Genomic DNA, 136,599 nt, shown 5'->3' on the forward strand with positions numbered 1-136,599 from the left:
AAAAACAAAAGGGGATGTTTTATTTTTTAATTTTTTAAAATGGCTGAATGAGACTTTTTTAAAAAAAATATTGGTTTAAATAGATCTCCAAAACGACGTCGTTTTGGGGAGGCCTCTCAGGCACCAAAACGACGTCGTTTTGCACTTGGTTCGACCCGATCCGACCCGGCCGCCTTAGGATCTGTGTGTTTTTTAACGGAATTCACTTTTAGCCCTTCCGCTTTTTCATTACTTTGCAATTAAGTTTTTTTTTATTTTTAATTGTTACCCCATGATTTATTTTAATTTTTAATTTGGTTCCTCTTGGTGCTGTTCGTTTTGGGATGGTGGGATATTTCCCATTTTGCTCCTCCCTTGTTATTCGCGCATCCAAATTGGTCCTTTCCTTTTTATTTTTATTTCGAATTCACTCCGAACTTCTATTTTAAGTTCAATTTAGTCCTTTTTAGTTATTTTTGTTGCTTTATCATTATTTATTATTATTTATTATTATTATCTATTATCAATATTATTATTACTATTATTTTTTTACTATTATTATTTCACATACTATTATTTTTTTTGTTATTATTATTATTACTATTGTATTATTACTGTTATTATATTCTCATCTGTGTTTATTTTTTATTTATCTAATTTTTATTTATCTATTTATATTTCTGTTATTATTATATTTTGTATATTTTGTCTCTATTTATATTTATGTCTTAATATCATTATTTCACTATATATTATTATTATTAGCATTATATTTTTTTACTATTGTTTACTATCTTTATTAACATTATTACTATCATTCTTTTTCTAGTATTATTATTATTACTTCTTATTTTGTTTCATTCAATATTTTTTTCTTTATTGTTTTTGCCTATTTCATTTCGTATTTTTTATTTTATTTTATTTCATTTTATTATTTTTTATTTATTTAAACTTTTTAATAGTTTTTATTTATTTATTTACTTATTTTTTATTCTTGCCCATATTACTGTTATTTGTACTATTGCATCTGTTATTATGTTATTACATGTATTAGCACCATAATTTTTTTTTATATTTCACTATAAATCACGTCATATTTTTACTCGATGCATTAAAACGTTGTTTTAAATAAGCATTATTTCGTATTTTGAGATTCGAAAAGTCATTCCCTAATTTACTGGGTTTCGATCTTTCTCATTTAACCAAAATGACGGAATATTCTTTTAAAATCGCAATACGAGTTTTGAATAAAATGCTTACTCTCTGAGATTCGAGGTGTTGTGCCCTAACTTACCGGATATGACATCTTGTTACCTTGAGATAAGATTTTTTTTTGTAAATAAAGGAAATATTCGGTATTTAGAAGTTCGAGAGATCGTGCCCTAACTCACTGGGTTTTGATCTTCCTCGTTTACCCTAAATGATCGAATATCTTTTTAAAAAAAGGTTAAAATACACGAATTTTAAATAAAAGGCAAACTCATTCTCAAAAGTTCGATATGTCGTGTCCTAACTTACTGGATATGATATTTTATTACTTCGAGACGAGAAGGTCTTTAACGTTCGAGTGTTTTTACAAAAAGAGGGATCGTATTTTAAAGTCTTTCAAGTTTTCAATTTTCGACACTAAGACTTCTAATTAATCAACTAGGTACCAATTTTTGGGAGTTACAAGGGTACTAATCCTTCCTCGTGCGTAACCGACTCCCGAATCCGTTTTTCTGAATTTTGCGGACCAAATTCGTTGTTTAAATAAATCAAATCATTTATTAAAAACAACCACTTTTACGAGGTGACCCGATCACACCTCATCAAAAAGAATTGGTGGCGACTCTCGTTTTTTCGTTTTCGTTTCCAAAATCAAGTCGACCTCGTTTTTCAAAAAAATGGTTTTGACAGAACCATTAACGATGATTAACTCTACATGTCAACATCATATTTACATTTTTATTTTGATCACCCAACTTTTAAATCGCTTTGGTCACTGAAAAAATTCTCTTTTTTTGAGTATTTGTCTGGATAGAAAATTAATAAATAAACTGAAAAAAGCATTAGAAACTAACATAATGCATTAAAAATTTGTCAGTGTTTATCTCATTTTTGAAAATTCTTATTGAATTTTTTTAAAACATCAAATTCAAATAAAAATTTTGTTAAAATAAATTTATTCATTGATAATGTCAACCTATTTATTACTATAATATTAAAATTAATTAATTTAATCTCCTCCTAAATTTTAAATTTTCATTTTATGTTTTTAAATTATCCTTTATTAAATGAACTCAAATAACTTATATTAATAATTTTTATGAAACTTAAATTTCCTGTGATTATATAATTTTGAATCTTCCGAGATAAATTAAACGCAAAAAGAATCCTTAACTCATATTTAATAATTTAATTAATTGTAATGATTTTTCATTGCTTTTAGCTTAATACGAGAGATTCAAAATCATATAATTAAAAGAAATTAAAGTTTCATAAACAATTATTAAAAATAAATTATCTGATTAGATATTAGTTTGGAAACATAAAATAAAATTCTAAATTTTAGAAGGTTTTCATTAATATAACTGTTGCGCGGAAGCGTGTGAAAGAGTAAAATTATTGTACTGAAAAATCACACCAAGTTCAATTCCCAGGAAAGAGAGGTGGATCACGAGGATCGCTTACATACCAGATCTTTCCTAGCCAGAATATCCCTCTATCGTAATTTAATAGCACAATAAATCACTACAATGACACTTGCAAAATATGCAGAACAAAAATAAAGAACACTAGAATTTTAACGAGGTTCAGCAAATTTTGCCTACGTCCTCGGGCACTACCAAATATATTTCACTCCAAAAATACAAGTGAAAGTTTACAAATAGGGAGAGAGAACAATTGCCTTAAGTAGAGAATGGCAAGTGTGGGATGAAGAAAGTAAGAAATGGTTAGGCCTATTTATAGTTGAGGTTTAAGGATCAACTTGCAATGTCCCTATACAATTAGGGACCAAAATTGCAATTATCCCATGCCAACTAATCTTACTTTCTACTTTCGGTGCCTTTCAGTGCCAACTTTCTGCCACTATTCATCTTTGAAAAGTCAAAGATTGTAGGTATCCAATAATCTCCACCTTGAAGATTTGATTAGGATAATCTTATCTTCACACAATTCTTTCTACCTTTGACAACAATACTTGATAGTGCCTTCTTCAACTGTTAAACTTGCAGGATATTGATCAAGTTCAAACAATGTTCGAACTTGGTTGTTGTTACCACCTTGGTCATCATATCTGCGGGATTATCTGCAGTCTTGATCTTCTGAAGACAAATTTTCCCCTCTTCAATAATTTCCCGCACAAAATGGAATCGTACGTCGATATGTTTTGTACGTGCATGATAGACTTGATTCTTTGCTAAATGAATAGCACTTTGACTATCACAATACACGTTAATATGCTCCTGAACCAACCCCAAGGTTTTAGCCATACCTTGTAACCAAATAGCCTCCTTTACAGCCTCTGTTATAGCCATGTATTCGGCTTTTGTGGTTGACAATGCAACTGTAGACTGTAGTGTAGACTTCCAACTTATTGGTCCTCCAGCAAGTGTAAACACATAACCGGTGGTTGATCTTCGCTTGTCCAAATCACCGGCATAGTCAGAATCAACGTACCCAATAACACCTTTACCAAGTGTATTATCCTGCTTGAACAGTAATCCAACATCCACGGTCTTCTGAATATACCGTAGAATCCATTTCACAGCTTGCCAATGTCCTTTTCCAGGATTATGCATATACCTGCTCACTATACTAACTGCCTGTGAAATGTCGGGTCTTGTACACACCATTGCATACATCAAGCTACCCACTGCATTAGAATACGGAACTTGCAACATGTATTCTCGTTCCGTATTTGTCGAAGGAGATAGTTGTGCAGAAAGCTTGAAATGAGAAGCCAACGGGGTACTTACAGGTTTGGTCTGCTCGTTCATGCCAAACTACTGTAGTACTTTCTTCAAATACTACTTCTGAGACAAGCTAACTCTGCCATGAGCTCTATCTCTACATATTTCCATGCCAAGAATCTTCTTAGCTTCACCTAGATCTTTCATCTCAAACTCGAGATTGAGTTGAGTCTTCAATCTCTCAATCTCAACTTTGCTCTTAGATGCTATCAGCATATCATCAACATATAAGAGCAAGTATATGAAAGTTCCTTCTTGTAGCTTCTGAAAATATACGCAATGATCAAATTTACTTCTTGTGTACCTTTGCCCTTTCATGAACTGATCAAATCGCTTGTACCACTGCCTCAGAGATTGTTTCAATCCATAAAGCGACTTTGTCAGTTTGCAAACCCAATTTTCTTTATCAGCAACATTGAATCCATCAGGCTGAGTCATATAGATTTCCTCTTCCAAATCACCGTGTAAAAATGTTGTCTTCACATCAAGCTGAACTAGTTCAAGATCGTATTGTGTAACCAAGGCTAGCAAAATTCGAATAGACGAATGCTTCACAACTGGAGAAAACACTTCATTGTAGTCTATTCCTTCTTTCTGAGCGTAACCCTTTGCTACCAATCTAGCCTTGTATCGAATTTCATTTTTACTAGGAAATCCTTCCTTCTTTGCATATACCCATTTGCATCCAATTGCCTTCTTTCCCTTGGGTAGTCTCACCAACTCCCAAGTCCTATTTTTATGAAGAGACTGCATTTCTTCATTCATAGCTTGCTTCCACTTTACACCATCAGAGTTACTTATTGCTTCTGTGTAAGTGGAAGAAACATCATCATCTACAATTGGAAGTGCATAGGCCACCATATCATCAAAGCGAGCAGGCTTACGAATCTCTCTTCTTGGCCTCCTATATGCAACTGAATCTTGTTGCTGTAGAAGTTCTTGGGTCGAAACTTCTTCATCATTTGTTCTTTCAATATTAGCTGGATCATCATTAACCTTTTCAAACTCCACCTGCTGCAAAGTACTACTGGTTTTGTCATCCTTTTGTGAATCCTCGTTCTTCATCATGGTTGATTCATCAAAAGTTACATCTCTACTGAAAACAATCTTCCTTGTATCAGGACACCAGAGACGGTATCCTTTTACACCACCAGTTATACCCATGAATAATGCTTTCTTTGCTCTTGGGTCTAACTTAGATTCTTTTACATGATAATATGCAGTGGAACCAAAAACATGTAAAGAATCATAATCAGTAGCAGGTTTACCAGTCCACATCTTCATAGGAGTTTTTCCATTTATTGCAGCTGATGGCAATCGGTTAATTAGATGGCACGCATATGTAACTGCCTCAGCCCAAAATTCCTTGCCCAATCCAGCATTGGACAACATACATCGAACTTTCTCCAGTATAGTCCGATTCATGCGTTCTGCCACCCCATTCTGCTGTGGTGTATCTCGAACAGTGAAGTGTCGCACAATGCCCTCATCTTGACATACTTGTAGAAATGGATCATTTTTGTACTCAGTACCATTATCTGATCGAAGTCGTTTGACCTTTCGACCTGTCTGAGTCTCCACCATCTTCTTCCACTTCAGAAATGCATCCAAAACTTCATTTTTTCTTTTCATTAGATACACCCATACTTTTCTTGAATAATCATCAAGAAAAGTGACAAAATAGTGCATACCTCCCAAAGAAGCCACTTTGGTAGGTCCCCACACATCACTGTGAACATAGTCCAGAATTCCTTTCGTATTGTGAATTGCTGAACCAAATTTTACCCTCGTCTGCTTGCCCAGAACACAATGTTCACAGAATTCCAATTTGCAAGAATTTGCACCTTTCAACAAGCCTTGCTTCGCCAAAGTCTGCAAAGCTTTTTCACCAGCATGTCCCAATCGCCTATGCCATAACCTGGTAGCCTCTGAATCTGCATCTTTCGCAGAAGCTGTTGATGTTGATCCAATAACTGTACTTCCATTTAAATAGTACAAGTTATTTCTTCTAGTGCCTTTCATCACTGTCAATACCCCAGCTACTACCTTTAGTAATCCATCTCTCAAAGTGATTGTGAGCCCTTTAGATTCTAGGGCCCCTAATGAGATGAGATTTTTCTTCAAGCTGGGTACATAGCGAACATCTGTCAGAACTTGGATTGAGCCGTCATGGTTCTTCAATTTGATTGTACCTACACCCATTGTCTTACAGGCACTATCATTGCCCATAAAAACAACTCCACATTCTAGTTCTTCAAGACTAGAAAACCAGTCCTTATTAGGACACATATGGTAAGTACATCCCGAATCCAATATCCACTCATCCGTTTGACATGCCATTGCCATGCCAACCAAGCTAAAGTCTGACTCCTCATCATGCTCCGCTACACATGCATTAGAAATAGACTTGCCCTTTTGTAACTTAGGACAATTCTTTTTCTAATGCCCTTTCTCACGACAAAAGGCACATTCATCTTTGGCGGGTCTCCCTTTGGACTTACCCCTTCTACCAGGTTTGCTGCTGTGTGAACGACCTCTTACTGTTAAGACTTCTGCAGTTGTATCTCTGTGATCTCTTTTATCTTTCTTTCGAGTCTCAGATCTATACAACGCACTACAGACTGCATTAAATGTGATTGAATCTTTCCCATGAAACAATGTGGTGGTAAGATGATCATATTCATCAGGAAGGGAATTCAACAACAATAATGCCTTGTCTTCATCTTCAAATTTCTCATCCAAATTTAGCAAGTCTGCTAAAATTTTATTGAATGAGTTCACATGGTCATTCATCGACATACCGGGTGCATACGTGAACCGAAAAAGTTTCTTTTTCATATAAAGCCTATTTTCAAGACTTTTCGTTAGAAACTTTTCTTCCAATGTATCCCACAGCTTCTTCGCTGATGTCTCCCTCATGACGGAGTACTTCTGCTCTTTGGCCAAACATAGGCGGATTGTACCACACGCCTGTCTATTGATCTTGGCCCACTCCTTGTCATCCATCTTGTCAGGTTTTTCTTCAAGGGCTATATCCAGCTCTTGCTGACATAAGACATCCAGGATCTCACACTGCCACATACCAAAATTATTGGTACCGTCAAATTTCTCTACTTCAAATTTTGCATTTGTCACAGTAGTCCTTGCTGATGACGATGCTGCTGCCATTTTTCTCCTCAATCCCAACTACTGTATACGTGAACAGTACCGTATACGTGAATAGTGCCGTATTCATGAATAGTACCATATACGTGAATAGTACCGTATACGTGAATAGTACCGTAAACGGTCGTATTCCCCAAGTACGAACCTGGCTCTGGTACCAATTGTTGCGCGGAAGCGTGTGAAAGAGTAAAATTATTGTACTGAAAAATCACACTAAGTTCAATTCCCAGGAAAGAGAGGTGGATCACGAGGACCGCTTACATACCAGATCTTTCCTAGCCAGAATATCCCTCTATCGTAATTTAATAGCACAATAAATCACTACAATGACACTTGCAAAATATGCAGAACAAAAATAAAGAACACTAGAATTTTAACGAGGTTCAGCAAATTTTGCCTACGTCCTCGGGCACTACCAAATATATTTCACTCCAAAAATACAAGTGAAAGTTTACAAATAGGGAGAGAGAACAATTGCCTTAAGTAGAGAATGGCAAGTGTGGGATGAAGAAAGTAAGAAATGGTTAGGCCTATTTATAGTTGAGGTTTAAGGATCAACTTGCAATGTCCCTATACAATTAGGGACCAAAATTGCAATTATCCCATGCCAACTAATCTTACTTTCTACTTTCGGTGCCTTTCAGTGCCAACTTTCTGCCACTATTCATCTTTGAAAAGTCAAAGATTGTAGGTATCCAATAATAACTAATTTCATATTATAGTAACAATTAACAAATTGACTAACACTATCAAAGGATAAGAATTTTCAACAAATTGATTTCGTAGTACAATTGTCATTAAACCATTATTGTGGAACACGTGGGGTGGATGTTTTCGTTGGGACGAGAATATTGTGATGAGACAGATCCTATCATTTATTCTAACTTGATAATATAGAGAAATTGAACCCCCGTGGTATTTGATAACCAACAATATCACATTCCCAATAAAAGCTTGGGGCCTAGATGATGGATGACTCATATTTGTCTGGATGGTCATTCCAAAATGGAGGGCGTTGTTGATGACTTCACGATTTACTAGTAGCTTATTGTTTAGGTTTTTTTTCCCTTTTTACTTTACCACATGTCATAACTCGGACAAAATATGACACACTTAATCAAACTTAATTATTAAAATAAATAATTTAAACTTTAAAATATATAAATCAAATCTAATTCTAACTCAAAACCATTTAAACCCAAATTCATTCCAACAACTAACTTAAAATTATTTAATTTGAATCTATAATTACTTGTCTAGCAAAATCTAAATGATTTTAATATTGAATCAAACAGATGATATTCAAATTTATCTAACCAGATTAGATTTCATGTAGTCTTTATATACATGTCATGTTCGAAAATCAAAGTCAAAATGCAAAATGCAAAATGCAAAATGCAGTGCTTTCACCATCCCGGACGCAGCCATGTAGCCAACTGTCACATTGTATCACTCACTTTCCATCCCATTCATTCATTGTGTACCAACTCTTCTTTCTTGTAGACTAATATAAAAGAAATATTAAATTTACTATGAGTCCCTTTGCTTTGCAAAAAATTTGGATTTAGTCCCTATAATTTGATCATTTTAATATTTATACTTTTCAAATTGGTAAATTTTAGTCCTTTTACTTTTAGAATTTTGAAATTTTATTCCTAACCCTAAACAATTCTTCTCTTATGATATTTCTAGGGGAAGATGAAGAATGATGCTATAGCCTCTCACTTTTCCGCTATCCGCCTTCTTGTGATAGGGAGATGAGGGATGCAGACATTGATTACATACTAGTTTTTCTGACCTTCTGCTGAAAGCCTTCAAAATCCTCTTCTAGTCGCTTACCTACCTCGAGGAGTGACTCTTTTTCTTGTGTTTAGTTAAATTCAACTATTAATTTTGAACTGTTCATATTCTCCAATTGGACCATTCTAAGTCTTATATTTTTTGAATTTTCAAAGTTCAATCTTGACAAAAGTAATAGTCGTTAATATATGATAAATGAACTTTTAGTGAGTAATATGTGGAAATAATAAGCTGACGTAACATTATAATATTATAATATATTTAACGTATCAAATTTTGAAAATAGCATATAACTTAATTAATTTAATGGCTATCATTTGATGAGGATTGAAATTTTAAATTTTAAAAAGTTCAAAGACTAAAAATCACTAAATTAAAGTATAAGTATTACTCCACAACTTTCATAAAATACAAGGAATAATATAGAGCTGAATTTAACCAAAAAAATTCAATAGGCTTGAGTCAATTTTTTCTTAGCAAGGATCAAAGAAGCTTCTGCAATTGCAAAAATCAACCATATCATAATTTCATAACAAGAACGCAGATTTATATGTCTGATCTATCTTTGTCTTATGATCCAAGATAAAGAAAGGAGATTACTTTAATTAAAACAAAAATTATGCATCTCTCCACGGTTTCCATTAACCTGCTGCTGTTAGTAATAGTACTTTCCGTGCTTAGCTCTACCAGCGAATCTCAGCAGCCTACTTATCTCTATCACGACTGTCCTAACACCACCACTTTCTCCATAAACAGCACTTACCAAGCCAATCGAGGTACCGTCTTATCTTCTCTGTCGTCTAATAGCACCCGTGGAGATGGTTTCTACAACACAACCGCAGGCAGCATCCCTGACACGGTTTACAGCCTTTTCCTATGCCGCGGGGATCTTTGTCAAGCGTGTGTTACCTTTGCCACCACCGATATCTCCCAACGTTGTCCCAACCAAACAAGGGCGGTGGTTTGGTTCGACGAGTGTCTCCTACGATACTCGGATTAATGCGATACTCGGATCAATACATCTTTTCCGTTGTGAATGAAGAACCTTCAGTTCTGTTGGCTAACAGTCAGAGCATCACTGACCAAAACCGTTTCGACCAACAAGTACAAGTGTTAATGAATGATACAGCAACCCAGGCCGCAAACGCAGCAACTGGCTCATCGAGCATTCATTTTTGACCAACTCTTTTAAGTTTTTAGCCTCCAATTTGATTGAGATTTCTAATCTCCCTTGTAGACTAATACAATCCAATAATTTGACTCAGAATTTTTTTAGTCAAGTATCAATGAATTTTCTGCAATGGAGACAAGTATTGTCCTTTATACAACAACCCACATATTATAACTTGAAAAGCTGGTATCTCTTGTCCTATAACCCAAGCTAAAGCAAGGAGATAACCTGGTGCTGTTAGTAATGATCCTTTCCTTGCTTTGCCCTGCAACTGAAGCTCAGGTTCCACGGCCTAGTTATCGGTACCATGTTTATCCAAACACCACCACTCTCACAGTTTTTAAATTGGATTTTTTCAACAGTTCTAATTATACTAGTTTATCAAAAGTTTACTTTTAATTTTTTATGATGTGACATTATTATGTATAAAATTATAATGCATTAAATACAAATCCAAATAAAAAGAATTAATATTTAGTTTTAATTTTTTTTATGATATATCATGATCTGCATAGAATTGTACATCCTCAAAAACCAAGATTTATACCTTAAAATAAAAAATCAGGACTTATAAAATCGTCTTTGTTATTACATGTATAGAGAAAAACAACAGTGTTCACTTGTTACAATTCAATCACTATATATATTTTATTATTCCCCTTCTTGTTGAGCTTCAAGTTAGATCTCGTTCATTCTTAGTTGAATTTGAAAACTCAAACGGATTAATTTCGAATCTAATTTAACCAAATCTAATTTTATTATTAGAAAATAACAATTTGAATTTATTTATTTTAAACTGAAATTGACACAAATTAAATTACTTCGAACTAAAAATAATTTGAACTAAAAAAACTCCTAAATAAGTAATTTACAATTACTAGAATCTAAAGGTAGCAAAACTCAAAATGACTCAACTTGAAAAATCAGAAAGTCAAATTCATATAACTCAAAACATAAAGTTACCTAAATTAAAGTATAAGAATTAAATTCATAATTTTTGGACTAATAGCAGAATTTACCCAAAAAAATCAATGGACTTGACTAAAATTTTTCATAGCAAAGATCAAAGAAGCTTCTGCAATGGAAGAAAAATCACCCATATATATCATAATTTCAAGACAAGAACCCAGATTTATATGATTGATCTCTCTTGACTTATGATCCAAGATAAAGAAAGGAGATTACTTTAATTAGAACAAAAATTATGCAAATCTCCACAGTTTCCATAAACCTGTTGTTGTTAGTAATAGTACTTTCCTTGCTTGGCCCTGCAATTGAAGCTCAGCAGCCTACTTATCTGTACCACTCTTGTCCAAACACCACCACTTTCGCCGTAAACAGCACTTACCAAGCCAACCGCAATACCGTCTTAACATCGCTGTCGTCTAACAGCACCCGTGGTGATGGTTTCTACAACACAACCGCAGGCAGGAGCCCTGACATGGTATACGGTCTTTTCCTTTGCCGTGGGGATCTTTCTACCAGCGTCTGCCAAGCGTGTGTCACCTTTGCCACCACCGATATTTCCCAACTTTGTCCCAACCAAACAACGGCGGTAGTTTGGTACGACCAGTGCCTCCTACGGTACTCGAATCGAAATATCTTTTCCGTTGTGGCAGAAGAACCTGCAGTTAGATTGCGTAACACTCAGAATGCAAATGGGACAGTGTTGCGGAAAGGATCGATTCGTGAACTCCGATATGACTACAAGTAAATTGACCGGAACGAAAAATAAAGTGAACACAAGGATTTACGTGGTTCGGCTTTAATGCCTACGTCCACGGGCAGAGGCGAAAAGAAATTTCACTATAACAAGATGAAGATTACAAGTGTTTTACACTCAAGACACAACCCGAGAACCTCACAACTCTCAACCCCTATAGAAAACCCGAAAGCTAAAATCCTAGCTTTCAAAGAACAAGCTTTGCTCTCTCTTGGTTTGGGATGATGAATATGGCTAATGAACCTCTCTATTTATAAGAGAGTTCAAGGACATAATTGTCCAAAACTTTGGCAAAGATTTGTGGTTGAAAATGGACACCAACAACCATCCACTAATCCACTACCACCAACAACCCACTACCAACAACAACAATCCACTACCAATTTTAAGCCATTTCTTAACAAATCTCCACCTTGGCTTGAAATTTACCAAGCTGAACATCATAGTGAATTCCTCGAACTGGATCACCTCTTCCAAACGCCTCTCTGGCGCTAATCAATCCCGAATACCTATCAAGTCCAAGCAATGCTTGAACTTATATGCAGGGATCACCTTAGTTAACATATCTGCAGGATTCTTCTCGGTAGCAACCTTGCTGATAACAATGTCACCTTGCGTAACATGTTCCCGAACAAAATGATATCTGACATCAATGTGTTTGGTCCGTTCATGAAACATCTGATTTTTAGTCAGATGTATGGCACTCTGGCTATCGCAAAATACAACAGTGAAATCCTGTTGTAAACCCAAACTGCTTACTAGACCTTTCATCCACAATGCTTCTTTCACTGCTTCTGCTAACGCCATATATTCCGCCTCAGTCGTAGATAAGGCTACGGTAGACTGTAACACAGCTTTCCAACTAATGGCTCCTCCAGAATAAGTGAAAACATAACCCGTCAGAGATCTTCTTTTGTCCAGATCTCCAGCATAATCAGAGTCCACATAGCCCGTGACACTGCTAGTGCAGTCACTCTGATCATATACCAAGCATAAATCTGCAGAACCTCTCAAGTACCTGAGAATCCATTTCACGGCCTGCCAGTGTTCCTTGCCAGGACAACTCATGTATCTGCTGACCACACTAACTGCATGTGAAATGTCTGGACGAGTGCAAACCATTGCATACATCACGCTTCCAACTGCACTCGAGTATGGAATGTGAGACATTTGCTGCTTTTCTTCATCAGATTGTGGTGACAACTCTGCAGAGAGTTTGAAATGTGGTGCCAACGGAGTACTCACAGTTTTCGCTTTATCCATGCCGAAGCGTTGAAGAACCTTTTCAATGTAGTTCTTCTGCGACACACGAAGCTTGCCCGCCTTGCGATCTCTGTGAATATCCATGCCCAAAATTTTCTTGGCAGCACCCAGATCCTTCATCTCGAACTCACCACTCAACTGCGACTTTAACTTGTTGATTTCCGACATGTTTTTGGAAGCAATTAACATGTCATCAACATACAGCAACAAATAAATGTGCGAACCATCTGAGAGCTTCCGATGATAGACACAAGCATCATAGTCACATCTTGTGTAACCATGCTGAATCATGAAGCTATCAAACCGCTTGTACCACTGCCTTGGGGATTGTTTCAATCCATATAAAGACTTCTTTAATAGACAGACATGGTCTTCTTTACCAGGAACTGTAAAACCCTCTGGTTGACGCATGTAGATTGTTTCCTCGAGCTCACCATGCAAGAACGCCGTTTTTACGTCAAGCTGCTCAAGTTCTAGATCAGACTTGGCCACCATGGCAAGTAATACACGAATGGAAGAATGCTTTACGACTGGGGAGAAAACTTCATTGTAGTCAATCCCCTCTTTCTGAGTGAAGCCTTTAGCAACCAATCGTGCCTTGAATCTAGTTGCTTCAACCCCTAGGATGCCTTCCTTTTTCTTGAAGACCCATTTGCAACCAACTATCTTCTGGTTACTTGGCGGCTTAACCAACTCCCAAGTATGGTTCTTGTGAAGAGATTCTATCTCCTCACTCATAGCAATTGCCCACTGTGCCGACTCATCACACGTGACAGCCTCATTATAACTGGAAGGTTCTATACCAATGGACTCCGCCACACTGAGCGCGAAAGACACCAGATTAGCGTAACGCGGATTTGGTTTGATTTGTCTCTTCGTTCTTCCAGTGGCAATGCTATATGGTTTTTCTTGAGGTGACTCATCTTCATCGGAATCTTGCACCTCAACTTGATCATCCTGGACTGAAGTACCTTCCGTAGGAATTGGAGCGTCCACCTGACACTCCACCTGCTTCTCAACACCGTGATCTCCCATTCTATCTGACTCCTCCTTTTCCCGGGAATTTGTGGTGGATCGAAGCATGGATGACTCATCAAAAGTCACATCTCTGCTGATGATGAACTTGGACGAAACCGGATCAGGACACCACAACCTGTATCCTTTCACCCCTTGGCCGTATCCAAGAAATATGCATTTCTTCGCCCTCGGTTTGAGTTTTCCCTCATTTACATGAGCATACGCAGGGCAGCCAAACACTCTTAAACCAGAGTAATCAGCAGGAGAACCAGACCATACTTCCTCAGGAGTCTTCAGCTCAATAGCTGTTGACGGAGATCTGTTAACCAAATAACAAGCAGTATTAACAGCTTCAGCCCAAAATTCTTCACCGAGCCCAGCATTTGATCGCATGCAACGAGCTCGCTCCAAGAGAGTTCTATTCATGCGTTCTGCAACTCCATTTTGTTGTGGTGTTCGACGAACAGTGCGGTGTCTCACTATTCCTTCATTTTTGCAGAACTCATTGAATTCACCTGAGCAAAACTCCAAGCCATTATCCGTCCGGAATCGCTTGATCTTCTTTCCTGTTTGATTTTCGATCAAAGCTTTAAATTGCTTGAAGTTGATGAGAACCTCATACTTGCTCTTCAGAAAATACACCCAAACCTTTCTCGAGTAATCATCGATAAAGGTAAGCAGATATCTGTAACCACCTTTAGAAATTGTCGGAGAAGGCCCCCAAAGGTCAGAATGGAAGTAATCCACTGTGCCTTTTGTCTTGTGAATCCCAGTGCTGAACTTTACCCGAGTCTGCTTACCGAAGACGCAGTGCTCACAGAAATTCAACTTTCCTGTACACTGCCCAGACAATAATCCTCGTTTGCTTAGCACCGATAAGCCTCTCTCGCTCATATGCCCGAGCCGCATATGCCATAACTTCGTGGTGTCAGAATCTAGATCATCTGATGATGACACTCCCGCAACACCTGTAACCGAGGAACCATCGAGGAAGTAAAGGCCCCGCTCCAAATTACCACGTATCACAGTCAAAGCACCCGAGAATACCTTGAGAACTCCACCTTCAGCAGAGTACCGAAAGCCTTTCTTGTCCAACGTACTCAAAGAGATCAAATTTTTCTTCATTTCTGGAATGTGCCGAACATCAGTTAGAGTTCTAACAATACCGTCAAACATCTTTATACGAACTGTGCCAATCCCCATGACTTGACATGCGTGGTCATTTCCCATTAGTACTGAACCAGAATGCTTCTCGTATGTTGAGAATGCATCTTTCGAAGTACTTATATGAAATGTAGCTCCCGTATCAAGAATCCATCTCCCACCAGCGTAAGAGTCGGATACTGCAAGAACGATCTCGGCATCACTTGAAGAATCTGCATCAGCTACATTCGCACGATCATTTTGTTGCTCCTGTGATTCTGATTTCTCCTTCCTTTTCGGACAATCTACCTTCATGTGCCCGTACTTCTTACAGTAGTAGCACTGTATTCTCTTCTTGGACTGCGATCTAGGATGGCTTTTACTTGAACTTCCACCCTTTGCCTTGGATCTTCCTCGAGCAACCAAGCCTTCGCCTTCATTGTTTTCGACCACCTTACCAGTGATTTTCTTCCTCAACTCACTGGAACTTAAGGCATTTTTCACCTCCTCTAGAGTCAGGTCATCACGACCGTACATCATTGTATCAACAAAATTCTCATACGAGGGAGGCAAAGAACACAAAACAATTATTGCTTGGTCCTCATCATCGATTTTGTTATCGATATTATTCAAATCCATGATAATGGAATTGAATTTATCCAGGTGCTGGGAAACAGGTGTACCTTCCTCCATCTTCAGGGCATAGAGTCTTTGCTTGAGGTAGAGCCGGTTCGTCAATGACTTCGTCATGTACTTGCTCTCTAACCGGAGCCACAAACCGGACGCGGTTTTCTCATCCGCTACTTCTCGTAGCACTTCATCTCCTAGACATAGCAGAATAGCACTATGTGCTCTTTCTAGCATGTCATCCTTTTGCTCTTCCGAAAGCGTGCTTGGTAATTTATCTTTACCAGACAATGCTTTTAGCAATCCTTGTTGAACCAGCACTGCCCGCATCTTGATGCGCCATAAACTGAAACTATTTTTCCCGGTAAATTTCTCGACATCATACTTAGTCGATGAAACACTTGTAGCCATAATTTGGAACCTTTGAATGAATGATAATATTTTCTTCCTGATGTGAAAGATCAGACAAAGCTGCAGTCACAGGGCAATTCAGAAAATATTATCACTCCTTCAACTACGCTCTGATACCAATTTGTTGCGTAAAGGATCGATTCGAGAACTCCGATATGACTACAAGTAAATTGACCGGAACGAAAAATAAAGTGAACACAAGGATTTACGTGGTTCGGCTTTAATGCCTACGTCCACGGGCAGAGGCGAAAAGAAATTTCACTATAACAAGATGAAGATTACAAGTGTTTTACACTCAAGACACAACCCGAGAACCTCACAACTCTCAACCCCTATAGAAAACCCGAAAGCTAAAATCCTAGCTTTCAAAGAACAAGCTTTGCTCTCTCTTGGTTTGGGATGATGAATATGGCTAATGAACCTCTCTATTTATAAGAGAGTTCAAGGACATAATTGTCCCAAACTTTGGCAAAGATTTGTGGTTGAAAATGGACACCAACAACCATCCACTAATCCACTACCACCAACAACCCACTACCAACAACAACAATCCACTACCAATTTTAAGCCATTTCTTAACAGACAGAAATCCCTTTCGACCAGCTAGTGGCTGCCACAGTTGTAATGAACATGAACGATATAACAACCCAAACGGAAAATAAACCCGCAGGTTCTAAAAAATTTGCGACAAGAGAGACCAAACTTTCAAGTTTTCAAACACTGTACACGCTCGCCCAGTGTACACCGGACTTATCAGGCAGTGCTTGTAGTAGATGTCTGCAAGGAGCACTAGAAAGTCTTCCAACTGGATGGCAAGGCGGAAGAGTGTTGAGTCCTAGCTGCAACGTCAGATATGAAATTTACCCCTTCTATAATCTAACGGCAGTTTCACCTCAACCTCCTCCAGCCCCAGGTTTATCCTTACTGTTAATTGATAAATTTGATTCTTTCCTTTTTCCTTTTTTATAGTTCACGAAAAAAAGAAAACAAGATTCACTACATTCTCTTTTCTTTTTTTCTTTTTGGTCAGTAATTTGTAAATTAATATATAGGTAAAGAACAAGCCCATGTTTTCATGAGGATTATAATGAACTGAATTGAGAATATCTAATTCTGCTCTTATTTAATCAGAGGAAGAGAAACAAAACAAATCAAACCGGATTCCAGTACTTGTTGCAAGTTTATCAGCAATTTTTGGGCTGGCTGTGGTTTTTATCTCTGGTTTCTTCATCTGGAGGAGGAGAAACCGTCGAGGTACACATCGGAGTGATCTTTCTGGCAAATATTATAGCTTCTTTTTATATTCTTATGCTGATCATATTATGATTTTATTACAGACAAAGAAAACAGCCAAGAAGTTCTATTACTTGACTTGGTAAATGAGCACTCAAGGGAAACTTTTAACGGAGAAAGTGGGGAGAGATCTCGGGAGTTTCCTTCTATACAGTTGGATATTTTACTTGCAGCGACAAATCACTTTTCTGATGAAAATAAGCTGGGACAGGGTGGATTTGGTCCTGTATACAAAGTAATTATATAACTTGAAACTTTTATCTGAGTTGGCTTTAGAACTGATCTATGCGAATTAAGTATGTGAATATTCCTTGCATTTGAACTTTGATATGTTATGTAAATGACTGAATTCTTCCAGGGAACATTAGCAGATGGTAAAGAAATTGCAGTTAAAAGGCTGTCAGAAACTTCCAGTCAAGGTCTTGTTGAATTCAAGAATGAAATCATGTTAATTGCTAAACTACAACATAGAAATCTTGTGAGGCTCTTAGGATGTTGCTTAGAGAAAAATGAGAAGTTGCTTGTATATGAATTCATGCCCAACAAAAGCCTGGACGTTTTCCTATTCGGTTTGATTCTTGAACCTTTAACTAATAAGAAAAAAAAACATGACATAATTAATGAAAATGTACTCATTTGTTTTTTTTTCTTTTTTTCCACATTTATATCAGATTCGAAATTAGCTGCTCAACTGGATTGGCAGAAACGATTCAACATTATTAAAGGAATTGCTCGAGGTATTTTATATCTACATGAAGATTCTCGTCTAAAAATTATACACAGGGACCTTAAAGCAAGTAATGTTCTACTCGATTATGAGATGAATCCGAAAATTTCTGATTTTGGTATGGCAAGAATTTTTGAAGATAAAAATGAAGCAAATACCAATAGACTCGTTGGAACATAGTAAGTATGCATATTTTCATAACACATTCCTTTACAGTGAGAGGCTTGTGGGAATATTGTTATTTAATTATTTTCTTTGTTTATAAAATTTTCTATGATATCATCTAATTTTATTTTAATAAATTGTCTCTTTATTTCTTATGAATTAAAATAGTGGATATATGGCACCAGAATATGCTATGGAAGGACTCTTTTCTATCAAATCTGATGTTTTCAGTTTTGGTGTCCTTTTGTTGGAGATTATTAGTGGAAAAAAAGAACAATGGTTTTCATCATTTAGAGCATGGTGAAAGCTTGTTGACTTTTGTATGTTCTTTGTCCTCCCTTTTGTCCTCAAACTATAGATTAAATGTTTTAACTATTCTACTACTAATTTTAAGCTACAATTGTAGGCATGGAAATTATGGTCCAAGGGCGAAGGAATGGAGCTAATAGATCAGGTCCTTGTTCCTTCTTGTGTGGCTTCTGAGGTGCTTAAATGCATTCATATTGGGCTATTATGTGTACACGAAGACCCGGCAGACAGACCAACCATGTCATCTGTGATTTTCATGTTGGCAAGTGATAGTACCATAACACTTCTTTGTCCATCTGAACCAGCATTTTCCGTTGGGCGTGCAATTGCAAAGCCAACTGAACCTATTTCAGATGATCGAGTCTTTTCGGTTAATGAGGTCACAATTTCAAATTTCTCACCTCGCTAATTTGATTGTTGTACGAACAATACTAGTTTATCAAAAAACTTTCATTTTTATTTCCCAGTTTGAATTAACAACTATGAATACTAAAGCCATGATTTTTAAGAACTTGAACTTGAACATGAAACTATATATACATATATTTGAATTTTAAATTGAGTATGAAGTTGGTGATAAATCAATTTAAGAATATTAATTTTTTACTTAATTGTTTTTAATGTATCGAAGCACCTAAGAAAGTTGAAAATTATATGGATTTATACTTTCTAAAGTATATATAATTTAGCTATTCTTTGCGATTTGCATAAGGAAACAAACATATAGCAGGGAAGAGTGTGATTTTTATACTCTTGTAATGATAAAGGAGTTGCAATAATTTATTTCATTAGTTCACACTTAATCTGGAATTCAATTCCAATAAAAGAATCCAATTAACTTCCAAAGAATAGTCTTACATCTAGAAATTAAGAGTTTGGATACGTGTTACCTTGTGCAAAGTGTCGCTACTTTGTGCAAGTTTCTCATATGCTCTTAGATTAATTCAAATTATATGGAAAATTATAACTGTGTTTGACAAAATTATAAAATTGTATGATGTATGTTGCCCCGACAATGAATATGACATTTTATTATTCAAACCCGACGATTGAATCAGGAAATAGACTGTTTCATTTAGTAATACCAGTAACCATGTCGATGGAGCCTTCACTGTCCCAGACATGGTCATGTAGCCAACTGCCACATTGAATATTATTTTTGGTTCACTTCCTCCCCATCCATTGATTGGGAAGCCCTAAACAAAATACAGCAAGAATAGTTCAACATGAGTAAATTAATGTTTTTAGTCATATTGACAAAGTAATGACTGACTTGTGTAGCTTCCTTGAACAGAAGCTGCTTTATCATCTTCAATTTGTGAGAACCGGTCAACAAAATACAGCCACCTTCGACAATTGAACTTTTAATTTGTAAGTGAGTTCCTTAAAGAAACTGGCAACGGAAATTTCAAGAACAACATTGTTTCTCTTCTTGTTTTCAGATTTAACATTTACATACCTCATTATTCTCACCATTTCCTTCGACCCTTACATCCAGCGTTATTGGGCGAACATCATCGGTGCTAAACTTTCAACAACTTAATGAAATCATTCTTCATTCATTTTTCATAATGCTGATTACAAGGGGTATTTAATGCATGCAGTACATGCAACCTCACCAGTAACTACTAACCGAAAACTTAACAACTTACTAACTAATAACAGAAACTGTTACTCCTAACATGCCCCTTACTTATCAATTCTTCTTCTCATCAAAAACTTCTTGACTTGTATCAGTAACACAAAGTAGATCTCGAAACTTAGTGAAAATTCCCACTGGCAAAGGTTTTGTCAAAACATCAGCAATTTGGTCTGATCCTGAAACATGGCCAACTTGAAGTACACCATCTGCAACTTTTTCTCTAACGAAAAACAAATCCATCTCTACGTGCTTGAATTTTGAATGTAAAACCGGGTTTCCTGCTATTGCAACAGCAGCTGAACTATCACACCATATCAATGCTTTCCTTGGAACTGGAACATGTCAGTAATGACCGAATCCAAACCAATTCTGCAGCGAGATGAGCAACACTTCTATATTCTGCCTCTGCTGTTGACCTAGAGATCACTTGTTGCTTCCTTGAGCTCCAGGAGATCGGGTTCCCTCCAAGAAACACACAGAATCCTGAAGTGGACCGTCGATCATCTACATCCGAACCCCAACTAGCATCCGAGTATCCTTCAAGTAAAAACTTCGACAAACGAACAAACTTCAACCCATAATTCAGTGTGCCTTGTAGATATCTTAAGATTCTTTTCACAGCTTTGAAATGCAAATCCGAAGGTTTATGCATAAATTGACAAACTTTGTTAACAGCATACGCTATGTCGGGTCTAGTAATTACCACATATTGCAAAGCACCAACGATACTTCGATAATGACTTTCATCTTCAACAGGACTCCCAGTATTAGCAGAAAGATGACCGGTGGTGACCATTGGTGTAGGTAAACTATTTGACTTCTCCATAGATGCACGTTGAAGAAGATCCAGAATGTATTTTCTTTGTGTGAGAAACAACCCTTGTGTAGTGTACTTGACTTCAACTCCAAGAAAGTAACTTAGCTTCCCCAGATCTTTTAACGAAAACCTGGCATTTAATTGAGTAACAAAATCACCTATGAACACAGTATCATTCCCAGTAATGATAATGTCATCGACATATATCAACACATAAATCAACTGGGACTTGGTTTGAAAAATGAACAGAGAATTATTGGCTTTGGAAACTTCAAACTTCATGGACACCAGGAATTCACGCAACTTATTGAACCACGCCCGTGGTGCTTGTTTGAGACCGTACAAGGCTTTCTAAAGCTTGCAAACTAGCTGCTCACCATTTGCCCCTCGCTTTTCGAACCCCGGGGGCTGCACCATGTAGATATCTTCACTCAACTCGCCATTCAAAAAGGCATTATTTATGTCTACCTGTCGAAGTGGCCAGTTAGACGACATAGCTAAGGCAATTACAACCCGAATTGTAGTTGGTTTAACAACCGGGCTGAATGTTTCTTGAAAGTCGATACCAGCTTCCTGCAAGTAGCCCTTAACCACAAGCTTACCCTTATATCGAGCAATAGACCCGTCTGCATGTTTCTTCAGTTTAAAAATCCATTTACAACCAACGGCTCGTCGTCCTTTAGGTAGTGGCACGAGATCCCAGGTTTGGTTAGCTAGCAAAGCATCATATTCCGCTTTAGCAGCGTCTGTCCATGCCGGGCTTTGAAACGCCTCACTTATTGTCAAAGGCTCCTTTTCAGCCAATACCGAAGCTAAAACTTTCGGTTTAAAAATTCCATTCTTTGAACGGGTCTGCATGGGGTGCATATTAACATTCAAAGGAGCTTCAACTTGACATTCACTCTGTCCATGTGTCAACGAAATTTCTGACCGACACTCATTTGGACCACATAATGGAGAAACCTCTGTTGGAAGAGAGATACCACCTAACGAGCTGGAACAAGGAGGAGTATGATGTGATGGAACTGAAGAACATGCCATTGGAGATGTCCTAACCAATCGTGTGACTGCTTGTGTTAAACCTGTTTCAGGAAAATTATGACGCATAATAATAGGGAGCATGGTCTGCTGTTTACAAGAGTCCTTCATAACATTGTTGTGGAACTTTGAACAAAAACCACCATGGAACGGAAATCTTTCCTCATCAAACCGAACGTGCCGAGAAAGATACACACTACCATCATCAACAAGATACCGAAACCCTTTTATATTCGGGGTACTCCCAAGAAAAACACAAACTTTTGACCTGTACTGTAGCTTGTATTGCTGAAAAGGTCTCAAATCAGGATAGCAAGCACAGCCAAACACCCGAAGAGTAGTATAGTCAAGTTTGTTACTATGAAGTTTCTCATACGGACTCATTTGATGTAAAAGTAAGGTAGGCAGTCTATTTACTAAATAAGCAGTATGTGCAAAAGCATAATACCAGAACTTCAATGGTACACCAGATTGAGCTAGAAGAGATAATCCCATATCAACAATTTGTCTATGCTTCCTTTCAGCCACTCCGTTCTGCTCGGAGGTGTATGGACAAGTAACCCTATGTTGAATACCCAGTCGAGAAAACTCTTTTGTCAAAACACGATATTCTCCCCCACCATCTGTTTGGAACATCTTGATAGAACAACCAAATTGAGTTTTTACCATCTGATGAAAATTAGCAAAACAAGAAGCAACCTCAGATTTATTTTTAAGAAAGTAGATCCAAGTATATCTACTGTACATGTCAACAAAGGACACGTAATAGCAAAACCCATTGGAAGGCACATGAGCTGGCCCCCATACATCAGAAACTACAAGCTCAAAAGGAATCTTGTACACTGTTGTGGAAGCAGGAAAAGGAAGCTTTTGAGCCTTGCCCATTTGGCAGGCCGTACATATAGTAGGTAAACTATTTTGTACAAACGAGATTTTACAAGATTTTAACACTTGAGACAAGACATTAGAGCACGGATGTCCAAGTCTATTGTGCCATAAAACTGCAGAGGAAAGTTAGGTACTGTTTATTGAGCACGAACTAAGCTTCGAAAGAAAACTTGTACTATCGAGAGTAGACTTGGACAGCTGAAAACGGTAGAGACCTTCATGCATGTGGCCCTCGAGAAGGATCTCCCCTGTCTGAATGTCCTTCACAAAACAGAGAAAAGGATGAAACTCAAAAAAGACACCGTTATCTTTTGCAAACTGTCTCACAGATAACAAATTTTTGCACACTGTAGGAACATGTAACACACGCTGAAGATGAAGAAGCCTAGAGCTAGCCAGAATATTAGAAGATCCTATATTAGCGATAGGTGCTGACTTACCATTGCCCATAACAACCTGACCTGCACCTGTATAAGGAGTCACTGACATAAGAGCGGATCTGTCAGGTGTAACATGATTTGTTGCACCAGAATCTGGATACCAGGTTTGATCAGCTGATGATGACGATGAAGTTGACAGTCGAGAGCACGAACCAGAACAATTAAGTACAGAAGAGCAAGCCGTGGAGGAAGGAGCAAACTCGTGCACTTGATGAAAATTGACTGAAGGGTTTTGTCCAAAATAATTCTCATCAAATCGATGATAACAATTTTGTACAATATGACCAACCTTACCACAAAGTTGACACTGTGGTCTAGAACGAGACCATCCTCGACCAGTGCCTCTAGTTCTGCCACGCGACCAACTGCGAGTCGAACCACGAAAACTTTGTTTTGAGTCCTGAGCATAAGAAGGTTTCGAACTATCTGCATTATCTTGATATTTAGTTAAGTTTGCCTGCAAAGGAGTTTCTGACAAAACAGCCAACTGTCTAGCCTCAAAATCAAGAAGCATATCAGTCAGCAAGTCCAACGAAACTGAAGCCGCAGACGCAAAAACACGAATAGACTCATATTCAATGGGAAGCCCAGACAGAATAACACTAACTTGCTCTTTTTCCGTAGCATCACTGCCAACAGCTGTTAAGCTATCAGTAAGAGTCTTGACCTTATGCAAATATTCTTTAACATTTAAACTACCTTTCTTGATCGAGTATAATGCATGACGCATACTCGAGATCTTAATATTCGACGTAGCGCCAAACCTTCTTTCAATGGTGTTTCAAATATCAAGACTCGTTTTAGCTGCAGTTAGATGAACCAAAACCTCGTTCGTGACAGTCGAAACAAGCCAAGCAGCAAGAAACTTATCCTGTTTCTTATGAACAAGAAAACGAGGATTATCAACAACACGACCATCAGCCTCTACAAGAACAGTAGGAGGAACAAAAACCGTGCCTAAAATAAAGCCTTCAAGCCCATATCCTTCAAGAATCAGCAACAACTGATGTTTCCACAGCAAGAAATTATGGTCTGCAAGTTTGACCGTGTCATGCTTGGTAAAATATTGAACGGTTGAAGATCCACCAACGCCAAGATCCTGCGACTGAGTTGCTCCACCAATATTTGAAGAATTATGCGGAGTATCTGCACTTGGCTCCATGAGAAAACAAAAAAACAACAAAACTATTTAATGAGAAAAAAAAATTTGGCTCTTGATACCATGCTAAACTTTCAACAACTTAATGAAATCATTCTTCATTCATTTTTCATAATGCTGATTACAAGGGGTATTTAATGCATGCAGTACATGCAACCTCACCAGTAACTACTAACCGAAAACTTAACAACTTACTAACTAATAACAGAAACTGTTACTCCTAACAATCGGTAACTACACCGCCAATAGTGCCTACGAGTGTGACCTGAATAGAATCTTCAAGGAGATCACCTCTATAACAAAATCCAATTATGGGTTTTACAGCAACAAGGTCGGCGAAGTCAACGCCATGGCACTTTGCAGAGCAGATGTTAAGCTAGATGTTTGCTCTAGTTGTTTAAACGAAACTATATCAAGGGTCAAGCTGGATTGTCCTAGCAACAAAGAAGCCATCGGATGGTCTGCGGATTGCACGTTACGGTACTCGAACACAAACCTCTCTGAGATTGGAAATTGATCCTCAAACATGTCTATATAATACAGGCTCTACAGCTGATGAGTACTTTCAGCTCAGACTCGGAGAGTTGTTGAGTGACCTGCATAGTAAAGCAGCAGCAGGGGGTGCTCTGCTTAAGTACGCGGCAGGTAACTCGTCGCTGAGTGCTTTGGAAAGGTTACACACTCTAGTGCAGTGCACTCCTGATTTGTCTGAAATGTTAATGTGAAATCATGTTAACGTGAAGGATGAAAACGAGTGAAGATAGAAAATTTGTTAATTTATAATTTTTTTCTTACTTGGTAGCTTAAGCAATAGATTGAAAAAAAATTCATCTTCACTCTTTTCAATCCTTAGTACTAAATAAAGCTTAAATTACATGGAAATCTAGTAAGACTTGTAGGATGTTATTCAGGGGAAAATGGAAAGTTACTTGTATATGAATTGATGCCTAACAGAAGCCTGGACGTCATTTTGTTCGGCTTGATCCTACATCTATATCTGATTTGAAATTGGACTAGATTGAAAGAAAGTATCTAATATTATTAAAGGAATTGTCCGAGGTTTTTTTATGTTAGAATTATAACTAAAATATCTTTAAATTATATAATTTATTTATTTTAAATAAAAAATATCATTTATATAATTTTCTAATCGAGTTGGTGTGCAATTTACTCACCAACTTAATCCAAAAATTTATTAATAGAATTGATGCAATAACTTCAAATTTAAGTTACAATTTTTGGTATAGAAACTATGGTCTAAGGGTGAAGGAATGGAGCTAATAGAAAAGCTTTCTATCTCGTCTAATGTGGCTTATGTGCCTAAATGCATTCAAATTTATTTATGGTGTGTGCAAGAAGACCCATTGTGATTGTCATGTTGGCAAGTGATACTATAAAGTTTCCTGGTTCAGTTGAACAAGCATTTTCTGTTGTACATATCATTGCAAAACCAATTGAGCACATTTCAAATGATGAAGTTTTTTTTATTAACGAAGTCACAACTTCAAAATTTTCAATTGGCTGATTTCATCACTATTCTAATTTTAACAATATATATTTGAATGTAAAAATTAGTATAAAGTTGATAATGAATCAATTTATGATTATTATTTTTAGTTTATGGAAAGCACTTGAATTAGTAAAGGTCAAACTCGCATTAATTTATACTCTCATTTCAATTAGTTTTGTATTTTTTTTTAACAATCTCATTATAAATTATAATTATATCTATTTTTTTACACAATACTTAAAATTATTTATAGTCCGTCCCCAACCTACAAATAGAAGGATAATGCGTTTCAACGCACTCAAACCAACAACCTTCTGCATTATTAACAATGCCCATACCAATCAAGTTAAGATTCAATCGGCAATCAACTCTGCAAATTATATCGCAATTAGCAAACATATCATACTGAAGAAGCAAACTACATGATTATTAAACATGAGTTATTTGATTTTATTTTAATTTGAAAATATAAAATAAAATTTTAAATTTTGTAAACAATAATTTATTTAATTGATTTTGATGTTTTGAAATTTAAATTTTCAATATTTTAGGGTAAACAAGTAGAATATGAAAAAGAAATTATATATTATTTTAATTTATACCTTTTTTTCACTTTAATCTTTATTTTTTTTACTCCGATCAAATACTTTAAAAAAATTATTCTTTTGTGTAACCAAAATAAAAGCTGTTTAAAAGTTGAGTGGCTAAAATGAAAATATAAATATGATGTGACGCACTTAAATGACCAAAATGAAAATACAGTAAAAATTGAATGACAAAACTCGACAATTTACCTAAAATCGTCTCTATTCTAACACACGTTTATATCTTGTTGGTGTTTTACTCAAATTCAAAATTCTATGTAACTTTTTTCAAAATATAAATATCGCATTTGATCATTAAAATGAATAATTTAAATTTAAATCAACACGAATCAAATTAATTTCAATTCAAAATAACTCAAACTAAAACTACTCTCGAAATCTAACTTAACATTATTTAATCTGAAGCCAAGGGCGAAGTCAGAATAATTTTTTAGGGGGAGTTGGATGAAATTTTAATTTTTTATAGTCTATTTTATAACTTTATTAAATTAAATTTTTATAATTTTAAGAGTTCAAAGTATAATTTTACTTTTATTAATTTAAAATTTTAAAAGTTAAATAATAATTTTACATTTTAAATGTCTGAACCTATAATTATTAAAAATTTAAATGATTTAAATATTAAACCACTCAAATCCAATCCAAATATTAAAATTCAAACAGATGGTATTCAAATTTATCTAACCAGATTAGATTACATGTGTATACTACACAGTCTTGTTTACATGTCATGATGTTCAAAAATCAAAGTCAAAATGCAGAGTGCAGTGCTTTCACCATCCCGGACTAACTGCCACATCGTATATTATTTTATCTTTCACTTTCATCCCATCCATTCATTGCGTACCCAACTCTTCTTCCTTGTAGACTAATATAAATAAAATTGTAAAAATTATTGTAGACTAAATTCATAATTTTTACAATTTTATTTCATAGTAGTTAAAAATGTTTTTGTTAAATTCAATTATTAATCTTGTATTATATGTAGAGTTGTAGATTTGATCCATATTCTTCAATTGAATTATTCTAAATTTTTTTAAAATTTTGAAATTTCAATCTTCACCCAATTATAATCCGATATTTTAGTGAGTAATATATAGAAATAATAAAATTTTATGGTATTACATTATGACAATATGTTTGACTCAAATTTTAGAAATAGTTAACAATTAAATTTGAAAAGTTCGAAGATTAAAAATGATTAAATTAAAGTATAGAAATTAAATTCATAATTTTCACAAAATACAAGGACTAATAGCAGAATTTACCAAAAAATTAATGAACTTGACTCAAAATTTTTGTAGCAAGGATCAAAGAAGCTTCCGCAATGGAAGAAAAATCACCCATATCATAATTTCAAGACAAGAACCCAGATTTATATGGTTGATCTCTCTTGTCTTATGATCCAAGATATAGAAAGGAGATTACTTTAATTAGAACAAAAATTATGCAAATCTCCACAGTTTCCATAAACCTGTTGTTGTTAGTAATAGTACTTTCCTTGCTTGGCCCTGCAATTGAAGCTCAGCAGCCTACTTATCTGTACCACTCTTGTCCAAACACCACCACTTTCGCCGTAAACAGCACTTACCAAGCCAACCGCAATACCGTCTTAACATGGCTGTCGTCTAACAGCACCCGTGGTGATGGTTTCTACAACACAACCGCAGGCAGGAGCCCTGACATGGTATACGGTCTTTTCCTTTGCCGTGGGGATCTTTCTACCAGCGTCTGCCAAGCGTGTGTCACCTTTGCCACCACCGATATTTCCCAACGTTGTCCCAACCAAACAACGGCCGTGGTTTGGTACGACGAGTGCCTCTTACGGTACTCAAATCGAAATATCTTTTCCGTTGTGGCAGAAGAACCTGAAATTAGATTGCGTAACACTCAGAATGTGACCGATAACCAAGACCTTTTCAACCAGCAAGTCTTAGCTATGATGAACGATACAACAAACCAAGCAGCAAACACACCAGAAGGTGCCAAAAAATTTGCGACTAGAGAGGAAGATGCTAATTTTTCATCAACTTTTGAAGCACTGTATACCCTTGGTCAGTGTACACCGGACTTGATAAGCATGGATTGCAATAGATGTCTGCGAATGGTAATATCAAGACTTCCAACTGGATGGCAAGGCGCAAGAGTGTTGAATCCTAGCTGTAACGTTAGATATGAAATTTACCCGTTCTATAATCAAACAGGCGTTGCATCTCCACCTTCTCCAGCACCACCTCCTCCAGCTCCAGGAGGGAATGGCCGAAGATCATGGCCAATAATTGTTGCCATTGTTGTTCCAATTGCTGCTTCCATTTTGCTTTTATTACTGATGTGTTGGCTGTTAAAGAGAAGAGCAAAGAAGAAGTACGACACTAATGGTAACGGGCATGGTTAAATTTTTGTTCCTTTTGAGCCATACCAAATTTATTTCCTAGTCTTTCACTAAAAGAAATTGACAGTCTTTGCTATTTGGTTGGGCTGTGCAGTAGGGTATGACATAACCACCATAGACTCCTTGCAGCATGATTATGCCACAATTGAAGCTGCAACAGACAAGTTTTCAGATGCTAACAAGCTAGGTGAAGGCGGTTTTGGTGAGGTTTATAAGGTATTGTTACTTCCTCTTTATTCTGACCCGAACCAGAAAACTCGATTTCATAAACCAGATTACCCAACACAATTTGATCATAAAAAGTAAACGGAAGGATGCAAATCCATAGTAACCTGACCCGAAAAACCAAGTAATTAATCTAAATATGCATTTAATGATTGGTTATTAATTTGTATATGCTCAGGGTATCCTTTCTAACCAACAAGAAATAGCTGTTAAGAAATTATCAAGAGGTTCAGGACAAGGTGATGAGGAATTTAAAAACGAGGTCGTATTGGTAGCCAAGCTTCAACACAGAAATCTAGTCAGACTATTGGGCTTTTGCTTGGAAAGAGAAGAAAAGATACTAGTTTATGAATATGCTCCCAACAAGAGCCTTGACTATTTTGTTTTTGGTATTTTTCTCATACTTTGCAATGACCCTCTTGAGAATTTGAATTGATTTGTTAACACAATTGCTTGTTTTGTTTAGACCCTGCAAAACAAGGACAGTTGGATTGGTTGAGACGATACAAGATAATTGAAGGGATTGCACGTGGACTTCTTTATCTGCACGAGGATTCCCGGCTTAGAATCATCCACCGTGATCTCAAGGCCAGCAATATATTATTAGATGGAGACATGAACCCTAAGATTTCGGATTTCGGCATAGCAAGGATTTTCGGGGTTGATCAAACTCAAGGAACAACAAGAAGAGTTGTTGGCACCTAGTAAGTTTTATCTTTGTTCATAAGCAATGGCCTAACACCTCCATTACACTGACATTGTTACCGGTTCAACAGTGGCTATATGTCTCCGGAATATGCAATGCAGGGGCAATTTTCGGTTAAATCAGATGCATACAGTTTCGGGGTTTTAGTTCTAGAAATCGTAAGTGGCCAAAGGAACAGTGATTTCTACGAAACAGAAGGCGCTCAGGACCTCATTAGCTATGTGAGTAAAATTCTTTTGGCCTAGTTTATTCAAATATCCTTTATTAAGAACTTATAGAACCTTTGATGAACCAAGGCATGGAAGCTATGGAAGGATGGGAGATCTCTGGAATTGATGGACCCTGTTCTAAGAGATAATTACTCGAGAAATGAAGTCATTAGATGCATCCAGCTCGGGTTATTATGCGTTCAAGAAGATCCAGCTGACCGACCAACAATGGCCACCGTTGTTCTCTTGCTCAACAGTTACTCTGCCACACTACAAGTGCCTAAACAACCAGCATTTGTGCTTCAGAGTAGAACAGATGGAAGGATGCCAGACAAGGGTCTTGAATCTGATCAATCTACTAGTCAATCAATGCCATGGTCTAACAATGAGGTATCTATCACGGAATTATACCCTCGGTAATGTGAGTTATTAGATGCATCATCATCTTCAACCTCAAGGTAGATAGCTATCTGCCAATGTTGATTAAGCTTTTGTTCCGCCTGTTTATGAATTATTGTTGTAGTTATTTACTTCCAAAAACCTTGATATTCCGTCTTATTCTGGTGTTTTGGATTAATCCATAATAGGTGCTAAACTATTACTCGGATTTTAAATTGTTACCCTCATCTGATCTTTCTTTACAAACCCGTTACTGGGGCTGATCTATCATACTTCATTTATCGAGTAGTTGGCTCAACAAAGACAGGACTGGAATCATTTATTTAATCTAATCATTAACTTGAATATTAAATATCACTTCAGATATAATATAAAATATATTAAAAATAAATTCATCAAATTTTAACATTGATTAAAATGGGGTTAGACACTTCTATTGGATTCTATGATCATAGCAGCCCGTCTAAAGAGGTGCTCAATTTACTCCAGTGGATGATGGGTCTATAATTAAACACTTTATTCCTTCATATATAAAAAATTACACACATGGTACTCTACGAGACAAATCTAAAATAGCATTTAAGCTCAATTTTATGATTAATTTTGACTAGAAAATCCAACTCATATACTACTAATGTTTTAAAATTGGAAGGCAGTTAAAATCTAAACTATAAAATTAACTTTACTTTTTTTCTTTTTCTTGTTATACATATCTAAATCTTGTCAAGCTTTCACCAATAAAGATATTCCGTCAACCTTCACACTTTACTTAGAATTAAATCTACACTAAGCTCAACCACTCTAATATGACAATTGTCGCTCACTATTAACATGCCTTACAATCCCATCAAGTCAAGTCACATAACTAATTTAACAAGACACTCACTTTGAATGATAAATCCACCAATTAAAGGAGGACATGTGGCATATAAATGTTCCCCTTCACACTCCTCAGGGTGAGGGATTCTTTCTTTTATCTCTCTTTTTTAGCCAAGTTTCATTAAAGTTTCTCACAATCTTTTCTCTCTTAACTCAATTACTTAATACTCTTTTGATCACCTTATCACATTTTTTATCAACAACTATCAAGTTAACTTTACTTTTTAAATCATGAATTTCCAAGGTTTATTAGTAAAATAAAGTTTACTTATGAAAGCTAGTGAAAAAAGCTACATGAATCAATTCATCATGAACCTGAAATGATAACTACGAATTTTATTCCTAGGACATGTTTTATGTCAAAGGTACTAATAATATTATTGTTGATTATCTTAGCAGGCCTTATGGATAGAGGTAAAAAACCTCTAGAATAAGTCGGGGAATGGACTACTGTCCATAAAAAACCCAACAAAGGAAAGCAGATAAATCCTAATCAAGGATTTACTCTCAATCAGGGATTTACTCCTATATTAACAGGATTCTATCCTAATCAAGGATATTATGTTCCTTATCCAATGGTAAGACAACCAACTGGATCTCCTTCATCATATACATCAAGAATGGTAAACGAATACCCTTCAAAAAGAATAATTCAATCTCCTTAGTCTCAAGATCCGAATTCAGCATATCAAGCCAGTTATTCTGAAGTTATAAAAGGAGCAGAAAATTTGTTGAAACAACAACAAATTTCAGAAATAAAAGATTTTTATAATCCAGGATTACCAAATGAAATTTATAAATATATTAATGAAATATGGAAAACCCATATTTTAGAACAAACAACAAACTTTAGACGAACCCTTACAAAGTTTTCACAATTTCTAGTTGAAAAAACAACTAAAGAAAATGAAGCACATGAATTATTATTAAAAGCTGTTTTATACAGAGATCGGCAAGAACTCGAAATAGAGTATACAAATATCAATGAGATAAATAATCTTATTGATATATTTCAATACTTTATTCATAAAAGAACAAATAGTCCCATTATGAATAAAATGTTTAGAATATGTTTATATAATAAAGCTAGGAAAATACTACCAGCAGAAATTTTTGAAAAAATCAATAAAATTATCTGCAACCAGCAGACTCAATATAAAAAAGTCTTTTCTGAATACTTTTTACAATCATATGTTTGTCTAAATGATATAGGGGAAGAAATTCCTACTATAAAATTCAGATTAGATCATGAACCATTTGATATAAACAGTATTGAATGGGGTTTCGTTAAGGAAATTGTAGTACAAAACTTTTCTTTTCACTTATTAAAAGATTTTCCTGCTATTATAAAAGCTATATTATCACTTTTAGTATATCAATATGATTTTTATTACTATTTTTATATCCAAATAAGTAGTCTTATTGGAATTGCTGAAAAAGAGCGATTCTATCAACCATATCAAATATGGATTATTCAACGAATGTTTGATAGTCCTTATTTATCAGCAGCCAAAGAAGATAAAAAAACACTTGACCAAAACCATTGACAAGTGTTACAATAATCCAAAATATTTTCAAATCCAAGCCGGAATTGATTTAATGTCAACAGCACGACATGTACTTCAAGATCAAACGTACAAACTATCTACCGATGGAAAAAGAATAGTAGCTGATAAAAATAGCATAATTCAAAAATCAAGAGATGAAGAATCCATACAACTGCTAAAGAAAATAGCAGATATGGAAATAGACGATTTCCCTTCAGAAATAATTGAAGAAATCAAGAACACGTGGGAGACTTGGAATTCACCAAGACTATCACCAGAATCTTTACACCTGGATGAAATAGAAACATGGAACCTGGACAACATCCAAGAAGGATAAAGACAAAGACCACGTGGAAAGTTAAGAAGACTTTCAAGCTGATTTTCAAGATTGGCGGTAAACAAAAATTCAAGGCATCCATGTACAAACAAGATATGAAAAAGACAACTGACAACATACGTGGAGGCAACAATAAATTCATCCTTATCAGAAACACTGTGCGGGATTGAAGAAAAATTAAATAGAGTTTAGAAATTTTACTATAAATAGCAATGTAAAGAGCCTAAACGAGGCATCGAACAATAGTTTAGAAATCTTTCTTTTTACTTTAAGTATCCTCTCTGTAAACAACCTTTCCTTGTAAAAAAAATATTTCCTTTACTTTTAATAAAATATCGATCTTCCGCAAGTAAATAGACTTTTGGGGTATAATTTATTTCTGATTTTATATTTTTAATAATTTCTGAGTCTTCTTTAGACCAGCTAAAAGTTTTATCCTTTTTTTAATTTTTCATATAAGTCTCCTATTTTTTTAGATAAGTTAGGAAAGAAGTTTCTTCCATAATTAATTATACCTAAAAATTGTTGAAGTTGTTTTTGGTTTTTAATTTCTTCTGGAAATTCTTTTATTTTTACTATAATATGATCTTGTAGTTTAAGACCATCAGTCGATAAATTTAAACCTAAAAATTCTATTTCTGTTTTTTCTAATTCTATTTTCTTAGGGCTCAAAATAATTCCATGTTTTATGAATTCTTAGGAGATGATATTTAAATGTTTTCTATGTTTTTCCAGTGTTTCTGAAAATATTAATATATCGTCTATATAAACTACACAAAATTTTTTATATTTATTAAATATAGAATCCATCCATCTTTGGAAGATTTGAGGTGCATTACATAATCCAAATGGCATTACTCTCCATTGATAATGACCATTAGGTGCACTAAAGGCTGTTAATGGTTTAGATTCATCAGTTAGCATTATTTGCCAAAATCCTGATTTACAATCAAATTTACTGAAATATTTTGCTTGTTTAGCTTGATTTATTAAAACATCTTTCCCTGGAATAAAGTATCCATCAAAAATAGTATTTTGGTTTAGTCTTTTATAATTAATTACCATTCTAGCTTTTCCTCATTTTATTTCAGCATGGTTTCTTACCATAAAAGCTGGACTTGAGTGTGGATTATTAGTTTTTTCTATTAATCCTTTTTCCAATAATTCTTTGATTTGTATATCAAATTCATCTATATCTTATTTAGTATAGATCATAGGTTTGATTCTAATTATTTTATTAGGATTCTTTAATTTTATTTCACAATATCTTGGACTATTTTCCCATAATTTTAATGGTTCTTCACTAAAATTATTTTCTAGAATTTTAAACAACCAATGATTTGTTTCTAGTTGTTTAATTTGTTCTTTTCTTATTGGTCTAAATCCTTTATCACATACAAATTTATGGTTTTCTATTAAAGGTATTTCTACAGAAGTTTTTTCTGTTGATAATATTACTAAATTTCTATCTATAGAAAACGGTAGATGATGATATATAAAATTATTTCCTAATAATATGTCTCCATGCATTTCAGGAAAACACAATATTTTAGGAATTACAAATCTTACATTATTTATGTAAATTGGTATATTTCTAGCCTTAAATTGAATTATGGTTTCTTTACCATCAATTCCTATAGCTCTAATTGGATTTTTCATTAATTCCCATTTTTCTACAGGAATGGCATTTTCTCTACAACTACTTGTGGTAGCTCCAGTATCTAATAAAGCATGCAAAGAATATGTTTTATAGTCTCTAAATTGAAGTTTATTAGGATTTATCTGCTTTCCTTTGTTGGGTTTTTTATGGACAGTAGTCCATTCCCCGACTTGTTCTAGAGGTTTTTTACCTCTATCCATAAGGCCTGCTAAGATAATCAGCAATAATATTATTAGCACCTTTCACATATAAAACTTCAAAATTGAAACTACATAAATCATTATACCATCTAATTCTTCTTAGTACACTTTCTAGACTATTATTAGTCAGAAATTGTTTGACTGCCTGGTTGTCAGTTTTTATAATAAAATTTTCAGATGCTAAATATATGAGAAAGGTTTTTATTGCTTTTTTAATAGCTAATAATTCTTTTTCATATATAGCATAATTAACTTCATTTGATTTAAATTTTCCAGAACTATATCCACATATTAGTTCTTCGTTTTTTGCTGTTTTAGCTTTTAAAATACATCCCCAATATTTTTCTGATGCATCGGTTTCTAAAATTAATCTATCACCTTGTTTTGGTAAATAGACTTTTGGGGTATAATTTATTTCTGATTTTATATTTTTAATAATTTCTGAGTCTTCTTTAGACCAGCTAAAAGTTTTATCCTTTTTTTAATTTTTCATATAAGTCTCCTATTTTTTTAGATAAGTTAGGAAAGAAGTTTCTTCCATAATTAATTATACCTAAAAATTGTTGAAGTTGTTTTTGGTTTTTAATTTCTTCTGGAAATTCTTTTATTTTTACTATAATATGATCTTGTAGTTTAAGACCATCAGTCGATAAATTTAAACCTAAAAATTCTATTTCTGTTTTTTCTAATTCTATTTTCTTAGGGCTCAAAATAATTACATGTTTTATGAATTCTTGGGAGATGATATTTAAATGTTTTCTATGTTTTTCCAGTGTTTCTGAAAATATTAATATATCGTCTATATAAACTACACAAAATTTTTTATATTTATTAAATATAGAATCCATCCATCTTTGGAAGATTTGAGGTGCATTACATAATCCAAATGGCATTACTCTCCATTGATAATGACCATTAGGTGCACTAAAGGCTGTTAATGGTTTAGATTCATCAGTTAGCATTATTTGCCAAAATCCTGATTTACAATCAAATTTACTGAAATATTTTGCTTGTTTAGCTTGATTTATTAAAACATCTTTCCCTGGAATAAAGTATCCATCAAAAATAGTATTTTGGTTTAGTCTTTTATAATTAATTACCATTCTAGCTTTTCCTCATTTTATTTCAGCATGGTTTCTTACCATAAAAGCTGGACTTGAGTGTGGACTATTAGTTTTTTCTATTAATCCTTTTTCCAATAATTCTTTGATTTGTATATCAAATTCATATATATCTTGTTTAGTATAGATCATAGGTTTGATTCTAATTATTTTATTAGGATTCTTTAATTTTATTTCACAATATCTTGGACTATTTTCCCATAATTTTAATGGTTCTTCACTAAAATTATTTTCTAGAATTTTAAACAACCAATGATTTGTTTCTAGTTGTTTAATTTGTTCTTTTCTTATTGGTCTAAATCCTTTATCACATACAAATTTATGGTTTTCTATTAAAGGTATTTCTACAGAAGTTTTTTCTGTTGATAATATTACTAAATTTCTATCTATAGAAAACGGTAGATGATATATAAAATTATTTCCTAATAATATGCCTCCATGCATTTCAGGAAAACACAATATTTTAGGAATTACAAATCTTACATTATTTATGTAAATTGGTATATTTCTAGCCTTAAATTGAATTATGGTTTCTTTACCATCAATTCCTATAGCTCTAATTGGATTTTTCATTAATTCCCATTTTTCTACAGGAATGGCATTTTCTCTACAACTACTTGTGGTAGCTCCAGTATCTAATAAAGCATGCAAAGAATATGTTTTATAGTCTCTAAATTGAAGTGTAATTTCTATATATGTATAATATTTCCTAGGTTGGAAATTTGAAAATGTAATAATATCATTTTTTCCTATTTTCATTTGTTGAATAATAGTAGTAGATTGTATTTCTTCCATTCTAGTATTTCTAGAATTTCTGCTAGGTTCAGTAGGGAAAATAGGTATTTGAACTGTTTTCATACCTATCGGTGTTGTTGAATTTGTACTAATATTATCTTCTTCTTCTTCTATTTGAGAATTAGAAGGTAAAGTTAAATTATCATTTGTATTTGTTATAGCATTATTTTTAAAATATAGTTTATCTCCTGATGACATATATTCTATAGTACTTACGGGTTTTGAAGTACTAGCACCACTTATTCTATCAATCATCCAATCTTTTGGAATTGACAGATCTTTTAAATGTAATAATTTTGGTTGTCTTTCTGTAGTAAATTTATTGGGCTCAAATAACTCAATTATTTTATTATTGATTTCTTTAATTTCTACTTCTGCCGTGTTGGTATATTCATTAATAGAAGTCCAACTTATTGCTAAATCTTCTGCTAAATCGCTAATTTCAGAATTTTTTGTCTGAATTCTTAAACATAAGCATTCTTCTATTAGGGGATCTGTAATAGATATAAAATAGTTTGGTTTAACTTTAAATCCTATTACTCCAGTGTGTAAATTAGACTGAATACCACCAATAAGTGCTTTTATCGGGTTTTCAAATCTTTTATCTAATAAAACCGCTATTATGGGTATATCAAGTCCTTTTCTAAATAAAGCTCTAATTGTTATCATAATTATACCTAAATGTATATATCTAACTTGAGGGTATTTCTTTTTAATCCTCTTAATTTTTTCTTTAGTAAATAATGGAATTTCTGTTAATCCTCCTCTAGTATCCTTAGCAACTGTGTTGCCACTAATTTTTTGTATATGTCTTTGACTCCTTATTTTAAACTTATATATTTTATATATTTCTTCTTTAGAAATGTGATTTTTATTTATTTTTTCTATCATTTCATCAGAAAAGTCTTTTTCTTCTCCAATCAAATTTCCTAATTTTATGTCTTGTTGTTCAGACTTAGGAATTTCTTCTAATTGATTTTTAGAACTACTTCCTACATTAAACATAAATATATATTCTTCTTCATCTAAATCAGAATCTGTTTCTGATATTAACTCATATAATATTTCTTCAGGATTTATTTCCTCTTCATAACAAATTTCTAAATCTTGTTCTTCAAGACTTTTAATCATCTTTTTAGCACTTCTTCCTTTATTAGGACAGTTTGGTGCTATATGGCCTTCTTCATCACAAATAAAACATTTACATATCTGTTTTTTAGATTTTTTAGAAGTTTTTCTTCTAACAAATTTTTTCTTTTTCTTATTATTACCAGTATATTTTTTATTTCCTGGTTTCCATCTAATAAATTTATATTTTCTATTTTTCTTTCTATGTTTTTTATATGTATTAGGACGTGTTGTTTTACATCCAAATTCCCATTCATTTTCTAGAATTTTTGTACAATGACTATAAGTTAATTTATTTTTTACTTGTTTAGCCGCTTTAGTTTGTAGACAATGTAGGGTTATTCTTTCTCTTGCAAAATTAATTCTATTTCCTATAGAATCTATATTTTCTTTTGCTATCCCTGATTCTTTAATATATTTATCTAAATAAGACACATATTTTTTATACATATAGAAAACATATTATTTTGTACATATTATTATGATATGAATTCCTCCAAGAACCGTAACTCATATATAGAAATTACACTTCAATTTAGAGACTGCAAAACATATTCTTTGCATGCTTTATTAGATACTGGAGCTACCACAAGTAGTTGTAGAGAAAATGCCATTCCTGTAGAAAAATGGGAATTAATGAAAAATCCAATTAGAGCTATAGGAATTGATGGTAAAGAAACCATCCATTTGATATAAACAGTATTGAATGGGGTTTCGTTAAGGAAATTGGAGTACAAAACTTTTCTTTTCACTTATTAAAATATTTTCCTGCTATTATAAAAGCTATATTATCACTTTTAGTATATCAAGATGATTTTTATTACTATTTTTATATCCAAATAAGTAGTCTTATTGGAATTGCTGAAAAAGAGCGATTCTATCAACCATATCAAATATGGATTATTCAACACACAAAGGCCTATTGTCTCTCACCTAGACTGAAAAAGGCAAAAGTTAGACAAAATAACAGATATATGGGTTTCAAGATAAACAACCACGAAATTAATTGGATTGTAAATTAAAGATAAGAACTTACAAATGAGTATTATGATATGAATTCCTCCAAGAACCGTAACTCGTGGGGCCTCTGATACCAATTACTTGCGGGGATGAGATATGTATAAAAAAATATGTGTCTTATTTAGATAAACATAGTAAAGAATCAGGGATAGCAAAAGAAAATATAGATTCTAACAAATATTTTAGAAGTTTAATAGATTCTATAGGAAATAGAATTAATTTTGCAAGAGAAAGAATAACTCTACATTGTCTACAAACTAAAGCGGCTAAACAAGTAAAAAATAAATTAACTTATAGTCATTGTACAAAAATTGAAGTCTTTATAGCATCTAAAAATTTTATTATAAAAACTGACAACCAGGCAGTCAAACAATTTCTGACTAATAATAGTCTAGAAAGTGTACCAAGAAGAATTAGATGGTATAATGATTTATGTAGTTTCAATTTTGAAGTTTTATATGTCAAAGGTACTAATAATATTATTGCTGATTATCTTAGCAGACATTATGGATAGAGGTAAAAAACCTCTAGGACAAGTCGGGAAATGGACTACTGTCCATAAAAAACCCAACAAAGGAAAGCAGATAAATCCTAATCAAGGATTTACTCCCAATCAGGGATTTACTCCTATATTAACAGGATTCTATCCTAATCAAGGATATTATGTTCTTTATCTAATGGTAAGACAACCAACTGGATCTCCTTCATCATATACATCAAGAATGGTAAACGAATACCCTTCAAAAAGAATAATTCAATCTCCTTGGTCTCAAGATCAAAATTCAGCATATCAAGCCAGTTATTCTGAAGTTATAAAAGGAGCAAAAATTTTGTTGAAACAACAACAAATTCCAGAAATAAAAGATTTTTATAATCCAGGAAAGTCAAATTTACTAAAAGTACTGATAAAAATGAAAGAATAGAATACTTAAAATTAATAGAAGAACTTTATGAAAAACATAAAAATCTATTTACTCAGTTTAATTAACACTATATGTTAAATTATGATACTACAGAAAGTAGTAGTTCTAGTAATTCTGATAATCAAGAAGATTTAAATGTAACTAGTTATAAATCTGATGAAGAAAACTCTTCAACAGATGAGGATGAAAATATAGAAGTCCCCGAACCTATGGATACTGATCAAACAGATCCTTATGGTAAAAGAAAATTAGAATCAGATATTCAAAAAGATGATTATCTGAGAGCTTTAAATAAAGACTTTGAAACAGTTGAAAATACAACAAGAATTTTTGGTAATCAAACTGAAAATATAGCTACTAATGAAGTTAAAACTGAATATACAAGCAAATCTTCTAATCAACAACCAAGTCAAACTATACCTATACCACATAGGATAGATGATTTAAATAAAAGAAATGTGGCTCAAGGTGGAATATATTTAGATTTGACTAATATTTCAATATCAGACTATGAAAAAACCATTGATGATTGGGCACAGTCAATGACAATAGTTGTAAACAACAACGGTTCTTGGTCAAAAGAAAATTTTTTAAATTATTTTGTAGGAACTTTTCAAGGAGACGTTTTACAATTTTTAAGACGTTGGGAAGAATCAGAAGTAGGAAAAGTCTAAAAAGGACAACTAATTAATCAAATAGGTACTCCTAAAGATCTTTTAAAAGGATTAACAAATATTCTAAAAACAGAATTTTGCGGTTATTTTGATAAAAAAGATCAAGATAGTATAGCTAGTTATACCTTATCAAAAATTAAATTATGTGATATTAGATATCTAGAAGAATTTTCTAAAAAATTTCTTCATGAATATCAAAAATTAAAAAATGAAAACATAGAATTTTGGAAAAACTAATATTTTCATAAACTACCCCCACCATGGGATGAGATATGTATAAAAATATGTGTCTTATTTAGATAAACATAGTAAAGAATCAGGGATAGCAAAAGAAAATATAGATTCTATAGGAAATAGAATTAATTTTGCAAGAGAAAGAATAACCCTACATTGTCTACAAACTAAAGCGGCTAAACAAGTAAAAAATAAATTAACTTATAGTCATTGTACAAAAATTCTAGAAAATGAATGGGAATTTGGATGTAAAACAACACGTCCTAATACTTATAAAAAACATAGAAAGAAAAATAGAAAATATAAATTTATTAGATGGAAACCATGAAATAAAAAATATACTGGTAATAATAAGAAAAAGAAAAAATTTGTTAGAAGAAAAACTTCTAAAAAATCTAAAAAACAGATATGTAAATGTTTTATTTGTGATGAAGAAGGCCATATAGCACCAAACTGTCTTAATAAAGGAAGAAGTGCTAAAAAGATGATTAAAAGTCTTGAAGAACAAGATTTAGAAATTTGTTATGAAGAGGAAATAAATCCTGAAGAAATATTATATGAGTTAATATCAGAAACAGATTCTGATTTAGATGAAGAAGAATATATATTTATGTTTAATGTAGGAAGTAGTTCTAAAAATCAATTAGAAGAAATTCCTAAGTCTGAACAACAAGACATAAAATTAGGAAATTTGATTGGAGAAGAAAAAGACTTTTCTGATGAAATGATAGAAAAAATAAATAAAAATCACATTTCTAAAGAAGAAATATATAAAATATCTAAGTTTAAAATATGGAGTCAAAGACATATACAAAAAATTAGTGGCAACACAGTTGCTAAGGATACTAGAGGAGGATTAACAGAAATTCCATTATTTACTAAAGAAAAAATTAAGAGGATTAAAAAGAAATACCCTCAAGTTAGATATATACATTTAGGTATAATTATGATAACAATTAGAGCTTTATTTAGAAAAGGACATGATATACCCATAATAGTGGTTTTATTAGATAAAAGATTTGAAAACCCGATAAAAGCACTTATTGGTGGTATTCAGTCTAATTTACACACTGGAGTAATAGGATTTAAAGTTAAACCAAACTATTTTATATCTATTACAGATCCCCTAATAGAAGAATGCTTATGTTTAAGAATTCAGACAAAAAATTCTGAAATTAGCGATTTAGCAAAAGATTTAGCAATAAGTTGGACTTCTATTAATGAATATACCAACACGGCAGAAGTAGAAATTAAAGAAATCAATAATAAAATAATTGAGTTATTTGAACCCAATAAATTTACTACAGAAAGACAACCAAAATTATTACATTTAAAAGATCTGTCAATTCCAAAAGATTGGATGATTGATAGAATAAGTGGTGCTAGTACTTCAAAACCCGCAAGTACTATAGAATATATGTCATCAGGAGATAGACTATATTTTAAAAATAATGCTATAACAAATACAAATGATAATTTAACTTTACCTTCTAATTCTCAAATAGAAGAAGAAGAAGATAATATTAGTACAAATTCAACAACATCGATAGGTATGAAAACAGTTCAAATACCTATTTTCCCTACTGAACCTAGCAGAAATTCTAGAAATACTAGAATGGAAGAAATACAATCTACTACTATTATTCAACAAATGAAAATAGGAAAAAATGATATTATTACATTTTCAAATTTCCAACCTAGGAAATATTATACATATATAGAAATTACACTTCAATTTAGAGACTATAAAACATATTCTTTGCATGCTTTATTAGATACTGGAGCTACCACAAGTAGTTGTAGAGAAAATGCCATTCCTGTAGAAAAATGGGAATTAATGAAAAATCCTATTTAGAGCTATAGGAATTGATGGTAAAGAAACCATAATTCAATTTAAGGCTAGAAATATACCAATTTACATAAATAATGTAAGATTTGTAATTCCTAAAATATTGTGTTTTCCTGAAATGCATGGAGACATATTATTAGGAAATAATTTTATATATCATCTACCGTTTTCTATAGATAGAAATTTAGTAATATTATCAACAGAAAAAACTTCTGTAGAAATACCTTTAATAGAAAACCATAAATTTGTATGTGATAAAGGATTTAGACCAATAAGAAAAGAACAAATTAAACAACTAGAAACAAATCATTGGTTGTTTAAAATTCTAGAAAATAATTTTAGTGAAGAACCATTAAAATTATGGGAAAATAGTCCAAGATATTGTGAAATAAAATTAAAGAATCCTAATAAAATAATTAGAATCAAACCTATGATCTATACTAAACAAGATATATATGAATTTGATATACAAATCAAAGAATTATTGGAAAAAGGATTAATAGAAAAAACTAATAGTCCACACTCAAGTCCAGCTTTTATGGTAAGAAACCATGCTGAAATAAAATGAGGAAAAGCTAGAATGGTAATTAATTATAAAAGACTAAACCAAAATACTATTTTTGATGGATACTTTATTCCAGGGAAAGATGTTTTAATAAATCAAGCTAAACAAGCAAAATATTTCAGTAAATTTGATTGTAAATCAGGATTTTGGCAAATAATGCTAACTGATGAATCTAAACCATTAACAGCCTTTAGTGCACCTAATGGTCATTATCAATGGAGAGTAATGCCATTTGGATTATGTAATGCACCTCAAATCTTCCAAAGATGGATGGATTCTATATTTAATAAATATAAAAAATTTTGTGTAGTTTATATAGACGATATATTAATATTTTCAGAAACACTGGAAAAACTAGAAAACATTTAAATATCATCTCCCAAGAATTCATAAAACATGGAATTATTTTGAGCCCTAAGAAAATAGAATTAGAAAAAACAGAAATAGAATTTTTAGGTTTAAATTTATCGGCTGATGGTCTTAAACTACAAGATCATATTATAGTAAAAATAAAAGAATTTCCAGAAGAAATTAAAAACCAAAAACAACTTCAACAATTTTTAGGTATAATTAATTATGGAAGAAACTTCTTTCCTAACTTATCTAAAAAAATAGGAGACTTATATGAAAAATTAAAAAAAGGATAAAACTTTTAGCTGGTCTAAAGAAGACTCAGAAATTATTAAAAATATAAAATCAGAAATAAATTATACCCCAAAAGTCTATTTACCAAAACAAGGTGATAGATTAATTTTAGAAACCGATGCATCAGAAAAATATTTGGGATGTATTTTAAAAGCTAAAACAGCAAAAAACGAAGAACTAATATGTGGATATAGTTCTGGAAAATTTAAATCAAATGAAGTTAATTATGCTATATATGAAAAAGAATTATTAGCTATTAAAAAAGCAATAAAAACCTTTCTCATATATTTAGCATCTGAAAATTTTATTATAAAAACTGACAACCAGGCAGTCAAACAATTTCTGACTAATAATAGTCTAGAAAGTGTACTAAGAAGAATTAGATGGTATAATGATTTATGTAGTTTCAATTTTGAAGTTTTATATGTGAAAGGTGCTAATAATATTATTGCTGATTATCTTAGCAGGCCTTATGGATAGAGGTAAAAAACCTCTAGAACAAGTCGGGGAATGGACTACTGTCCATAAAAAACCCAACAAAGGAAAGCAGATAAATCCTAATAAACTTCAATTTAGAGACTATAAAACATATTCTTTGCATGCTTTATTAGATACTGGAGCTACCACAAGTAGTTGTAGAGAAAATGCCATTCCTGTAGAAAAATGGAATTAATGAAAAATCCAATTAGAGCTATAGGAATTGATGGTAAAGAAACCATAATTCAATTTAAGGCTAGAAATATACCAATTTACATAAATAATGTAAGATTTGTAATTCCTAAAATATTGTGTTTTCCTGAAATGCATGGAGACATATTATTAGGAAATAATTTTATATATCATCATCTACCGTTTTCTATAGATAGAAATTTAGTAATATTATCAACAGAAAAAACTTCTGTAGAAATACCTTTAATAGAAAACCATAAATTTGTATGTGATAAAGGATTTAGACCAATAAGAAAAGAACAAATTAAACAACTAGAAACAAATCATTGGTTGTTTAAAATTCTAGAAAATAATTTTAGTGAAGAACCATTAAAATTATGGGAAAATAGTCCAAGATATTGTGAAATAAAATTAAAGAATCCTAATAAAATAATTAGAATCAAACCTATGATCTATACTAAATAAGATATAGATGAATTTGATATACAAATCAAAGAATTATTGGAAAAAGGATTAATAGAAAAAACTAATAGTCCACACTCAAGTCCAGCTTTTATGGTAAGAAACCATGCTGAAATAAAATGAGGAAAAGCTAGAATGGTAATTAATTATAAAAGACTAAACCAAAATACTATTTTTGATGGATACTTTATTCCAGGGAAAGATGTTTTAATAAATCAAGCTAAACAAGCAAAATATTTCAGTAAATTTGATTGTAAATCAGGATTTTGGCAAATAATGCTAACTGATGAATCTAAACCATTAACAGCCTTTAGTGCACCTAATGGTCATTATCAATGGAGAGTAATGCCATTTGGATTATGTAATGCACCTCAAATCTTCCAAAGATGGATGGATTCTATATTTAATAAATATAAAAAATTTTGTGTAGTTTATATAGACGATATATTAATATTTTCAGAAACACTGGAAAAACATAGAAAACATTTAAATATCATCTCCTAAGAATTCATAAAACATGGAATTATTTTGAGCCCTAAGAAAATAGAATTAGAAAAAACAGAAATAGAATTTTTAGGTTTAAATTTATCGACTGATGGTCTTAAACTACAAGATCATATTATAGTAAAAATAAAAGAATTTCCAGAAGAAATTAAAAACCAAAAACAACTTCAACAATTTTTAGGTATAATTAATTATGGAAGAAACTTCTTTCCTAACTTATCTAAAAAAATAGGAGACTTATATGAAAAATTAAAAAAAGGATAAAACTTTTAGCTGGTCTAAAGAAGACTCAGAAATTATTAAAAATATAAAATCAGAAATAAATTATACCCCAAAAGTCTATTTACTTGCGGAAGATCGATATTTTATTAAAAGTAAAGGAAATATTTTTTTTACAAGGAAAGGTTGTTTACAGAGAGGATACTTAAAGTAAAAAGAAAGATTTCTAAACTATTGTTCGATGCCTCGTTTAGGCTCTTTACATTGCTATTTATAGTAAAATTTCTAAACTCTATTTAATTTTTCTTCAATCCCGCACAGTGTTTCTGATAAGGATGAATTTATTGTTGCCTCCACGTATGTTGTCAGTTGTCTTTTTCATATCTTGTTTGTACATGGATGCCTTGAATTTTTGTTTACCGCCAATCTTGAAAATCAGCTTGAAAGTCTTCTTAACTTTCCACGTGGTCTTTGTCTTTATCCTTCTTGGATGTTGTCCAGGTTCCATGTTTCTATTTCATCCAGGTGTAAAGATTCTGGTGATAGTCTTGGTGAATTCCAAGTCTCCCACGTGTTCTTGATTTCTTCAATTATTTCTGAAGGGAAATCGTCTATTTCCATATCTGCTATTTTCTTTAGCAGTTGTATGGATTCTTCATCTCTTGATTTTTGAATTATGCTATTTTTATCAGCTACTATTCTTTTTCCATCGGTAGATAGTTTGTACGTTTGATCTTGAAGTACATGTCGTGCTGTTGACATTAAATCAATTCCGGCTTGGATTTGAAAATATTTTGGATTATTGTAACACTTGTCAATGGTTTTGGTCAAGTGTTTTTTTATCTTCTTTGGCTGCTGATAAATAAGGACTATCAAACATTCGTTGAATAATCCATATTTGATATGGTTGATAGAATCGCTCTTTTTCAGCAATTCCAATAAGACTACTTATTTGGATATAAAAATAGTAATAAAAATCATATTGATATACTAAAAGTGATAATATAGCTTTTATAATAGCAGGAAAATCTTTTAATAAGTGAAAAGAAAAGTTTTGTACTACAATTTCCTTAACGAAACCCCATTCAATACTGTTTATATCAAATGGTTCATGATCTAATCTGAATTTTATAGTAGGAATTTCTTCCCCTATATCATTTAGACAAACATATGATTGTAAAAAGTATTCAGAAAAGACTTTTTTATATTGAGTCTGCTGGTTGCAGATAATTTTATTGATTTTTTCAAAAATTTCTGCTGGTAGTATTTTCCTAGCTTTATTATATAAACATATTCTAAACATTTTATTTATAATGGGACTATTTGTTCCTTTATGAATAAAGTATTGAAATATATCAATAAGATTATTTATCTCATTGATATTTGTATACTCTATTTCGAGTTCTTGCCGATCTCTGTATAAAACAGCTTTTAATAATAATTCATGTGCTTCATTTTCTTTAGTTGTTTTTTCAACTAGAAATTGTGAAAACTTTGTAAGGGTTCGTCTAAAGTTTGTTGTTTGTTCTAAAATATGGGTTTTCCATATTTCATTAATATATTTATAAATTTCATTTGGTAATCCTGGATTATAAAAATCTTTTATTTCTGGAATTTGTTGTTGTTTCAACAAATTTTCTGCTCCTTTTATAACTTCAGAATAACTGGCTTGATATGCTGAATTCGGATCTTGAGACTAAGGAGATTGAATTATTCTTTTTGAAGGGTATTCGTTTACCATTCTTGATGTATATGATGAAGGAGATCCAGTTGGTTGTCTTACCATTAGATAAGGAACATAATATCCTTGATTAGGATAGAATCCTGTTAATATAGGAGTAAATTCCTGATTGGGAGTAAATCCTTGATTAGGATTTATCTGCTTTCCTTTGTTGGGTTTTTTATGGACAGTAGTCCATTCCCCGACTTGTTCTAGAGGTTTTTTACCTCTATCCATAAGGCCTGTTAAGATAATCAGCAATAATATTATTAGTATCTTTGACATATAAAACTTCAAAATTGAAACTACATAAATCATTATACCATCTAATTCTTCTTGGTACACTTTCTAGACTATTATTAGTCAGAAATTGTTTGACTGCCTGGTTGTCAGTTTTTATAATAAAATTTTCAGATGCTAAATATATGAGAAAGGTTTTTATTGCTTTTTTAATAGCTAATAATTCTTTTTCATATATAGCATAATTAACTTCATTTTATTTAAATTTTCCAAAACTATATCCACATATTAGTTCTTCGTTTTTTGCTGTTTTAGCTTTTAAAATACATCCCCAATATTTTTCTGATGCATCGGTTTCTAAAATTAATCTATCACCTTGTTTTGGTAAATAAACTTTTGGGGTATAATTTATTTCTGATTTTATATTTTTAATAATTTCTGAGTCTTCTTTAGACCAGCTAAAAGTTTTATCCTTTTTTAATTTTTCATATAAGTCTCCTATTTATTTAGATAAGTTAGGAAAGAAGTTTCTTCCATAATTAATTATACCTAAAAATTGTTGAAGTTGTTTTTGGTTTTAATTTCTTCTGGAAATTCTTTTATTTTTACTATAATATGATCTTGTAGTTTAAGACCATCAGCCGATAAATTTAAACCTAAAAATTCTATTTGTGTTTTTTCTAATTCTATTTTCTTAGGGCTCAAAATAATTCCATGTTTTATGAATTCTTGGGAGATGATATTTAAATGTTTTCTATGTTTTTCCAGTGTTTCTGAAAATATTAATATATCGTCTATATAAACTACACAAAATTTTTTATATTTATTAAATATAGAATCCATCCATATTTGGAAGATTTGAGGTGCATTACATAATCCAAATGGCATTACTCTCCATTGATAATGACCATTAGGTGCACTAAAGGCTGTTAATGGTTTAGATTCATCAGTTAGCATTATTTGCCAAAATCCTGATTTACAATCAAATTTATTGAAATATTTTGCTTGTTTAGCTTGATTTATTAAAACATCTTTCCGTGGAATAAAGTATCCATTAAAAATAGTATTTTGGTTTAGTATTTTATAATTAATTACCATTCTAGCTTTTCCTCTTTTTATTTCAGCATGGTTTCTTACCATAAAAGCTGGACTTGAGTGTGGACTATTAATTTTTTTATTATTTTCTTGGTTTTTAGATTTTTTATTTCTATTAATAGTAGAAGTCAGTGATTCTATTCTATAAACTATGAACAAAAACAACGGTCCGCCCACCTTTTTGGAAAAAGCTTATAAATATCTGAATTTCAAATGTAGGGAAAATGCTACCCAATAATGGCTACTATTTAAAAGGCAGCCCATAGAAGTGAGATAAAAATGATTCTATGTTTCCCAACCACTAGAGAATTATCAAGCAGGTGGAGTCGAGTCGTATTTGTATTCTTTTTGTATAATCTTATTTGTTTTTGGTGTTTGAGAATAATTTTGTTTGAATTGGCATTCAGATAAATATTTTTCAGTAATTTTAAGATTTAAACTCAATCTAAATATCTAAAAAATATATCCATTGTCATTTTTTTATCACCTAAATACATAATTATTGTTGAAATTCAGTTTAATCTAAAATATGGACTTTAATTTCTATTCAAATCTATTCATATTTGTATTTAAATAAGTTTATTTTTTTAATTTTTGATAAAAAATGTTTTCTTTGCGTTTAATGTTACTAATTTTAGATAATTTTTTCTTTTATTAGTAAAATGTTAAAAATAAATTTATCTTTTTAATATTTATGAATATTAATTTTTTGGTTTAATATAATATTTAGTACTTAAATTTGACATGTTGTCCTAATTTGGTATATAAACTTTTTTGACCCAATTTGGTACCTAAGTTTTTTTAGGTCTAATTTGATACTCGAACTTGACATTTTTTTCTTATATGGTACCTAAATTTTTTTAGATTCAATTTAGTACCTAAATTTATAATTTTATATACAACCATACAAGTTGCCCCGAAAAACTAACTGTGTTAAAAAACTCATGTTATGCTTCAAAAATATCATCATTAGAAGAAATTCGTGTTAACAAATTATGCATTGAGCTATACTTAACAACTTAATATTTAATAAGAAAACAAGAGTTCTAAAAACCCAAAATAAAATAAATTCATTATTTTAAATTAATAAAATGAAATAAATAAATTGAACTAAAAAGTAATTGAACGTTTAAAATGCAAAAAAGATATACTAAGTCATTTGCCACATATCAATTGTACATTGATTATTTTTGGTACCTCATAAAAAATTAACATTGTTAGTATATTGGAGTAATTTTATAACATTTAACAAGTTCAGGTACTAAATTGGACAAAAAAATTAAGTACCAATTTAAGAACAAGTGTCAAGTTCAAGCACCAAATTGAACAAAAAAATCTAAATACCAAATTGAATAGAAAATAAACATGTTAAATTAACAAATTTTAACGCAAACTACTAAAGACAATAATGAATGAACTAAGATTTTTAAATTAAAAAAATAAGAGGATTGAATTTTTAACTTTTAAAATATAATGATTAAATCTCAAATTTTATCAAAATACTAGACTAACAACACATTTTAACCTATATATATATGTGCGTGTAAAACATGTCCATCCCCCATAAGCTTTTTCGTCAAATTTCGTGCGTTGATTTCTTTTCAAGCCCCAGTTTCAGACATAGATATCATATCATTAAGAGTTTCTGTTTTTTTTTTTTTATTGTCTTTTCATAAGAAAAAATCATGTGATGGTTTGATATTGTTATACCTTCAAACTTAGTATTCTCTTTTTTCTATTAAATCATTTCATGTTTAGTCATTATTTCAACTTTGTGTGAACCTAAGTGGCAACAATGAGATATATATCCTTTACTAATTGAAACAACAACAGACCAAAAGCCTGTCTGGTTGTCACTGCAACTGGTTTCTTTCTTTGTTTTTTTTCTTTTAGTTTTCATTTTAAAGTATGTTGAAGTTTTCTGCCATTACAGTGAATTAGACATGCGAACACACTTGTAATTTGTAAGGGAAGCTTCCTGTGGTTTTCCCTTCTTCACAGTGTAACCTGCGTCGAAGTTACCTTTTCAGGACACAGTACGATAATGTATACAAAATCAGATTAATCAACCACCCCATTTTTGTTTCACTCAAATACATTGTTTTTGAAATAAAGCAATATTTTATTCTTAATATGTTTCTAATTCTGTTCAATTCATATTAGTTTTAAAATTTGGATAACTTTTTTAAATTCAGTTCTTAAACTTGAATTTTATTAAGATATAATGACATGATATTTTGATATTATGCGATTTATCACCTAAAATTTTTAAAAGATATTTTATAATTTTTAATATTTGTTATATGTTTAGATTTTATTAATATTTTAATTTTTCAAGAGATGAAGTGACACGACATCACACCTTAACAAAATTCAAATTCAAGAAAAAAAAATATAAAAAAAGCCCTACCAAATTTTAGGATTAATGTGGATAAAAAAATTTCAAGGACTAAGTTAGAAAAAATTGTTAATTTTAGGGATTAACTGTTGTCTTATACATTGTTTCTTAAAAAGTTTACAAATAATACATATCTAAAAAGCTATAATTAAAAATTGAAAATTAAAATATATCCATCACAATAAACATGGATACAACTTACATATTATAAATTTTAAATTCAAAATAAATTTGAGATATTAAAGTTTCGGAATCTCACATTTTCAGTTGTTACATATTCAAATCAAATGCAATTTTTTTAATAATAATTGTATTAAATAATTATATATATTATTTTTCAAGGTATCTATCGTAACAAACTCAATAATTAATCTTCCACATTCTGTAAGTCTATTAAGGGGTAGATATTAGCTACAAGTTTTAAAGTTGATCTATTCACATGACGAGGATTAAGCCCTCAATAACTGTGTTTAAGGTAGGAGATAATTAAATATAATTTTAATATTATTTAATATGTAAAGTGGTTTACTGTTTATTTATTAACAATGAGTGTTTATGAAAATGAAGGAAAACATGGGATTGAGCTAATCCAAAAAGCTATAATCTACTGTATATTATATGTTATTATTTAACTCAAAACACTTTTTTAACATAATTTTTGTCTTTTTATTCCTTTTCCCGACAATTGCCACGCAATTTTATAAAAAATATAATAATTTTAATAGACATAATTTTTTTTTCTCATTACTGCCTTTACAACTTGTAAAAGCAAATATGGATAACACAAACAAGATCAACGAATGGCTATTTTACTAAATTAACCTAAAATATATTGATATTTATAAAAATAACTCAGTTTTAAAAATAATCACAAAAATAACCTGAAATGAACAGTAAAATTAAGTTTTGGCCTGTTAATAGCTGGTACTAACTCGTATTTTGCACTCATGATTATCAAATGATTGTGTCAGGCTTTAAAAAATTAATTTTTTTAGTTTTAGCCTGTCAATAGCTGGCACCACGGTATTTTTTTTAAATCGTATCATATTTGTATACAAAATACAAGTTTAAAAAAAAAATTGGGTGCTGACCTGTCAATGGCCGGCACCAAGTACAAAAAAAAATTCAAATTTTTTTAAAACTCGTATTTTCGGAGAGTAAAAAAATTTTTTCAAAAAAAATTTTGAATTTTTTTTGTACTGGGTGCCAGCCATTGACAGACCAGCACCCAAATTTTTTTTTTTAAAAAAACTCGTATTTTCGAATAGCAAAAATTTTTAAAAAAAAATCGAATTTTTTTTGTACTGGATGCTGGCCTGTCAGGCCAGCATCCAAAAATTTTTTTTAAAAAAAACTCGTATTTTCGGATAGCAAAATTTTTTAAAAAAATTTTGAATTTTTTTTATTGGGTGCCGGCCATTGACAGGCCAGCACTCAAAAATTTTTTTTAAAAAAACTCGTATTTTTTGATAATAAAAAAAATTTGAAAAAAATTTTGATTTTTTTTTTGTACTGGGTGCCAGCCATTGACAGGCCAGCACCCAAATTTTTTTTTTAAAACTCGTACTTTCGGAGAGTAAAAAAAAATTTTGAAAAAAATTTTGAATTTTTTTTGTACTTGGTGCCGGCCATTGATAGGGCAGCACCAAAATTTTTTTTTTAAACTCGTATTTTCAGTGAGCAAAAAATTTTTTTTAAAAAAACTTGAATTTTTTTGTACTGGGTGCCGGCCATTAACAGGCAGCACTCAAAATTTTTTTTTAAACTCGTATTTTCGAAGAGAAAAATTTTTTTAAAAAAATTTGAATTTTTTTTTTATACTTGGTGCCAACAATTGATAGGCCAGCACCAAAAAAAATTTTTAAACTCGTATTTTGTATACGAATATGATACGATTTAAAAAAAATACCCTGGTGCCGGCCATTGACAGGCCAAAACTAAAAAAATTAATTTTTTAAAGCCTGACACAATCATTTGGCAATCATGGGTGTAAAATACGAGTTGGTACCGGCCATTGACAGGCCAAAACCCAATTTTACTGTTCATTTCAGGTTATTTTTATGATTGTTTTTAAACTTGGATCATTTTTATAAATATCAAAATTTTTTAAGTTAATTTAGTAAAACAGCCTCAACGAATCCTACTTAATGGACATAAAATAAAATAATAAATAAGGTTAATATATTATTTCGCATATATTCAATTTGTATTTAAGTTTTTGTCTCAATTTAATATTCGTGTTTGGTTTCGATATTTACTTTGATACTTAAATTCTTTCAATTTAATATTTGAGTTTTTTTTTTTATTTCGCCTAAGTGTCTAAATTTGACTTTGATGTTCAATTTAATATCTAAGTTTTTTATCCCTATTAAATGCCTACCTTTTTATTAGAATATATGTGGCAAATGTTTATATGTCGTTTGCTTTAAATACCAAATTGAATATTAAAATTAAACTCAATTATCAAAGTAAAAATTAATTTATTTTTTATATAAAATAAAAAATAAAAACTAATGATGAGTGGCACAAATTATTTATAACTTTTAAGATTTTTCCTAAATTTATATGATCTTTTTTATTTTTTATATTTATAAATGTGTTTTTGAATTTTTTTATATTTTTGAAAAAAATTATAATTTCTTTTAATTTTTAAATTTTTAAAATTCAAAAGTTGAAGTTTTACAAGCAATTTAAATTGATGGGTTACATGTAACTATCTTTTTCATTTTTTTGTGAAGAGGATAACATATCTTTGAACTCTAGATTGGAGCAACTTTCCTTTATATTAACTTGGTAAAAATATTATAGAGGTCTTTATACTAAAAATTAACTTATATTTTATTTTTTTATTTTAAAAAAATAACTAAATTAATTCTTATATATTAGATAAAAATAAATTAATTCTTTATATTAAAAATTTTATCGTAAAAATTATTGATACTAATGAATAACTTAACAGTTACCACTAATAGCTCATATTAAAATATAAAAATTAATTTTTAACTATAAATTTTTTAATAAAATAACTAATTTATTTTTTAATTTAATAAACATATACTAATTTATTAAAATTTTTTACACCTGTATCCCCATTGAATGTGGCTATCATTGCCCTAAACCAACCCCAGAACCTTTTTTGTTTAAATTTCGTGCGTTCATTTCTTTTCAACACCCAATTTCAAATATTTAATAATGAATTAACACCACATAGATGAGAGTTAAATCATTTTATGATTTTATGATTTTTTTTTCATGAGATAAAATCCATATAATCTTAGTCCAGTAGAACGAATTAATTTATTTTTGTATTATTAAAAAATAAATTCAATTAAATTGGAATAAATTTAATATTTATGATTTAAAAATATAATTTATTGTTTAATAGAGTTTAATATTTGTAAAATTTTTATGATTTTATAAATGAAGTCTTTTATTTAGAATTGAACTACAATTGAAATAATAATTTTCAAGATATTTTCTATATAATAAATGTTAACTCTATTATAACTGAAATTTATTTTATTTTTTAATAGTATAAAGATTAAGTTAATCTATTTATTAATAGACGGACTAATTTGATTTAATCCCTATAATACATGAACCTCCCAAATACTTTACCCTTGAGAATATACCTTCAAGTTTTAGTACAAGGGACCTTTATGGTTCTTTTATCGTTTAGATTTTAAACATTCAATAAGTCACTTTTAATCACTTGTGTTTAGGAACGGAGCTAGGGGGTTGGGAGGGCACCAGCCCTAAAATAGAAAATTTTTCATTTAAGTCCGTTTATAATTTATAAAATGTTAAATTAGTAATGGTAAAATTACATTTTAAATTTCTAAAAATGATAAAAATTTAATTTAATCCTTTAAAAATTTTAAAAAAATATATAAGCCATTAAAATAGTAAAATTATACTTTTATTATTAAAAATATATAATTCAATTCCGATTTCTAAAAAAAAATTCTAACTTCCCTCTTCTTATATTTAATTTTATTTGCACCATTAACTCAAAAAAGGATTAAGAAATATCACATAATACACATTAAGATGAAAGATCTAATCTTCAATAATAGTTGAAATGATTATAATTATAATTATTTTAATCACCCATATGTTTAATCATATTCAATAAATTTTTTATGTATTATTAACAATAATTCTTTTAATATTTACTTGTACAATGGGTGCACCATTTTTAGACACAATCTCCTTGATCCAAAGTGGGGTTTTGTTTTTTAACATTGTTAATTTTTGGATTAAAATATATGGATAGTTAGATGTATTAAAATGGTTCATCTTAATGGTAAAGTTTTTATTTTAATTTCTCTCATTTAATTTTTATATAATTTAACCATTTATTTTTATAATCGTGTTAGTTAATTTAAATAGTTAACATTTTTAACTATTTAATTGAAATTATTAAGAGCGTCAACTATTTGGACTAATAAATGATATTATAAAAGTAAATATTAAATTATGTCAAAGTAATTAAATTATATTTAGATACTAAATCCTAAATTTAAACATAGTGGATAAACTATATCTATAATCTCACTTAATAATCTATATGTAACACATTCATTTGTTATTTAATAAAAAAAACTTTAAAATATGTTGTAAGCTATTGTACTCTTCACATATTTGAAATTTAGTTATTGTACATTTATTTTTAAGAATTTAGTCCCTCTACTTTTAAGATTTTAAATTCAAGTCTAGTTGTTAATATTGTTATATTTGTTGGTGTGTAATTTTGAAATAAAATAAATACTCACTACGTCACAATATAACTAAAAAAATGATGTTATACGAACCTAAATTTAACAAAATAATTTTAACAGTATTAACAGTTGGACTTAAATTTTGAATACGAAAAGTAGAGAAACTAAATTCTTATATATAGACTAAATTCCAAATTAATGAAGAGTACAAGGAACTATGCCATATTTTAACCTAAAAACTAATTTTTTTTAAAAAATTATTAAATTTTTTATTTGTAAAAAATATTTCAATCATTATAATTTTTTAGATAAACTATACCATTAGTCACTAAATTATTGATAAGTTTTTGTTTTGGTTATTTAATTAAAAAAAAGTTACAATTTGATCACTAAACTATTCGAAAATTATCATTTAAGTCATTGAGTTATTAAAAACTTAAAAGCAAGTTATATGGTTTTTTTGTTCATAATGTCTGCACCAATCAAAAGCTCTTTTTTCTCTTTTCTTCTATAACTCAATTATTTTTTATGAAACAACTTTGAACGTCGCAAATTTGCGAACCGAAATTCAATCAATTTTTTCCTCTAATCTCCTACATTGACTGTTAGACCAACTTGGATCTAAGGTATGCTTTTCTACTTGTCGATTGGTACTAATCCACAGTACTAATCATCGATTGTCATTTGAAACTCGCTGGTAGAACTTTAAAAAAAATATTAACAGCCAACAACTTAAATAAAAACTTTTAAATAACTTAAATAAAAACTTTCAAATAATTTAATAACTAAATTATAACTTTTTTTAATTAAATAACCAAAATAAAAATTTATCAGTAATTTAACTACTAATAGTGTAGTTTTTTTTTTTTTTGGTTGGAATGCATAATAAAGGAAAAATATACTAATGTCGGATGGTGACACTAAAACCTGCAACGTGGTATATAATAACAATTTCGTAAGGGTCTTTTTTTCAGGACAAATTTCTCTTCACGAGACCCCCAAAATGAATATTCAGAATCTGCTTAGATATGTTTCTCTTGCCCTTCCCATTTTTATCTTCTTCTTCATCACCCCCACCACCCAATACCACGCCCACCACCACCACCAACAACCCATTTTCAATGATCACACAATCCACACCTTCATCAACAAAACTCTCCAATGGAAAACTCGCCTTGTCAAATTCCAAGGCCACCAACTGAAACTATCAACCCCTACAATACTAGCAGCAATATGCTGTTTCATAGCTTCCTCTATATCAAGTGCCGGTGGTATTGGCGGTGGAGGTTTGTTTATTCCCATTCTCACAATCGTTGCTGGTTTAGACCTTAAAATTGCTTCATCTTTCTCAGCTTTTATGGTCACCGGTGGGTCAATTGCAAATGTTATGTACAATTTGCGTACCAAAACCGACAAATCAGGACGTATGAAAAAGGGTTTGGTTGATTACGACATAGCACTTTTGTCAGAGCCTTGCATGTTATTAGGTGTAAGTGTTGGGGTTGTTTGTAACCATGTCTTCCCTGAATGGTTAATCACTATCTTGTTTGCTGTTTTCCTTGTTTGGTCTACCTTTAAGACTTGTGGTAATGGTGTTGGGTATTGGAAAACAGAAACAGCTAAACATACTGAAAGTAGAAATGGGTGTGAAAAAGTGGGAAATGAGGTGACTAAAAATGGAGAGATTGAGAACTTAAGAGAACCATTGATGGGTGTAGAAGGGAAAGAAAATTCAGGGTTTCCATGGAAGAAACTTATGGTGTTAGTTATGGTCTGGTTTTCCTTCTTTATCATATATCTCATTCGTGGCAATAGCTATGGGCAGGTACCCCTTGTCTTCATTTTCATCTTTCTTTTCAACTTTTTGCATGCTTTACTTGTTTCATTTTTCATTATTACAATTGTTTGTCGTGATAAATGTTGTCAAATGTGTTCTATCTACTTAATTTCGAGTTGTAATATTGTATTTTTTAAGGGAAGGGTTCGAATTTAAACCCGAAAGGATTTTCGGATTATACTATAAAATGAATATAGAGGATACTATTTTAAACAAGTTGAAAGCAATGAAAATGGATAATAGACAAGGTTTAACAACCGGTAATGTCTCTTTCTTTTCACCAAACCCACAATTGAAGAAAATGGAGAGTGAAGTGAAAGCTACCTTACTGTGGACTTTACTCAAAGCCAGTGAAAATGAGGATCTATGATAAATGGTCCAACTCTTAGATTGTGACAGACACTAGCTATGAGATTGTGTTAATATTAATGTCAAATATTGCACCAAAGACAAGTTTGTTTTTAATAGGGTTTAGGTTTTATATTAGAAATTTATTGATTATGTTATATCAAAGAATAAATTAGCCTTTTTAAAATTTTTATCTATTTTTATTCTTAAAAATTAGTCCATATACGTTAGCATGAAATACACGTTGCACACCACGTGTAATTGTCTGATTATTTTGTTTAGTCTTTGATTTAATGTACAGAAATTAATTTATTATTTTTTAAATAAAAGAGGCAAAATAAAATTTTACTCTAATACATGACTTTCATGATACTTTTACAGATGATGATCTTGAATCCATGTGTCATTCCATGGCATGTTTCAATTATTTTATGACCATTTTGAGAAACATGATGCAGGGTATTATACCAATGAAGCCATGTGGAGTAGGGTATTGGACTCTCTCATTGTTTCAAGTTCCACTTGCCATATGTTTTACTTCTTGGATCCTTTTTAGCAAACAGCCCATTGCATGCCTTGGTCCAAATAAACAGGTGCTTTTCCAAATTATTTGTACAAAAATACCATATAAATAGAGGAAAAATTATTGAAAGCCTTTTTTTTCTCTTTTACTTGTGAAGGGGGTTAGCAAGCTTATTTTCCCATTAATGGCTTTAATGGCTGGAGCTTTGGGTGGCGTTTTTGGAATTGGTGGTGGTATGCTTATAAGCCCACTTCTTCTTCAAGTTGGGGTAACCCCTGAGGTAAAAATACATTCACTTCCTCCTTATTGAACGATTTACGTACATACATATGTATGTATGACTTTTGTCATTTGATGCAGGTAACAGCAGCTACTTGTTCCCTCATGGTTTTCTTTTCATCCACAATGTCTGCATTCCAATACTTATTATTGGGCATGGAGCAAACCGGTGCTGCCCTTGTATTCTCGTTCATTTGTTTCGTAGCATCGGTTCTTGGATTAGTGGTGGTGCAGAAAGCCATAAAAGAGTTCGGGAGAGCATCGCTGATCGTGTTCTCAATCGGTATAGTGATGGCCTTGAGTGCTGTATTGATGACTAGCTTCGGAGTTCTCGATGTTTGGCAAGATTATATGTCGGGGAGTTATATGGGATTCAAAATGCCTTGTTGAATTCAAATATATGAGCTTGTATATTTATATTTACGCTTTGAAATGAAAGAGTCCAATTCCTTGTATGTAAAGAAACTGCATTGTCCCACTTAAATATAAGTTATTTTGAACTTCATTTCCCATTTACATGAAATTTCAATAATCCTTTGTTTCTGTATTCATCAAATATGAATTTTTTTTTATCATACAATAATGACAAGCCAATAAAATCGGAGTTTTGTTCCGGTCCATGAAATCGACCAATCAGAAACACATTTGAAATCTAGGAATACAGATTAGCAGTAGGGAGGTTAAAGCAGAACCTCTAGAAATGATGATACAAACCAAAGGCATATCATTACAAATCATGATAGTTACTTAATGTTATAAAAGAATCTGATAAATCATTAACTTCCGCCACAGCTCAATCGAGAATCAGTGGGCCGCAAGGTCATTTGACGACGGGGAACTCCAATTTCACAGGCATTCACTCTAGCAGCAAAGCGGAGGGAGCAAAGTGATTCTCCCACGGATGAAGGATCAGGTGACACGTTTACAAACATAAGAGTTTTCGAGTCTCCACCAAGACAAGGCTGTAATTTCAAAGGAAATCCGGTGATTCAACGAAAACGATATCATTCTACTACATGAAACAGCTCCGCAAGAGCACATTACCTGGAGAAGATATGTCAACTTGGAATTCCTAAACGGCACATGATCCTCCTTCTTCGCCAAGGCGAAAATGACATCACTCAAACACGACAAGCTTTTGTTAATTGCCTGATTTCATGGAACGAGGTTAACATAATGCACTTGAAAGAACAATTTTTGGAACAGACAAATCCTGAGGTATGTTACACACCTGAGTCTCCTTCAACCTATCTCCAGTAGCACCACTTCTTGACAGTCGCTCACTTCCAGCAAGATCAATAAGGTTCAAGACTCCCTGTACTTGTTGCTCAGTGCTCTAAAAGAACAAAGAAAAGAAATGTCAGTATCACAGAGAAAGGACGGCTGCTTACCAGCATACTCAAAGAAAGGATATTTACCTCATTTATTCCCGATATTCTTAATGTGAAGACCATGTGACTTCTTGATGATTGCTCATTCATTTGAGTCCTTCCCACAGACCTGCAAAGCAGAAAAGTGTGATCCCCTTAAACATAAAAACTGTTCTATTGCATGGTCATTGAGACCAAAACTAATGAGGAATTGCATAATATCAGAGACAACTTTTTGTTCTTGCTTTTAGTTTTTTTATATTGGCACCCACACTAGAGAACTATATCATTCATAAACATTTGATAGTTAATAAGGTTAAATCATTTGTATGAATTGTTGAAACAATTTCTGGCACAATTTAACTCTAATATAACATTGTTGAAACATTTTCAAAGGTATGTTTAATGCAAAACTCTAAGCGATTTTACCTGCTTTGAGCAGCCTGCCGTAAAAGTGAGGAAATCTCTGATATGCTGCTAACATCAACAATGGTCAAGTCACTGACATATGTATTACCGTTTGCATCATGTTTAATTGTGTATTGCTTTCCGGAAACTGAATTTTCAGGACGTGTTGGATCTGAGCCAGATGATCGATTATTTGATAACAGATCGCGGATGGTTTCATTGTATATTTCCAACATTGAAGCCTAAAAGATATTAGAAAGGGTGTGGTTAAAACCATGATTAACCAATATAATAAGTGGAAATCAAGATCAAAGTAAATTACCTGCATTTTGTATTTCCATCCTTGTGCTCGCAGCACCTGACTACTTTGGAATATCTGCTCCAAAGAACGCGGTATCAACCCTTTCTGTTCTGAGGCTTCTGGCCTTCCCATCATGGTGTAAGTCTTGCCTGAACCTGTCTGTCCATAAGCAAATATACAAACCTGCCAAACAAAATAAACACCAGCAATCTATGAATCCATATTTCCTTTGTAGCAAAGGGCAAATAATGCAGATCATATAGCAATCGCAGACTAGTACTAATGATTTTATAACTTAGCTAACACCACAGCCATTGTAGAATTCAGCTTCAAAAAGAAATGCCATGTCCAAAAGAAGTCACCAAACGTAATATTCCTCGATTTTGAAACAAAACAATTCTTACCCACCATATGAACAACATTTCTAGATTAGTAAAATTTTTGCTCAAGTTTGCAAAAACAATTGAATAGAAAAATCACCTTGTATCCATCAAGGGCACTCTGTACCAACTGAGATATCTCCACAAAAACATCTTGCTGTGAAGCCTCATGATTGAAAACCTTATCAAATGTGAAAGGATACTTTTGTCCTGCCGGAGAGAAATAAAATGGTCAAGGCCTTCAATATTAAACAGAAATTGAATAACATAGAAAGAGCATCTATGTTCATACCACTTTGTATCAAGTCAACGCCACGGCCAAGAGATTCCGTTGATGTAGGGTAAGAGACGATTGCATCTTCTGCTGCAGCACCATCATCCGGTAATAAAGGACGTACCCGACAAAAAACTCGAATGTTTCCTTTTAGTTCCTGCAATTAAAGATCATTTAGCTTCATTTCCAAAACTATATTCATTTCTGCAATTAAAGTAGCAAACAAGGTGATAAGGCAGTAGTACCAGAATAGTATTATGTAACTTTTTCCTCAAGTTCTCTCCATCAATCAATTTATGTTCCATATCTGCCAGCCGATCTTGTAGTTCTTTCATGATTCTTTTTTGTTCTAAATATTCCATCCTTGTTTCTGAAGCTGATAAATCGGTCATCTAAAGATAGGAAGAAAAGAACAAGCTACGACATCAAGAGCTACATTCATGATATTTTTGCAAAACAAGATAAAACACAAGTATTCCTGTCTAATTTCAAGCGATTGTACCTTTAGTTTCTCATTTGCAGCAGCAAGCTGAAGCTCCAGTATTCTTATTTGCTCTCTCTGAGAAGAGCATGTGTCCTGCAAAAGTCGCCTAGCATGAGTAAAGCTTGCCAAGAAGCATTATATCACTTATGATAAACAAAATCACCCAACCTCCAAGGACTTCAATTTCATTGTTAAGTTATCTAACTCTGCTAACGATTTTCCAGTACTTTCTTTGTATTTCGTAACTTCAGCAGATAGTGCCTGCACTTGTGACACTTGTCGGTCACGATCATCCCTGACTTGTTGTAGTTCCCCTCGTAAGCATTTGACTTCATTTGCTAAAGTTTCCTTTTGATTAACAGCATCATCTTGTGAAACCTGAGAATAGTATGATCCCAAAATATATTGAACATGATATTTGTTGTCTCGTATACGTAAACCTCAGTGCAAAAGAATGCAAACAGGCGTGATCACTGCACACATGTTTATGGTAAACCACCTATCAAAGAAACTTAGTTTGCATTGCTTGAGAAGAAAAACAGAAGAGTTGCATGAAAGACCCTTATAGAATTTTTATGTCAGTTCAGAATTAGTCATCAGGAAAATCTATCTCAACTATAAGATTGAACGATAAAAGCCCAACAACACCAAACGGAGTTCTTCAAAATCCATTAATCACTTGAAATGGAATATGGAAAGGGGAAAAGCAAAAGAACTAACCTAAAAAGCTAACAAAGAAAAAAAAAGGCTGATATAAAAACTTACTCTTGACAAGGTCAATTGTTCTTGCAATGAGCTACAGTGGCCCCTCAAAGTGCTAAGATTCTCCACTATTGTCAGTTTCTCCTTTTCTACTCGTTTGAGTGACTCACGAACTGTTTCAAGGTCAGTAATCAATTTGGAATTGTACTGTTGAAGACTCAGGATATACTCTTGTAATCGCTTGTGTGTATTATCAAGCGAAGCAGCCTGCAAAATTCAACCAAATTCAGCCTGAAAAGCAACAAGATTATAATAATAGCACCAATTTTCAAAAGAAAAAGGAAAAAAAGCAAAGAGATTTATTTATTACCCTTTCATTAGCAGCTGCTACATCCTGCTGAGCTCTTTCAAGCTCTTCTGTCAGTGAAGCAACTGACTTTTCAGCAGCAACCCTAGCTTCATTTTCGCTTGTATGGCGATCAATAGCATCCTAGTTTTTTTATAAAATAAAATAAAAAATAAACGTATAAATAAAATTAAAGAAAAACAAATACCCAAGACAGATTATAAAGATTAAAATCTTACGAGCTTTTCAGACACTTCCTTGGAAAGCTTCTCCTCTAGAGATGCATTATTGTCCCTTAATTCAGAAATAATAGTATTCAATTCTTCCTCCTTGTTTTTCTTCTCCAACTCTGTAGAATCAAAAGTTAATTAACTAAATCAAGCAGTAATTCTAAATAACCCAGGGTAGCAGTACAAGTACCTGTATCAATGCATCTTTTCTCAGCAGATTCCAATGAACTCTTAAGCTTCTCAGCATCAATTACATGATTCTCATCACATTGTTGAAACCATTTCACACAAAGCTTAAGCTTTTTATTATGCTCAGCTGCGTGTTCATATTTAGCCTACAGTAAACCAAATAATCACCAACCAATATAAACAATGATAACAACAAATAAACAACAAAAGTAAAAAATTACAACATTGATTTCACCTTGAGATCGAACTTTTTCGCTTTCGGCTTCTCATTCAATATCGCTTCCACTTCTTCTTTAGTGAATTCATGATTAGAACATTCCTCGGCATTTGCAACGGCAGCGGTATTAACATCTTGACGGTTGTTAACAACGGCAAACGGCTGCCTTGTTCGCGCCGTTCCTGTGGGTCCCGCTCCTCTCCCCATTGCTCCAAGCCTTCTCCGTTTATCTAATGGATTTTCATCTCCAAGCTCCTTCCTCTAAATTAATAATAAAAAAAGGTAGCTAATGATTAAAACAAACAAATCGAAACATTTAAATAAAGGAATCAGAAAACGAAAAAAAAATAGAAACTTCATTTACAGATGAAGGACTGCGAGGAGGTCGGCTCTGAATACGGGAAGCCATAGTTGAAACTCAGTGAAAGCTGTTGCTACTATTGGTGAAGGAATCAGAGAGAAATATTAGAATCTGAGCCGTTGATGTGGGAGAAAAGATTGAAATTGAAGATCGATTTGATTTTCCTGGAGAAATTTGAAATTGGGGAACCAATTGGAACGTTAGGGTTTGAAAAAAAGGGGGAAAGATAGCGTTGTGAAATTGGGGGGGAGCCTTAGGGGATTGATTTTTGAATTGATTTGAAATTAGATCTGGCGGTCTTTTCTATGTAATAAGAAATAGACAAATAGTACATAACGGTAACTAAGTTTCTTTGGGCCCGTTTGAGTCGGATCTATTGATCTTAACCCGCTCCATCTGCGTGTTTAGTGAATGATCCATGTTGATTGGACTTCACTGATTCAAACATTGGGCCTTTAGAAGAAAAGAAAACTTACGTCAATTTGGAAGCTAACACTATTTTCGGGACCAGATTGAATCCCGAATAAAGAGTTGGATCAATTGATCTATGAATTTATTGAATTGGTTTTTCAAATCAGTTTGAACCAACATTAAATTAGTTGATTGATTTTTTTATTAATTTTTTAATAAAATTATTTAATTAAATCAGATGAACCATCTAGATTAGTTGAACTAATGACTTAATTAATTCGACCATCGATTTAATTTCTGAAAAATTTCGTTAAGAGTCAAAAGTCCTTAACAATTCAAGGACCAAGAGGTAAAAAATCCTAATGCTGAAATGGGGAGCAATTTTCACTTGAAGCAATTCAGAGCGGGAAGTCTCATAGGCAAGCAAAGTAATGTGATGCGAAAGAGTCTCGGTGACTCACTGTTGATTATATTACAAACCTATCTCATTACCGATGTTTTAAACATCGAAAAACTCAAATGAAGTAACATTATTTTTCAAGATTCCATCTCTTTAAGATAATTGATAATTCAAAAGAAGCTAGATAATCATGATTGAATTATAAATTTTTGTAAATTAAAATACAAAATTGTATCAATTGGTTTTATCTACCAATAACTATCATTGCTCTACATTAGTGAGAGGAAGAATGGTTCACAACATTAGTGAACATTCATTGAAGTCGATAGTCGAAATCTTTGTAAAGTCCACGTGTCGAAACATAAACCAGGTCATACGAAACCCAATCCAGCATGTCCAATGCCCAAAATCATCGTCCACCACATGGCTCATAACAATTGGTTTAAAGCCATATCCAACTTATCCGAAAATGGCAGATAAGGCATGTGTGTGCCCCAAACCAATCTACATCACATAAACAACGAACAAAATAATTGGACCAAACATTAAAAAAAAATATAATCCCACATTTCGATACTTACCTCATTTTTGAAAGACATTTGGGTTGCAATGGCACAAGCAATGGCATCGATGACTGGTTTACGTGGCTCTTCACAAGCTGTGTTGGAAGGTAGTCTCCAACTCAGCGGCCAAACCCGGTTGAACGTTGCTAGCACCAACAGGGTGGCTGTGGCTAGACCTGGTTTTACCGTTAGAGCTCAACAGGTCCCTGCCGAGCCTGAAACTGGACGCAGAGCTGTGCTGGGTCTTGTTGCTGCTGGTTTGGCTACTGGCTCCTTTGTTCAAGCTGTGCTTGCTGATGCACGAAGCATCAAGGTTGGCCCGCCTCCACCACCCTCCGGTGGATTGCGTAAGTCTTCTTCAATTATCCTTTCAAATCATCACTTTACTTGCTTCGATTACAGCTAGTATTTAACTCCTAAGCTAATGCTATTAGCTTAAATTGGCTATTCAGACATGATTGATATCTTCATAATACTTTGAAGATATAATTAAAATGTTTTGAAGTTTGAAATGGATTTAAAATATGGATCGTAGTGAAAAAGAGTAACTATATTATGGATACTCTTATACTAAGAGCTAGATAACATTTTGCATCTTTTACTAAAAAATGGACAAGTTAAACCATATATATTAGATTAAAGAGTAAATTGAATTTTTTATTAAAATTTTTATTGATTTATACTATTAAAAATTAGCGTGAATAATAGAATAATCAAATAGGGATACTTGATGTGCCACATGTACAAAAACTAATTTTTAACACAAAATGGATTGAATTTTTAACAAAAGAACCAGTTTACTGTTTGAGCGTAGAAAGACTAATTTACTCATTTTTTAAATAAAAAAATAAAATGCAATTCGATTTTTAATATGGAGGACTCCATTTACTTTTACCTGAAAAATACATTTGGTACAATTAACCCAATCATCAGCATGTGATATGGTTCAATAATTTGATAGCCAAACCATGTTCTTGGCAGCCGGAACTTTGAATTCCGATGAGCCAAGAGACCTTGATCTGGCGTACAAAGATCGGTTTTTCCTCCAACCATTGACTCCGGCACAAGCGGCTCAGAGGGCAAAGGAATCAGCCAAAGACATCCTTGGTGTCAAGACCTTGATCGACAAAAAAGCATGGCCCTATGTCATGAATGACCTTCGTCTCAAGGCTGAGTACCTCCGCTTTGACCTTAAAACTGTTATTTCTTCCAAGCCCAAAGATGAAAAGAAATCTCTCGATGAACTCACTAAAAAGCTCTTCAATACCATTGATGGAGTAAGTTTTGAAGTATACAGATTAATTTATATTATTTAACGAAATATTATAACTTACCATTCTGATATGAATTTTTTTTCCGTGTAGCTTGACCATGCAGCCAAGATCAAGAGCACCCCTGAAGCAGAAAAGTACTATGCCGAGACTGCATCAGCTTTGAATGAAGTTATTGCCAAGCTTGGCTAAGGGAATTGTTGTATTTTAATGTAAGCATTGTTGATCGTTTGTAGAGAAACTTTCATTTTTATGCTATCCAAAGAGAACCTTTATCTATGGTCGAAATTGAAATGTCAAATTGTGATATTAATAAGGTGCGGATTTAATTTTTTGTATTTTAATTGATCATTTTTAATTTTTAATAAATTTTAAAATTTCAACTTGACCAAAGTTCATTTAATAAACATATTATCACATATATAATATCTTGTCAATTTGTTATTTTCACTGAAAATATTGGAGTCGGAATTGAAATCTCAAAATTTGAAAAGTATAGTAATTAAAAATGATCAAATTGGAGAATAAAATAAAATTCATAACTTATGCCTAGTACAATATTAATAACAGAATTATACCTAACAGATTTAAGAGTTACTATTTGGGTCATGATTGAAATTGTAAATTTTGAAATAGTTAAGAGTTTAAAATTGAACAAATCCATAACTTACATATAATAAATGAAATAATAGCAAATTTTGATCAAATTGAAACTTGTTGGTTTGTGCAAGCACTTTACCATCATTAAAGGTGTTCATGGTCAGGTCAGACTTAAACATGATATTGATACATTTTATGCTACTGAAACTCTGCTCAACTTGAAATATAAATCTAAAGTTTTTTTCATGTTTGCCCATATTTGTAAATGGTTAACACAGGCCCATTTTAAGCCTCTTATATTATTTCTTAATTAAAAAAACCATATTTATATCATTTTTTAATTTTATATTTAATAATTAATAATTTCCATTTATTAAAATTTTATACATAGACATTTTATCATTTTTTAATATTTATATCATAGTACTATATATTATTATAGATTTAGTTTTTCTGTGTTATAAATTGTATAATATATATATAAAAAATAATTTAATATAATATATTATAAACATAGAAAATGTGCTAAGCTAGGGTTAGGTCTTGAATGTTTATATTTTAAGTATGTCTAATTTATTTGTTGAAGTTTATTTTTTAGACTTAATATTTTTCTTATACTTTTCAAATTTTGAATAGACTTTTAAATTTAGAAGAATAATTCGACCTATGAACACTCTAACCATCACAATAAATTTCAAATATTTCATGAACACAAAAATAAAAACGTGAATTACATCCAAAATATGAATACAAATAAAGAATGTGAGTTGTTGGCATTTGTTACAAAGCATGGAGAAAGTAGGGAAAAGGCAAATCAGGAAGTGGTGTTTCGAGGCCATTCTCGGCCTACTGCGGTGGCTGATAAATAGTAAGCAACCGTGAAAACTCCATGGATGAAACACAGAAACCCTCCAATGGTAAACATCCGATGGTGGGATATGCCGCATGAATATCCTGACTTAGATGAGTTTGACAATGTCCCTATAATCAGCATTATTAATCCCACCACTAATATGATCCTGTAGATTAAATACACTAAATTAAAATTTATACATTAAATTACACATTAAATTAAAATTTATTTATAATTCTAATATTTATGTTAGCATAACAATAACTTTTGTTTTTGGAGAAGTTTTTTTTAAAAAAAAAGTTAAGCTTGTAAAATAGGTTTACATAAAAAGTTAAGTTTGTTTAAAACAAATACAATGATTTTTTTTTTATCTTTCAACTTTATAAAAAAATCATTTTAGCCCTAAAACCTTTGACCCATAAATCTCTAATTTTGTTTCTCTATTTAATTTCTTTAACAAGTAAGTTGCACCTTAAAATTTTCAGACCAAATCAAACGAGATTCGGGTCACATAACCCTAACACTCTCAATAATAATGATTTCAGAATTCGAGTTTTTTCGGACCACCTACTAATCCTATACATAACATTGAAATCATATATGCACACCCCCTACCACCTATGGACACCAACAGAGACATAGCTAGAAGGGACAGGCAATAGCTTTGGTCACCCCTAATTAAGGGATAAAAATCCGTTTTAATCCCTTTTAGTTGGAGGTGTTTAATGAATTGTTGGATTGGCTCCTCACACTGGTATATTAATTAGAAGACATACCATGAGATAATGAGGAAAGCCACCGCTAAATATTTGATGACAGATGCTTTGTTTGAATTTCCCTTTCTCCAAATACAGACACACCCACCAAGTAAGGTCCCAATAACATGAGCAAGGCTAAGTAGTACCAATGCTGCAAAACCTAGCCTGTAAGCTTGAGAACTGGTGTTTCTACACTCAACATGCCCCGCCCCCAAATGCATAGCCTGTTTAATAAATAAAAAAAACACATACACCATGAAAAAAAACAACAAAGGATCAATGATTATAATTCTCTTTACATTCTAAAACATACCTTGTTTTCAGCTTTTTCAGCCTCAATGCCAAGTATCCCAGCAGTAATATCCAAAGCTATGATCAATAAACAAATCAGAATACAAGCGTTTGTTGCCATTTTTTTTACTGTAATAAATATTTGCAGATATCTGTCAGTGAATGGAACCATTTATAAAGGCTATATATGGAGTATTAATGAAGAGGAAAATAAGAATAAAGTAGGGAACATGCATGCAGATTAGTAACATATACGAAAGTGATTTGGCTGTTGAGCTGCTTGTTTTTGGATTAAAAAGCTTCTTTTTAGCTCATACAATTTTTTAATTTTGGCACTTTGCTTTTTCTTTTTGAAATTCATATTCCTTCCATGGATGACAAGAAAAGTAGTTTTTTTTTTTATAGAAAAAAACACATCGATCAATCAATTCTTTTATCCTTGGATTGTGTGTTGGAATCTAAAGAAAAGATGGTACCAATGCAACTTTGTGAAGCAAATGACATTCATCATAAACCTTAGTTGAAAGCCTGGAATCGAATCAAACATTCAGAAGGAAATGCCATGCATATATATTTTTTAGGTCAAATTCTAGATTCGGTCCCTTTAGTATGCTAAATTTAATGTGAGATTTAATTTTCATACTTTAATTTCACATAATTTGATGTTTTTTACTTTTATAATATTATTAGTTAGTCTAAATTACTTAATCCAATAGAAAAGTTTACATGTAAACTGAATGCTTAATCATGTCTTCAAAAAAAATTTTACTTCTATCACTTTAACCATATTACTAATTTAAATTAGCTAAGTCATGTCAAATTCAAGTATATATATTATTAAATTTCAAATTTCAAATTTCAATATAATAGAAAGACCGGAATCATTGTTTAACTTACTTTTTTAACAATTTTAAATTTCAATAAAATCTTAACAATATTGTCAAATGTTAAAGTTTTAAATCTTATGCATAGTATCTCTCACTTATAAAATCTCTCTAAAAAAAAGTGAAAATTCTCATAAAGCAAACATGCCTTGCGCATAGAATAATCAAGGAGTATGCTTGGGAATTATTTGAAATTGCTTCTGAGATAATTTTTTTGCATAGGTTGACTTTTACTTAGAAGCCCATTTGAATTTTAGTTCTTAACAAAAAGGCCCAATCGACTAATACAACGTAAAATTTCTTTCTCTAACAAGAAAATTCTTTCTCCATTTCGAGGGGAAAAAATTATATATTACACATTGAACGAAAATACTTCAAAAAATTACAATGGATTGTGTTTATCGAATCGAAATATATTAAAATTTTGATTTGAATGAAACTTAAAATTATTTAGTACTGATTTATGATTAAAACGATTTGTATTAATTGATACCTAAATAATATTAATTATTTTGTTTGTACTTACTATATGAACAATTTGAGTATGATATTGTCAAATTTATAATGTCATGTTTAACTTATTATTTTTACATAATACTTAAAAAATCACATTATTTTAGTAAATGGATTTAATGGTTACAATTTGAGTCAATATTGAAATTTTAAAAATCGTAAAATGTAGTAATTAAAAATGATCAAATAAGAGAATAATAGTTAAATCCACAACTTACACATAATATAATATTAATAGAAAAATTTGACCTACTCACTCTGAAAGCTATAATTTGTATTATGATTGAAATTTCAAAATTTTAAAAATAATGATATTAGAATTGACCAAATTCGAGTATGTTAATACAAGCTCAAATAGGTATAAATTTGGGTTGGAATCTGGACTGTGAAGGGGAAAGGCCCTGCAAGGAGGAAAATAAATTATGAGTATCGGAATTGGCATTCCAATCTCTTTCTGATGGTGAAGTTAGTGATTAACAAGGAGGAAATGATTAAGGTTGAAGAATATGAATTGTGAGCTGATCTTAAAAGAGGTTTCAGAGGTGCTTGCCTCGAGATTGACTCATCCACCTGCTATGTTCATTTGCTCTCATTGTCTCATGTTGAGCATGTCAGGTGTTGTGCGGAAACGTGTGAAAGAGTAAAATTATTGTACTAAAAAATCACACTAAGTTCAATTCCCAGGAAAGAGAGGTGGATCACGAGGATCACTTAAGTACCAAGTCTTTCCTAGCCAGAATATCCCTCTATCGTAATTTAATAGCACAATAAATCACTACAATCAAATTCACAAAATATGAACAATAAATAGTAAAGAACACCAGAATTTTAACGAGGTTCGGCAAATCCTGCCTACGTCCTCGGGCACTACCAAATATATTTCACTCCAAAAATACAAGTGAAACTTTACAAATAGGGAGAGAGAACAATTGCCTTAAGTAGAGAATGGCAAGTGTGGGATGATGAGAATGAGCAATGGTTGGCCTATTTATAGTTGAGATTCAAGGGCCACCTTGCAAAGTCCCTATTCACTTAGGGACCAAAAATTGCTATTATCCCATGCCCAACACTAAATAAATATTTAGTGCCCATAACTTTGACCTTTCCAAAGTATGGGTAGGTATGGGAAAGGTATGGGCAAGGTATGGGGTATGGGTATATTCTAATAATCTCCACCTTGAAGATTTGATTAGGATAATCTTATCTTCACACAATTCTTTCTGCTTTTGACAACAATACTTGATAGTGCCTTCTTCAACTGTTAAACTTGCAGGATATTAATCAAGTTCAAACAATGTTCGAACTTGGTTGCTGTTACCACCTTGGTCATCATATCTGCGGGATTATCTGCAGTCTTGATCTTCTGAAGACAAATTTTCCCCTCTTCAATAATTTCCCGCACAAAATGGAATCGTACGTCGATATGTTTTGTACGTGCATGATAGACTTGATTCTTTGCTAAATGAATAGCACTTTGACTATCACAATACACGTTAATATGCTCCTGAACCAACCCCAAGGTTTTAGCCATACCTTGTAACCAAACAGCCTCCTTTACAGCCTCTGTTACAGCCATGTACTCGGCTTCTGTGGTTGACAATGCAACTGTAGACTATAGTGTAGACTTCCAACTTATTGGTCCTCCAGCAAGTGTAAACACATAACCGGTGGTTGATCTTCGCTTGTCCAAATCACCGGCATAGTCAGAATCAACGTACCCAATAACACCTTTACCAAGTGTATTATCCTGCTTGAACAGTAATCCAACATCCACGGTCTTCTGAATATACCGTAGAATCCATTTCACAGCTTGCCAATGTCCTTTTCCAGGATTATGCATATACCTGCTCACTATACTAACTGCCTGTGAAATGTCGGGTCTTGTACACACCATTGCATACATCAAGCTACCCACTGCATTAGAATACGGAACTTGCAACATGTATTCTTGTTCCGTATTCGTCGAAGGAGATAGTTGTGCAGAAAGCTTGAAATGAGAAGCCAACGGGGTACTTACAGGTTTGGTCTGCTCGTTCATACCGAACTGCTGTAGTACTTTCTTCAAATACTGCTTCTGAGACAAGCTAACTCTGCCATGAGCTCTATCTCTACATATTTCCATGCCGAGAATCTTTTTAGCTTCTCCTAGATCTTTCATCTCAAACTCGAGATTGAGTTGAGTCTTCAATCTTTCAATCTCAACTTTGCTCTTAGATGCTATTAGCATATCATCAACATATAAGAGCAAGTATATGAAAGTTCCTTCTTGTAGCTTCTGAAAATACACGCAATGATCAAATTTACTTCTTGTGTACCTTTGCCCTTTCATGAACTGATCAAATCGCTTGTACCACTGCCTCGGAGATTGCTTCAATCCATAAAGCGACTTTGTCAATTTGCAAACCCAATTTTCTTTTCCAGCAACCTTGAATCCATCTGGCTGAGTCATATAGATTTCCTCTTCCAAATCACCGTGTAAAAACGCGGTCTTCACATCAAGCTGAACTAGTTCAAGATCATATTGCGCAACCAAGGCTAGCAAAATCCGAATAGACGAATGCTTCACAACTGGAGAAAACACTTCATTGTAGTCTATTCCTTCTTTCTGAGCGTAACCCTTTGCTACCAATCTAGCCTTGTATCGAATTTCATTTTTACCAGGAAATCCTTCCTTCTTTGCATATACCCATTTGCATCCAATTGCCTTCTTTCCCTTGGGCAGTCTCACCAACTCCCAAGTCCTATTTTTATGAAGAGACTGCATTTCTTCATTCATAGCTTGCTTCCACTTTACACCATCAGAGTTACTTATTGCTTCTGTGTAAGTGGAAGGAACATCATCATCTGCAATTGGAAGTGCATAGGCCACCATATCGTCAAAGCGAGCAGGCTTACGAATCTCTCTTCTTGGCCTCCTATATGCAATTGAATCTTGTTGCTGTAGAAGTTCTTGGGTCGAAACTTCTTCATCATTTGTTCTTTCAATATTAGCTGGATCATCATTAACCTTTTCAAACTCCACCTGCTGCAAAGTACTACTGGTTTTGTCATCCTTTTGCGAATCCTCGTTCTTCATCATGGTTGATTCATCAAAAGTTACATCTCTACTGAAAACAATCTTCCTTGTATCAGGACACCAGAGACGGTATCCTTTTACACCACCAGTTATACCCATGAATAATGCTTTCTTTGCTCTTGGGTCTAACTTAGATTCTTTTACATGATAATATGCAGTGGAACCAAAAACATGTAAAGAATCATAATCAGTAGCAGGTTTACCAGTCCACATCTCCATAGGAGTTTTTCCATTTATTGCAGCTGATGGCAATCGGTTAATTAGATGGCACGCATATGTAACTGCCTCAGCCCAAAATTCCTTGCCCAATCCAGCATTGGACAACATACATCGAACTTTCTCCAGTATAGTCCGATTCATGCGTTCTGCCACCCCATTTTGCTGTGGTGTATCCCGAACAGTGAAGTGTCGCACAATGCCCTCATCTTGGCATACTTGTAGAAATGGATCGTTTTTGTACTCAGTACCATTATCTGATCGAAGTCGTTTGACCTTTCGACCTGTCTGAGTCTCCACCATCTTCTTCCACTTCAGAAATGCATTCAAAACTTCATTTTTTCTTTTCATTAGATACACCCATACTTTTCTTGAATAATCATCAAGAAAAGTGACAAAATAGTGCGTACCTCCCAAAGAAGCCACTTTGGTAGGTCCCCACACATCACTGTGAACATAGTCCAGAATTCCTTTCGTATTGTGAATTGCTGAACCAAATTTTACCCTCTTCTGCTTGCCCAGAACATAATGTTCACAGAATTCCATTTTGCAAGAATTTGCACCTTTCAATAAGCCTTGCTTCACCAATGTCTGCAAAGCTTTTTCACCAGCATGTCCCAATCGCATATGCCATAATCTGGTAGCCTCTGAATCTACATCTTTTGTAGAAACTGTTGATGTTGATCCAATAACTGTATTTCCATTTAAAAAATACAAGTTATTTCTTCTTGTGCCTTTCATCACCGTCAGTTGCCCAGCTACTACTTTTAGTAATCCATCTCTCAAAGTGATTGTGAGCCCTTTAGATTCTAGGGCACCTAATGAGATGAGATTTTTCTTCAGGCTAGGTACGTAGCGAACATCTGTCAAGACTTGGATTGAGCCGTCGTGATTCTTCAATTGGACTGTACCCACTCCCATTGTCTTACAAGCACTATCATTGCCCATAAGAACAATTCCACCTTTTAGCTCTTTAAGACTAGAAAACCAGTCCTTATTAGGACACATATGGTAAGTACATCCTGAATCCAAAATCCACTCATCCATTTGACATGCCATTGCCATGCCAACCAAGCTAAAGTCTGACTCCTCATCATGCTCCGCTACACATGCATTAGAAATAGCCTTGCCCTTTTGTAGCTTAGGACAATTCTTTTTCCAATGCCCTTTTTCACGGCAAAAGGCACATTCATCTTTGGCGGGTCTCCCTTTGGACTTTCCCCTTCTACCAGATTTGCTGCTGTGTGAACGACCTCTTATTGTTAAGACTTCTGCTGTTGTATCTCTGTGATCTCTTTTATCTTTCTTTCGAGTCTCAGATCTATACAACGCACTACAGACTGCATCAAATGTGATCGTGTCCTTCCCATGAAGCAATGTGGTGGTAAGATGATCATATTCATCAGGAAGGGAATTCAACAACAATAATGCCTTGTCTTCATCTTCAAATTTCTCATCCAAATTTAGCAAGTCTGCTAAAATTTTATTGAATGAGTTCACATGGTCATTCATCGACATACCGGGTGCATACGTGAATCGATAAAGTTTCTTTTTCATATAAAGCCTATTTTCAAGACTTTTCGTTAGAAACTTTTCTTCCAATGTATCCCACAGCTTCTTCGCTGATGTCTCCCTCATGACGGAGTACTTCTGCTCTTTGGCCAAACATAGGCGGATTGTACCGCACGCCTGTCTATTGATCTTGGCCCACTCCTTGTCATCCATCTTGTCAGGTTTTTCTTCAAGGGCTATATCCAGCTCTTGCTGACATAAGACATCCAGGATCTCACACTGCCACATACCAAAATTATTGGTACCGTCAAATTTCTCTACTTCAAATTTTGCATTTGTCACAGTAGTCCTTGCTGATGACGATGCTGCTGCCATTTTTCTCCTCAATCCCAACTACTGTATACGTGAACCGTACCGTATACGTGAATAGTACCGTATACGTGAATAGTACTGTATACGTGAATAGTGCCGTATACGTGAATAGTACCGTAAACGGTCGTATTCCCCAAGTACGAATCTGGCTCTGATACCAATTGTTGCGCGGAAGCGTGTGAAAGAGTAAAATTATTGTACTAAAAAATCACACTAAGTTCAATTCCCAGGAAAGAGAGGTGGATCACGAGGATCACTTAAGTACCAAGTCTTTCCTAGCCAGAATATCCCTCTATCGTAATTTAATAGCACAATAAATCACTACAATCAAATTCACAAAATATGAACAATAAATAGTAAAGAACACCAGAATTTTAACGAGGTTCGGCAAATCCTGCCTACGTCCTCGGGCACTACCAAATATATTTCACTCCAAAAATACAAGTGAAACTTTACAAATAGGGAGAGAGAACAATTGCCTTAAGTAGAGAATGACAAGTGTGGGATGATGAGAATGAGCAATGGTTGGCCTATTTATAGTTGAGATTCAAGGGCCACCTTGCAAAGTCCCTATTCACTTAGGGACCAAAAATTGCTATTATCCCATGCCCAACACTAAATAAATATTTAGTGCCCATAACTTTGACCTTTCCAAAGTATGGGTAGGTATGGGAAAGGTATGGGCAAGGTATGGGGTATGGGTATATTCTAATATCAGGCTTTGCTCTCGCTTGGCATTCGCGATGTTAGGGTCCTTTGCTTGCATGTTGCCCATCCTTAAGAGGTTTCTTAATTTGCCCTTTCATATACCTATAAAAAAATACATCTTATAATTTTTTTAGGTCTTACAGGAACGACATAATAAAGTACACGAATTAAATTTATAATTTACGTATATTACAATAACTAATAATAAAATTTAACCATGATAACTATCAACCTCATTCAAAAAGATTTCAATTCCAATAACACAAAAATTAAAACAACCATTAACATGGTGGTTATATCCAAAACATCAACACAAAATAAAGAATAAAATATAGGCTTTTGTTACAAAGCAGGAAGAAAGTAGGGAAAAAGGCAAATTAAGCAGTGGTGCCTCGAGACCCATTTGCTTTAGCTTCTCGGCCAGCTGCGGTGGCTGATACATAGTAAGCAACGGTGAAAAGTCCATGAATGAAACATAGAATCCCTCCAATGGAAAAGAGCCGATGGTGGGTTATGCCACATGTTTTCCTCGACTTTGAGTTGTACAGTGTCCCTATGATCAGCATTGTGAATCCAACTGCTAATATTATCCTGTTTTTCATCATCAAAAATGTTTTTTAAGAAAAAATCTGCAAACTTTTGTAAATTGCAAATTTGGGTATCAAGAAGTAAGTGGCTATTCATCATCTATTGAGTGTATTGAACAATGGAGGGGACATAGACAGAATTAGTTATTCATTTAAGTTAGAAAGTTTTTTCAAAATGAATTTGGATAAGAAAAAATTAAGTTTATTTAAAATATTGGATTTTAATTTTAATAGTTAAGATTTGAGTTTGGCCAATTTAGTCCATTTTCAATTCTATAATATGTTTTCCTATTTTACTTATGAAGATTATATTGGATAAAGTTAAGAAAAATATTTTAAGGGATCAAAATTAAATTTATAAATTTTTTAGGAGTTAAAAAATAATTTTACTATTATGCTAATTTATAATTTTTCAAAGGATAATAAAATCAAATTTTTTCATTTACTTTTTAGACCAAGACCATTACTCCTTGCATTCACCCTTGAGTTTATACTATATAAAAATAAATATATAATACTATAATATAAGTGTTAAAAAGATGTTAATTTGTTTATATTCAAAGTTGTAATAAAAAAAATTGCATTGATTTTAAGTCTTTGTTACCAGCGGATTTAAGGTTGGATCACCGAATAACTCGAGAAATTTAATAAAATAAATTACAAAATGTTAAAAAAAACACATTTTCATAATTAAAAAATCAAAATGTGAAGTAAATGAGTTAAATTAATTAATTAAAGATATAAACAAATTTGAAAAAAATAATTAAAATCTATATTTCAAGTTGACTAACTATATAAGATATTCAAACTATAAATCTAACTTAAATTCAACTCAACCTCACCCAATTTATGAACACTAATTCAAGACATGCATACCATGAGAAAATAAGGGAAGCCACAGCTAATTGTTTGTTAGCAGATGCTTCGTCTAAATCTCTCTTTGTCCAAATGCACACACAACCACCAAGTAAGTTCCCAGTAACATGAGCCAGACCAAGTAGTACAGATGCTGCAAGTCCTAGCTTGAAAGCTTGTAAACTTGGGTCTCTACATTCAAAAATCCACGTCCTCAAATGCTTTACCTGTTTTAACCCAAAAAAGAAAAAAAACCATAAACACCATGAAAAAAAATGAATCAATAATTACAATTCTCTTTTCAAACATACCTTGTTTTCAGCTATTTCAGCTTCAATGCCAAGTACTCCAGCTGTAATGTCCAAAGCCATAATCAATAAACAAATCAAAAAACCATAGTTTCTTGCCATGTTTTTACTGTAATAAAATTGCAGATATCTGTCAGTGAATGGCACCCATTATATAAAGGGCTATATATGGTGTATTAATGAAGAGGAGAATAAGAATAAAGTAGGGAACAGGTATGGAGATTAGTAACAAATACGAAAGTGATTAAGCTGCTTGTTTTTGGATTAAAAAGCTTCTTTTTTTTTGCTCATTCATATTTTATTCTTTCTTTTTTGAACTTGCTTTTCTTTGAAATTCATATATTCCTTCCATGGATGACAAGAAAAGTAGAATTTTTTTTTCACAAGAATGATAGAAAAAGCATTGATCGACCCATGAGATGTGTTTTCATTTTGGAATCAAAGGAAAAGATCGTAACAGTGTAACTTTGTGAAGGAAATGATACATACATCATAAACCTTAGCTGGAAGCCTGGAATCAAACTTTCGGAGGGCAATGCCATTTACTTTTTTTTGGTCAAATTCTCTAAATTTCGGGATTTAACATAATTTTGATTCTCTTATTTTGATTTCTTAATATTATTAACTGTTGATATAAGATATAATAAATGAGGAATACAAGAAGGAAATTAAGGTGATGTACCTGTAAAAGTTAAGAGTCAGAACAAAGATAAAATGATAAACTGATTGAGAAAAATGAATATACTCAAAGTCATTATAGGGTGCTATAAGGTCTACCTCCTCTTCATAGTTTTTTAAAGTATTTATAGTAGAGGTACCTTATCCACTAGCAAAATATATTCATATAAGCATTCAATCCCGTTAAATGTGTAATGGATCATCACAGTCACGTATCATGGAATTCTATCAATATGAGGTAGTTAAGCTTAAATAGATTCATTATTATCTTGGGAGTGCATCAACGTTAGTACAACATTCTCCTTTAAGCCCAAGTGGTAGGTCTTTTTTGAAGTGGAACATGTGGTTATGCTTGAGAATTCAATGCAAAATCAATAATATCTTTTGAACTTGCTATGGGTTTTCTTGGCAAAAAAATCTAACATTAACTATTTTCGTTAAATAGTTTGTAATGTTTATGGATTGTACGTGAATAACTTGCTTAGCAAGTAAATGTTAGTCTCTTTCTTTTTAGCACATGGATAAGGAACCATGCAAACTCAAAAACCTCGAGAAAGTAATCTACATTAATATATTATATTTAAATACACATGCAAAGAAGCTCGTCATGACTTAACTTTTAAAGCTCTACAAATTGACATACGATAAGAAGTAATTAAGTCATATTTTCACCAAGAGAAGGGTAAGAAAAACCCAAAACAGGAAGCCAATACAGGCTTTTTTTTGTCGTGAAATCTTACGAGCACTTTTTCGTATAATTATTCTATGAATTATTATACATTTTTTATCGTGATTTCAAATTCAAGTATATAATTAAAATTTAAATTTTAATATAAAAATATAATTTAAGGTACTTTTTTAACTATGTCAAATTTCTCATAAAGTCATTGCCAAAATAAAAAAATAAAAAAGAAGAAAAATTCTCATAAAACAAACATATAGAAATCATCTCAAAATGCTTTAGAGCTAGTTTTTTTTTTAATAGGGTTTATTTTTACTTAAAAGCCCATTTGAATTTTCTTTGTAAACAAACAAGATAAAGGCCCAAATCAACTAATACAACGTAAAATTTTCTCTCTAACAGGAAAATTCTGGCCTTATCCATTTTCGAGGGAAAATATATATTACACGTAGGACAAATATTTCGGAAAAGTACAAGTGTTCGATGAGTCTCGATCATGGAAAAAGAACATTTCTCTAGAACCAACTCAAAACTTCAGATATAGATTATTTTCATTTATCGCGATGCTTATATATTGGGAGATAAAAATAAAATCCTGGGAAATTCTCTGTTTTCCAGAAAAAAACCGTAAAAACAGAGTGAACAAAAAATGTCGCTTTATTACAGATGGAAGAATTTCGAGGAAGACGAGGATCGACCCGAAAAGCCTCGCCGGTTTGGGGTCACTGAAATGCGAGGACCCAATCATACTCTCTTGACCCAGAACGTTCTTCAGGTATTGAATTTCAATGGGTTGTTTTTAAATTTCGGAAATTTATGATTGAGCTGAATAAAAATGGTTTCTTTTTTTACCAGGATATATTTGAATCAATGGGTCAATTTGTTGATGGGTTGAAGTTTTCCGGGGGTTCTCACAGTTTAATGCCTAAATCGTTTTTGAAACAAGTGATTGATATGGCTCATCAACATAACGTTTATGTTAGTACTGGTGATTGGGCTGAACATTTGATTCGTAAAGGTCCTTCGGCTTTTAAAGATTTTGTTGAAGTAAGTTGAGTTATACCGAGATTGAAGCTTTTTTATGGTTAAAGTATTTTCCTTTTTTTGATAATGTTGTGATTTAATGTTCTTGAAGGAGTGTAAGCAAATGGGGTTTGATACAATTGAGTTGAATGTGACATCACTTGAAGTTCCTGAAGATACTCTTTTGAGATATGTGAGATTGATTAAAAGTGGTGGCTTAAAAGCTAAGCCTCAGTTTGCTGTCAAGTTTAAAAAGTCTGATATACCTATTGGTGGTGATAGAGCATTTGGAGCTTATGTTCCTCCTGCTCCAAGATCTACTGGTATGGATCTCATTCCTTTTTTACCATTAAAAATTGGTCCCTATAGGTTAGAATGAGGAACACGTGGCACACTACTTGTAATTATTATTTAGTTATTCTATCAGCAACACTAGTTTATAATAGTAGAAATGGATTAAATTTTAATAGAAAGGATTAGTTTGTTCTTTGATATAATGCATAGAGATTAATTTGCCTATATTTTGAGTAAAGGGGACAAAATGCAATTTGACTCTTACTACAGGGGTCTCCATGGTACTTTTACCATTGCTATTGGTTTTTATGATTTTTTTTCCAAATTTTGATGAGGGATTTGCATTTGCTTTGCTTTTATTGAATTAAGTTTCAATGGAGTTGAACCATATAGCTAATCATACTTTTTTCAGTGATTGCCATCTTTTAGACCCTTTATTTTCTTTTGTATGGATGTTCATAGCAATAATGTTCAGTTTTTGTACTGGTTAGAATGAGTGGAACCATTGAAATATGGTTTGGTTGAACCAATGTGGTCTCTGAGCTGTTTTCAAAAACCAACTATCATTGTTGCATTTGCTATAACCTGAATATATTTACAGAACTTGTTGAAGATGTTGACCTATTGATCAGGAGGGCTGAGAGATGTTTAGAAGCTGGTGCAGACATGATTATGATCGATGCAGATGATCTATGCAAACATGCTGATTCAGTACGGGCGGATGTAATTGCAAAGGTTATTGGTCGTCTAGGTCTTGAGAAGACAATGTTTGATGCTTCAAATGCTAGAGCCTCCGAATGGTTTGTCAAGCAATATGGAGCAAAGGTATAATGATTATTCATTAAGTTACCCCATACCAAATTCTGATGTTTCTGATTATATATAACTGACATTCATGACTTGTTACTTTCAGGTGAACCTCTTTGTGGATCACTCTCAAGTAATGGATTTAGAGTGTCTCAGAGGATGCAACCTTGGAAAAAATCACAACTCGGTTCTTGGTTCGTCGTATTTTCTGTTCTGAACTGGTAAAGACTTATAGAGATACAACTTCCCTGCTGTAGTTTATCAAGTAAGCATTGGTATGCCTTATGTTTGTGCTGAGAGAGTGAAGTTTAATCAAGATGAAAACATTATCGACTATTATTGCAATAAATTTGAAGCATTGACAATGATTTTTTGTTTTCGTGTCGGATTCTACTGATTGTGCTTATATCTTCTCATCTTTCAGTTAAGGAAGAATCAAAAGTCCCTTGTAAGTCCAGTTCGAAAGTAGTTTCTTCTGTTATAACCCGGTAGGTTTCCGAGTTCCTTGGCTTACGAATCTCGGACAGTGCCAACACAATCTCCCTCATTGAGGGCCTTTTTCTTGAAACAGGATTTACACAATTATAAGCAAGACCACCCATAAAATTTAGTTGTTGAACATCAAATTTTCCTTCAAGTCTAGGGTCTGCAATCTCTTCCCACCCTTCATTGTCCTCTACGCCAAGAGCCACCTATTCAATGTCAAAGCCCTTCAATAAATGTTCATAATCTATACGTATAATATCAAGTAATCATAACCTAAGCAGGTCTTCAACTTACAAACTCTACGTATTCCATGAGATTCTTTTGTGCATTATTGCCACTCATTAGTTCAAATAGGAGAACCCCGAAACTGTAAACATCACTTTTCTTAGTAAAAATTGATGTAGATATGTATTCTGGGTCTACGTAACCGAAAGTTCCTTTAATATCAGATGAAGAATGCAAAGCACTCTTCTCCTGCCTTGAAATCCCAAAGTCAGCTACCTGCACAGTTGGTCTTATTAAGTCTCATTGATAGGAGAAATGAAGTATCTAGCAGAGAACTGAAAACTTACTCTAGCTTTCATGAAGTGATCCAACAAAATATTCGACGATTTGATGTCTCGGTGCACTACTGGTGGAACAGCCTGTTACGAAAACAGGCTGAGTGAGCAACTACGTATTTAAACTGTAAACCGTAAACCAGATTACAGAATTTACCCCATAATGAAGATATTCCAAACCCCTTGCCACATCTAGAGCTATCTGTACCCTCAGATTCCAGGTCAAAGGCTCATGTTTTTCGTCTGCAGTTCAAACGTGATAATGCATTTTGCATCATGACAAGTACTCTTGAATTTGTTTCTTGGACAAAGTATGCATACATCTTTATGATAGATGATGTTACATGAATGGAAGTTTCAATGGTAAAAATATCATGGTGACTTTTGTACTAACAGATAGATTATAGTATGTTTCTTTTACTCAAAAGAATGAGCAAATTAATTTCTTGATTAAAATGTAAACTGATCATTTTTGTTAAATTTCATCAATTTTTACTGTTAAAAAATTGATGTGATTGATAAAATAATTGAACAAAATGGATGAATGAATTCTTAACAGAAAAATGTGTTTATTTTTTAATTTAAAGTATAAGGATTAATTTATATATCCTTTAATAGAAGGTAGTAGAGTGGAATGCTATTTGTGCTTTTATCAGCTTTGATTATTCTTACTGTATAAATGGGAGGCAAGGCTTCCATTGCTCATATAAACATAAACAAGCATATGCAGTCCTCTTTCAGCACAATACCCCATCAAGTTCACGAGGTTCCTATGGTGTAATCTTCCAAGCAACAGAACCTACAAAGCAACAAAATATTGATGTGTACAAGCTTTCACCTGATTTCCAATAAAACCAATCATTGATTCATAGGACATGGAAATTGAAACCAGAAATTTAGTTACCTCTGTAAGGAATTCCAATGCCCCTTGCTTGGAATCAGTAGCAAGCACTTTAACAGCAACTGTCTGACCAGTTGTTATTTGAGCTTTATAAACAGGACCAAATGCCCCTTCACCTATATTCGTCGTAAAATTCCATGTCGCTTTTTGTAGCTCTCTGCAAAACATCTCGTCCTAAAATAACGTTGACAAAGAAAATAAACGAAAAGAAAGTCTGAAATGCAAAAACTCTTTCATACTTGTAAGAGTATTTTGGTATGCCGCATGCGGATGCCACACGCTTCCTCCGAAGCCCTTCTAACCATTGGGGCATGTTACTCCATTCAGATGTCCTAGGGGAATCTCGACTCTGGTTAGAATCCGACAATACTGTGCTGGAATCCGATCCATTAATACGGATGGGGTGATTGTCAGCCCTTGGACAAACCTTTTCTGTATCATGAGATCGATCGAAACGTTTCTTTCGGTACATAATGTACCATGCAATAGCCATGGCCAAAATAAAACCAACTCCTACTCCAATGGTGGTGCCAAAAACTAATCCCAACTCGAAAGTTTTCATTTCTTAAAATAAAAACTGTTAAAATTTTCACTTAAATTTATTATTTAATAAGAAAAAAAGAAGAAGAAGAAAAACAAAGTTATGTTTTCTTTTTTCAGTTTTTTTTCATACCCACAAGCATGTGCGGATTAGACCAGACTGTCTGGGAAAATTACAACCATCCATATATGGCACAAGTGCACGTGCGTTGGTATTAATTAAATAACGTTAAGATTTTTTTATATAGTAATAAAGCTTCATAATCATTAAAATTAAGGGTGTGACACGTAATTAATTACTTGTTAATCCAGACGATTGCTTTAATGGATTAGTATGTTTGCCTTCAATATGGAGATTTTATGCCTATTTTGGTGGCTGATGAAATCTGGGAAAAAATGGATTACAGGCAATGGAAGGCAATCAAATATACTGGCGTAAGTCGTTTCCTTATTTAGATGATTAGAGTGGTGAAAATATGGAAATAAATGAAACTTTTGCCTAAATTACCTATTAAGTGATGATTAGTTATCGAGGGAAAAAGGTAATAATCAAGAAGTTATTTACTATTATTATGGTAGTGAAACTTGATAAATGTACGTATGAATATGTTTTTGTCGGTAAAAGTATCATAGAGACTTATAATAAAAGTAAATTGCTATGTCATTTTTACTTAAAAAAAAATTACTGATAAGTGTTATATAGAGAACTAGAGATATGATAAAAAAAATACACTAAAAACCACCATAAGCTAAGCTTTCGCGCATGGGATACATGTAAGTGAATTTTATAAGTTTAAATTTGTGAGGTACTTAGGATAACATATGTGTGCTTGTTAGATACAAAGTTCATTCAACATAAGCTACGTGAGAATTTTACTCGATAGTATCACTCAAGTAAGGGCAAATGTTTCAATCGAATGGAGTGAAATAGAGTTAATTAAGTTGACGAGTTATATTTTATCATTTTAATTTAATTTTAAAAAATTAATTGAGTTGAGAAAATTTAATTTGAGTCGAATCAAGTGAAATTATTCAATTAAATTAAAAAAATTTAAACCTATGAAATTAAAAGAAAATTACAGTATCACGAGTTCCATGTTTGAGCATATATATTTAAAAAATATTTTTATTTTTTTTGTATTTTTTGTTGAAACTTGAAAGGGACCAGTTTATTTATTTTTTAAATTGACAAAGACCAAATGGATATTTACATTAATATATTATTTGAGTTATTCAAATTGTAAAATTAAACTCAACTCAAACTCAAAAAACCAAACTACTTATTCGAGTTTGACTTGAAAATATCAAATAACTCAATTGATTAATTCAAAATTTGATAATGAAAATAGTGAAAACAATTTGGTATGTATTTGTCAAAATGAAAATGAAAAATATAAGTAAATAATCAAATTAAAGTATAATTCATTAAAAATGTATTACAATAGTAAAATAAAATGCAATTAAATAAAAAAAAGTTTAAAGGTTATAAAAATAAAAATAAAATACTTCTAAAAGGATTCGAAACGGGATAAATTTAATGCCTAACAAAAAATTTTTTTAAAAATTATTTATTTTTATTATGAATATATTATTAAGTGAATGTCTATTAAGATCAGGATATGTTTTGATGTATTCTAAATTCTAATAGTCATTAAAAGTAGATCTTTTACTTATAAATAAAGACTTTAGAGAATTTGTAAATATTTTGATTGATCAATAAAATACACTCTCACTTTATTCTCCCATTCTCTATGTTCTTTGCTCACTATCTATTTATTTTAGAACAGTTTTCAACTTTTTTTTCATTTTTTGTAAAACATTTTTATTGAAAATAATGACAACATGTTTTCTTTTACCAATTTTCACGTATTTTTATTTTTATTTTATAAAATTCATTTTCAAAATTTTTAACCAAACATGTTTTTGTCTTTATTTTGATGATTTTTATGCAAATAACATACAAGTCCATTAAGTGTTGTGGACATTATATTTTCTTTTCAATATAATTGTGATTTAAATTTTGAATTTCACATCTAAATTTAGCACTTACGGCTGTTTTAGTATTTGTATTTTTTTTAGTTCAATTTGGTCTTTAAACTTGGTAATTAGGTCTATTTTGGTTCATAAACTTAGATTCTGTCTAGATTTGATGATATGACCAATGTTATTAGAACATGACCGGATTAGATAGACCAAAAACTGATTGATATAATAGTTTAAACAAATTAACTTGAAAATTGCTTGGAGTTGGTAAAAATTGAAAACCGAGACAAAAAGCGATAGTAGAACAAGTTTAGTAAATTTTTTATTTTTAGAATTTTATGAAATTTTAATTGATTATTATTAGTCTAATGATTAAACCAATCGAACTAGTTAAATAAAAAATTGATGGTTTGACTTGTTTAACCACTTATCTAATTATTAAAATACTGTGTTTAACACAATCCCATAGTATCATGTCATTAAACTTTTATAATTTTCAAGTTCAGAACTAAAATATACTTAATTGTCAAGTACTACAAGTATCAAAGTACAAATACAAAAGTCAAACTTGATTATGAAATTGAGAAAACAAAAACTATATTGTCCACGACCTCGTCAAACTTAATAGTATGACACGTAATTGAATCATACACAAAGATACACATACAAATTCTTAATACACTAATTTTTATGCTATTTTAGATGTGTTTTCTTTCACAAGAATTTGTTTAATATGAATTTTAAATACTGTTTTCCACGTTTTTTTGTAAGAAGTTGATATCGATGGATAATACTAACCCCTTTCACGTGAAGAACAATATATTGAATGACGTAATCAAAGATGTAATCATTTGGATTAAGAAATCAAGGGATATCTATTGAGAAATGATTCAAATCATGTATTTTGGTGATGTGTGGTCCATATATGTGGGTAAGTTACAACATTCATTAGCCTATAAAATCCATTAGCTTTTTTATTCTAGCTAACACAAATCATATTCCCATCCCCCCATGGAGTGCAATAAGCAAGTGCAGGTAGTAGATGATGAGCAGCAAGTTGTAAGTTGCCACTTGAAATCAGCATCCTTTGATGAGATCCAACAAAGACGATCTGCAAATTATAAGCCTAACATTTGGCAATATGATTTCTTACAATCCCTTCCAAGCATATATGATGTCAGCTTCATTTCACTCCAATCATTCTCTCCCTTTCTATATATATTGTTTTTTTATAATAAAAACTTTGTAATTGCATGTTGGGTCTTTTTCAAAGCACTTTTCTCCCTTCAACTAAATTAACCCCCAAGTACATTTGCAGGGTGTGGAATATAAGTTAAGGGCTGAGAGTTTGAAAGAGAATGTGAAGGACATTTTTGTGGAAGCAAAGGACCAATTAGCCAAATTGGAGCTGATTGACATTATCAGAAAACTAGGCCTTGGGGACCTTTTTGCAGAGGAAACGCATAAAGCTTTACAAACTGTAGTATCTTCCATGAAAAACAACAAAAATGGTGAAGAAGAAGAACTCTATATGACTGCTTTACGCTTCAAGCTCCTTAGGCTGCATGGCTACGACATTTCACAAGGCATGAAATCTAATCATTATCTCTAGATTAAACTATCTTTTTACAGTATATCTAACTCTCATGAACTACACAGATGTATTCAATGCAGTCTCAATAACCAAATGCAGTGACATCAAGGGATTGCTTGAACTCTTTGAAGCTTCGTATCTAGCTTTTGAAGGAGAAACCATTTTGGATGAAGCTAAAGCTTTTTCAATGGAAGCTCTTAGGAATGTTTATCCTACACTGGATTTGAACTTAGCTAAGGAAGTTGCTCATGCTTTGGAACTTCCAATGCATTGGAGAGTACAGTGGTTTGATGTTAAATGGCGCATCACCATGTATGAAACATACAATAAAAACATAGACAAACGCTTTCTTGAATTGGCTAAACTTAACTTTAACACAGTCCAAGCCATACTTCAGAAAGATCTAAGGACCAATAGACATTGGCTAAACATAGGCGATTGGGACATGCTGGTGAAAAAGCTTTGCAGACATTGGCGAAGCAAGGCTTGTTGAAAGGTGCAAATTCTTGCAAAATGGAATTCTGTGAACATTGTGTTCTGGGCAAGCAGAAGAGGGTAAAATTTGGTTCAGCAATTCACAATACGAAAGGAATTCTGGACTATGTTCACAGTGATGTGTGGGGACCTACCAAAGTGGCTTCTTTGGGAGGTATGCACTATTTTGTCACTTTTCTTGATGATTATTCAAGAAAAGTATGGGTGTATCTAATGAAAAGAAAAAATGAAGTTTTGGATGCATTTCTGAAGTGGAAGAAGATGGTGGAGACTCAGACAGGTCGAAAGGTCAAACAACTTCGATCAGATAATGGTACTGAGTACAAAAATGATCCATTTCTACAAGTATGTCAAGATGAGGGCATTGTGCGACACTTCACTGTTCGAGATACACCACAGCAGAATGGGGTGGCAGAACGCATGAATCGGACTATACTGGAGAAAGTTCGATGTATGTTGTCCAATGCTGGATTGGGCAAGGAATTTTGGGCTGAGGCAGTTACATATGCGTGCCATCTAATTAACCGATTGCCATCAGCTGCAATAAATAGAAAAACTCCTATGGAGATGTGGATTGGTAAACCTGCTACTGATTATGATTCTTTACATGTTTTTGGTTCCACTGCATATTATCATGTAAAAGAATCTAAGTTAGACCCAAGAGCAAAGAAAGCATTATTCATGGGTATAACTGGTGGTGTAAAAGGATACCGTCTCTGGTGTCCTGATACAAGGAAGATTGTTTTCAGTAGAGATGTAACTTTTGATGAATCAACCATGATGAAGAACGAGGATTCACAAAAGGATGACAAAACCAGTAGTACTTTGCAGCAGGTGGAGTTTGAAAAGGTTAATGATGATCTAGCTAATATTAAAAGAACAAATGATGAAGAAGTTTCGACCCAAGAACTTCTACAGCAACAAGATTCAATTGCATATAGGAGGCCAAGAAGAGAGATTCGTAAGCCTGCTCGCTTTGATGATATGGTGGCCTATGCACTTCCAATTGCAGATGATGATGTTCCTTCCACTTACACAGAAGCAATAAGTAACTCTGATGGTGTAAAGTGGAAGCAAGCTATGAATGAAGAAATGCAGTCTCTTCATAAAAATAGGACTTGGGAGTTGGTGAGACTGCCCAAGGGAAAGAAGGCAATTGGATGCAAATGGGTATATGCAAAGAAGGAAGGATTTCCTGGTAAAAATGAAATTCGATACAAGGCTAGATTGGTAGCAAAGGGTTACGCTCAGAAAGAAGAAATAGACTACAATGAAGTGTTTTCTCCAGTTGTGAAGCATTCGTCTATTCGAATTTTGCTAGCCTTGGTTGCGCAATACGATCTTGAACTAGTTCAGCTTGATGTGAAGACAGCATTTTTACACGGTGATTTGGAAGAGGAAATCTATATGACTCAGCCTGATGGATTCAATGTTGCTGATAAAGAAAATTGGGTTTGCAAACTGACAAAGTCGCTTTATGGATTGAAACAATCTCCGAGGCAGTGGTACAAGCGATTTGATCAGTTCATGAAAGGGCAAAGGTACACAAGAAGTAAATTTGATCATTGCGTATATTTTCAGAAGCTACAAGAAGGAACTTTCATATACTTGCTCTTATATGTTGATGATATGCTGATAGCATCTAAGAGCAAAGTTGAGATTGAGAGATTGAAGACTCAACTCAATCTCGAGTTTGAGATGAAAGATCTAGGTGAAGCTAAGAAGATTCTTGGCATGGAAATATGTAGAGATAGAGCTCATGGCAGAGTTAGCTTGTCTCAGAAGCAGTATTTGAAGAAAGTACTACAGCAGTTTGGCATGAACGAGCAGACCAAACCTGTAAGTACCCCGTTGGCTTCTCATTTCAAGCTTTCTGCACAACTATCTCCTTCGACGAATACGGAACGAGAATACATGTTGCAAGTTCCGTATTCTAATGCAGTGGGTAGCTTGATGTATGCAATGGTGTGTACAAGACCCGACATTTCACAGGCAGTTAGTATAGTGAGCAGGTATATGCATAATCCTGGAAAAGGACATTGGCAAGCTGTGAAATGGATTCTACGGTATATTCAGAAGACCGTGGATGTTGGATTACTGTTCAAGCAGGATAATACACTTGGTAAAGGTGTTATTGGGTACGTTGATTCTGACTATGCCGGTGATTTGGACAAGCGAAGATCAACCACCGGTTATGTGTTTACACTTGCTGGAGGACCAATAAGTTGGAAGTCTACACTACAGTCTACAGTTGCATTGTCAACCACAGAAGCCGAATACATGGCTGTAACAGAGGCTGTAAATGAGGCTATTTGGTTACAAGGTATGGCTAAAACCTTGGGGTTGGTTCAGGAGCATATTAACGTGTATTGTGATAGTCAAAGTGCTATTCATTTAGCAAAGAATCAAGTCTATCATGCACGTAAAAAACATATCGACGTACGATTCCATTTTGTGCGGGAAATTATTGAAGAGGGGAAAATTTATCTTCAGAAGATCAAGACTGCAGATAATCCCGCAGATATGATGACCAAGGTGGTAACAACAACCAAGTTCGAACATTGTTTGAACTTGATCAATATCCTGCAAGTTTAACAGTTGAAGAAGGCACTATCAAGTATTGTTGTCAAAGGAAGAAAGAATTCTGTGAAGATAAGATTATCCTAATCAAATCTTCAAGGTGGAGATTATTGGATACCTACAATCTTTGACTTTTCAAAGATGAATAGTGGCAGAAAGTTGGCACCGAAAGGCACCGAAAGTAGAAAGTAAGATTGGTTGGCAAGTTGGGTTAAAAGTTGGCATTGGATAATTGCAATTTTGGTCCCTAATTGTATAGGGACATTGCAAGTTGATCCTTAAACCTCAACTATAAATAGGCCTAACCATCTCTTACTTTCTTCATCCCACACTTGCCATTCTCTACTTAAGGCAATTGTTCTCTCTCCCTATTTGTAAACTTTCACTTGTATTTTGGAGTGAAATATATTTGGTAGTGCCCGAGGACGTAGGCAAAATTTGCTGAACCTCGTTAAAATTCTAGTGTTCTTTATTTTTTGTTCTGCATATTTTGCAAGTGTCATTGTAGTGATTTATTGTGCTATTAAATTACGATAGAGGGATATTCTGGCTAGGAAAGATCTGGTATGTAAGCGATCCTCGTGATCCACCTCTCTTTCCTGGGAATTGAACTTAGTGTGATTTTTCAGTACAATAATTTTACTCTTTCACACGCTTACGCGCAACAATAATAATGGAAGCTACCTATGTGCAGGGGACTCAAACCGCCAACCTAAAGCATATTAACTACATTAATCTCTTTGCATTCAGGTGACTTACATAACTATATTACACACTATAGGGTCACCTCTCCCCTGAGTCTTGCTAGTCATATTTCTATATCTTCATCAATCGAGGTACTCTTTTTCCGGTACACAGCTCTTGACAGAGGAGAGAAACAAAATCCCGACATAGGGACAATACTTTAAAGTTGTTGGGGGTTCGACTGTCTACCTATCAGACAACACTTTGAAAACTTGGAGAGAAACAAAATCCCGACATAGGGACAATACTTTAAAGTTGTTGGGGGATCGACTGTCTACCTATCAGACAACACTTTGAAAACTTCTCCTAAAAGAGTTAACCTTTAAACAATATTTATTTCATGTTTGTAAAGCATCTGTTGAAAAAACTGTCTTAAGCTCAGGTGGGATTCAAGCAAAACTCTGGATCTACCCGAGTGCATGAAAACATGCTTTCAAGCTCTATACGATATTACCAATGAAATTGCTTCAGACATACAAGAACTCAATGGTTGGCAAGTCCAAGCACTACTTCATATGAGGAAAGCGGTACTATGTTTACATAAATGAATACCCTTGTTTAATCAATTCAAGTTTTGTATCTTACATTAGATTTTATTTTGCAGTGGATAGGATTTTGTAAAGCACTATTTGTAGAAGCAAAATGGTATAATAAAGGATATAGTCCTTCCCTTGAAGAATATTTAAGCAATGCATTAATTTCATCAGGAGCCATTGTGATTTCCATTCACACAATGCTCTCAGTGGGGAGTACTGATGAAAAAATTATCAATCTATTGGGAAAAGATGAAGATCTTGTTTACAACATCAGCATCATAACACGACTTTACAACGATTTAGGAACTTCAATGGTATTTTTTTTTCTCATGACACCAATTCAATCATGATTTTTTTTAGTGATGCAAAAATTATTGAATGAATTGTAACAGGCGGAGAAAGAGAGAGGGGATGCACCATCATCAATCCATTGTTACATGCGAGAAATGAATGTTTCAGAGAAAGAAGCTGAAGAACATATCAAGAGCATGATCAACAATACATGGAAGAAAATAAATGGGCAATGTTTGAAGAATCAATCACATAATTTGCTCCCATGTTCTTTTGTTAAGGTTACTACTAACGTTGCACGTATGGTGCAATGTCTGTATCAGTTTGGTTTGGTGATGGGTTCGGCGTTCAAGACCAAGAGACTCGAAACCATATCATTTCTCTTTTAATTGAGCCATTCAATTTGGATAATACTGCAAAGGATGAGGAAAATAAGGGAAAGAAGAAAAGTGAAGGCTACTCTAAAGTACAAATTTGAACTTTGTGATGCATGTATGTAGATGCTTCACAAGATTCCACGTGCTACACAACTTGGGTGGAAATTCGAACGTTGTTATTTGTAATAGTTTTTATGTATCAATTATGTTTACTTTACTACTTGAATTTGATGATGATAGGTGGTGGGACGCTTGATGTTGAATGGTGATGATAGGGGCTTTTTTTTATAAAAAATAACCTAAATAATTTAATTAATTATTAAAATGACTCACTTTTTTAATTAAATACAAAAATAATTTGAAATTTATAGTAAAAGTTAGTGGAGTCAAATGATTTGGTGCCACCAACATGCCACGTCAGCAGGAAGTATAAAAAAAATAATTTTTTGGTGAAACTATATAGAATGGCTCTACTTGTATAAATACTAAGGAAATACTGAAATTTCTAAAAATATGGGGAGACTTAAAAAAATTAACCATTTTCTGGTGGAGCCAATTAATATGGCTCCACCAGATTCCCCAGTCTGCGATGTCAGTTTCTTTTTTTTTTTACTTTTTTGATTTTTTTGACTTTTTTTTATGTTTTGTCTTTTATGTTTATTTATGTTTATTTATTTATTATTATTAACTTTTAAAAATTTGAAATATTTATTTGAAATATTTTATTAGTATATATATTTTTCTAAATTTTAATTATATATTTTGAAATTACTTTTTTAAATTTTAAATATTATTTTTTAATAATATTAAATATTTAAATATTTTAAAATCATAATTTAAAATATTATAAAACAAATTAAATAATATTTAAAATATTATAAAACTAATAACAACTTTGAAAGTTTAAAATATTTAAATATTTTATATGATTAAAAAATATATTTTTAAAATTTAACAAAGTAATTTCAAAATATATATTTAAAATTTAGAAAAATATATATATTAATAAAATATTTCAAATATATATTTCAAAATTTTTAAAATTAATAATAATAAATAAATAAACATAAAAGACAAAACATAAAAAAAAGTCAAAAAAGTCAAAAAAGTAAAAAAAGAAAAGAAAGTGACATGGCAGGCAAGGGAATCTCTGGTGCCATATTAATTGGCTCCACCAGAAAATGATTAATTTTTTTTAAGTTCCCCCATATTTTCAGAAATTTCAGTATTTCCTTGATATTTATACAAGTGGAGCCATTCTATATGGCTCCATCAAAAAATTAATTTTTTTATGCTCCCTGCTAACGTGGCATGTTGGTGGTGCCAAATCATTTGGCTCCACCAACTTTTACTGTAGATTTCATGTCATTCTTGTACTTAATTAAAAATGTGGGTCATTTTGATAATTAATTAAATTATTTAGGTTATTTTTATAGAAAAGCCTGATAATAGGTGTTGGACGGTGATGAAGTTATTGAAAAAGAGATAATAGAAGACAAAAATAAAGATATTAAAAAATCCTCATGCTGCAAATAAGCAATAAATATATATTGGACTAATTATAAAGAAATTGTCAAATGTCAAAAAAATATTACATGTAAATCAATCAATGGACTAATGTGCCATATCAACATTTCGTTAATGGATTAATTGATTAATTAAAAAATTATCTTAGTTAGAGTGACAAAATTGAAAATACTTTTTAAAGTGACCAAATAGAACAAATCCTATTTTAGTGTGATCATGGGTATGATTTACCCAAATATAAAAGTTTAATAATGTGACATTTTAAGATTGTGCGACATTATCACTTGAAAATTAATATATATATATAAATTTTTTATAGAATCCAAATTCGGGAACTAATATGAACAAAAAAAATTCAAGGACCAAGATGACAAAAGTTGCCAAATTTAAGAGTTGAGTTGTCAATGTATATTACAAATTTAATTGGTAAAAGTATCATGGAGGCCTTAAGAGTCAGATTGTATTTTTTTCTATTTATTAAAAAAATGAGAAAATTAGTTTATGTATGTTAGATCAAAAAGTAAATTGGTCATTTTTGTTAAAATTCTCATCTATTTATTTGTATTGTTAAAAGCTGGTATGACTGACAGAATAATCAAACAATGACAGGTGGGGAGCCACATGTACCTCATACTGATATTCAAGGATCAATTTCTAATAATATAAATAGATGAAATTTTTAACAGAATGACTAATTTATTCTTTGATCTAACATACATGAACTAATTTACTTATGTTTTAAGTAAAAGGGACAATATGCAATTCAACTTCTAATACAAAAATTTCTATGATACTTTTACCAGAATGTATAGAAGTATAAACCAAATAAGTAAATATTGTAAAAGACCATCTGCGAATATTATAAGGAATAAATTTATAAGTGACAAAAAAAATTATATAGTAAATAGTGTGTAAAAGACCAATTGTGGATTGTTTACAAGACCCCATCCAAAGTAAAGACATGGCCCAAAACATTTTAGGGTTTGGTTTACCCTCAAAGATTCCATTTTTATAGTAGAAAAAGCCCAACAAGCTATTGACTTGTAATTGAAATTGCTCAAGTCAAGCCCTGGTTCGATGCCTAATAAGGGATCATATCGATCCATGAACGAAGAAGAAGAAGCGTACAACCAAAGAACACACAAACCGAGAGAGAGAAAGAGACATTATTATTAGCTTTTTGTTGTTTTGTATAGTACACAAACAAACCATAGTGTGTAAGAGGCAACCCCCCTTTCTTCTTCTATAGCTTCTCCATTCTTCCATCTTTTTTTTCCTTATTATTTCCCTGTTTCAATAAATCGGGGGTTCCTCTTTCTTTTTCTTTTTATTTTTCTGAGAAAGTGAAAGATTTTTGTGCTTTGGAGCGGGAAAAGAACAAAGGGAAGATGTCAAAGAAGAAAGCTTTCAGTGGCAGTACCATGACTTTAAAAGATTTTCACGGCGGTTCTATCCCTAGTGATCTTCCTTTACCTTCTGCCCCTGGCGTGTAAGTTCTCAAGATTTTAAATTACGTTTAATCTGATTCGGTTTTCTCTTCTTTCTTGTTCTTTTTGATGTGTAGTTATCAGGGTATGATCCGAAATGTTAAAATTGAGTCGGGTTTTTTTTGTTAGATCTGAAAACCCTTGGATCTGTTGTGAAACCCTAGTTTTTTTTTTTAAAATTGATATTGAATTTTATGGATACAGGACTGTTAGGCCTACCGATCGTTCAGGTTATGATAGAGCAACATCATGGGGAAACCAGGTTGGCCGACCCGATCATCGTACCCGGCCCAACTCGTCACCTGCAACTAGGCATTTTGATGATAAATCTCCATTTCTTACTTGTTCAGTTCATATTGGTCGTTATTTTGATGAAGATGAAAGGAAGCCGTTGGATGGGGTTTCTGCCCCGCGTAGAACTATTGCCGATGAGAGTTTAGGGGTTCCTGTTAGTCAGATGGAGCTGAAGCCTGAGTCTGCTTATGCAGGGAGGGTTTCGGGTCGGTATGGGTCTGCTTCAGTGTCTTCGTCGATGGGTGGTTCAGGGAATCTGTACTCTAGTCGAGTGTCCGAGGCTGCTGCTGTTGATGTAAATTCTCAGAGTTCTGGGGGGAACCATGTGCAGGCTGTTTCTGGTTGGTATCCTAATGCATGGGCAGCTAGGAAGGAGGCGACAGCGAGTGCTGTCTCGAAGTTGGCTCATGCTAGTGCTATGGAAAAGATTTCCTCAGGTAGATGGCAGTCAAAGCAATCTATTCAATATCAGAAAGATGTCGATGTTAGTAAACATTCTGAAACAGAAACCGGCTTGCACTCCCAGGCTTATGATGTGAATGCTGTGGCTGGGAGGGAACATTCTGATGTGATATCGGCAAGGCAAGTTGAAAGGGGTGTGAATGTCGAACATGGAATTAACGGTGGTAGAAAGGTGTCACCAGACTATGAGAGGAATCCTCGTCCTAACTATTTGGAAGTTAAAGAAAATAGATCAGTAATATATGGTGATGGAATTCAGTCAGCTCGATCAGATGGCAAATTTGGTGGTTCTAAGTTGCAGCCATCACCGTCAGAAGCATCTGAGCGGCCCAAGTTGAAGTTACTTCCTCGCACCAAGCCATTGGATAATCTAGAACCACCTGTTGTTGATGCTAAGCAGGTATTCATGTGATGCCATAGTATTGAAGCTTGCATTTGTTTTGTTCTCTCCTAATTCTGATAATTTTCTTGAAATAGGAGCAGCAGCAGTTGAGCGAATCTGTTCTTACTCATGCTGGAATTGGTAATGATTCATATGGATATGTGAATACTGTGAAACCTGGTTCAGCTGGCAGTGAGAATGGGAACCAGGCAGTGGAGCGTCCTAAGCTGAATTTAAAGCCTCGATCACAGCCTGTTGAACAGTTGGAGGGTAACATTGAGAAAGAAAGGTCAGTATGTATCTAGACTATCTTATAGATGTGAATTCCTGTTATTATATAATTGCGAGCCTTTTTGAAAATTTGAATATGTTAAGTTTGCCTTGTATTATCATCTTTGGTAAGAGTAAATCATTGAGGTTGAGGAACAGAAATGTTGAGATATGGAAATGTCAAATATGATGCATTAGAGAACTGTGAACCATCGAGTCACATTTAATTTCTTATGAAGCAACTAAATATAAAATGAAGGTGAATGGTTTTCTTAATTTGTTTGCCATCTATTGGTCATGTTGCCACGCACAACTAATGTACCATTACTTGTATAATAGTTACATCTTGTGTATCATAACTGGTTACAAATAGAGCTTGCATATAATTATTATTTAATGTTGAAAGGTTTATGAGTATTTATTAGTAAGTGTTACTGATGCAGAAATGTGTTGTTCGGCGGTGCTCGCCCACGAGAACTGGTGAGTGAATCTCACTTCTGTCTGCTTGTTGTATTGTTTCAATGATTTTGGTTTTTAGTCATTAATATCTTTTTTCTTTTTTTTTATGTTAACATAATTTGATTTATTATTATAGCTATACTTATTATTGGTACTTTGATTTTCATAATAACAGCTAAAGTATTGTGTTTTGCTTCTCAGGTTCTGAAGGAGAGAGGGATTGATGACAGCATCCATGAGCCGGACCAACATCCTGATAGGTAGTCATTTCTTTTATTTCATACTTTTCTAGAACATTTTGCCGTCTTTAACTTGTTGGGTTTGTTGTTCACCTATTGGCTATGATTATGCGAAGGGTCGTCAAGCATAATGTTCCGAGGAGTGAAAAAGTAGCAGAGCAAGCAGCTCCTCGTCCCAGTGAAAGAGTTGGGAATCCTCCTGTTGATCAGAGAGCTGGAAGAAAATCTGAGAGAAACCATGGTGTTTACAATGAAAGAGTTGATACGCAGAGGAGGAACCGGCCTAATGAAAACTGGCGGAATGACAAGGAAATTGAGAGGCAGCAGCGGCAGGAGAGGCAGCCATCACCTGAGACCTGGCGTAAGCCTGCGGAGCAGCCTAAACCAGTCTCTCCTGAAGCTGCTGGTGTTCGCTATGGAAAAGCAGCATCAGCTTTGGAGCTTGCTCAAGCCTTTTCCAAATCATTCTCAGATCAGAAAACAGATGATCGATATGCGGGGCAAAGGGGTCTTCCTGGCCGTCCTCAAATGCCCTTTTCTCGGCTGATGGGTTCAACTCCAAGGCCTCAGATAAATGGTTACTAAATTTTGGGAGGCTATTTTCTTACCGGTGACTGGATTGTGTTACCGGTAATTCCCTAATTGGTTTTAGGATGTCAGTGATTATAGTTGTGCTGTATGACCTCATCATTTCATACAGTTGATCTGTCTTTGTTTTTTTCATTTAAAACAAATTTTCAGAACAATTGGCACACCAAATCAATTGCTATGTCATCTTTATTCGCCTCAAATGATTCCCAGATTTTGCTAGTGTTCCTTCAATACTCAGTTGCCCCACCAAACTGAAATTGCTGCATTTATAATCACTCTTGAAGAACAATCATGCCAATTTTTTCAAACTGTTTTTCCAGGGTGTAAATTTGCAATATATATACAGGTGGTTGGAAGTAGAGTGGATTTCTTCCTAATTCTCTTATATTTCGATTGAGTTAATGATTGGTGGGAGGATTTTAGCTGAATGCTACATCGAAATCTGCAAAATTAAGCTTGTACTAAAAAAAAATGTCTTTTTGCTTTTGATTCCATGCCCTCCTTTCTCACTAGTCAATCCTCTAGCCTCTACTTACAAACCTTGTCTATTATGCTCACTTGTCCATTGTCTAACCAACACCATACCAGCTTCAGCTTCTTCATACAATCAGCTTTTCTACTATTCTTTTCCTTTTGTCTTTCCATCTTTCTTCATGTCCTTTATTCTCCTCGTTTGGCTCAATCCCCCAAAAGTGCACCACCCCCTTTTTGAACACAGCACCTTTCTTTCTTTTTTTTTCTAAGCTCCATAAAGGGTACAAAACCTCTTTTATAGTCTAGTGGGTTTTTTTCATTTTTAAGTTTTGCTTATCTCAACAATGCAACACTGCTCTCTGCTGTGATCCTGAAAGTGGATGTCAATAGTGAAACTGAAAAGGTCTTCATGGTAGACAAGGTATATTGAGTTACTGTTCACCATTCAATCCTTCTATCTTTTCTTGTTTCTTGTAGGGATTCAATGATATTGACTACTCTAGTTTGTACTCAAATGTGTTGAATGTTGATATTATGTATACTCTCTTTTCATGCCTTTATTCTGATTCATACTGGTTTTTGTAATCTATACCTTTCACCAAGGATACTGGTCCCTAACAGGACCACTCTGAAAGCATATTGTTGACAGCAACTTCTCACCATAATTGCCTAAGAATGAAAGATTCTTTCATCCTTCTCTATAAGGTTTAATTACTAGTATTTGATTCATATATACACTTTCATTTCATTTTGTTGAGTAGGTAACCACTTGGCTTTTTGGTGTGAAGTGATGAACTAAACATCATAGTATCATGTCCTATATAATTTATTTTAATTTATTTGTTCATGCAGAGAACTCTTGCATCTTTCCCTGGTAGTTTTAAAAAATTGTTTGGTTATTTGATGGATGAGACCAAGGACCTGAAAGTGTTATTTCATGATTTTGAGGATGAAGCTGGGGGTTTTGAGCTAGTAGCAGCAAGGTTTTGCTATAACAAGAAGTCTCTAGATTGTATCAGCTTCTGGACCTGGTCTGAACTCCTTGTAGCTTTGAAAGAATGCCAAGCTTTGCTTTCTGCTTCTGATTCTTCATTAATACTCGAGAAGATCCTCGACTGTGTTGCAACAAGGCTTGCCTCTCTGGTTGTTGCTAGCCCTTGCACGTGTTCTTCAGAGAACACCAGAATATCTTGGTGGTTTGAGGATCTTCTGGTTTTGAAAATTGATTTGATTGACAAGGTAATAAGAATGTCGATAAGCCGGAACATCGATCATGCTACGATTAGTAAGTTCCTTTTATGTTATCAAAGATCAAGATTCCTTACCGCGACCCCAACTGAGAAGTGCAAAATCATGGAGGTCATGATCAATCTGCTCTCTTTGCTTGATAGGAGCTCCTTTTCTTGCAAGCTCTTATTTGGTATATTTCGAGTCGTTTCAAGCTTGAAAATTAGCTCTCACCACAAATCCATTTTGGAGAATCTTATTGGTTCACAACTTGATAGAGCAACTATAGATTTTCTACTTGTCCCATCCTCACGCAGGAAAGCTTATGTGTATGATGTGAATCTTGTTCTAAGGCTGGTGAAAGCATTTTACATTGAAGGAAGGTGTTTCTTACTCGACTCCCGGTTGAGGAAAGTCGCTAGCTTGGTTGATTCATACCTTGTGGAAGTGGCAGCAGATTCCCACCTGAGCCCTTCAAAATTTGCAGCATTAGTCTTGGTACTCCCTGATGATGCAAGAGTATCCCATGATAGGCTTTTTCAAGCCATAGACATTTATCTTGAGGTACTATTGCTATTAACTTATTAACTGTTCTGCACAAAATTTGGTCATATGCTTAGGATCAATGCTAACCTGGAAACTCGAATTTCTGAACAGGTTCATGGTGGACTATGTGAAGCAAAGAAAATGAAAATCTGCAGTGCACTTAACTATGCAAAGCTCTCAACAGATGCATTGAAACACTTGGCTAGAAACCCGAAATTTCCTTCAAGAATAGCAATACAAGTTTTCATCAACCAACAATCCAAGCTTGAAAACTTATTTGAGGACAAAACACACCTTGTTGACACCTTTAGTAGTTCGGTTTTTGCCGAGGAAAGTATTGACGAGAAGGTGAGTTCTGATCAAGTCCTTGTGTATGCGAAAAGAATCAACCTTCCCAACAAAGCTGAGCACCTTGATGTACAGCTGCAAGGGATGCAACGCACAATAACAGAACTGGAAAAGTACTGTGGGATAATGCAGACTCAAATAGGAAATATTCCAAGAACAAGATTATCAAGCCTTGGTAATAATGCTAGGTTAACATTACATGTTTGTATAGATGAAGGCAATTAATGTAAATGCAAAGATTGTTATTTTTTTGGTGAGAAATTTTTTGTAAAGAATGAACAAACCATGGAGAATGAGAATTGCATAATGAACTAATGATTTAATTTAACTATGAATAAGAGACATGGAAGGATGTATAAATTATGTGCCACTGCGAAGAAATTGTTTATTTCAACCTTGGCTTGTGTGAGCCATAAATTATGGGGTTGGACCAGCATTACTGTAAAGGCACTGCTGACATTCGATTATATAATAGATACAATCCCCAAAAACTCTGATTTTACTGATATTTTTTGGTAAAAATACACAACAGTCCCTGTACTATATCTCAGATTATATTTTGGTCGCTTTATTAAAAAATGAGTAAACTGGTCCTTTTACGCAAGATGAAGGAGCAAAATTTTCCATTTGTGCCGTTAAAAGCTTATTTTGGTGTTTTATGTATAAGGCATAATAACAATTTTAATCCTTAACCTTTACATTTTTATTCATTTTGGCCCCACTCTTTTATTTGGTGTTTAAAGGAGAGATTATTTTGCTACTTTATCTAATGTATAGGATTAATTTGCAATATGAGGTATAGTACAGGGACTACTGTACACTTTTACCAATCCAGTGTACCAAATGGTGGAAATGGAATGCTGTGCTGTGACATTAATGAAAGCCATGTTGGATATGATGTAATTATAGGTCAAATTCAGATTTTGGTCCCTCCATCTTTACTTTTATAATATCATGCCCTTTCAAGTAATTTTGGCTTTTGGCTCGATTCTTCAAGAAGCAAGGCACCTTCTTTTCTATAGAAAAGTCCTTGGACTGCAACATTATTGCTTCATCTCTCTGCAGGAGATCTAACCATAAAATCGAAAACAAAGGACCCAAAGAGAAAAACAATGATCAGAGGCCGAGATTCTAAATAAAACAGCAGAGATGTTGGAGAAGATAGGATTGAGAGGGACTCATTGGGTGATTGATGCTTCACATTGCCCAGGATGTTCTTCTCAGTTCACTTTCATCAATCGCAAGGTTTCGAGCTTTAATCCCTTCATCATTTCACTATTCTTGTCTCTTTTTTTTCTCTCTAATTCAATACCCATATATCAAAATTTGTGATTTTTATTTTCCAATTATGTGGGTCGGTTTCCAATTTTAGTATTTTAGTTTACTTCAAGAATTTCTGGGTTTGTATTGGATAATTGGATATGAGCTTCTACTTATAGTTAAATTTCAACTTTGAGTTTCATTAGTATCCTACTTTAGTAAAGCAAGATGTATAATTTATTTTGTGATGATTTTACTTGTTATTGATTGTCTTTTTATTATGAATTATCAGCACCACTGCCGAAAATGTGAGGGCATTTTCTGCAATAGTTGCACTCAACGCAGAATGGTTTTACGTGGACATGGTGATTCACCTGTGCGTGTTTGTGAACCTTGTAAAAACCTAGAAGAGGCTGCTCGATTTGAGTCCCGACATGGATACAAAAGTAGAGCTGGGAGAGGTATAATTTTTGTTTTGGTTATTACATAAAATCCCCTCATTTTCACTGTGTAGTGCATTTAGTCATTGATACTACTGTCTCACTCCGTTATCACTGTTTTTTACCTCATGGTTTGCTTGTTTGTTTGCTCACGAGGATTTATCTTCAATATCAAAAGGGTTGAATTGTTTTGCACAGGTCGTTTGAAACCAGCTGTGAATGATGAGGATGGTGCTTTCAACCAGATTTTAGGGGGTGACATAAAGGAATCGTCGTCATCAGGAGTAGCTTTAAACAATGACACAACTCCTAGTGTTCAAGGGGCTACATGTTTCAATGTTCAAGAAGTTGTTGGTCATGACGGGGGAGGAGAAATGCATAAAAGTCCGTCTGTTGATCGGTGTATGCAGAATGGTATGGCGTTATCCAGTCCAGAGAAATTGCGCCAGCAAGCATTGGATGAAAAAAGGAAGTATAAAGTTCTTAAAGAAGAGGGGAAATCTGAGGAAGCTTTGAGAGCCTTTAAGAGAGGGAAGGAGCTAGAGAGACAGGCTGAGTCTTTGGAGATCCATACAAGAAAGAATGGTAAAAATAGTTTTCCATCCGACAACATGTCTGGGATCCTGAATAAAGAATTTCCGGAGGAATATGGCAGAAAAAACAAGGTTTGTCATCCAGCCAGTAGGGATAAGGATGACCTGGCTGCTGAACTCAGGGAATTGGGATGGTCTGATATGGATTTACGTGATGATGATAAAAAGTACACAAATTTGAGTTTGGATGGTGAATTATCTTCTCTTCTTGGAGAAATTCCGGAGAAGATTAATGGTCATGGCATTGACAAGACTGAGGTTGTTGCCTTTAAGAAAAAGGCTCTTATGTTGAAGCGTGAAGGGAAGCTTGCAGAAGCGAAAGAAGAACTGAAGAGAGCCAAAATTTTAGAGAAGCAACTTGAAGGACAAGAACTATTGGCTGGCGCTGAAGATTCCGATGATGAGGCATCTGCAATAATCCGTAGTATGGACAATGATAAACAAGATGAAATTTTAATGCAGTATGAACATACGCAAAGCCTTGACTTTGATTACCTTATGGAAACTGCTGATGATCTTGGTATTGATAGTAATTTTGAAGTAACTGATCAGGATATGGAGGATCCGGAAATAGATGCTACTCTGAAATCATTAGGTTGGACTGAGGATTCTAGTCCTATCGAAGATGTTACAACACAGTCTGCTCCTGTTAAAAGGGAGGCACTACTAAATGAAATTATTTCGCTAAAGAGAGAGGCTCTTAGTCAAAAGCGGGCAGGTAATGTTGCAGAGGCAATGGCTCAGTTAAAGAAGGCTAAGTTACTTGAGAAGGACCTTGAAAGTTTCGATTCTCAGCCAGAGAATTTGACAGTTGACCAAAATATCACAGCTCCTCACACTGTTGATATATCAAAGAAGTTGGTTACATTTGTTGATAAAAATGTTAACGCTATGAAGGGTGTGGATCTGAAACCAGCATCAAAGAGTAGATTGACGATTCAGAAAGAGCTTCTAAGTTTGAAGAAGGAAGCCCTTGCTTTGAGACGGCAAGGAAGATTGGATGAAGCAGATGAAGAATTGCAGAAGGGCAGGATTTTCGAGCAGCAGCTTGAAGAAATGGAGAATACTTCCAACATGAAGGCTGCACAGGTAACTAGTAAGTGGAAGGATTTGAAACACGAGCATCCTAATGTATCAGACACTCTGCCTGTTGAAGGAGATGTTACGGAACAAGACTTGCATGATCCAACTTACCTTTCGATACTAAGGAACTTAGGTTGGAATGACAGTGATGACGAGCTTTCGAACTCTTCCCTGAAACATTCTGAACAAAATGGTTCTAAGAAAATTATTGAATCTTCTTCTGCTCATGCCACTCCTAAAATCCCGACTAAGGCATCGAGAAGAACTAAAGACGAAATACAACAGGAGCTATTAGGCTTGAAAAGGAAAGCTCTTTTGCTGAGGCGCCAAGGAAATACTGATGAGGCAGAGGAAGTGTTGGAAACAGCAAAAGCACTAGAGGCTGAGATGGCAGAGATGGAGGCACCAAAGAAAGTGGTCGAAACAAAGTTTCCAAAAGCAAAAGGCACTATATCTGCCCATAAAGGTGCTGCAGAAGAAGAAGATGCAGAGAATATTACAGAGAATGATATGACTGATCCAGCTCTACTCTCAATGCTAAAGAATTTGGGTTGGAAGGATGAAGAAGTTGAACCTATAACTATGCAGGAAGAGTACTCTAAAACTCTTGCCAGTGAGACATTAAATTCTAGCCATCCATCGAGCAGTCAACCCTCTTCGGGAGTTCGAGTTTCACCACCAAGAAATAAAGGGGAAATCCAAAGAGAACTTCTGGGTTTGAAAAGAAAGGCTCTTGCCCTTCGACGAAATGGGAAAGTTGAAGAGGCAGAGGAATTGTTGCAAAGGGAAAAGGTACTAGAAGCCGAAATGGCAGCATTGGAAGCTCCGAAATCTGAGCTTGTGGTTGAGTCATCCAAGGACAGTAAATCTGAGAACTTTGAATCATTTGCTAACCACAAGAGGCTAGGGAATTCAAAAAATGAAGTGATAGTAAAGAAAGAGCCATTTGTAGACAACCAACCGTCGGTAGAAAAATCGGATCCTGCAGGGCTAAACCCTCCATCAAACCAGTCTGCAAACATAATGGAACTTTCGACTGTTGATGACCTGACAAATTCACGGATACCTGCAAAATTGGAAGAGACAGGTCACTTTGAATCCAACTTCTCTTCTCGTGGTAGACCCGATGTTCAATTGGCTTGCCAAGATGTTATAACCAGGAATGAAGATACCACTGGAAAAACTAGAGTGCTTAATGAAGAGAAGTTAAATTTTTCTCAGAACAGCCAAGATTCACGTAGACGAGCAGTTTTGTCTCACAAGAGAAAGGCACTTGCTTTGAAGAGAGATGGAAAACTGGAAGAAGCTCGGGAAGAACTTCGACAGGCAAAGCTGTTGGAGAAGAGTATGGCAGAAGATGACACTCCTCCAAAATTCGGTTCTAATGATGTGTCAGCATCTGCATCCACTGTTTGTTCTGGTGCAGCAATTGAGCAAGGTACACTAGCTTTCGCTCCGAAACCACTTTCTGGTCATGATCGCTTCAAGTTGCAACAGGAATCCCTCAGTCATAAGCGGGAGGCTTTGAAGCTGCGAAGAGAAGGTGGAATGCAAGAAGCAGAAGCCGAGTTTGAATTAGCTAAGTCTCTTGAAGCTCAGTTGGAAGAGTTGGGTGGTCATGCTTCAACCAAGTCATCTAGCAATAGAGCAGAACCAGTAGATGATGTAGTTGTTGAAGATCTTCTCGATCCTCAACTTTTGTCTGCCCTCAAAGCAATTGGATTGGACGATTCTAGTGCTATGGCTCAGGGACTCAAAAGAACAGAGCTTGTAAAACCCAATGTTGCCAAAAGTGAAAATGTTAACCAAGAGAGAATCCAATTAGAAGAGCAGATTAAGGCAGAAAAGGTAAAGGCTGTAAACTTAAAAAGATCAGGCAAACAAGCTGAGGCTTTGGATGCACTTCGGAGGGCGAAAATGCTGGAGAAAAAGCTGAATTCCTTGTCCGCGTGATAACATTCCATTTTCGGTTCAGAAAATCTTCTGTGTCTGGATTGAGGTACATAATATTCGAGGTCACCGTGTGAAATAAAAGTCAAATAATTCAGATGATATATTATCAGCTCACGTGTATGCTAAGTTTTCATCATAGATGGAAAATGTTTATTTATTTGTATTTTGCAGATCATTTGTTACAAAAGAATAAACATGTTGAAGCTTTTCCTAGAGTTCTTTTCAGAACCCTCGCTATATTCATCTTCGCTGTAACATCCCCATTGAGAAAAGGGTAGTTTCACCTTCTACAACAGGAAGTGATCGAACAGTAATGACATTGCATGATCTTTAGTCTTGTGGTTGTGAGAGCCATGTCCATCTCCATGTTGATAAATACAATGTGCAGTCCTCACCAGGTTCAGTATGATTCCAAAAGCAGTCTGGGATAACGGTGATACTGCAACTCAGTGTGTATTTACCTTTTTCCATGCCTCTCTCATTAGAGTCTTAATACCCTAGTGGACCCATGCTTCTAGTTTTGTCAAATATGCCACATTCATCTGAACTGAACTCAACATAAATGAAACTTACTCAAGGCCCAAGTCGATGATCCAAGTAGAAAAATAGTTTCATGTAAGAATACATGGAATGAGTAGCAACAAAAACCTGCCGACAAGACCAATTGAATCGGAAATCGATGGTTTGATCAATTCGATCACCGATTCAGTTTTTAAAGTCATGGTTGAATCCTCATTACACACTTATATGAAGAAGTTATATTGATGGGTTAATATAATATTTGTCCTTAAAATTGGTAATTGAGAAAGGGGAATGAGTTTACAAACACAAGCATTAAACTTAAACTTCACACTAATCAATTTAAAACCCAGACAAATTTGAACCCTGTGTATTGGCCTGATGGTCAAGGTATTCATCGCTCTAGGTGTGACCTAGGTTCAAGTTGTGCTATACGTGTTACGTTAGGGTTGTACCCATCTATTGTAATTCATAAAAAAAAAAGGCACACAAATTTATTACTCAACTAGAAATGTAATTAATATACATACATACATATAAGAGTTCATGTATCAAATATAATATTTTATTTTCTTAAAATACTTTTATTGGTCAAATTTTGTTATTAGACCTTATATTTTGCATAAATTATAGATTTAGTACATATACTTTAATTTGATCAATTTTAGTTCATGTACATTTCAAATTTTAGTCATAACCAAACGGTATTAATAAAGTTATAGAATTAGTCCATGTTATTCAACTAGATCATCATTTTTATTCCCTATATTATTCAAATTTCAAAATTTCAATCTTAATACAAAACAACAATCGTTAAATACATTAACTAGTTTTTTATATGAATAATATATGGAAATAGCAAGGTAACATGGAATTAGAAATGCGATAATTTATTTGTCATATCACATTTTGAAAATAATAGAACTTAACTTAAGGATTAAATCACTTTTTGGGTTTGACTTAGCAACATTTCTCACATTGGGGCTCGAACTTTTTTTTTTCAACTTAGGTCTTAGCTTGGAAATTGTTCCCACATTGGGGTCTAAAATTTTTTTTATTTAACTTAAGTCCAGAACTTGGCAATTGTTCCCATATTTGGGCCAGAACCTTTTTTTTTTAATCTAAGTTAGACTCTGAATTTGGCAGTTGTTCCCACATTAGGGCTTGAACTTTTTTTTTAGTCCAAGTTAGTCCTTAAAAACCCAAGAGTTCTAGCCCCAGTGTAAGAACAATTGTCAAATTCATGTCCTAATATGGAAACAGTTGCCAACTTTAGGTACTAACTTGGAAAAAAAAATCCAAGCCCTAATGTGGAAATAGTTGTCTAGTTCAGAGACTAATTTGAACAAAAAAAGAGTTTAGACCCCAATGTGAGAAAAATTATCAAGTTTAAACTTCAAAAAATGATTTAACCCTAACTTAATGGTTTTAATACGTGCCATTTGGTTAGACTAAAACTTCAAAATTCTAAAAATACAGAAGGTAAATATAAAAACTAAATTCATTATACATAATAGAGGGACTAATAATAGAATTTAAACTACTTTTATCAAACATACTAAAACTACTAATAATAGAAATTGTTCCCGATATACAGTTTTACTATGTAACTAGTGCCGCTAATTATCTTATTGGGCTTCATGAATGTTCCAAAAATCTTGGTATGGACTGCATTAACCCTTGGAACTTTTACCACTTATTATTATTATTATTTTATGTGGTCGTCTCACGTTGTCCCTTTGCATGGGGAACATTTATAATATTTCTAAATTCATTCCTTATCTTTTTGAAATTCACGTAAGAAGAAACTTAGTGCAAAGGCAAACACAACCCCCAACACTAAAAACTACAAATACATGAATCAGTTCACTAATTTTAAATTACCCATACATTTCAAAATATTTTAATCCAGCTTCTAAATTATCAATTGTATGAGTTTTAGTTTAGTTGATATTAACATTATTATTAATAGAATAGAATGTGAGTTCGAGTGTGTTCACTTACATTTATCATCCTATTTAAAGATTAATTGAGAGAGATTATGAATAATTTTAGAGATTATATAATAAAAATCAATTAAATTTTCTGTCAACTTTGTCATTAGCTTCAGCTTAAATACAAGCTTAAATTTAGTATGGAAAATATTTAATTAAATTGTAAATATATGTGTACATGTAGCATTTGTCGGGATATTTCGTGTTAAAAAAGAAATAGTTTTCCTAAAATTTTAGTAACATTGTCTAATTTTTAACACATATACGCTAGATATAAATGTGTTTACAATTTAATTTACGTGTTTTAAAAATATTCCACGTCAAATCTAAATTGATATTTAATCACTAAGTAATGTGATGCTTGATTGATGTAATATTAATACTTACAAAATTTAGCTTTGGAATTGGTGTCCTCACAACCACATAGATGATTAATAATTAACCACAGTAATCTACTACATACATTGAACATTACTAAGTACATTAATACAAATATATTTACAACTTAACCTAAGTATCATGTCATATCTAAATTGGTATATAACCACTAAACTAGTAGCTAATTCCTAATTAATGCAATGTCATATTAGGTTGGTGGGGTATCTTAATTAATGCAATATTAATATTTGGAAGACATTTGGAATTTGTGTCCTTCATCACCACATAAAAGATAAATTAGTTTTGTCACATTTGCAATATTGATCAAAAGTCATGTATCAAGTACATTGAACATTGAACATTAGTTGCTATCTTTAATGTTGAAAATATAATTAAAGTAGATAAACTGAATTTTAGTAAGTAAATTATGTATTTTTAATTATCAATATATGACAAAAGTTAAGTTTTTAAGATGGATTGTATCACATTAAAGTAATTCATGTAAATGAAGAATAGGGCATGCATATTAATCCTATGATGAGTGATGAGTTTTGTCTTACGAAAGTAGTATATAAAGAGTACTTCATCTTTCTCTCTGCTGAGTCGAGTTTTAGAGCTTTGCCACAATGCATTATTTGATTCATAAATTATAATATTTTAAAGTTTAGTCTAGGGATAGTTTAAAATTTTGAACACGCTCACAAAGTATCCCTTTTATATTCCCTAGTAGTTATTAGTATGTTAGGAATATTTCATAATTTTTTTTAGGTTTTATATATGATTGTATTTTAATTTATTACGTTTTGGTCACTAACGTTATTAATTTGTAACATTTTGGTCAGTGGCGAATCTAGAGGGCGGCTGACATAGGCCCCGGTCCCCCTTAAAATGTAAAATTATTGTAAGGCCCAAATTTTACCCGGGGCCCAATAAAACCAAACCCAAATTAAACCTAGCCCATTACCCAGTTACAAGCCCAAACCCAATTTTGGCCCAACCTAATCCAATTACACTAGCCCAACCCAAACACAAAAAAATAAATAAATAAATAAATAAAACCTTGGCCACCTACTCCACCACCCTTGTTGGCCACCCACCTTGGCCACCTAAACCACCCCAACCACTCCACTTGTTTACAAAAAAATTATTTGTAAAATTTGGCTATAAAATCCATTCAAGACTTTGTTTTTTGGGGTTTTTTTTTGTTTTTTGGAGGGTGTTTTTTTTGTTTGTTGGAGGAGGTTTGTTTTTTTGTTTTTTGGAGGAGGGTTGCTTTTTGTTTTGAAAAGGCTAGTTTTTGGAGATTAATCAAAGATCAAAGCAAAAGAGGTTTCTTTTGTCTATTCTCATCTTAAGTTTTTTGTTTGCTTATTGTTTTCCTTTCAATTTTATTTTGTTTTTTTTATACGAAAGTAAAGATAAAAGTAAGAAGCTTACCCATATTTTCATTACTGAAAAATGTTTTTTTAGGTCCGGCCGCCGTGTACGGTGGCGCCGATGGCGGCCCGTGGGGGTCCATGACCGAAGCAAAGCCAGACCAACGGCCGGATTTAGAAAAGAGGGAGAAAGAGAGTGGAGAGCTTTGTTTTATTTATTTTTTATTTTATCATTTTTACTATTATTTATATTATTATTATTTCTCATGTATATATTATTATTTATATTATTATATTATATATGCCCTCTCCATATTTATTTATATTATTACTATCATTATTGTTACTTCTATTATTTTTTTATTTCTGACTACTATTTATATATATATGTATTATTGTTTGTATTATTATTATTACTATCACCCCTATTGTTATTACTTTACTTTTGTATTCTAATATATTATTAATATTACTCATATTTTCATTATTTTTGCTATTACTATTATTATTGTATATTAATGTATATTTTTATGTATATATATATTTATATATAGTATTGTTTTTTTATTACTTTAATTTAATATTTTTATTATATTTGCTTTTTGTATTTCTATATTATTATTATTATTATTGTTATTATTATTATTTTTATCATTGTTTGTGTTATTTATTTATTTACGTATATATCATTTACTTAAGTTTTTATTTTACTTTTCATTATATTTGATCTGTGATTATTTCGCGTGTTAGCTAATTTTTGTTATTCTCGTCTCTTATTTTATTTTATATTAATGCATCTATTATGCTCATGTATATTATCCCGCTTTTTTATTTTATTTCGATTTACAAATATCACTTTATGATTTCTAATTCTCTAAATCTAATTCAAGTTAAATGAGTATATTCCAAGCCGGTTTATAATTATTCGTTTAAAAATTCTTTAAAACGGAGATGATGTTCGATGTTTAGCAATTCGGGGAATCGTGCCCTATCGTGTTGGGTTGCAATTTCTTGTTTGCCCAAAATAATCGGATGTCTCTTTAGAATTTCGTTCATGTTTTCTAAAAACCTTTTAAAACGAAGGAAATGTTCGACGTTCGGCAATTCGGAGAATCGTACCTTATCGTGCTGGGTTGCAATTTCTCGTTTGTGCAAAATAATCGAATATCCCTTTGAAATTTCATTCACGTTTTCCAAAGCGAGACAATGTTCAACGTTTAGAAATTCGAAGAACCGTGCCCTACCGTGTTGGGTTTCGATTCTCTCGTTGGACTAAATAATTGGGCATCCTTTTGCGGTTTTCAACATGTAAATTTTTGAAGTCAAAATTCATCATGTTTTCGAAGGCTTAAAGGATCATATCCTATTGTGCTGGATGTGATGTTATATTCCTCTTAGGCAAGAGAATTTTGATGACTAACTTGAGTTACTCAAATGTTATCAAAAAGGAATCACATTTTAAAAACATTTTTTAAAGCTTAGACATAAAGACAGTATTTAATCGATTTGGTACCAATTTTGGGCGTAGTGAGGGTGCTAATCCTTCCTCATGCGTAACCGACTCCCGAGCCCGTTTTCTAAAATTTTTGTAGACCAAAATTGTTATTTTAGTAAATCATAAATATTTTATTAAAATAACCAAATTTTGAGGTGATCCGATCACACCAAAACAAAAGATCGGTGGCGACTCCATGCATTTGTTTTTCAAAAGTCGATTACCCCTTTTTTTTTAAAATTTTAAAATTTTTAAATCGAAGAATGGTTTCGACAGCTTGGCGACTCCACTAGGGAAATTTGAGAGTCGAGCCATAAAAATCAATTATTTACTGTCTTTTTGACGAAAACTGAAAATTTACTTTAAAAATTATGTATCTTTTGGTTGCATTTGATTGTGTGATTGTTTTAGTACGGGTCTTGTAAAAAAAACACTGCATTTCATTGCATGACCACTGTGGTCACACCTTCTAAGTGGGAGTAAAAAACTACGCTTTCGTGAGGTTTTCACCTTCGCATGGGATAGTGGATTGCTTTCGGGGTACATCCGTACCTATGATTTCGTGAGATTTTCATCTCCGTATGGTCATAGGGAAATGTATCCCCCTGAACCGAACTCAATCTATATGAGCCTATAATGGGTGAGGATTGAGGAATCTGCTGGTTCGGGTACCTTATCTCTAGAACTAAACCGCATATAATAAACCTTAGGAACCATCCTTGGATGAAGCCGCGTCAAGCCTTAGTACTTACCCGTATATGCGTCATAATTATCGTTTATGTGCTTGCATTCTATCGCTATTATTTGACACTAACCGGTGTTTTGTTTTGTTTTGTCTTTTTTACATAACATTGCATACTAAAGGAGGCGTTAATCTGTATTCAATTACTAAGTTAGAAAATTTGACATGGAGAATGAATTTCTTAGTAAAGTCGAGGATAATGCGGCCGTTTGTGCATGGTCGGAGAGGCTGCAATCAGAGAGAGGGGATAGCTTGGTAGAAGGGTATGTATCGGAGCTGCAAGATTTCACTCGCGTCAATGTAGTACAGAACGAGCTGCAAGAGTTTAGAGACATTTGGGCTAGTTGGAATGAAGGAATCAAGCAATTGTTTTACCAAAATTATGGTGACGTATCCTAACTGCTAGACATTAGAGTGGATAAGAATTTATTCCGAGCCTTGGTGCAGTTTTGGAATTCTACGTACAAGTGTTTCACTTTTGGGGAAGTGGATTTGGTACCTACCATGGAGGAATACACTACTTTGCTCAGGTGTCCCAAAATTCAGGTCCGAAAGACTTATGCTCGGGTTTTTAGTAGTCAGACATTCGTGAAGAAACTGATGAGCATTTCTGGGATGAGCGAGCCTTGGGTCACTAGTCGGATTCAGCAAAAAGGAGATCGTAAATGTATCCCTTAGGAGAATTTGTGAGATTTGATCTTGACACATCCAAATGAAAGAAAGAGGGTTGATATATTTGCCTTAAGCATCTACGGATTAGTGATGTTTCCTAAGGCTTTGAGGCACGTGGACGAGGTGGTCATTGACTTGTTTGATCGCCTTGAAAAGGGAATCACACCGGTGCCGGTAATATTGGCAGAAACGTTCAGATCTTTGAGCTCATGTCGAAAGACAGGCAAGGGGCGATTCATTGGATGTGCACAATTATTGATGGCATGGTTCCACGGGCACTTTTGGAAGGTAGACAAAGTTTCCTATCGAGTATTCTTCGAGGGTTGTTTCCCATTGAAAGAAGAAGCAGCTATACAGAGGAGAGAGGATATCTCAGAGGAGAAATGGATGGACATTCTTCAGAACCTTAAGGAGGGGGATATCGAGTGGAGAGCTTATTGGATGGTTCTTGACGGGATCATGTACCGATGTGGTAACTTCGATTGGGTGCCATTGTTAGGAATTTGGGGAGCTACCGGTATACTCTACTGTTAGCCTTGAGGCAATATAAGTCGAGGCAGTTTGTACCCACGACCTATGGGCTTGCTCAGAGTGAATTCTCATTTAAAGGTGCTCATTATAAGAAGAGAGTTCAGGAGTTATCGGATGCTTGGAAGAAAACTTGTTGGATGAAGAGGTTAGTCGTCGGTTCCATAGTAACGCCTGAGTATAGCGAGTGGTTTAGGAAGAGGATTAATGATAATATTCCTAGGCCAAGCTTAGAGAATGCTCGGCCTATCGGGGAACAATTAGAAATCACCCCATCAGAATTGGAAATTATAAGGTAAGATTTCGAGAAGAAGAGTTCGGAGCTCAGGAAGAAGATTGAACAGTTAGAAGAAGAGAAGATGCATCTAAGTTTAGACGCTAATGTTCAGAGGTCAGAGGCTGAGAAATGGAGAAAAGGAAAAACTAAGGTCGAAGAAAACCTAAACAGCTTGAAGACAGACTACAAGAAGCTGCGCCTATCTATGAGGACTGCAAGTTTAGGTAAGACTTCCGAACAATGGCGCCACAAAATTCGAGAAGAAAAAACCAATACCGATCGGTGGGAAAGAAAATTTCGAGAAGCTCAGGCACGAAACGAAGATTGGGAGAAGAGTCTGTCGAAGAACAGAAACAAGCGAGGTGAACTAAGGGCTAGAGTGGCAGAACTTGAGAAGTCCCTCATCAGTACCGAAACCGCAACACCCCAATAGAGCTGAGGGCAAGCTTGAGCCAGATAGAAGAGATAAAATGAAGGATAGGAGAGTTAAAGGCATCACTGCAGAACTGTGAGATGCGGATCCAGTTTTTTGAGGCAAACGAAGATCGTTGGAAAGAGCAGCTTCACCATGCGCAAGACCAAGTCAGAAACAGATATTACCTTATGGGGGAAGCCATAACCCAAATTCGGGAGGTAGCAGACTACTTGCAAACTTTAGCGATTCAAGCAGACATATTGAACGTGAAGTATGAGTTAGAGTCGGATCGCGGACAAGAGCTGGCCTCATTGCTTAGAAAAATTAGGACTTTAAGTGTTAGAGCGAAATTTTATTTGTAATTCGACTTTACGTAAAAGATTTTATTTTCGAGTGAAATTTTCTAACGGCAATTGAATCAAAATTGATGCCTCATTTACATTCATGCATTTGCATTACATCATATCATTATACATTAAAGACCATAAGAGTTTTCTTATTAATTAATTAAAAATTATTTCAGTAACCTTGAAACTAACGAAAACCAACCAACTACGCACTCCTACGGTACAAGAAAAAAATCAATGGATAAGAGACTCGAGAAATTGGAGCAAATGCAAAAGGACATGCAAGAACAAATGCAGTCACAGATGGAAGAGCAGCTAGCCAGGATTCAGCGAGAGATGAAGGAGCAAATGATGGAGTCCCAGAAAGAAATGATGTCCCAGTTATCCAAATTGCTGTTGGGAGGAATGGATAAGGGAAAGGGCCCCATGGACCAAGTTGAGGAAACCAATGAAGATCTCCAATACCCCCTGGCTTTACTCCGGTGCATATACCGATGAAACTTGAGATTAACTTACAAAAACCATCGGTCAGAATCATGCCCCAGCAAGTTCAGGCCGGAGCTTCAATTCCGATAAACTTCCATGCTGGCTCAGGCTCTAACTTTGTCAACAACCCGAACTATCCGCCCGTTCTCGACTTGGATAAAGCTGCTGAAGAGGAAAAGGTGAGGATGGATTTGCAAAAACAATTGGAAGAACATTGTAGATGGCTCGAGGAAAAATTCAAAGCCATAAAGAGCGCGAATCATCATCAAGGGATTGATGCCAAGGATATGAGTCTGGTCCTAGATTTAGTCCTCCCCCCTAAATTCAAAATGCCTGAATTCGAGAAATACCATGGAACAAGTTGCCCTGAAGCCCACATCACCATGTTTTGCAGGCGAATGACGGGATATGTTAACAATGACCAGCTACTAATCCATTGCTTTCAAGATAGTCTAGTTGAAGCGGCGTCTAAGTGGTATAATCAACTGAGCCGAGCCAAGATTAACTCATGGAAGGACCTGACTCAGGCCTTTATGAAGCAATACAATCATGTGACGGACATGACCCCCGATAGAATCACTCTCCAGAATATGGAAAAAAAGTCAAACGAAAGCTTCAGACAGTATACACAAAGATGGAGAGAGGTGGCCATACAGGTTCAGCTGCCACTTCTAGAAAAGGAGACGAGAATGCTCTTTATCAACACCTTGAAAGCCCCTTTTATCACCCATATGTTAGGAATTGCTACAAAAAGCTTCACCGACATAGTGATGACAGGGGAAATGATTGAGAATGCTGTGAGGAGCGGCAAAATAGAGTTGGGAGAGAGTGCGAGAAAGTCGGCCCCAAGGAAAAGGGATAATGAAGTGAACAACACGAGCACATTCAACAAGGGGCAGTCCAAGTCAATTACCGTGAATCAACCCAAAACGGTGACTACCAATCAACAAAGCTTTGTAAGACAAGAATCCAATTCGAGGAAGAACACAGAAAGGCCACAATTCACCCCTATACCCATGATATATAGGGAGTTGTACCAGAACCTATTCAACGCTCATGTAGTATCCCCTTTCTACCTAGAGCCACTGCAGCCCCCGTAACCCAAATGGTATGACACAAATGCCCAATGTGAATACCACGTGGGAATTACCGGGCACTCAATCGAGAATTGCACTGCGTTCAAGAAAGTAGTCGAAAGACTCATTAAGGTGGGGGTTGTGAAATTTGATGACCCAGCCACGCCCAATGTAGCAGGAAACCGACTCCCCAATTATTCTGACCAAGGAGTGAATGGGATAAGCGAAGACTTGAACAAGAAGACCAAGTATGAGGTGGCAGAAGTCAGGACCCCGTTAAGGCGGGTATGGAAGGAGATGGCCAAGAGATGATTGATTGTGTTGGACTCGAGGGAAGAATCCAAAGAAGAGAGAAACTACTGTGAGTTTCACGATAATGTGGGGCATGAAATCCAAGATTGCGTGGAGTTCAGAGCCCTAGTACAAAACATGATGAACAATAAAGAAATTGAATTCTATGAAGAGACCAAAAACCTAGTAGAGGGAGATATATGTGCATCGGAGGGAGAATCGACGGCACAAAATCGAACGCCTAACTATCCCGTGGTGATCATTTCGAGACCCAAAAATAATGAAGCCGGAGTACAAATGCCACCGAGGGTCATAATCCAAAGACCTACAGTTTTCCCTTACAAAGACAGCAAAAAAGTCCCATGGAATTATGATTGCAGTGTGATGATGCCGGAAAAGGAGAGCCCGGTTGACGCTTCAAGAGGGGACCAAGGCAAGGGTTTCTATACACGTAGCGAGAGGCGTTATGATACGGCGAATGAGGAGGTACATCCCATAAAATGAAAAGCCCAGGTGCTTGAGGAAATGAAGGGAAAAGCAGCCAAACCTATTAATGAGCTAGTTAGTGAAGAGGAGGCCAATGAGTTTTTAAAATTCCTAAAGCATAGCGAATACAGCGTGGTGGAACAGCTACGTAAACAACCAGCCCGTATTTCGGTGTTGCCCTTACTTCTAAGCTCGGAAGTTTATCGTAGCGCGCTAATGAAGGTCTTAAATGAGACATACGTTGCCAATGACATCTCCGTTAACAAGCTGGACCGTTTGGTGAACAACATAAGTGCCGACAATTATATCTTCTTTAATGACGATGAGATACCACCCGGAGGCATGGGGTCGACTAAAGCTCTGCATATCACCACGCGCTGTAAAGGGTACACGCTGCCAGGCGTACTGATTGACAATGGGTCAACTTTGAACGTCCTGCCTTTGACCACGCTGAATAGATTACCTATAGACAGCTCTCACATGAAGGAGTGCCAGAACATCGTAAAAGCATTTGATGGCACAGAGAGAAAAGTGATGGGCAGAATCGAGGTGCCTCTTCAGATTGGGCCAAACACATGTGAGGTGGATTTCCTCATAATGGACATCAAGCCCTCATACAATTACTTGTTGGGAAGGCTCTGGATACATTCGGCTGGGGCAGTACCTTCCTCGTTGCATCAGAAATTGAAGCTAGTATTGGAAGGGAGATTGATAACGATCAAGGCTGAGGAGGATATTATTGCAACTGTGAGCAATAATGCACCCTATTTGGAGACAGATGACGAAGCAATCGAATGCTCATTTTGATCTTTGGAATTTGTTAATGCGATGTTCATAGGGAAGCGAAATTCTGGTGCCAAAATTGTCCAAAACCACGAGGATGAGCCTCCAGTTGATAATTAGAAGAGGGGCCCTACCCGGAAGGGGACTTGGGAGACATCTACAAGGAAAGGTTGAAACGCCAATACCAAAAGACAAGAGAGACCGCTTAGGTTTAGGATTTAAGCCGAATACGAAACAGAGGAAAAGGGAGCTGGAAAAGAAGCAAGAAATAAGAAAAGCTCGATTAACGGGGGAGGAAATCAAGTGGGAACCAATGACATTCCCCCATATATCGAAAACATTTGTGTCCAGAGGAATCATTCATCCCGAGAGAGACACACCAATTACGAGAGCTATAGCAGAAAGGCTGAAAAGCTTGGACATCAACGTCATATGCGAAGAGGAGACTGGAAGAGAGAATTTGTCGGGCATTTACCTCTGCACGCCTGGAAGTGTTCTGGACAACTAGATTGCGGAAGAGATTCCTGTAGTTTTTAGAACGGATTCAGAGTAATGTCCAAAACACACTTATTGCTCTAGGCCTAGGAGTAATAAGAATCTTTTGTGAAATAGGCCGATGTTTAAAAACGACATTTCAGTAAAATGCACGGTTATTATCATTTTTGGGCAAATGTTATCTCGTCATTTAAATTCCATTCATAACCATACAAATGATTACTTTCGAATTCTTTTATTCTTGAAACATTCTTTTAAATATTCTTTCATTCGTCATTCATAATCATATCACACAAATAAATGTTTCGATTCTTTTGATTCTTTGTATCTGCCTTCGTCCTCATAACAGGTCCCCAGATATTAATGATACGAGTGACACTGCTAGCGACTCAGAATTTCCTTTCGAGTAAGATGTGTGTATGGATGATTCTCAGGATTTTGAAGAGGACCAAAGCTGTAACCTATCTCCTGATTTGTTGAGGATGGTAGAAGAATACAAGAAACAAATCATACCTCACAAAGAATCAGTCGAAATTGTGAGTTTAAGAGAAGGACAAGAGGTGAAGATCGGAACATGTATCACCGCGGAGATGAAGCGAGACCTCATTGAATTACTTCAAGAATTCAAAGATGTCTTCGCATGGTCATACCAAGAGATGCCTGGGTTGGACACTGACATCGTGGTGCACCGACTCCCCATAAAAAAGAGTGTAAGCCTGTTCAGCAAAAACTCCGAAAAATGAGGCCCGACGTCTTGCTAAAAATAAAGGAAGAAGTTCGAAAGTAGTTCGATGCTGGATTCCTGAAGGTGGTAAAATACTCAGATTGGGTAGCCAATCTGACTGAGAAATGTGACCCTGTCTTTCGACTCCTCAAGAAACATAACCAGGTGAATGGAATGAAAAATGCCAAAGGGCTTTCGACAAGGTCAAACAGTATTTATCCAACGCCTCGATGCTGATGCCACCTAACCCCGATAAGCCGTTGATACTATATTTGGCAGTATTCGAGAACTCCATGGGATGTGTATTGGGTCAGCATGACGAGTCGGGAAGGAAAGAAAAAGCTATTTACTATCTCAGTAAAAAGTTCATGGAATGTGAGGTGAGGTACCCGTTGATAGAGAAGTTGTGTTGTGCCCTAATTTGGACAACCCGAAGACTGAGGCAGTATATGTTATATCACACCACTTGGCTTATCTCAAAATTGGACCCCTTAAAGTACATGATAGAGTCAACAGCTTTGAATAGAAGGATGGCCCAATGGCAGATTCTACTTTATGAATTCAACATAGTCTATGTGAACCAGAAAGTAGTAAAAGGAAGTGCAATAGCAGATTTTCTGGCCAGTAGAGCCTTGGAAGACTACGAGCCTTTGAACTTTGACTTCCCGAATGAAGACCTAATGTGTGTTGTTACCACTGAAGAAGGTGCCCTAGAAGAACTTCCTTGGAAATTGAACTTCGATGGGGCGTCAAATGCTGTGGGCAATGGAATCGAGGCCGTCTTGGTATCCCCAAATGGAGATCATTATCCATTCACTAGTAAATTGGATTTTGATTGTACGAATAACATGACAGAATACGAGGCATGCATCATGAGAGTCCGTGCAGCTATAGAACGTAAGATTAAAGTGCTAGAGGTGTATGGAGATTCTGCGCTAGTCATTTATCAACTCAAGGGAGAATGGGAGACTAGAGACCCCAAGTTAATCAATTATCGGAAGCTGGTCCTGGAATTGGTTAAAGAGTTTGATGACATTACCTTTCACTACCTTCCACGAGACGAAAATCAGATGGCTGATGCTTTGGCTACCTTAGCCTCCATGATCAAGGTGAACAAACAAGAAGATGTCAAACCCATCCGGATGAGCATTTATAAAACTCCAGCCCATTGTTATAATATTGAAGAAGATGAAGAGAGATATGATCACCCTTGGTATCATGATATATTGCAATACATGAAGAATCGTGAATACCCGGACCAGGCAAGCGAGAATGACAAAAGAAAGCTAAGACGATTGGCCATCGACTATGTCTTAGATGGAGATATCCTATACAAAAGAAGAAAGGATCAAGTGCTACTAAGATGTGTAGATGCTGTAGAGGCTAAGAAAATCTTAGAAGAAATCCATGAAGGCGTCTATGGGACACATGCTAATGGCTTTACAATGGCCAGGCAAATTATGAGATTCGGGTACTATTGGTCCACCATGGAAGGAGACTGTGTCAATTACGCTAAGAGATGTCATAAATGTCAAATCTACGGAGACAAAATTCATGTGCCTCAGTCACCGCTGCATGTCATGGTTTCTCCATGGCCATTCTCTATGTGGGGCATGGATGTGATTGGACCAATATCGCCGAAAGCTTCCAATGGGCATCGGTTTATCTTCGCAGTTATCGACTACTTCACCAAATGGGTAGAAGCCGCTTCGTATACTAGTGTGACCAAGTCGGCAGTGAGCAAGTTTCTGAAAAAGGAGATTATATGTCGATATGGAACGCCAGAGAGGATTATATCTGACAATGCATTAAACTTGAACAATAGTACGATAGCGGAAGTCTGCAGTCAATTCAAGATCAGACATCACAACTTGTCACCATATCGCCCAAAGATGAATGGGACAGTTGAAGCGGCCAATAAAAATATTAAGAAAATTGTGGGGAAGATGACCGAAACCTGCAGAGACTGGCATGAGAAGTTTCCATTTGCCCTTTTTGCTTATCGAACGTCAGTTAGAACCTCAACTAGGGCAACCCCTTTCTCTTTGGTCTACAGAATGGAAGCGGTGTTGCGAATCGAAGTCGAGATCCCGTCTCTTCGAGTGTTGTCAGAGTTAAAGTTAGAAGAAGCTGAATGGATCCAGTCTCGATATGATCAATTGAACCTAATTGAGGAAAAGAGGTTAAGAGCTATCTGTCATGGTCAGATGTACCAAAAGCGAATGATGCGGGCTTATGACAAAAAGGTTCGCCCTAGAGAATTCCACGAGGGAGACTTGGTTTTGAAAAAGATCATTCCCATACAGAAGGACTTTCGAGGGAAATGGATACCTAATTGGGAAGGGCGTTACATAGTGAAGAAAGCTTTCTCTGGAGGAGCATTGATTCTAGCCGAGATGGACGGTAGAAACTTGCCCAATCCTGTAAACTCAGATTTGGTCAAGAAGTATTTCACCTGAAGAAATGGTGGCAAGAGTGAAAACTCGCAAAGGGCGCTCTGAATTCACAAAAAAAAAGAAAAAAAAGAGGCAAAGGTGAAAACCCACAAAGGGTACTTTGGAACCAAAAGGGCCTTTGAGTTGAAAACTCGAAAACGGGCAGCACAAATTTTGAATATGGGGCATATGACAGTCTTGTCCTCCCGAAATTAGCAAGACAGAAGAATGTTACACCTTGGAGCATCAACAAAAGACGCGGGATCTCCTGAACACACATTTGGTTCGAATGAGCCTTTGAGAAACTAGAATAGTGAAGCTTGTGCTGCGATATCTGGGGCACATTTTCCTCATTTTATTTTGAGCCTTACCAGATTTGTTGTCCTGTTTAATGTATTCACTTCAAGTTTTGCTCAATAAAATTCCATCTTGTCTATTATGATAATCTCTTTTGAGCATTTTTTTTGAAATCATGATTTTTGGACCTATAACATTCACATAAAAGAGGTTACGCATATTACTCTGGAAAGTTCCTAAACAGTACAAGGACCTAAAGCAGGGCCACTAGGCAGAATTAACCAGACTCAAAAGCGGAAAACATTGGAGAAAGAATAGTCCAAGTTGTGATTATTTCTTTGAATCTTCTATCAAAGATAACGACTAAGCAAGAAGACACGATAGTGCATCGATGAGAACCCGGATGAACTATTAGCAATGATACCTTAAACATTTAAAAAGAAACTACGCTCATGATATTTATACATTCGTGATCATTCATTTAGTTAGGAGCATTTGGCGTATTCGAGTCATGGCATCCTAATCATTAGGCATGAACCCATATGCATTATCCAGGTTAAGTCCTTCAAGGGACAATGAAGATCGATGTGCCTTTATCCCCTAAACAGTAGGGTAACATGCTAAAGCATAGTATATCTGACCTTCCTTGAAACAGATAACAGATTTGGCGTCTCTATAGCGGCGAAAAGCAGATCGAAGATGATTTGGCATCTCTGTAGCGGCGGAGAGCAGATCGAAGATGATTTCGCATCTCTATAGCGGCAGAGAGTAGATCGAAGATAATTTGGCATCTCTGTAGCGGCGGAGAGCAGATCGAAGATGATTTGGCATCTCTGTAGCGGCGGAGAGCAGATCGAAGATAACAGATTTGGCGTCTCTGTAGCGGCAGAGAGTAGATCGAAGATAACAGATTTGGCATCTCTGTAGCGGCGGAGAGCAGATCGAAGGTAACAAGATTTGGCGTCTCTGTAGCGGCGAAAAGCAGATCGAAGATGATTTGGCATCTCTGTAGCGGCGGAGAGCAGATCGAAAATGATTTGGCATCTCTGTAGCGGCGGAGAGCAGATCGAATATAACAGATTTGGTGTCTCTGTAGCGGCAGAGAGCAGATCGAAGATAACAGATTTGGCGTCTCTGTAGCGGCGGAGAACAGATCGAAGATGATTTGGCATCTCTGTAGCGGCGGAGAGCAGATCGAAGGTAACAAGATTTGGCGTCTCTGTAGCGGCGGAGAGCAGATCGAAGATGATTTGGCATCTCTGTAGCGGCGGAGAGCAGATCGAAGATAACAGATTTGGCGTCTCTGTAGCGGCAGAAAGCAGATCGAAGATAACAGATTTGGCGTCTCTATAGCGGCGGAGAGCAGATCGAAGATAACAGATTTGGCGTCTCTGTAGCGGCGGAGAGCAGATCGAAGGTAACAAGATTTGGCTTCTCTATAGCGGCGAAAAGCAGATCGAAGATGATTTGGCATCTCTGTAGCGGCGGAGAGCAGATCGAAGATGATTTGGCATCTCTGTAGCGGTGGAGAGCAGATCGAAGATAACAGATTTGGAGTCTCTGAAGCGGTGGAGAGCAGATCGAAGATAACAGATTTGGCATCTCTGTAGCGACGGAGAGCAGATCGAAGGTAACAAGATTTGGCGTCTCTGTAGTGGCGGAGAGCAGATCGAAGATAATAGATTTGGCATCTCTGTAGCGGCGGAGAGCAGATCGAAGGTAACAAAATTTGGCGTCTCTGTAACGGCGGAGAGCAGATCAAAGATAACAGATTTGGCGTCTCCGTAGCGGCGGAGAGCAGATCGAAGATAACAGATTTGGCGTCTCTGTAGCGGCAGAGAGCAGATCGAAAATAACAGATCGGTGTTCCTGAGTTTTCAAGAAGCAAGTGAAGATAGCAAATTTGACACTTCTGAAGAAATCAGAATACCTTTAGGGAAGATGAGGAGCAAGATTTTGAGGGCAAATTTGGTCCTTTTTATAGTCTTTGCTCCATTCTCGTTACACGACAATGAGCAAAGAAGGGCAGCTGTAAGGCCCAAATTTTTCCCGGGGCCCAATAAAACCAAACCCAAATTAAACCTAGCCCATTACCGAGTTACAAGCCCAAACCCAATTTTGGCCCAACCTAATCCCATTACACTAGCCCAACCCAAACACACAAAATAAATAAATAAATAACCTTGGCCACCTACCCCACCACCCTTGTTGGCCACCCACCTTGGCCACCTAAACCACCTCAACCACTCCACTTGTTTACAAAAAATTTATTTGTAAAATTTGGCTATAAAAGCCATTCAATACTTTGTTTTTGGGGGTTTTTTTTTGTTTATTGGAGGGTGTTTTTTTTTGTTTTTTGGAGGAGGTTTGTTTTTTTGTTTTTTGGAGGAGGGTTGTTTTTTGTTTTGGAAAGGCTAGTTTTTGGAGATTAATCAAAGATCAAAGCAAATGAGGTTTCTTTTGTCTATTCTCATCTTAAGTTCTTTGTTTGTTTATTGTTTTCCTTTCAATTTTATTTTGTTTTTTTTATACGAAAGTAAAGATAAAAGTAAGAAGCTTACCCATATTTTCATTACCGAAAAAGGTTTTTTTTTTTAGGTCCGGCCGCCGTGTACGGTGGCGCCGATGGCGGCCCGTGGGGGTCCATGACCGAAGCAAAGCCGGACTAACGGCCGGATTTAGAAAAGAGGGAGAAAGAGAGTGGAGAGCTTTGTTTTATTTTTTTATTTTTACTATTATTTATATTATTATTATTATTATTATTTCTCATGTATATATTGTTATTTATATTATTATATTATATATGCCCTCTCCATATTTATTTATATTATTATTATCATTATTGTTACTTCTGTTATTTTTTATTTCTGACTACTATTTTTATATATATATATTATTGTTTGTATTATTCTTATTATTACTATCACCCCTATTGTTATTACTTTACTTTTGTATTCTAATATATTATTAATATTACTCATATTTTCATTATTTTTGCTATTACTATTATTATATATTAATGTATATTTTTGTGACAGCCCTAAATTGACCCTAGTCGAAAAGTGGTTTCGGGACCACGAAACCGAGTTTTATAAATAATTAAAGGTTATATTCTGTGTTTATGATGTGCGTAAATGCTTGTGTGATAGTTCCATACTTTAATTTGGTCAGTGTATGTGAAATTTATTAGTAGGGACTTATGTGAGACAATTTAGAAATATGCTAGGCAAGTGTTAAAGAGGCCTATTAATATATGTGGGAAAGTGCTTGTCCTTGCATGTCAAATTAGCCAAATTAAAGCATAGTGGCCGGCCATGCTATGGGTGGAAACATGTCACAAACATGTTATGTTAGTGATGTATGTTAGGAAAAATAAAATAAGGAGCATGGTAATAAAATAAGGAAAGGGAATATGATGAAAATAAAGAAAAAAAAGTGTCCATCCTTTTTCATTTCTTTTGGCCGAAAGTTCTAAGGAAGAAGGAAGGAGCTCTTGCTTCATGTTTGGCTTGGAAGAGGATTAGGAGGAGGTTTGGCCATACTTGTGTCTAGGATAAGGTATGTTTGATGTTGTGCCATGAGACTCATGCATGTTTTTAGTTGTTAGCTTGAGTTCTAACTAGCCCATGGTTCAAATCTCTGCTATGTCATGGGGATGATATTCGGCTAAGGTGGATTGGTGTTGATGTCATTTCCATGCTAAAAGTGAAGCTTTGTAATGATGCATGTGATGGTGGATTGATGACTCTTGAATCTTCTTTTTAGCATTTTTGAGTGAGACATTAAGTTCTTTGTTTAACCATGATCAAAATTGAAATGGTAGGGTGTTGTGATGCATTCGGCCATGGTAGGAAGTAGAAGAGAAATGTGGTTGTTGTTCATGTTATTTAGATGAGAAATGGTAGTAAGGTGAAGTGCAAATGTTAGTGTTTGATTTACTAGTGTGTATATGTGTATTAGCCGAGTTTTGAGTTTGAAACAAAATGGTATGTAGTTAATACAAGTAACCATATTTGTAGGAAGTATTAAGCATATACTCGGCCTCAACCTAGACATGTATATTCGGCCACATGAGATAGGTTGGTGTTGCATGTGTTCGGTTAGAGGCAAGCATATTGATGCTTTTATCTTGGCTTAGATAATCGGCTAAAAGAGAGTGTGGGCTAAAATGTTGAGTTTGATTCATGATTTCCATATATATATGTGACTTTAATGCCTAATGTATATATGGGGCTAAGTACCTTGAGTTTCTCTTTTGATGTTCAAATGAATTGTGTTAAATTGCTTAATGTGATTAAAAATGCGCATGACCATTGTGTATTTGAGCTAAAAGGTGGCCATATGACCTATCAAGCTCCTTGTCATATTCGGCCATAAGCTAGCATAATGAGACTTTAATAAGTTAAATTTGTTTGAATTAGCTCAAGAGCTTAGAGGACCATAGTTGGATAAGGGAAAGGAAAAATTTATCGAATAGCCGCCGAAACGTTCGACCACATCCGAGGTAAGTTTTCGAGTAATGGAACTTAGATTATGATTTGATTAGATCATGTTTTAAGCAAATCAAAATCATGCTCTTTGTATGTGGCTATTGAGCCGAAAATGATTATGCTCGATAAGCGACTTGTGATTGAATCCTAGTTATGAAAATGAAATATAGATGTGTCATGATTTATTGATATGTGTATGGATATTCGGATGATAACCGGGCTAAGTCCCGAAGGCATTTGTGCGAGTTACCAAAACCGGGCTAAGTCCCGAAGGCATTTGTGCGAGTTACTAATTCCGGGCTAAGTCCCGAAGGCATTTGTGCGAGTTACCAAATTCGGGCTAAGTCCCGAAGGCATTGGTGCGAGTTACTATAATCAGGCTATGTCCCGAAGGCATTTGAGCGAGTAGCTATATCCGGTTAAATTCCGAAGGTACGTGATTTGGGAATGAGCGATCTTGCTGTAATAATTTTAATTAATACGCTCGTAAAATCCCAACAATGAGGTATGTTTCGTATGTGCATTGGAATAGTTGATTTCTTTCGAATATTATTCGCTCAGTCGAGTAATGAGCTTTCGGCCTTTGACTAAGATGATCCCTTATGTATGAATATAGGGGTTGGAATGTGAAGTAGGAATGATTTGAGAATATGTATATATGGAATTATCCGTTTAGTTATATGAATGCCATACTTCAATTGTGCTTAATTTCATTGCTCAAAACGTACTAAGCATTAAATGCTTACTCCGTTCTATGAATTTCTGTTTTATAGATTTTGGTTCGTCAGCTATCGGACTCGGGATTATTGAAGTCGAAGTCTCCCACACTATCAAAGCCCCTTTTGGTACACTTTTGGTTGAACTTTGAAATGGCATGTGTAGGACTACCCATTTTGTTGTTGGTCATGGACCCTTTGGTTTTGTATAAATTTGGATAGCCATGCGAAAATGGCTTATATACACTTTGAGCTTAATATTATAATCGTCTTGTATGATGTTCATTAAGAGGTATGGAAATGTTTGGGAACGATTAGCCATTGGAATGGTTAATCATGATCATATTTTGTGCTATATATGCTAAAGGGCTAGTTGAATCATGGAAACTATGTAATAGGTAAAGTTTACCCTAAAGGCTGATGCTGGCAGCAGCAGTGATGTGGATGTGAAAAATCACTAAAAATAGTAGAAATGGAATTAAATAGTGAATAAATTATTTAATCGAACCTTGATGAATCTATTTTCATAGGAAAGTAACGGAACAGTCATATGAACAGTATATTATGAGATGTTAAAGTTTTCGTGAAACAGGGCCAGAACGGTTTCTGGATTCCCTGTTCCGACTTTGGAAATTCATTATAAATTAAACAGAGATAATTAGAAGTCATGCCTTATATGTATAGATTCCTTGTTGAGTATAGTTTCATTAGAAACAAATGGCATCAGTATTGAAGCCCTGTACAGGGAGATATCCAAGTCGTAATGCGCAAAGGTCAGTGTAGTTGAACCCTGAAACAGGGGTGACTTTAACTAATAAACTGTACTAATTGACTTGACCAAAAATTCTAGAAAACAATTTGTAGATGAACATATGAGTCTAGTTTCAGGAAAAATTTACAAAACTGGTTTTCGAGTTTTGAAACTCAAGATATTATTTTTAAGGCGACAGTGACGCAGTAACTAGCTTGTCTGGAAAATTTTCAAATGGACTGTGAAAATAAATGTATTATGTCTATTAGCACCTCCTGTTCGACTCCGGCAACGGTCTCGGGTACGGGGTGTTACAATTTTTATGTATATATATAGTATTGTTTTTTTATTACTTTAATTTAATATTTTTATTATATTTGCTTTTTGTATTTCTATATTATTATTATTATTATTGTTATTATTATTATTTTTATCATTGTTTGTGTTATTTATTTATTTACGTATATATCATTTACTTAAGTTTTTATTTTATTTTTCATTATATTTGATCTGTGATTATTTCGCGTGTTAGCTAATTTTTGTTATTCTTGTCTCTTATTTTATTTTATATTAATGGATCTATTATCCTCATGTATATTATCCCGCTTTTTTTTATTTTATTTCGATTTACAAATATCACTTTATGATTTCTAATTCTCTAAATCTAATTCAAGTTAAATGAGTATATTCCAAGCCAGTTTATAATTATTCGTTTAAAAATTCTTTAAAACGGAGATGTTGTTCGATGTTTAGCAATTCGGGGAATCGTGCCCTATCGTGTTGGGTTGCAATTTCTTGTTTGCCCAAAATAATCGGATGTCTCTTTAGAATTTCGTTCATGTTTTCTAAAAACCTTTTAAAACGAAGGAAATGTTCGACGTTTGGCAATTCGGGGAATCGTGCCCTATCGTGCTGGGTTGCAATTTCTCGTTTGTGCAAAATAATCGAATATCCCTTTGAAATTTCATTCACGTTTTCCAAAGCGAGACAATGTTCAACGTTTAGAAATTCGAAGGACCGTGCCCTACCGTGTTGGGTTTCGATTCTCTCGTTGGACTAAATAATTGGGCATCATTTTGCGGTTTTCAACATATAAATTTTTGAAGTCAAAATTCATCATGTTTTCGAGGGCTTAAAGGATCATGTCCTATCATGCTGAATGTGATGTTATATTCCTCTTAGGCAAGAGAATTTTGATGACTAACTTGAGTTACTCAAATGTTATTAAAAAGGAATCACATTTCAAAAACATTTTTTAAAGCTTAGACATAAAGATAGTATTTAATCGATTTGGTACCAATTTTGGGCGTAGTAAGGGTGCTAATCCTTCCTCATGCGTAACCAACTCCCGAGCCCGTTTTCTAAAATTTTTGTAGACCAAAATTGTTATTTTAGTAAATCATAAATGTTTTATTAAAATAACCAAATTTTTAGGTGATCCGATCACACCAAAACAAAAGATCGGTGGCGACTCCATGCATTTGTTTTTTAAAAGTCGATTACCCCTTTTTTTAAATTTTTAAATTTTTAAATCGAGGAATGGTTTCGACAATTATTATTTAAGCCCTTAAATTTTTTTAGAAAAATTTAAATTGGTAAAGGTAAAATTGTACTTAGCCCCCCTAAAATTATAAAAATTTGATTTAATCATATAAAAATTATAAAGATGTAGACTATAAAAAATTAAAATTTCATTCAACTTCCTCTAAAAGATTGTTCTGGCTTCGCCTTTAATTTTGATCACTGTTTCGTAATTTTATGTTAGTTGTATCACAAGAATCTAATGTGGTCGGTTAAATATTAACGTGACTTCCAATAATGTTAGTACCATATAATTCAAAACATTTTTTCTTTTTATTATTGTTGTTTCACTTTCTTTTTACTCGTCTCTCATCTCTCCCTCTCCCTCTTTCTTTTCTCTTTTCATTTTTTTTTCTTTTCTTTCATTTTAAATTATGTGATGTTGACATGGAAATTATATCATCATTAATGGGCCATGCCAGATTTTCATAACACTATTAACGTCAAGTAATGATATAATGACTAAAATTTTATAAATTAATAACATTAGTGACCAAATAAAACGACATTATAGATAGTTTCTTTGAAAATTAATTTATCTTTTATTTTTCCAATAAATACCCAAGTTTATCCTTCCTTCAAGCACAATTAAATTCCCAAATTTTCTTTATTTTCTTTGTTATAATAAATGTCAATAATGACGATAGAATAATCACAAAGCAATAAGAGTTATCATTGAATAAAATTTAAAAGGGACAGGTCAACATACCATCACACGTTGTTCCTACAATGATGACATTAAAATATCCAGGGTAACAAAACAAAAAATATCTAACGGTTGTAAATAAAATGATTCTCACTAATGATTATCATTAAATTCAATATAAGATTAATAAGTGTTGAGTATAAGTGTTGAGGGACAACCATAAACCCCAGACATGGACTATAAAATAGACATAAATGATATAAAAAAATTTACTGCGATAATTTTCAGCATAGATATTGGTATAGTCGTTAACTACAGTATCAAATGAAGGAATTATATTAACGTTTTGGTTAAATTTTGTTATTAGTATTTATACTAGACGTAAGTTGTGTTTATTATTTCTATATTTTAATTTAGTCATTTTTAGTTTTAGTTTTTTTGGAATTTTGAAATTTCAGTCATAACCAAATATAAGCTGTTAAGTTAATTATGTTATGCTATTTTCAAAATCTTATCTGATAAAAAAGGAGGCAAATCAAGGGCCAAGCAAAAGCCACCCTTGAATAAAGTGGGTTTATTGCAATTTTAGATCCTCATGTTGTTTTTGTAATACAATTTTTAAGTTCCTTTGACAACTTATTATTTTTCTAGCCTACCAACCAAAATTTCCTAACTTCATGGTAATAAACATATTGTCATATGTATAATGTCATGTTAACTTTCTATTTCCACATATTACTAAAAAAACACAGTTAATGGGTTTAACGACTATTGTTTGCTTCAAGATTGGAATTTCAAAATTTTAAAAGTATAGGGACTAACAATGATTAAATTAGAGAACATTAACTAAATCTACAACTTTACAAATCATACAAAATCAATGAAAAATTTAATTAAACAAATTTGACTATTATCATTTGAATTAGAGCTAAAAGTTTAAATTTTAAATTCATAAACTTAAGCATAAGGGAAGAATTTGAACCCTTGTTTTCTTCCCAAAAAACACATCAACGTTATCCATATGTAATTAACGTTGGTGCTTCCTTAAACTGTTGCTGATATTGGTATTTTCTTTTCCTTTTGAAAAATTTATCCAATCAAGTGTTTCTCGTTGTCTATTATACATACTTCCAATTCTCGTTAATTATCAAATTTATTAAGTGTTGTTATTTATGTAAGGTCATGTCAATTTGTTATTTTTATTTACTTATTAAAAAATTAGTTAATAGATTAAGGATTGTCATTTGTGTTGATATATATGGCTTTAGAACGATTAAATGGAAAAATATAAACTAAATCTACAACTGTAAGCATAATATAATACTAGTAATTGAATTTAAACAAACAAATTTAACTATTGTTTTTTGGGTGATGACTAAAATTTCGAAATTAAAATTGATCAAATAAAAGTATAAGGATTAAATCTATAACTTTCATGAAATAGAAGAACTAAGAGACAAAGTTTAACCTTTTTCTTTTAACATTAATATCATTATAGATTTTTATCATATCTGTTTTTTTGATATAATGTCTAGAATTACTCACTGTCCTTCCCCAACCCCAAACCCTTAAATAGGAGGATAATACGTTTCAGCATACTCGACTCAATGTACTCCTGTACTGGCAACAATATCAATACTAATCAAGTTAAGTCACAATCGATAAGTTTAATTTATTTTAAAAAAAATAATATTTATCGACTTGGGTATTTTCTTCCCCGACGAATCCACCAAAATTCTGTAATCGTTTTGAGTGTGCGCTTTTAATGAATTTGTGCTCATCTTTGAATTGATAATTAAGTGTGTACCTTAGAGCAGAATTCTCCTTTTTTAACTTTTTTCTAAAAGTAGGGATGACGATTGTAAGAATCTAAGTTCATAGATTTTATATTATTTTAAACTAGTGGATTGTGTATATTAACTTTTTAATTATTTTTATAAAATTAGTTTTTATATAAAATTTTTAACGAATTTTCTCAAAAATTATTAATAAATTGAGAAGATAATGTAATTAAAAATATTTAACATAATCAGTTATATTTAATGTTATTTAATCTTAAAAATATTTAATATTAAAACAATACAAAAAGTCATCATAGTTTATATTATAATATTGTAATTAAGTAAAATTTTGAAATAAAGAGATAATTTATTTAAAATTAAATTTATATTTAATATATAAAAGGTTATAAATAAAAAAATGTATGGAATAAATTTAAAAAATTAAAAGACAATGAGCAAAAGAGTAATTTACTCATATTAAAAATAAGTACTTCAAATAAAGAGCATCACGTGCCAAAAAACTATAGATAGTATTTAGTGCTATTTCATGTTTTGATTCTAATGGAATGTGATTCATTAGAATGTGATTGTTAAGAACGTTTGGTATACAATGAAAGGTATGGATTAAATTATTAAGGATGTTGTATTATCACGTTTGGTTTACTAAATACTTTACTAAAAATATAATGATAATTTACAAAGTTACCCTTATTAAATAAAAAATATTCATGTATTTAATTTTTATAATAAAAATTATTCGTAACAAATATTAGGGTTAGATATTTAATTGATAATTTTTAAATTATTATTTTAATTGAAAGTAGAATTGTTTTAAACTTGTATTGCATATAATTTCTAAACATAATAATGCATATATAAAATTATGGGTATATAAAACTTGTTTTGGAATAAATTTAAAAAAATACACTTGAATTCACGTTTTATTTTAGCTAAAATCTAAACATATAGGTAGGCTAACCCGCAATTTATACGCAGAGTAAATGGAACAAATTTACCCATATTCAACAACAAAATTAACAAGTATTTTATACAAATATAAGTGTTAAGTCAAATTTTTTACATTTATTACTAGACTAATACCCTAAAACAATATAAAATAGGGTTCATTTTATCTGAATATTTTTTAAACTTTTCAATTTACATGGAAAAATAATTTCCCACATTTTATCATGGAAACCACATTATCATGTTCATAGGAAAATAAATAAATTTTGATATACCAAATGTTGAAATCACTTTCCAACTAATTAAATTATTAAGAAAATGAATATTTTCCATCATACCAAATAGCTACATAATGTAAACATTACTATTTATTTCCATGTATGATATATGATAAATTATTATTTGAGTCGAGACTAAAAATTTTAAATTTTAAAGAATATAGAGACTAAAGTTGTTTAACTCTAAAAATATAAAGAATAAATTTTATTAAATAAAAATATAAAAATTAAATTCATAACTTTCACAAAATATAAAAAAATTTAATCTAATTTTAAAAATTAATATTTAGGTACTTGTAATTTTTTCCACAAATAATCTATGCCATTAAATTTCCATATCCACGAAAATCCTATATGCTTTGGAGTGTGTGCGTTTAATAAATTTGAGATGATTTTATTTCCCCAAAAAATCCATGCCATGTAGATATTTCCATATCCACCAAAACCCTAAATGCAATTTTGTCTGTGCTTATCTTGAAATTGATGATTACATGTGTTAAAAAGTGGGGATGACGAGTGGACCAATAAGGTTACATCTTACACTTAATTGATAAATGTGTAGTAGGAGGTTTGTCTTCCCAAACTCGGCTCTCAAAAACGTATACAAATATTATTGTTTACACAATAATAGCCTACGCTGTGGGTCACATTAAAAAATAACATTGTAATTAACTTGAATTTATCAAATAATAATAATGTTAAAATCTAAAAACTAAAGAGAGTTGAATTTTTAAAAAGTTGAAAAACTTATCACATATTTTAACTAACAAGAATTTCAAGAAAGAATTATAAAAAAAAGTAAAAGAAAATATGAATATAAACCATAAAATAGACATAGTAAATTGAATTATAATTTTTTTAAAAATAAAGGTATAGTTTTGTTTATTTTATTAAGATATAATGTTAAATTTAACTCTTAATATTTATATATTTTTATTAATTTAAATTTCAATCTTTTTCTTAAAAAAGAAGAAGGATAAAGATCAAATTTAATAAAAATATAAGTGTTGAAGGGTAAATTTATGAGTATAAGTTTGATCAACTAATAATAACTCAGAAGTCAAGGGTTTCCGCCTACCTTCGTAGATACCGTCCTCGGCCGAAATTTACACAGTGTTCAAAATTCAAGTCCCTTGCATTTCTCCTATTTCAACAAATAATCCTACAATTTCTACACAAGAGTAAATGGAACAAATTTACCCATATTCAACAACAAAAATAACAAGTATTTCATACAAATATAAGTGCTAAGTCAAATTTTTTACATTTATTACTAGACTAATACCTTAAAACAATATAAAATAAGGTTTATTTTATCTGAATATTTTTTTAACTTTCTAATTTACATGGGAAAATAATTTTCCCATATTTTATCATGGGAACCACATTATCATGTTCATAGGAAAATAGATAAATTTTGATATACCGAATGTTGAAATCACTTTCCAACTAATTAAATTCTTAAAAAAATAAATATTTTCCACCATACCAAATAGCTACATAATATAAACATTACTATTTATTTCCCTTTTCTGATAGAACCTTGTATAATATATATATATCCATGTATGATATATGATAAATTATTATTTAGGTTAAGATTAAAAATTTCAAATTTCAAGAGACTAAAGTTGACCAACTCTAAAAATATAAAGAATAAATTTTATTAAATAAAAATATAAAAATTAATTCATAACTTTCACAAAATACAAGATAAAATTTAACCTAGTTTTAAAAATTAATATTTACGTACTTATAATTTTTTCCACAAATAATCTATGCCATTAAATTTCCATATCCACGAAAATCCTATATGCTTTGGAGTGTGTGCTTTTAATAAATATGACATGATTTTATTTCCCCAAATAATCCATGCCATTTAGATATTTCCATATCCACCAAAATCCTATATGCAATTTTGTCTGTGCTTATCTTGAAATTGATGATTACATGTGTTAAAAAGTGGGGATGACGAGTGGACCAATAAGGTTACATCTTACACTTAATTGATAAATGTGTAGGAGTAGATTTGTTTTCCCAAACTGGGCTCTCAAAAACGTATACAAATATTATTGTTTACACAATAATTGCCTACGCTTTGGGTCACATGATACAGTTATAGATATTCCCCACCAAAACATTATAAAAACGTGGAACAAATAAAAACGTGGAAAATCCTTATATTTTTATTTTTAGTAATTTAATTTTTCTACTTTCTAAATTTTAAAATTTAAATTTTGTTGTTGTTATATTTTGAAATAAAAAATATTTATTTTATAGCTATAATTTTAAAAAATAACATTGTAATTAATTTTAATTTATCAAATAATAATAATGTTAACAATTGAATATGAATTTTAAAATCTAAAAACTAAAGAGAGTAAATACAAAATATAAAGACTAAATTTTGAATTTTTAAAAAGTTGAAAAACTTATCACATATTTTAACTAACAAGAATTTCAAGAAAGAATTATAAAAAAAAAAAAGGTAAAAGAAAATCTGAATATAAACTATAAAATAGACATAGTAAATTAAATTATAATTTTTTTTAAAATA

At 33.5% G+C, this 136,599-nt stretch overlaps 14 protein-coding genes, 1 long non-coding RNA gene and 1 pseudogene across 18 annotated transcripts; 10 read left to right on the forward strand and 6 right to left on the reverse strand.

The window, feature by feature from the left end:
• The first annotated feature begins 9,519 nt into the window (after positions 1 to 9,519).
• On the forward strand, positions 9,520 to 9,900 carry LOC107925036 (putative cysteine-rich receptor-like protein kinase 9). Its single transcript, XM_016855604.1, has one exon. The coding sequence runs from the start codon at positions 9,520 to 9,522 to the stop codon at positions 9,898 to 9,900; it is 381 nt and encodes a 126-aa protein (XP_016711093.1).
• A 1,293-nt stretch (positions 9,901 to 11,193) lies between these two features.
• On the forward strand, positions 11,194 to 19,260 carry LOC107925035 (cysteine-rich receptor-like protein kinase 10; annotated as a pseudogene).
• Positions 19,261 to 20,445: 1,185 nt separating this feature from the next.
• LOC121208509 (uncharacterized mitochondrial protein AtMg00810-like) lies at positions 20,446 to 21,490 on the reverse strand. Its single transcript, XM_041079370.1, has 2 exons — positions 20,745 to 21,490; positions 20,446 to 20,692 (listed from the first exon to the last, which is right to left on the reverse strand). Exons 1-2 carry the CDS (start codon positions 21,488 to 21,490, stop codon positions 20,446 to 20,448), a joined length of 993 nt encoding a protein of 330 aa, XP_040935304.1.
• Positions 21,491 to 28,144: 6,654 nt separating this feature from the next.
• Positions 28,145 to 30,978, forward strand: LOC107924891 (cysteine-rich receptor-like protein kinase 10). Its single transcript, XM_016855462.2, has 6 exons — positions 28,145 to 29,226; positions 29,335 to 29,456; positions 29,644 to 29,854; positions 29,932 to 30,169; positions 30,242 to 30,392; positions 30,468 to 30,978. The coding sequence occupies exons 1-6, from the start codon at positions 28,296 to 28,298 to the stop codon at positions 30,798 to 30,800; spliced, it is 1,986 nt and encodes a 661-aa protein (XP_016710951.1). The 5' UTR covers positions 28,145 to 28,295; the 3' UTR covers positions 30,801 to 30,978.
• An 11,813-nt stretch (positions 30,979 to 42,791) lies between these two features.
• Positions 42,792 to 46,442, reverse strand: LOC121208542 (uncharacterized). 2 transcript variants are annotated; one of them, XR_005903657.1, is made up of 3 exons: positions 46,322 to 46,442; positions 45,102 to 45,152; positions 42,792 to 45,009 (listed from the first exon to the last, which is right to left on the reverse strand). It is a non-coding gene; the product is annotated as an uncharacterized lncRNA (long non-coding RNA). The 2 variants fall into 2 exon arrangements; XR_005903656.1 differs by having other exon boundaries at positions 42,792 to 45,152.
• Positions 46,443 to 57,343: 10,901 nt separating this feature from the next.
• Positions 57,344 to 59,876, forward strand: LOC107925287 (sulfite exporter TauE/SafE family protein 5). The gene is made up of 4 exons (XM_016855936.2): positions 57,344 to 58,209; positions 59,028 to 59,162; positions 59,250 to 59,372; positions 59,453 to 59,876. Exons 1-4 carry the CDS (start codon positions 57,388 to 57,390, stop codon positions 59,759 to 59,761), a joined length of 1,389 nt encoding a protein of 462 aa, XP_016711425.1. The 5' UTR covers positions 57,344 to 57,387; the 3' UTR covers positions 59,762 to 59,876.
• An 18-nt stretch (positions 59,877 to 59,894) lies between these two features.
• On the reverse strand, positions 59,895 to 64,938 carry LOC107925286 (kinesin-like protein KIN-14C). Its single transcript, XM_016855935.2, has 17 exons — positions 64,637 to 64,938; positions 64,291 to 64,533; positions 64,057 to 64,201; positions 63,876 to 63,985; positions 63,661 to 63,780; positions 63,354 to 63,557; positions 62,757 to 62,966; positions 62,607 to 62,681; positions 62,350 to 62,496; positions 62,123 to 62,261; positions 61,931 to 62,040; positions 61,472 to 61,633; positions 61,171 to 61,391; positions 60,790 to 60,871; positions 60,603 to 60,707; positions 60,416 to 60,520; positions 59,895 to 60,333 (listed from the first exon to the last, which is right to left on the reverse strand). Exons 1-17 carry the CDS (start codon positions 64,679 to 64,681, stop codon positions 60,148 to 60,150), a joined length of 2,409 nt encoding a protein of 802 aa, XP_016711424.2. The 5' UTR covers positions 64,682 to 64,938; the 3' UTR covers positions 59,895 to 60,147.
• A 950-nt stretch (positions 64,939 to 65,888) lies between these two features.
• On the forward strand, positions 65,889 to 67,566 carry LOC107924939 (oxygen-evolving enhancer protein 3, chloroplastic). Its single transcript, XM_016855517.2, has 3 exons — positions 65,889 to 66,354; positions 66,989 to 67,284; positions 67,372 to 67,566. Exons 1-3 carry the CDS (start codon positions 66,054 to 66,056, stop codon positions 67,468 to 67,470), a joined length of 696 nt encoding a protein of 231 aa, XP_016711006.1. The 5' UTR covers positions 65,889 to 66,053; the 3' UTR covers positions 67,471 to 67,566.
• A 994-nt stretch (positions 67,567 to 68,560) lies between these two features.
• Positions 68,561 to 69,998, reverse strand: LOC107925096 (uncharacterized). Its single transcript, XM_016855663.2, has 3 exons — positions 69,803 to 69,998; positions 69,508 to 69,713; positions 68,561 to 68,897 (listed from the first exon to the last, which is right to left on the reverse strand). The coding sequence occupies exons 1-3, from the start codon at positions 69,950 to 69,952 to the stop codon at positions 68,693 to 68,695; spliced, it is 561 nt and encodes a 186-aa protein (XP_016711152.1). The 5' UTR covers positions 69,953 to 69,998; the 3' UTR covers positions 68,561 to 68,692.
• A 7,298-nt stretch (positions 69,999 to 77,296) lies between these two features.
• LOC107925112 (uncharacterized) lies at positions 77,297 to 78,943 on the reverse strand. The gene is made up of 3 exons (XM_016855681.2): positions 78,815 to 78,943; positions 78,525 to 78,730; positions 77,297 to 77,652 (listed from the first exon to the last, which is right to left on the reverse strand). Exons 1-3 carry the CDS (start codon positions 78,911 to 78,913, stop codon positions 77,439 to 77,441), a joined length of 519 nt encoding a protein of 172 aa, XP_016711170.1. The 5' UTR covers positions 78,914 to 78,943; the 3' UTR covers positions 77,297 to 77,438.
• Positions 78,944 to 80,672: 1,729 nt separating this feature from the next.
• Positions 80,673 to 82,663, forward strand: LOC107925322 (protein HEAT-STRESS-ASSOCIATED 32). The gene is made up of 5 exons (XM_016855987.2): positions 80,673 to 80,946; positions 81,027 to 81,218; positions 81,307 to 81,517; positions 82,090 to 82,313; positions 82,402 to 82,663. Exons 1-5 carry the CDS (start codon positions 80,821 to 80,823, stop codon positions 82,510 to 82,512), a joined length of 864 nt encoding a protein of 287 aa, XP_016711476.1. The 5' UTR covers positions 80,673 to 80,820; the 3' UTR covers positions 82,513 to 82,663.
• On the reverse strand, positions 82,408 to 84,938 carry LOC107925323 (calcium/calmodulin-regulated receptor-like kinase 1). The gene is made up of 7 exons (XM_016855988.2): positions 84,482 to 84,938; positions 84,246 to 84,399; positions 84,014 to 84,140; positions 83,499 to 83,584; positions 83,354 to 83,425; positions 83,076 to 83,282; positions 82,408 to 82,987 (listed from the first exon to the last, which is right to left on the reverse strand). Exons 1-7 carry the CDS (start codon positions 84,802 to 84,804, stop codon positions 82,709 to 82,711), a joined length of 1,248 nt encoding a protein of 415 aa, XP_016711477.2. The 5' UTR covers positions 84,805 to 84,938; the 3' UTR covers positions 82,408 to 82,708.
• Positions 84,939 to 87,776: 2,838 nt separating this feature from the next.
• On the forward strand, positions 87,777 to 93,394 carry LOC107925033 (alpha-farnesene synthase-like). The gene is made up of 7 exons (XM_041079371.1): positions 87,777 to 87,941; positions 88,084 to 88,351; positions 88,425 to 88,810; positions 92,129 to 92,184; positions 92,561 to 92,705; positions 92,783 to 93,028; positions 93,107 to 93,394. The coding sequence occupies exons 1-7, from the start codon at positions 87,777 to 87,779 to the stop codon at positions 93,392 to 93,394; spliced, it is 1,554 nt and encodes a 517-aa protein (XP_040935305.1).
• A 2,599-nt stretch (positions 93,395 to 95,993) lies between these two features.
• On the forward strand, positions 95,994 to 99,293 carry LOC107925149 (uncharacterized). 2 transcript variants are annotated; one of them, XM_016855731.2, is made up of 6 exons: positions 95,994 to 96,398; positions 96,601 to 97,552; positions 97,630 to 97,823; positions 98,248 to 98,284; positions 98,465 to 98,523; positions 98,619 to 99,293. In XM_016855731.2, the coding sequence occupies exons 1-6, from the start codon at positions 96,298 to 96,300 to the stop codon at positions 99,085 to 99,087; spliced, it is 1,812 nt and encodes a 603-aa protein (XP_016711220.2). In that variant the 5' UTR covers positions 95,994 to 96,297; the 3' UTR covers positions 99,088 to 99,293. The 2 variants fall into 2 exon arrangements, with proteins under 2 accessions (XP_016711220.2, XP_016711221.2); XM_016855732.2 differs by having other exon boundaries at positions 96,025 to 96,398; positions 97,636 to 97,823.
• Positions 99,294 to 99,444: 151 nt separating this feature from the next.
• Positions 99,445 to 102,048, forward strand: LOC107925150 (BTB/POZ domain-containing protein At3g22104). 2 transcript variants are annotated; one of them, XM_016855734.2, is made up of 3 exons: positions 99,445 to 99,988; positions 100,420 to 101,358; positions 101,452 to 102,048. In XM_016855734.2, the coding sequence occupies exons 1-3, from the start codon at positions 99,977 to 99,979 to the stop codon at positions 101,911 to 101,913; spliced, it is 1,413 nt and encodes a 470-aa protein (XP_016711223.1). In that variant the 5' UTR covers positions 99,445 to 99,976; the 3' UTR covers positions 101,914 to 102,048. The 2 variants fall into 2 exon arrangements, with proteins under 2 accessions (XP_016711223.1, XP_016711222.1); XM_016855733.2 differs by lacking the exon at positions 99,445 to 99,988 and adding an exon at positions 99,995 to 100,272.
• Positions 102,049 to 102,587: 539 nt separating this feature from the next.
• LOC107925161 (uncharacterized) lies at positions 102,588 to 107,232 on the forward strand. The gene is made up of 3 exons (XM_016855756.2): positions 102,588 to 102,933; positions 103,241 to 103,409; positions 103,587 to 107,232. Exons 1-3 carry the CDS (start codon positions 102,838 to 102,840, stop codon positions 107,015 to 107,017), a joined length of 3,696 nt encoding a protein of 1,231 aa, XP_016711245.2. The 5' UTR covers positions 102,588 to 102,837; the 3' UTR covers positions 107,018 to 107,232.
• The last annotated feature ends 29,367 nt before the right edge of the window (positions 107,233 to 136,599 follow it).

This window comes from Gossypium hirsutum, chromosome A10, assembly GCF_007990345.1.
Source record: "Gossypium hirsutum isolate 1008001.06 chromosome A10, Gossypium_hirsutum_v2.1, whole genome shotgun sequence".
NCBI lineage: Eukaryota > Viridiplantae > Streptophyta > Magnoliopsida > Malvales > Malvaceae > Gossypium > Gossypium hirsutum.

Excerpts from the sequence above, each read along its gene's own strand:
- LOC107925036 (XM_016855604.1), top strand. The coding sequence starts at position 9,520 with ATGCATCTCTCCACGGTTTCCATTAACCTGCTGCTGTTAGTAATAGTA.
- LOC121208509 (XM_041079370.1), bottom strand. The coding sequence starts at position 21,490 with ATGAAGTTTGAAGTTTCCAAAGCCAATAATTCTCTGTTCATTTTTCAA. Across the intron at positions 20,693-20,744 it reads GCAGAATTGGTTTGGATTCG|TTCAGCTGCTGTTGCAATAG; the intron begins GTCATTACTGAC and ends ATGGTGTGATAG.
- LOC107924891 (XM_016855462.2), top strand. The coding sequence starts at position 28,296 with ATGCAAATCTCCACAGTTTCCATAAACCTGTTGTTGTTAGTAATAGTA. Across the intron at positions 29,227-29,334 it reads GAAGAAGTACGACACTAATG|TAGGGTATGACATAACCACC; the intron begins GTAACGGGCATG and ends TGGGCTGTGCAG. Across the intron at positions 29,457-29,643 it reads GTTTTGGTGAGGTTTATAAG|GGTATCCTTTCTAACCAACA; the intron begins GTATTGTTACTT and ends GTATATGCTCAG.
- LOC107925287 (XM_016855936.2), top strand. The coding sequence starts at position 57,388 with ATGAATATTCAGAATCTGCTTAGATATGTTTCTCTTGCCCTTCCCATT. Across the intron at positions 58,210-59,027 it reads GTGGCAATAGCTATGGGCAG|GGTATTATACCAATGAAGCC; the intron begins GTACCCCTTGTC and ends AACATGATGCAG. Across the intron at positions 59,163-59,249 it reads GCCTTGGTCCAAATAAACAG|GGGGTTAGCAAGCTTATTTT; the intron begins GTGCTTTTCCAA and ends TTACTTGTGAAG.
- LOC107925286 (XM_016855935.2), bottom strand. The coding sequence starts at position 64,681 with ATGGCTTCCCGTATTCAGAGCCGACCTCCTCGCAGTCCTTCATCT. Across the intron at positions 64,534-64,636 it reads CTCCTCGCAGTCCTTCATCT|AGGAAGGAGCTTGGAGATGA; the intron begins GTAAATGAAGTT and ends TTATTAATTTAG. Across the intron at positions 61,392-61,471 it reads GATGGAAATACAAAATGCAG|GCTTCAATGTTGGAAATATA; the intron begins GTAATTTACTTT and ends AATATCTTTTAG.
- LOC107924939 (XM_016855517.2), top strand. The coding sequence starts at position 66,054 with ATGGCACAAGCAATGGCATCGATGACTGGTTTACGTGGCTCTTCACAA. Across the intron at positions 66,355-66,988 it reads ACCACCCTCCGGTGGATTGC|CCGGAACTTTGAATTCCGAT; the intron begins GTAAGTCTTCTT and ends TGTTCTTGGCAG. Across the intron at positions 67,285-67,371 it reads TCTTCAATACCATTGATGGA|CTTGACCATGCAGCCAAGAT; the intron begins GTAAGTTTTGAA and ends TTTTCCGTGTAG.
- LOC107925096 (XM_016855663.2), bottom strand. The coding sequence starts at position 69,952 with ATGGTTCCATTCACTGACAGATATCTGCAAATATTTATTACAGTAAAA. Across the intron at positions 69,714-69,802 it reads CTGAAAAAGCTGAAAACAAG|GCTATGCATTTGGGGGCGGG; the intron begins GTATGTTTTAGA and ends TTTATTAAACAG. Across the intron at positions 68,898-69,507 it reads GCTTTCCTCATTATCTCATG|GATCATATTAGTGGTGGGAT; the intron begins GTATGTCTTCTA and ends TTTAATCTACAG.
- LOC107925112 (XM_016855681.2), bottom strand. The coding sequence starts at position 78,913 with ATGGCAAGAAACTATGGTTTTTTGATTTGTTTATTGATTATGGCTTTG. Across the intron at positions 78,731-78,814 it reads CTGAAATAGCTGAAAACAAG|GTAAAGCATTTGAGGACGTG; the intron begins GTATGTTTGAAA and ends GGGTTAAAACAG. Across the intron at positions 77,653-78,524 it reads GCTTCCCTTATTTTCTCATG|GATAATATTAGCAGTTGGAT; the intron begins GTATGCATGTCT and ends GATGAAAAACAG.
- LOC107925322 (XM_016855987.2), top strand. The coding sequence starts at position 80,821 with ATGTCGCTTTATTACAGATGGAAGAATTTCGAGGAAGACGAGGATCGA. Across the intron at positions 80,947-81,026 it reads TGACCCAGAACGTTCTTCAG|GATATATTTGAATCAATGGG; the intron begins GTATTGAATTTC and ends TTTTTTTACCAG. Across the intron at positions 82,314-82,401 it reads TCAAGCAATATGGAGCAAAG|GTGAACCTCTTTGTGGATCA; the intron begins GTATAATGATTA and ends TGTTACTTTCAG.
- LOC107925323 (XM_016855988.2), bottom strand. The coding sequence starts at position 84,804 with ATGAAAACTTTCGAGTTGGGATTAGTTTTTGGCACCACCATTGGAGTA. Across the intron at positions 83,585-84,013 it reads CCTTGCCTCCCATTTATACA|ACGAAAAACATGAGCCTTTG; the intron begins GTAAGAATAATC and ends TTTGAACTGCAG. Across the intron at positions 82,988-83,075 it reads TCATGGAATACGTAGAGTTT|GTGGCTCTTGGCGTAGAGGA; the intron begins GTAAGTTGAAGA and ends GACATTGAATAG.
- LOC107925033 (XM_041079371.1), top strand. The coding sequence starts at position 87,777 with ATGGAGTGCAATAAGCAAGTGCAGGTAGTAGATGATGAGCAGCAAGTT. Across the intron at positions 87,942-88,083 it reads CCCTTCCAAGCATATATGAT|GGTGTGGAATATAAGTTAAG; the intron begins GTCAGCTTCATT and ends GTACATTTGCAG. Across the intron at positions 88,352-88,424 it reads TGGCTACGACATTTCACAAG|ATGTATTCAATGCAGTCTCA; the intron begins GCATGAAATCTA and ends TGAACTACACAG.
- LOC107925149 (XM_016855731.2), top strand. The coding sequence starts at position 96,298 with ATGTCAAAGAAGAAAGCTTTCAGTGGCAGTACCATGACTTTAAAAGAT. Across the intron at positions 96,399-96,600 it reads TTACCTTCTGCCCCTGGCGT|GACTGTTAGGCCTACCGATC; the intron begins GTAAGTTCTCAA and ends TTATGGATACAG. Across the intron at positions 98,285-98,464 it reads GTGCTCGCCCACGAGAACTG|GTTCTGAAGGAGAGAGGGAT; the intron begins GTGAGTGAATCT and ends TTTGCTTCTCAG.
- LOC107925150 (XM_016855733.2), top strand. The coding sequence starts at position 100,243 with ATGAAAGATTCTTTCATCCTTCTCTATAAG. Across the intron at positions 100,273-100,419 it reads CTTTCATCCTTCTCTATAAG|AGAACTCTTGCATCTTTCCC; the intron begins GTTTAATTACTA and ends TTGTTCATGCAG. Across the intron at positions 101,359-101,451 it reads CCATAGACATTTATCTTGAG|GTTCATGGTGGACTATGTGA; the intron begins GTACTATTGCTA and ends ATTTCTGAACAG.
- LOC107925161 (XM_016855756.2), top strand. The coding sequence starts at position 102,838 with ATGTTGGAGAAGATAGGATTGAGAGGGACTCATTGGGTGATTGATGCT. Across the intron at positions 102,934-103,240 it reads TCACTTTCATCAATCGCAAG|CACCACTGCCGAAAATGTGA; the intron begins GTTTCGAGCTTT and ends ATGAATTATCAG. Across the intron at positions 103,410-103,586 it reads CAAAAGTAGAGCTGGGAGAG|GTCGTTTGAAACCAGCTGTG; the intron begins GTATAATTTTTG and ends TGTTTTGCACAG.